A 144,179-nucleotide genomic window follows, 5' to 3' on the forward strand; every position below is an offset into this window, starting at 1 on the left:
CACTGGGATGTGGTGCCGGTTGGAGCTGTGAAACTGGCATTGTCCTCAAGTCTGGTCCCCATGAAGCAGAGCGCTTCTCAACAACTTCTCTCCACGCCCCCACCCCACCCCACCCCAGACTCACTGGGGAGGACGGGCTCAGGGCAGCCCATCTTTCTCTTTCCTCACCACCCTCCACCCCAGCTTAGTGTTTCCCTGACCTCAGTGTGGTGAATAAGGCATAGATTGCCTTTCAAATCCTCTGTCTCATGTCTGTTTACCTTGACCTTTGTCTCCTAAAGCTGAGAACTGTCATTTCTTTATGGGAGAGTTTGCTTTGTTCAAGCCATCCCCCCACCCTCGGGCAAAATGGCCCCTAAGAGGGCAGCCATAGGACAAAGCAGAACGGGCTGATGGAGGTCGTGCTCCCCGAAATTGTTGCTATGCCTTATCCCAGAGTGTGGTCTTGACAACTGGCATCACTCCCAGAGGCATGCTCTCCTGGAGAGCTTTCCAGCACGATCCAGCAGGAAGGTCCCATCAGGCAGGATATGGAGCAGGCTGATCCCAGCTCAGCCCTGGACCTGGCTGTCCAATGTGCCCCACTAGACTGTGAGCCTGCACAGTAGGGCATCTCAGTCCCATCCCACAGCTCACCCCAGCATCTAACACAAGTCGTCAGGCCAGGAAATGCTACTGATTCAATGAATGGAAAACCTGCCTCCCACAGTTAAGATTCCCATTGAAACCATGAATGAATTAGCTCGTTGGTGCCCACGAGAATATGGGAATCTGGGAAGGTGCCTTCCTCTTAATGTGAGGAAAAGGGTGTTCTTTAGAGAAGACACTTTGGACTAGAATATGTCACTGAAAAAAAATCTGATCATACAAGTAGGTATGACTATGTCAAGTCATTAATATCAGCTTCCATGCAGCAAATTGCTTGTCATGCTTCGTTTATGCTCATTGATGACTAAACAAGAGTATTAGCAGAGACACACCACAAATATCTTCCACACAGTCCTCTGGATGCTCTCATCTCCCCGCTCGCAAAGTGTCGGATGCAGGGGCAGAACCCAGGCTGACTCCAAAGGCAGGGCGGAGGAGGGGGGAGGAAGGGAAAGGAGAAAAGGATTGTCACCCAAGCAGGAGCGATAAAAATTCATGAGCTTGAGGCAGGCTGGGATTTATGCCTTTAGACAATTCTGTTAAAGCTAAATGAAAGTTAATCTGTTGTAAATCTTCCCACTTCTTGGTGATTCTGCAGAAATCCATTTATAGTAATTGAGAAGAAGGGGAAACAGAGCAGACAGGCTGCTCCGTATCAACCCGTGGTCACTGTGGATGTGAGAAGGTGGCTGACCTGCACTTGGAAGGACGTGAACCCACGGAGGTACCTGTCGCTGTAAGTTTGGACCACAAGGTGGACCCAGCCAGTGTGCCTGCCTCTGCCACCCCCTCGGTTTGTGCTGCTTCACCATGTCTTTTTATTGCCCAAGCCCTCAAAATTCCCACCTGGATGAGGCCAACTACCCTGCCTCGGGCCAGAGCCCTGAGCTCACCTACAGGTTATTCACAGTCACCCTGTGGGGGATGGGATCCTATCCCCCAACCATGGTTGCTCCTGACCCTTCTCACTCCCAGACCATCTTTGTCTCAGTCTGAACCTCAGCACCAGTACTCAGGTAAGTCGTCCAGATTGACCCGAATCTTGTTCAACCCTGTATAACCATCGTATTAGGTGATGTGTAGCCAAAGGGGCCCCTCAAATTTAATTTATTTGTTCTAATCACTGCTTTCAACCAAGCCCTACCATACCCCCTTCTTGTCCTTTACTGACATTTTGTGCAGTCCTTGGAGGTTTCAGTCACTTTTGGTTATTGTCAGCTAACACAGCTTAAATCTTTCATCTTACATCCAATGACAAATTTTCCCTTCTCTTGAGCCAGGCAGCTGGCTTCAGAGATTTAGAACGGGGTGGGGGCTTGTCAGCTTTTTAGCTCGGGCCCATCCCCCACTGCTGGAGGCTGAGAGGTAGCTGTCACGAGTCCTGCTGGGTCCCTGCTGGGAGTGAGGACAAGCCAGGTGTGTCTGTGGCTCTCCCAGCTCCATCACTGGTGGCCCCTGTGCTACAGAAGACGGTCTTCTTAGGTCTGCGCTCATCCACCTCCCAGCTCTGTCCACGGCTCACGACCCCCGTGGGTCCCTGCCAGCGGTCCAGATCCTCAGTGCCTTGGATTTAGGACCTCCACCTACTTGGTGCTGCCAAGGCAGCCCTCCATCCCCCACAGCCCTCCCCCCCCCCATTCCGAGCACAGTGACCTGTTTCTGCACATACGGACCAGTATCTCTTGTCTGTCACCAGCTGCTCCTCCGCAGCTTGGAGGACTCAGACTTCCTATCCCCAGGCTCGGTCCTAATAGTCCTTCACACCAAGCACAAGACTGCTTCTCTGGAAAGGCTGGACGTCTTCCTTCACCATCCTGTCCACTCTTGTGGGATCAGTTGTCCTCTGTCTCCACAAAGAGCCCTGGAATCCCTTCCATTTAGCTGGGTATCATATTGCACTGTTTTTGTCAGTCTTCCCACCTGCCCAACCACACTGAGTCTTCCTTCATGGTGAGGGGCGGTGGGGGAGCAGTCATGTTTAAATACTCATGTTTAAATACATCCATGCATCTGGAGTCATCCTGCACATACAGGCACTCTGTGTTTATTTGCAGAATAAATGAACTAATGAACGACTGTGGGAGACTAAAGAAATGAATGAACCTGCCTGGATTCCACTTGCAGTCAACATTCGGGTCAGAGAAATGAGGATAACACTGAGGGAGGACAGTTAGGGTGAGGGAGTACCACAGGTGGAAGGGAGACAGTTGGAGTTGTGGGGACTGTGGTGAACTGTCTACAGAGGCAGTTTCTGATCTGGTCCACTGTTGCATGGAGGAAATGTGGTCCCTGAGCTGCTGGATCTGATGTTCCAAGAGCAGACATAAATCCAGATTATAAGGAGCATTTCCTGAATTTTAAAAACACAGTGCCCACTTGGGGGCTACATCTAACCTCTAACCTCTGCGCTCCCAGTCGGTGACTGTGACGTAAACATTTTTGAAAAGTCAGATAACTAAGCAGACAAAAGATACTGACTTGTAATAAGATCAGCCTCATATGGCGGTGAAGATGGTGGGCAGCTCCTCGTGAGCGATCTTTAGGGCGCTCCAAGGGGGGCCTGATCTGTCTCCCAGCAGCACTCGTGACATCTAAAGTCAACAGCTCTGGGTTCCAGAGTTAAGACTGACATAATCATGCGTTCTATCCATAGAGATCTGCATCTTTCCGATTGTGTTTACTGTCAGGTATTATTAGATTCTGGATAACGGACACAGAGGAAAGGGTTTTCATCACATGGAGTGTGTGCCCTTGTATGGAACCCCCCCACCCACCCAATGAGTAGATTTTCATGGATTTCCCTCCCTGGCTGTGACTGGCTGGACCGGGAATTTCAGACTCACTCATGAGAAGCCCGGGATGCTTTCTAGAGGAAGAAACCGGCTCAGGGTTCCCAGGGACTCAGAGTAACGGGCCCGATGACTGAAGCCAGCACAGGCAGACCTGGCCCCCTCATCAGTCCCTGGGCAGGTCTCACCTTCCCCGTGGCCCACCACGCTGCCTTCCTATGGAGGAAACTTGCAGGGTAGCTCAGATTGGGTCGGACTGAGTAGATCTGGGGAAGAGAGTGCAGGGGTGAGAAGGAAGACACCTCGGGCAACTAGCTTAGACTAAAGTGAGGCAGGTGGTGGAGGCCCCAGTGTGGAGACAGGAGAGCTGGGGCAGGAGGCAGGATCCACTTCAGGAAGGGCAGCTGCCTGACGTGTCGTGGCCCAGAGGGGACTCTCAAGCAATGCATCTGCCCTCAAACAAAGCTGACAACTTTCCAGGCAGGAGGCGAGATAAAGCTTAGGAACAGATGTGAAGGATGGATGCAGCGGTTGCCATAGTGACCATACAAGCACCAACTCATTGCCCTCTCCTCCACGTTGCCCTTTCTGAGCAGAGTGCTGGGCAAGGCCAAGCTGTCAAGGGTGCTTTCTGTCACATCCCCGGCTGACTCCCAGTGAACCTCCCCCCAAAGTCTGCTCTGGAGGCAAGAAAACGTGCCTGCAGAAGTGGATAGAAGGTGCTGCCTCCCTCATGTGCCTGCCAATTCAGGGAAGCACTTCCCCAGGGCAGCCCTGCCACACACCACACCCACTGCATCCAGAAGGACCCAGAGGAGAGCAACCTGTGTCCAGAAGCCTGAGCACCGCTGAAACAATGTCCAGGGGAAAACATGGGTTCGGTGTATTTGGTTGAGCATCCATATTTCTCCCATTGGTTTCCTCAAAGACAAGTTCTAAGGCGGAGCTGTGACTTCTCAGCAAATCCCAGCCCCCAGCAAATCCCAGCTCCCAGCCCCCTGGTTGTGGAGTGGCCACCTCATCCAAATCAGGTAATAAAACTGGGGTAATGGATCCTTCCTCTTCACAGACAGCTTTCAGGAGCCATGCCCTCTCTCTGGATGAGGACCTGGGAGCCTGCAGGTCTGAGAGCGGCTGGCAGCCAACCTGTAACCACAAGGGGGAGCTAGGAGAAGGCAGAGCAGCAGGAAAGAAAGAAGCCGAGTCCAGTTCACATTACCCAGCTGACCATCACCCAACCCTGGGCTTCGAAGCCCTACAGAAACTTTGCATGAGTCAATTTTAATTTATGCCAACAGTTTGTCTATTTCTTGCAACCAGACACATCTGCATTCTCCCTAATGCACCCACTTGGCTCCTGGACTCATTAAACTACCAGCCTTACATCTTTCATTCATTCATTCATTCATCCATCCATTCACCCAACAAACAGATCACCTACTTTGCATCAGATGCTTACTGGGGACGAGGAATAGAGCCCCCACGGAGCCTTGTCTTCAGGCTCACAGTCTAGAGATAAACACAGAAAAGTCTTACTGAAGTAAAGATGGGCGCAGGATAACAGAGTTAGATGACAGAGTGGGACAAAGGGAATATTAATTCCTGTACCCTAGGTAGGGGGAGAAATTGTCATGTGGGTCTTGAACACTGAGAAGACATTCTCTCCAGGCAGAAGGAGGGCAGTGCTGCATTAGGTATAAAAATAAACATGTTGAAGGACTCAGAGGTGGGAAACAGCAGGAAACAGCTCAAGGAACTCCTAGCAGTTTAGTGAAAGAGAAATGTGGGGAGACAAAACTAAGTGGCTAAGGAGGAGTGGATTTGTAGGGATTTGCACACCACCATTAAGGAGACGCTGAAGGATTTTAAGCAATAGCTTCCAATCTTAAGTTTCTCACAGTTTATTTTAACATTTTATACTTAGTTCATCATACTGTCTATATGGGTTAAACTCCACTCCTCAACTCAACTATAAATATATCCCTCAAAGAAACACATTTGCAAAGTGCTTTAGAGTTGACAGAGAGAGTTCATTTGTGGTAGCTAATTAAATCATCGCGTTAAATCAGTGAGCTAATTCCCCTTCTCCTTCTCCTTCTTCTTTTACTAAAGAAGAAACTCTGAAAAGTGAAGCATCTTATCCAGTGTCATACAGATGAGTGACAGAGCCATGGTCCAAGAGTCCGGTTTCCTTCCTGTGCCGTGATGCTCAGTCCTCATGCCCTTGAGTCGGGACTCTCTCTCTCTCTCCATCTTTCTCTCTGTGTCTCTGTCTCTCTGTCCCTGTGTCTCTGTCACACACACACACACACACACACACACACACATCTCTTCTTTAAAACTGTGTTAAGAAGCAACATCATGGAGAAGCAGAAGCCATCTCAAATTACCCCCCTTTTCTACATGACTCTTACTCCCAAAACGCCCCTGCTTCTTCCATTTTGCCTGCCTCATCAGAAGAGGCACCCCTCTCCTCTCTAGGACTAACCCCTTGTCCAACGTCTGAGCAACGCACCTCATCCCCTCCCACCCACATCAAGACTTTCCTCTCTTAACTCCTCCTTCTCCGTGGCCCTTCCTCTCGTCTCACTGAAAGATGTCCAAACTCAGCAACATCCATTAAGTGGCTACTGTGCACCCAGCCTTGAGCTGAGCATCAGGGCAAAGGAGAATGAGATCCGGATTCTGACCTCCAAGAGCTCATCATCACATCTTGGGAGTCAGACAAGGCCACAGCATCACTTCACATGAGGAGACTCTGTTCTAACTAAATTTTGAGTGCAAATCAAGAGGAGACCGTAGTTTAACAAACTGAGGACTGTGACCATCAAATACCCCACCATACAGTCAAAGCTGATCAACTTGCCACTTCCTGTGAATGTCCCAGTGTTAGCTCCTCCTCACGCCTGACTGCACAGGGTTCTCTATGCCTGAAATTGCCTGAGGAACAGGGCTGCCTTCTTCAAAGATCTTAAGCTTGTCATCCCATCTGTTTCCTCAAAGGACTCAACCTTCCTTAGAAGCATATGCTTGCTTTTTATACCACCTGTGTTTGGCAAAGTGAAGTGAGTTTCAGGGCTGGACCCACATTCTGACGTTCTGCTGAGTCTCACATGCTCTTGAAGAGGAAGGATGACTCTCTGTCCATGAACAAGAAAGAGAACAGCGTTCTCTTTTTAATTTACTGCCCTGCCATCCTGCCCCCAATCCTGATCAATGAAAAATCTTTGATGGATTCATTCCTTATACATTGTAATTTGTGATGTAACGAAGCCAAGGTAAAAGCAGTCATTCCTTAGTAATTACTAGGCACGTGGAGATGCCAGAGCATAACCCCATGTGGGGACAGGGTCATTCCCTTATTCGTAGCACTGACCTACCCTTCTAAGAATAATAGACCCAACACCGCTGTGGTTTGATGTATTGGGAGTTTTTCCTGCACAACCAAAGCTCTTGTTGGCATGAGCTAGATAAACCAGAGGCAACTATTTTAATTATGGGTATTCTTCTGACCAAAGACTAGTGGATGCTTCACCATATCATCTCATATATCACAACTTCAGCTATGAAAGAGGGCGAAAGAATGAAGATGGGGTGCTGCAGAAGCCTACAGTGGGAGTCCTGGTCTATTCTAGGGATGGAAGAGGAAGTGAGAGAAAACTTCAGTTATAAGCTGAACACTGGTCAAAAAATAGGAATTAGCTTGAGAAGGGAGAAGGGAGCTTTCACACAGAGGGGGAGCATGGTCAAAGGCCCTGGGGCAGGGAAATAATACTTGAAACTCAAGGATCTCACAAATGGCCAGTGGGACCAGAATGACGTGAGTGCGAAGGCAGGTGAGCTCAGAGGCTGAAACCAGGTCAGTGCCTCTGAAGCCAAGCTATGGATTTTGGACTTGATCTTACGGAAATGGAAAGTCATTTAAGGGTTTAAGGCAAGGAGTCTTAGGATCAGATTTCATTTCTGAAAAGATAACTCAGTCTGCCACACTGGAAAGCAAAGCAGGAGTTGCAGGTGGAGGGCCATCAGTTAGAAAGACATTACAGATGTGAAGGGGAGGAAGAGGGTGCTGGACTCCATCTGGGAGGGGCAGGAATTGGGGGCAGCCTGATGCCACTTGCAGGCAGAGCAGTGTGGCCCCGTTCTGACTGACGAACCCCCCCCCCCAGCACTCCTCCCCACTGGTCACCATCGAGTGGGTCTACAGGGAATCCCTGAGGTGTCTGACATTTGCACAGATATTTACAAAGGGGCTGGACAAAAGGATGGCTGGGGGCTGTCAGAACAGGTAAGCATGTGGACACTCGGAAGCACAGATGAGATGGGAAGGAGCAGGTCAGTCCCCTGGTACAGGACCTGGAGTACAGGAAGGGCTCAGCAAACACGGGCTGACGTTGCTCTGTTCTCTTCCCTGTCTTCTGTGACTGCACGTGGCACCAGGTTCTGTATGAGGATGGCGAGGCTCACATATGTCTTCATCTCCATCGCTGGACAGCTTATGGTTCAGGTCAGTTATCAGTAAGTCCTTGTTGAATAAAGGAGTGAACTAGGTTAAAAACTTTCTCAAGATCAGAATTTTGGCTTAAGAACCTCCTGATTCCTTTGGGGGACTCCAAGGGGTCCAGGGAACCCGAGATCAAATCCCAAAAATGTTTATCTAGGATCTTCTGAAGAACAAGTTTTGCTCCTGCTTGGGGTCTGGGAAAACCCAGAGGAAGAGCCTCCCACAGGAGAATGTAAGGAAAGATCAGGTCACATTAGGACAAGGCTGCCCAAGGCAATGGGCTGGTTTGGGAAGAGCCTGGAGAACAAGAAAGGCAGCGCACAGCACCGAGTCTGCTGGCCCAGCCACAGACCATCAGCAGAATGTGGGATGAGGCTGGACAGTTAATCAGCTGAGAGCAGTGTAGGATATGAGGTGAGGGATGGGATCAGCCAGGGTTAAGAACTGACACCATGACAACTAGTGGTGACCATGATGCAGGGCAGAACAGGCTTACAGCCTGAAGAATCCATGCTGGACAGATCTGGTGCTCAAAAACAAAAGGAGCATCCTTTGCAGAAAGATGCTGCTCCCATCACTGGGACGCAGACCTCCAGGCCTGGTACCGCGGTGCTCACATGCGTGCTCCTCACTAGGCAGCAAGATGGGTGGAGAAACTTTGTAACTTTCTCAGTAGCTCACGTGTGCGGTTTGTACACTGTGATTCAGAGAGCTGCAACTCCGCCAAGGAAGTGGACACATATTAATGGTTAAATAAAGCTTTGGTGTTTTATTCCTTTGTGAATTTGGTGGAACTCCTTAGGTGAAATTTGTTCTCACCCATCACCAAATTATGGGTAAGAGCTGAGGAAGTGGACAAGAAGAGGCACCATCTTTCAAGACGCTCTGAGACAAGCAGGAAGTTGGCCAGGAGGGCCACTGATATGAGAAGTTCAGGCCAGAGAGGTGTGGTCAGAAAGAAGTCCCGAGAAACATTTCTCTCTCCTAGAAACCGTCCAAGGGCCCCAAGAGAAAGTCCTTCCCGTCACAGGCTGAGGACACGGGAGGAGGAGGACAGGGTCGTCAGTGCTCAGAAGGCAGCAAACTCTGGTGGAAAGGACTCGGCTCTGGGGTCAGATGGGCTACAGGTCAAGTCGCTGATGGAGTGACCCAGGCATTCCTAACACCACGGACCCCCGGTCACCTTATCTGTAAAGTCTGGGTGACCACAAACAACTTGTTCAGCAAGATGATTTGAATATGAGATAAGACAAAGTGTGCAAAGCACCCGGCATGGTGCCCAGGCAACCTGAGATGTTCCCGAGGTCCGTACATTTATAAATGTTTAATGAGCACCTACTGTTTACCAGGCAGACTTCTGAGTACTGGAAAGGCGCTAGTTAGCAAAACAGGATTGCTGTCCTTGTATCTGGGAGAGGATAACAAAAAAATAGATAAGCAAATCAGTTAGAAGTAGGGCACCTAAAAATGTAAAGTAACATAAGCGTGTTTCTGCAGGAGAGTTGGGGAGTGGATGTGAGCACATATCCGAGGGGAGGGAGTGAACCAGGCGCGGGTGCGCAGGAAGGACGTTTCAGGCACAGGGCAGCCTGAGACGGGATGTGCTCGGCGTGTTCAAGCAGCCGGGGTGACCGTTTCTTTTCCTTCTCCTCGTCCCTCCAGGGCGACTCAACGCACGACGTCTGGGGACCGCTGCATCCTCCGTCCTGAAGCCGACCTGGAGTCAGTCAGCGCTCTGGGAGAGACGCACCGCAGATTAGTTCCCTTTAACTGTTAGCGAGCGTGGGCCTCCCTCAGACGGCAGGCTTCTGTCTGAGGACTGACCGCCCGAAGCCCAAGGACTGGGTGCGCGCCGGCGGCCCCCACCCCGGCCCCGGCCTCGCAGGCTTCTGCTCATCGCAGCTGCCCGGGATGTCTTCCGGTGCACGTGGCCACCGTCCACAAGCATCAAGTGGGAGACCCAAGACGGAGAGGGAGTGGGGAGGGGCGGAGGGGTGCACAGCCACACCCTCTTCCGATTTCAGAAGGGAAAGCAGAGGCTTGTGTTCCCCAGAGAGGCTCCCCCCACCCACACAATGTGTGATGGAGAAGGCAGGTGGGAAGCGAAAAGGAAGCAGGGAGGTGTGGGCTCTTTCCTTTTGCTTTGTTGGCTTTGGAAAGCTAAAAAAGAATCGGCCACCTGTGATTCTCGCCCAGCTTGCAAAACATTTTGTAATTTTCGCTCTGAGTCTGTGGTTCTCGGATTGTCAGTTTGGCGACCCCGCGATGCGGCAGCCAAAAAAGATTAGACATTTTAATTTCCTGAGCAGGTGCAGGGATCAGGATCCGTTTTAGAACATCAGCAAGGAACGAAATGGAAATGGAGGGAGAAAGCAAGCACTGGTGTTGTGTGCGGTGTGTGGCCCAGGGGTGTAGGGTGGGCAGGGAGGGAGAAATGACGCAAAAACTCGGAATCCAAGCATCGGAGAGAAGAAACACAGGAAGTGGAAGAGGGAGGTTGCAGAGGGGATTGGAATTACTGCACAGAAATTACTAGAAACTTGGGGTTCAGTGGGAAGGGGTTGTTCTACACATTTGCTCCCCTGCTAGGCACAGTGTCATTCAGGGTCAGGGTCACCATCAACCCACAGAGTGTCTCTGTGAAATGGGGAGGAGGTGCTATTTCCCCAGCAGACACGGCCGCTGCTCTGACTGCCTGTTTTGGTGAGCTGACCTTGAGCTGCCTTCACCCCCGAGGTGTGCACCATTGCACAGCTCACAAGTGTGCACCTTTACCTGGTGAACCTGTTCAGATTATAAAACTGGTTTTAAGTAAGGCAGCAGGATTTTGGAATGTCGAGAAAGAGATGTTCTTTCAGGAGAAAGAAGGAAGCAGAGGTGGCGGTGAGGGGTGAGGGGAACAGCGGTTGGGGGTGGCAGTTAAAATAATGCAGCGCTACGAACTTGGCTGAGAATGTCAGATGGTTCACGGGAAACACCAAGGCCACATCACAAAGGGAGAAGCAAATTTCCTAGAAGGGAGTCAATAATATGGTAGCAAGAGTCAGACATCTGCCCGGGCCCTGACCTGTATCATCACCTTCCCACCACCCTCTCAGCCTCACACGGCCAACAGATGAGTGAATGCACTTCTGAACGAATAGATCCAACCCTATTGCGGGCTTTCAGTGGTGCAGGAAGGGAAGAAACATGGAGCTCATACAGTGATTATCTTGCACGTGCCTGAGGTCTGCGTTTGCACTAATTTCTTCAAGAAGCCTTTATTCTGCATCCCCTATGTGCTAAGTATTCTGCTAAATGCTGGCCATATAACAGCACCAAGCTAATCATGGTCCCTTTACTCAGATGATTGGTGTGATGATTATAGGAAATAAAGCAAAGGCAGGGCACAAAATGATTCAGAGCATGAGCTGGCATGGCATTAATAATAATAATAATAATAATAATAATAATAATAATAATAATAATAATAATAATAATAACTCCTGCTTCATATAATTGTTTAATGTCTTAATAAATTAGATGAGATGGGCAGTTTAGCACAAGGCATGGCTCAAAGTAGTTTCTTCATCACACTTACCACCTTTCCATATGTTTTTCCTCCTCCCCAAGTCTAGAAATGAGAAGAAACTTCCAGGTTCAGATGCATAAAACTAGGAAAGTGTTGCTCTCACCATTAACATAAGAAAAATGCTGGAAAAACTTTAATGACTTTTCTTGAACTCAGATAAACTGAGGTCACGGGACCAAATATTAACTGACAATTTGGAGCTAAAGTTACCTCCGAAAAGAAACAGGACCCAGCAAGACACTACTGAGCACCAGTAAGAAGATTCAGCAGGAAAAGGTTGATGAATTACTAAAATCGGAAAGTGGGCTAGTATGAGACCGTGAAGCTCCTGCAGTGCAAATGTAGGGCGGTCCACATCTCGTGAAGGCTTTCCTTCCAGAACCACACCGGGTACTCACACGTCGAATCAGGGAGGATCCTGGGAAAGCCCCCTCCTAGAGCTGTTTGGGGGATGCTAGACAGTTGGCACACCCATTTTCCAATCTTCCCTACAGAGCAGAAACTTTAATCTCCACAAGGAAGGGCAACAAAACAGAATCCTGAGGGTACTGGAGAAAACCTACGCAGCTGGGGGAAGGGGAACAGGAAAAAAAACAATCTCATCCCCTGGAAGAGGAGTACAGATACCTGCTAGGTCCACCATCACCTCTGGGAGAAGGAACAGAACAAACTGTGAAAGCCACACCCCCAAGACACACATTCGGTGACTATCTGGGAAGAAGGCTTAATCATAACATCAGAGGATGACCTGAGCCCTGCTTCCCACATCACACTTACAAGCACTGAGTTAAAATGAAGCGGAGTGAAGCTAGGAGCGGTCTCTGACAACGATGTACAAAGTGAGGGTCAGATCTAAGGAGGCAGAACCGGAGCCAGACTGGGAGAAGGCACCAAGAACAACGCCGGGTTCCTTAGCCCACTCCCCGCACGATCACAGCCTTGCACTGAGGGAACTTGCAACCTCTGGTGCCCAACAGCCACAAGAGTAACAAACCTGCAACCCAGCTCATCTCTCAACTAGATAATGTGAACCTCCCCACAGTGGGAGCGAAAGAAGACAAAAAGGTGTGCTTTTTTCCAGCATGAAAATATTTAAGTATGCAACGTGTGTGACTTTCAACAAAAAATTATCAGACATGCCGAAAAGCATGAAAAAACAGTCGTGTGAAGAGACACAGCGATAGTGTGTGTCTCTACTACACATAGACTCAGCTATGACACAGAGTTTGTAGGCTTTTCCTCCATCCAGCACCGTTAAATGACAGGTGATTGTTTAAAGCAAATATACTGAAAAAAAAATGTATCGTAATTGAAAGTCTATGTAAAACGGAAATACATGACAATAACAGTACAAGTCGTGGGTGGGAGGATTTGGGGAAATCGTGTCGTAAGTGACATCAGCATCATGGTGGTGCAAAACATCCCTCCTTCTTGCCCTCTTTTAAAAATCACTAATTAGACCTCCATCCACAAATAAAAGTGCAGCTGGGGAGGTTGTGAGATCAGGTACCATATGCAAGGGACCCAGGAAGGGGCTTGCCCACCTGGGCACCAGGGAGGAGGTACACAGAACTCAGCAAGGGTTGCAGAACCAGAGGAGCCAGAGAACCTGCCCAACCCTTCTCACTGCAGTTGGGACAAAACCTGAAGAGTGTTGACCTGAGCAGATTCCAGCACATCATTGGAGCAAGAATAAATATGAGTTTGGATACAGTGGAGACAATACGAATTTTGTAAGTACCACCCCTCCCACCAAGGCAACACTGCACGGGGCTGACCTGTCCCTCTGCCATGGGGGAAAAGAAGGCCTGTGAGTGAGTGTCTGACAACTCCAGTTGTGCAGGACATGGCTGGAGAAACCCACTTCCCTCCAGCAGCACCCAGAGTACTGAGGTGGGATCTTCTCCAAAATATCATAATGAAACAGGCAAAAATCAAAGATAAAGAGAGTATCCTAAAAGCAGCCAAAGTTGAAGGAGAATGTAACCTACAATTGTCTTTTTCTTTTGGTTGTAGTTTCCCCTGCTGTGCAAAAGGTTATAAGTTTAATTAGGTTCCATTTGTTTATTTTTGCTTTTATTTCTATTGCCTGGATAAATTGCCCTAGGAAAGCATTGCTAAGATTTATGTCAGAGAATGTTTTGCTTATGTTTTCTTCTAGAATTTTTATAGTATCTTGTCTTATGTTAAGTCTTTAAGCCATTTTGAGTTTATTTTTGTGTATGGTGTGAGGGAGTGTTCTAATTTCATTGATTTACATGCCACTGTCCAGTTTTCCCAACACCACTTGCTAAAGATACTGTCTTTTCTCCATTGTATTTCTTGTCACCTTTGTTGAAAGTTGATTGATCATAGGTCTGAGGGTTTATTTCTGGGCTGTCTAATCTGTTCCACTGATCCATTTGTATGTTTTTGTGCCAGTATCACGCTGTTTTGATTATGGTAGCCATGTAGCATTTTCTGAAGTCTGGGAGGGTTATTCAAAGACAGCCGAAGTAATGTTAGAAAATATTAGCAAATGATGTGACTGACAAGGGCTTACCTTCTAGAAAATGTAAACAGCTCATACAACTCAATAACCAAAAGACAATTCAAAAATGAGCAGAAGATCTAAGCAAACATTTCTCCAGTGAAGACATACAAATGGCCGATAGATACATGAAAAAATAATGCTCAGTATTGTTAATTATCAGAGAAATGCAGGTCAAAACTACAATGAGGTATCACCTCAACACCAGTCAGAATGGCCATCATTAAAAAATCCATAAATGATAAATACAGGAGAGGGTGTGGAAAAAGAGACCCCTCCTACACTGCTGGTGGGAATGAAGTCTGGTGCAGCCATTATGGAGAACAGTATGGAGATTCCTTTAAAAACTAAAAATAGACTTACTATATGCTCCAGCAATCCCACTCCTGGGCATATATCCTAAGGAAACTCTAATTTGAAAAGATATATGCACCCCAGTGTTTATAGCAGCACTACTTTCAATGGTCAAGACATTGAAGTAATCTAAATGTCCATTGACAGATGACTGGATAAAGAAGATGTGGTATATTTATACAATGGAATACTACTCAGCCATAAAAAAGAATAAAATAATGCCATTTGCCACAACATGGATGCACCTGGAGATTTTCATATTAAATGAAGTGAGCCAAAAAGAGAAAGAAAAGTACTATAAGACATCACTTATATGTGGAATCTAAAAAAATGACACAAACGAACTTATTTACAAAACAGAGGCTCATAGACATAGAAAATAAATTTATGGTTACCAGGAGAGAAGGAGGAAGGGATAAATTGAGAGTTTTTGACAGATACAAACTACTATATATAAAATAGACAAACAACGAAGTCCTATAGTACAGCACAGGGAGCTATATTCAATACCTTATAATAGCTGATCATGAAAAAGAATATGAAAAAGAACATATATATGTGTAATTGAATCACTATGCTGTACACCAGAAATTAACACAACATTGTAAATTGACTAGACTTCAATTAAAAAAACAGTATATAAAGAATTCTCAAAACTCAGTAAGAAAAGTATAAAACAAATATACAAGGCAAAAAAAAATTTGAACAGGCACTTCACCAAAGAAAATACACAGATTTCAAACAGCACGTGTAAAGATGGTCAACATAATCATTTGGGAAATGCAAACTAAAACCATAGTGACATAGCACTTAACAGCTGTTAGAATGCCAAAGACACATTTACTGTGGCAGAATGATGGCCCCCAAGAATGTCCAAACCCTAATTCCGAAAACCTGTGAATAGGTGGCTCGCTGGTCTTCCTACCACAGAAGCAGGGTGTAATTCCCTGTCCTTGACTCTGGTTTTGGCCATGTGACTTGCTACAGTAAGAACATGTTGGTGAGAATGAAGTGATCCAAGGCTTGAAAAGCATGTTTCCGATTTTCTTGCTCTCTTGGGTCACAGTCATCACCGTGAGAAAATCTTGCTGGTCTCTGAAAAAGGTAATGACTTCAGAGAGCAGAGGCCAACCTAGATTAGCCAATTTACAAGTCCAGGAGGACACGTCTGCTTGAAACCACTTAGTGTTTGGGTAGTTTGCTGCACAGCATATTTGTATCCGACGAAGATGGGTAAGAAGGGCTTTCTGAGGAGGTAGGATGTGCTGGTTCCATAGCACATGGTGGTTGACTCAGAAGTACGTACATTGGAATGTCGGCTTTACTTGCTATTTGATCATAAACAAGTCTCTCGGCCTTTGTTTCTCTGTCTTTCAGTTGGATACTATCACAGAATCATGTGAGTGTTTTTCATGATGCAGTATGTTTAGAGCAGAGTGTGGTGTTATCCCTAAGATGTGTAATTTTGTATTGGCAGGATTTGAAAAGAACAAGAAAGGACTTTGGAGCCCATTAATGCTATTAATAAGTAAGAGGGGGGAGGGAAACCTGGAGTGTATTGACTTCTCTTCAAACTGGATTTCTGACTGACTCCCAGTGGAGCATCAAAACAAATCTTCGCTAATGCAGGGTAATGGGAAATCATCTCATACGTCAGTCATCTTGAAAAGCAAGATATCCAAGCAAGTGTAGATCACGAGTGGCCAGCCCTCCCAGGGAGCTGAGAGGACCGACTCGTGGCCACCACCACCCAGGAGCACCACACCCTGCTTTGGACTTTCAAGCTGCCATTAGGCATATTGAAAACGCTGGCTTTGCTTAATGCATTCCCAAATTGTGGTCCATGGACCAATACTTCCTTAGAAATAACTGGGTATTTCATGGGGAAAATTGGTTCTATATTCAAAGTGATTTTAAAACGTCTGGGTTAAGCAAAGTTTTGCCTTTAATATATTTATATGTTCAGTGCATCTTCAGAAGAGCAGAAGAAGCAAGTTGTAGGCAGTGTACAAAATCACCCAGGCTTACTGACTGTGAAAGCGTTTTTTTCCTAAGGTGCACTTTGAGGTGTTGTGTTTTGGAGAACACATTTAGATAAAAACTTGATCATGGTGCAACACTCAATAGAACCTAGCCCAAAAATAACTGATTTTCTCAATAATCATAAAACACAAGAACATTCCTATAGAAAGATAAATTTAATAGTCTATGTTATTTGTACCTAAAATCAGGAGAAAGCTGATGAAGATTAAACCGGCTCGTTAAGGACTTTGAGTGTGACAATGTCTATAATTTATTGATCCCTTAGGTTCCAGACAGACTAAGAATCTTTATATTATCCCATGTATTCTTCCCATGACCACCTTTGAGAAGTAGAAATTATTATCCTGTCATACAGGGAAACTCAGACAGAGCATTTATGAAATTCTTCTATGATTATACTTGCATTTAAACCTCTACCATGTCTTTTCATGGCTTGATAACTCATTTCCTTTCATTAGTTAAACTTCAATTAAATTTTTTTTTAATTTTAAAAATGCAAAATAAAAATAAAACACAACCATCCTTAAGAAATCTATTGATAGCAAGCTATGATTCTCTTCCTAGCTTTCCCAAAAGTTTGTTTTTTGTTTTTTTTTTTTTTTTTTTTTTTTTAGTTACTCATAGTCATCACGGCCACAGTGAAAACCTGGTGATTTTAGGGGCTTCCTGAAATCCAAAAAAGCCCCTAGTGAAAGACTAGTTTCGCGAGCCGAGGGCACACGTGTGATGTAGACTTGGAGGAGAAGGGAGTTGCTGTATCTGGGGCATGTAGTTTATCCTCACTCACATGGTCACCACCTGTCGGTGGTACTATTTTTCGCCTGAAAAACTGGGTCAGAATGTCACAGAAAGGCATCTCCAAGGTGCTCAAGTGAATAATCTAGCAATTCTCTAGTTGTTTCAATGGTGCTGAGTCTGTCTCTGAAGCATGGTCACAGGAGGGAACAGAGAGCTGGCCCTGCCCACTGTCACTGCTCATGTCACAGCTGTCTGTCTCCGTCTCGACACCAGAAGCCCTGAAGGCAGGCTCAAAGAATGATTAGAAGAGTCCTTGGGGGAAGGGGGAACAAGTGAATGAAAGAGGTTTCTTGACTGCAGAGGAGAGGTGGGCGCAGAAATGAGAACATCCCTCCATCCCAGGTCCCAAAGGCCAAGGTGTCCTCAAAACTCAGAGGGCGGTCAGGCAATTGTGCTTTTTGTTTGTGGTTTTAGTTTTCTTCTTATTTCCTGCCATGGAATGGCCTAAGCAATTTTAAAGACCAACTGTGATATTGTCTGAAAATTGTCCCCTTGTTAACCAGTGCCTTTCCACTCAGAGGGACAAGAAAAGCCTGGAGGCAGGGCCCGGGGTCTGTGTGTCTGGTCAGCCAGGAGCATCTGCTGCCTCTGCTCCCTCCCGTCAGTGTAGGGAAGACTGACAGGGACCCCAAAGCCAGGCTCTCACCCCAAACTCAGGATCAGAGAGCACCTGAGACCTCCAAGAGAAGGCATAGCAGCAGACTGGGCTCCCAGAGGATTCCTGGTGAGCCATGGATGGACTGACGGTTAAAGGGACAAGGGCATGACAAGCCTGGAAGGAGTGAGCTCAGTCGGCACCGGCTGGCCCCGAGAGGCTCTCGTGAGGACCCAGGAGGTGGGGACATTAGTATTAATGAAATGGAGCAGGACCTTCTGGGGCCTTTCCAGGACAGACCCTACCGCCCACCTTGTCCTCCACCTGCCTTTTCAAATCCTGCCAATACAAAATTACACATCTTAGGGATAACACCACACTCTGCTCTAAACATACTGCATCATGAAAAACACTCACATGATTCTGTGATAGTATCCAACTGAAAGACAGAGAAACAAAGGCCGAGAGACTTAGTTTATGATCAAATAGCAAGTAAAGCCGACATTCCAATGTACGTACTTCTGAGTCAACCACCATGTGCTGTGGAACCAGAGAAAGGAGAAACTACAGAAGCAAAGGGAAATAGTCAAGCAAAACAAAATTATAATAGTTTAGTCATTAAACTAAAGTCAGGGACCTTCTGCTCCTCCAAGGGCTCTAGATCGTATCCTGAGCCATGTCCTTTGAGCTGTCCTGTAGAGACTGAGACCTCCACCAGGTGGAGGAAGCTAGCCACGTGGTGACCAGACTGTAGCTGTGACAGAAGCTGCCACAGTTCCCAGAACTGGCCTCAAGGAAATGGGAACAAACCGACCCTGGAACTGAAGATGAAGTGTACTTGAAGTAGTCAAGATGATGCTGATCAGACCCTGCACGACTAACTTCAGGATGACTGTGCTGTTCTGCATGTAGCCCCTTCCCTCCGCCTGTGCCCCCCGAGACTCCCCTTTAAAATGCTGATAAGCAGGGGGCAGTTGGTTCTTGGACATGAGTCCACCTTCTCCCCAGGTTGCCGGTCCCCAGAAAAAAGCAATCTTTTCTTTCTACCGACAACTGTCTCTTGAATAACAGCGAGCAGTGGAACCTGAGTTGGGGAACACAATCAGCCATGTATATACGTGATCTTACATAATCCTCGCAATGCCTGTAACAGACAGTGTTTATATCCTAACCTGTGGATTAGGGGTCTGACTCTCGAAGATTAAGGAATCACCTGAGATCACTCTCTTTATGTGTAGGGAGCTTAGAATTTGAATCCAATTCCTGTTCTGTTCCCAAATGCATGCTTTTTTCCCCCAGGATGGAACTAAAGGTCCTTGACTTTGTTTAATGTCTAAACTATTAAATTTTGTTTTGCTTGACTATTCCCCTTCATTCCTGCATTTTATTATTTCTCTGATTAAACTTATTCTTTGTGCTTCCACAGACATTGCTGTGATCTGAGCTGTGCACGGCTGCCGTGGATCAGATCTCATGCGCAGCAGTTTCTGAAAATTCCAGCTAAGTTTGAGGAGTTCACAGGATTGAAATCTAAGCTGGGATCCCCCAAAGCCAGGAAGCGCAATGGGGATCCAGGGCAGCCAGTCCCACAGCAAGATTTCACTGCCCCGTAGGAGGAGAGAGGCGGCTCTCTCACCTTCTCTGCCATGAACGCCAACAGGGATGTCCTTTACAGTCAGCTCCCCACCACGCTGGTCCCATCAGTCCGGGGTAGCTTGTGAGAACAGCACCAGAGTTGCTATTTCTTGAAAGAAAAATAAAAACCTTGTTTCAGCAACCCCGTCAGGAAATCATTGGGCACACTCACAAACAGAATGCCTACTGCCATTAAACGAAGTTAGATCAAGCAGTTCCTGGCCCAAAGTGAGGACCCAAATCACTAGCTTCTCTGTGCTGAGAACTATTTTAGAAGCCCCGTAAAATTTAAGTCCCCAGTGACCTTCAGTGTAAGCACCGTCATCCCCATTTCACATACGATGAGACTGAAGCTCAAACCCATGTTCAGCACGATGACTCACAATGGATCCATCTACTTTGTGCACCTAAATAAAGGGTGTGTGGACCCGAGTCATGCACTGCTGGAGACCCAAAGTAATACAAGGAAAGGTCTTCTCTACTCTTCAAGACCTGGCAGTCACACCAAGGAGAGAAGCAACACACTTCCAAAGAAAAGCTGCAGTTCAAGGTCATGAGCCATGCATGTCGCACCATGCTGGAACACTCTCCTGATCAGACAACACCTCCTCCAGGAAGCACCATGGATTGCGGCAGTTAACAACTATTCTAATGTGCATTTCTGTCCACCCCCCCCATCCCAGTTCCAGACACATTTCTGTCTTTGCATACAGCATCCAATCAGGAGATAATTCGCTTATTTGCCTGTCTTCCAAAAAACTCTGAACTCACGGAGGGCAGGCACTGTGCCTATGTTTTCTGTGTTCTCCTAAGATCCAGCAAAAAGTAGATGCCAGAAGAAAAGGCATTTATTGGTTTGGGGTTTAGAGAGTAAGAGGTTTTCCAGATCAGATGCAGGCTGGGAGTTCCTTGCAGAGGGAAAGAGTGTGACATAGTTAAAACAAAAACAAATTAACAAACAAAAATCTCATTGGGGTCATTGGGATCCTGTTGTCTCCTGGTCCCTCACATCTGTCACTCAGCTTTGTCTGTATTTAAATACTAATTCACAGTGGTGTGTGGACTACAATTTCTTTAATATTAAAAAGGGTTCAGAAATTACAGGAAAAGGTGCAGTAGCCTCTGAGCCAAGGGATCTGAGTTGAATATTGGTTCCTTCACTAACACATTCCAGGAGAGCAAGGAGGCCCCGGCACCTCTCCTGAGCCTCGACTTCTCCATCCATAACATGACAGGATTGAGTTAGCTGAAACTGGGACCCTTCTACCGTTCAAATTCAGTTGACCTGAGAACAGCATGGAGGCCAGCAAGCCCTCCACAGCTGGCAAAGGATGCTGTGAAGCCTGGACCTCATAGAAAACAAGAGCCTTTTAAATAATGCCTGCAGAGAGAATGGAGGCGTCAGCAACCTCCCTCACCCGCCTCCAAGTTGTAATTCCTCCTCATTGTCACCAAAATCCTAAGTTCTGCAGGGATTTCATTTAACTTTATGGCCTGGCTCCTCCAGCCTTCCGAGTCCGATAAGCAGGTTTGACAGCACTGGGGACAACACAGCGATGATTTGCAGGTGGGAGCAGTGTATAAACCAGCCAGTTCCACAGTGCAGGTGGGTGGAGGGAATCAATTTACCTCTAGAGATGAGGGCCAGACCTCCTTCCAAGTGACATGAGCAGGTGGGTGTGGTTGAGGCCCGCCAGATGGGGATGGATGCTGCGTTCATATGGACAGGCATATGGACAGGCTCCAGGCTCTCACCAGGCACAGAGAAGGACAGCAGCATCCAGGAAGAACCATGGACCAGTTCCTCCATGGGAGGGCCCCACGGTGCCCGAGCCCAAGAGCAGGGAAGGGTAGGGCAGTTAGGGTGGCGTGGGGGGGTGGTCAGTGATGACCATCATGTGTGGAAAGAGGCTTCCACTTCCTTGGGCAAGTTACTTGACTTCCTGGAGCCCAGTTTCCCACCAAGGAGGAGGGGACAGTAGTAGCAATCACCAGGGCTGTCATCAGTGTGATATTGTTACCAAGTCCAAACTCGTTCTGCTTGCTGCACAGCAGGCCAATGAATCAGTAGACAAGGTGTTAGGACAAGGAATGATGACTTTATTCAAAAAGCAAGAAGACTGAGAAGATGGGGGACTAATGTCCTGGAGAACCATCTTCCTCAAGTCAGAATTCAGGCTCCTTTTAAACTAAAAAGGGGAGAGGGTGTGGTTGGTTGTTGCAAACTTCTTGGTGTAAGGAATTCTTTCTTCTTGGAATCCTTTGTTCTTGTAGCTGTCCACGTGGGTCAGGTCATGATGTTCCTGTAAACCTTCAGCAAGACAAATGTTACTCTGTGTTCTGCAACTCTTTATGTCTCTGTGACTGGAAATATGTTGTACACTTAAAGATCGGAGCCTTGAGAATGCTCTCTCCTGTATATTTCAGGGTCTAGGCAACATACTTTTACAAAAGATGTAGAACCAACATGACTGAGCACAGGAAACAAAGCACAGGGTCAGATGCTGTGCTGGAACAGATCTCATATGCAGTCAGATGCATCCCTCTCTTTTACACTATTCATGTGGAAGGGCAGTGCTACACCCAACACAGTAGCAGTGCACATGAGACAGCATCCTCAGCCCAGCCAGGCCTTGGGCCCCAGTTTCAGGCCCAGATCCCAGACATTTGACCAGCAGAGGAGGCCTCCTGGTTGAGCTGTGTGTTCATCTTGCCTGTGAGTTTCCTGTGGGCAAACATCATGTATGTCTTATTTTGCCTTGTACCTCCAGTGTAGAGCAAAGGGCCTGACCGGGAAGGCCCAGGGCACATTTGAAGGGGCTGGGGGTGCCCATGGCACCAGGGGTTCCCAGAAGCACTGCAGACCGGGAGTGGGAAGGAGGCGCCCAGATCCCCTAAGTGACCCAGCCCACAGAGGCTCTCAAGTGATTCAGTGCCGACCTGCCCTGCACCCATCAAGCAGGATTCTAGAGGGGAGTTAATCAGTGGGTCAAGGTTAAACTCATAGAAGGCCAACTCCAACTGGCCAGGTGGGTTTGAAATGCAAATTGTGGGACAGAGGAAAGAGGATATTCTGAGGGTGTTACAGACGCAGGCAGCATGACTGGAGTGCAGCGGAGTGGCTGTTGTGTGGAGAATGGTCAGAGGGACTTGAAGACCCTAAACTTCCACCTGGGGCTGCACTCTGGGTCAAGCAAATAGTCACTGACCCCCTGCCCACCAGGCATTGTTCTAAGCACTTTGCACGCATTAACTCATTTCATCCCCACAGCAGCCAGGAGGTAGATGCTCTTGAGAACCATGTCACAGACAAAGATGTCAGCACAGAGAAGGTGAGAAACCTGCTTGGGGTGCATAGCTCGTAAACAGAGAGGAGCGATTTGATCACAGAGCTCCTCCACTGCTGCACTACTGGCATTTGGGGCCAGATCGTTCCTGGTTGCAGGGCTGTGTTTCGTGTTACAGGATGTTCAGCAGCATCCCTGGCCTCCACCTACTGGATGCCAGTAGCACCCCTTTCCCAGCTGCGACAGCCAAAATGTCACCAGACACCACCAGATGTCCCATGAGGTGCAGAATGGCCCCCAGTGGAGAACCACTGTCCTAGAAAGTGGCCGAGATCAGCAAAGCAACAGGTGATTTCAATGTCCACTTTATCACATGCTGAGATGGAAACTGGAATATGAGGTGGGGGAGGACCTCACTGAGAGAGCACAGGGTGAGGACACAGAACTCAATCCAGCAGTCAGCTGGAGCAGGGAGCCAACCTGGGGCTGAGGAGGAACCAGCGGGGGTAAGGGAGAGTTTGGAGGTGTCCTGGACAGAAGGGAAAGGTTGGGAGGGTGGTATTTGAGAGCATCTCATAGATACAGTTATCCAGGATGCCCAGACCCCATGCCCATTGGGTCAGATGCCTCAGGGTGGGGTCCTGGAATTTCCATGTTAAGGGGCATCCCAGGTAATCTGTGTGCATCCAGCCAGTCCTGAGGTTTGGGAATCGCACACATTTGTTACGGCTGATGCTTAAAGTGTGAGCAGGGGCTTTGGGGAGCCTCAGAGGACTCTGCGAGTGGACACTCAGTAGGATCAGGATGGAGGGGCCCTGCGCTGTGGATGGGGCCCTGACCTACTCCTGTTACCCCTGTGCAACAGGCTGCTCCTTACCTGAAACCTAGCTAAACCTGGGCTCACTCCTCTGACCGGGCAGCTTTATCACAGCCTTTGCATGGTGTAGGAAAAAAAGCATAGATTTTGGAGTGAGACAGAACTGAGTTGGAATCCACTATTTAAAGTTTATCACCGTTGGCCTTTTCGAGACTCAGTTTTCTCATCTGTAATATAAAGCATAATACATGCTGCTTTTTAGGTGATTCTGCAATTTGAGATAGAGCCCATTGAAAATGTGAAAGAAAAGGCAGTATTTGAGGCAGCTTTGAAAATGACACCAGCAGGTTTACTTTCCAATGTAAACCCATTTGGGAGATGAAGAAGCAGAATCGAGGAGTTGATGGGAGACAGAACTGATCTTGAAGATGAAGGATGTGGAGGTCGGGAAGGTAGCGACACTGACACCATTGAACAGGTGCCCAGACAGGGCGCTGCTGGAAGACCTGGAGCACATGCTAGTCGATGCCTGCTGCAGCCTCTCTCAACAGAGATGACTTTACACCCCAGGGGACAGCTGCCAATCCCTGGAGATAGTTTAGTTGTCACAATTCAGGGCAAGCGGGGTGTGCTCCTGGCATTTAGTGAGTAGACACCAGGAGACACTGCTAAACATTCTACAGAGGAACCCGCCCCCCACACACACACTGCCCCACTGCCCACAAGAAAGAATTATGCAGTCCAAATGTCAATAATGTCAAGATGGAGAAAATCTGGCTTGCAAAGTATCCTTGTTTTCTAGATGGGGAAACTGAGGCTCAGAGATTAGTAGGTGAAGGAAGCAGGATTAAATCTGAGGTCAATGTGACCTCACAGCTTCATAGGCACTGTTTTAGCACAGGGGATTCCCTGCATGCAACAAAAAGATGTTTACATGTCCTTTTCCAGCACTTTCTCAAGCTGTGAAATTAACCACACACTGAAGGAAAACACAAATGAACAAATGGGCACATGGACACACACAGTATTTAAAGTTAAGAAGCACTGGTTACACAGCTCTGTTATCAAATGGCCAAGTGGCATTAGTCAAATCACTTAGCTTCTCTAAACTGCACTTTCCTCATTTAAAGAAAACGAATCACAGTGAGGTTATAATTACTGAGAACTACTTAGTGTTGCCACGCTTGTCTGCAATTTCTCCAGCCAGTTAATCAATGTGAAAATGTATGAGTCCAATCTAAATTTTTGATCTGCATTCTGAGAAGGAACCACACCTTAACCCAAAGCAATGAAAGGTAAATGATGGCATTTCAGGAAATACAGCAAAATGGCAATAGAGATATTGTTGAGTGGAAGATATCCTGTATATTTGTCCTGGAAACCACTTCATCCATCCCTGGGTCAACTGGAAACCAGCCAGAGGACAACGCTGATGCAGTTGAAGAAAGCAGAGTTTCCCAAGACAGAGGTAAACCTCAGGACCTAGACCTTGGTCAGTAGTCAGCTTCACTTCTGCACCTGCTCCAGAGTCAACACACTGTAACAGGGCATCTTACTCTGTGGATTCTTCTCTTTCTGATATGGAGGCCAATGCTACCAGGCCAAAGAAGTTCGGGCTTACTTAGATAGGCAACAGAAGTCTCTTGAGGTCTTGTGTGTGGAGGGCTGACATCATCACTTTGTTTTAGAATGAAATTATTTAGAACCTATTTGAGGCACATAACACAAACCCCCTTCTATCTGTGGTGGGACATTTAGAAGAATTGGGGAAGGCTATAAGCAGACAGATGGGGGCCTACCCAAAGAGCAAACTTCATTTTCAGAATTGTGTGAAGAGGAAGTTGGCTTCTTCAGTCATTTGTAAGTTTCCCATCACCAGCGAGGTTCAAACAGAAGGTAGAGGGTTTTTCACCTTGTATCTACTAGCTCCTGCCCTCCCTTCTTGTGCACTAACTGAATTGTAGCTGTAGATATGGCCATCTGGCCAGTGACCACTTTTCTCAGGCCCCCTTGTAGCTGGATGTGGGCATATGATTGGGACCCACCAACAGAAGGTGGGTGTTTGCCACTTGATGGCAAGTGCCCTCTCCTGACTTTGCCCCCCTTCCTGTGAGCAGGAACCTGAAGGCACCAAGACCCAGATCACCATGAGGATAATAGTGGTGGAATAAAGAGGGAAGACCTAAACGGTTGTTTCAATAGATGCAGAAAAAATTGACCAAATTCAACTTCCATTCCTGAGAAAAACTCAAAAACTATGAAGAGAACTTCTAACTTTAATCAAGAACTTCTAAAAACCAATAGCCAACATCATACTCAGTTGTGAAGGGCTCCATGCTTTCTGTCTAATGTCAGGATGAAGCAAAGATATTAGTTCCCATCTTAACACTTTAACACTTTGCTGGAGCTCCTAGCCAGTGCAATAAGGCAATAAAAAGAAATAAGAGCCATATAACTGGAAAGAAAAAAGTTAAACTGCCCTTATTTACAGACAACATAACTGTTTATGTAGAAAACCCCAATGAAACCACAAAATAAAAGCTATAACACATTTGCATCTGTCAGAAATGAATTTGAGAGTGATGCAAGATAAAAGCTCATATGCAAAAAGAATTTTCTATAATTAACAATAAACAAAGAAAAAATTTAAACTTCATTTACAACAGCATCAAAATTATTTAAATACTTAAAGATAAAAGATGTTTAAGACCTCTCCACTCAAAACTGCAGAACAATCTTGAGAGATATTAAATACTCACTAAATAAATGGAGAGATGTACCATGTTAATGGATGAAAAGTTTCAATATTTTAATTTAATTCCTCTCAAATCAATCTACAGATTTAAAACCACCCCCCAAAAATTCTAACAAACGCTTTGAAGAGATTGGTTGGCTGATTCTAAAACATATGAAAATGCAAAGAACCTAGAATATCCAAAGCAATATTGTAAAAGAAGAAAAGATTCAGAGCATTAGCATTTCTTGATGTCAAGACTTTCTATTAAAAAAAAAAAAAACCAACAACAACAATGTTCAAGAAAGCATGGTGTCTCCATAGGGACTGAGGGCTAAGTCAATTAAACAGAATAAAGGACCAGGAATAAACCCCTATTTATAAGGACATCTGATTTTCTAAAACACTGTGAAAAAACTAGTACTGTAATACGTTATTAGTAGAAGTGTAAAATGTTCAACCAATTTGGGAAAACTTTCAACAATTTCTTACAAAACTAAATATATTCCTACACTACAACCCACCAATGTCAATTTTAGTTATACCAATTCCTATGATTTGGGTAAGATAGTTCAGAGCAGCTTTATTCATATTTACAAAAACTGGAAAACACATATCCATTGATAGAAGAATAGAAACATAAAATGTGGCATATTCATATAGTGTATTATTATTCATGTGTAAAAATGAATGAGCTACTGCTATACAAAATGACACAGGTAAATCTCATGGCATTATACTGTGTGAAAGAATTTTTACACAAAAAAGGACATGTATTATTTTAGTCATAAGAATTCTAGAATAGAAAAATCTAATCTATATGAGAGAAAGTCAGAGCAGTGGTTTCCTCTGGAAGGCTGGAGATGAGGGTAAATGTGAAAGGATCACAGGAAATTTTCATGATAATGGTCTATGTCTCAGTAGGTGTTTGAGCTACACAGACTATATGGGTAGACATTTATCAAAGCTCAGAGAATATACCATACACTGAAATTATGTGCAGCTCATTGTATATACATTGTCTATCAAAAGAAAAATAAGTTTGGGATTAGCAGATACACAATACTATATATAAAATAGACAAACAATAAGTACCTACTGTACAGCACAGGGAACTATATTCAGTTTCTTGTAATAAGCTATAGTAGAAAAGAATCTGACTATACATATATATACGTGTGTGTGTGTGTATATATATGTATATATGGATTGCTTTGCTGTACAACTTAAACTAACATTGTAAATCAACTACACATCAATAAAAAATAAGAATTTAAAAATAAAATAAAAATATCAGATAAAATATTTAACTCTAATGATATGCATGCTGAAGTATTTAGGATGAAGTGTATTCTTGTCTGCAATTTACTTTGAAGTGTATCAAAAAACTAAAACAGAATGATGAATGGATCAAAGAATGGATACATGATTACATTTTGATAAAGCAAGTATAGTAAAATATTAAGGGTAGCTCCGTTCTATATGGTAGATGTACAGGTGTTTACTGTAAAGTATTTCAATATTTGTTTCAATATTGTCATTAAAACTTTTGTTACAAAATCATGCCTGTGCAACTTCAATGCCCCTCCTTCTCAATATTTCCTAGAATAAGGAAAGTTTTCTATGGTGGATTGCTATTATTATTATTATTATTATTATTATTATTATTATTATTATTATTATTATTATTATTATTACTTTGCCTAACCCTCTGCTTATTCCTTTTACTAACAGGTGGTCATATACTTCAAGGAAAATGAGGTCCCTTTCCAGAGACAGAGAGTGACATTTTATTAATCTGGTCCAGTCTATAAGGTTCCATTCTTCTTATCACTAATTAGGTAAGAGCTTCTAGACAAAGGTATACAAAGAAAAGCCTTTTTTAGGGGTTCTAGGAAAATGTTCCATATTCCAAAAGGGGAACTGGGGAAGGAGCATTGTTTTTTCTGGTCTGTGAACATTGATGCTTGACCTGAGAGTCTTGGAGCTGCTGCCATCTTTCAACCATGAGGGGACAAGCTTAAGGTCAAAGGCCAACACCCTGAAAAGGTAGAGTAGATAGAAGAACACAAGCTGGGTTTATGATGACATCAACCAGCCCAGACCCACCTTTCCTTGGGATTGCTAATAAGGAATGCACGGGGATTGACAGGAGCTGCATGACTTGTCTTGCCATGAGGCGATAAGCAAGAAAACAAAAAGCAAATATGCAAAGGATAGTGGAGCAAAGAGATAAAAGAGCTTGGCTTTTCCATATCACTATCGAGATGCTTACACTCCCACCTGACTACCACCAGACCTCTTGTTAAATAAACAATAAACCTCTGTATGACTTAATTGTGTATTATGTTACTTGCAGCTGAGAGCATTTTGAGTATATCCAGACTTGAGAACACAAAAACACGCTTAAAGCCATGAGAAAATGGTGTACAAGTTTATCAGTTGAAGCTATCTTGTCTGCTGTAATTCTGCAGTGACTTCATAACAGTTTGTAGTCACCTGGAGTCATAAGGAAAAATTTTACAAGGTGAGGAATCTGACTGAGGATCTGAGGAAGGAGTAGAATCTCACAGTTGGGAGAAGTCAGCAATGAGGAAAGGCCCAAATAGAGGTCAAGATATCAGGATTCAGGTCAAGTGACCAGTTGAAATCCCTGCCTTACCTTCTCTTCAGAGACAACTCAAAGTGGTTTCTCAGGGTAGAGGAAATCTCCCCACTAAGTATCTGAAGGAAGAAAATGCTCTTACTAAACAAAATGACCACATAGAATGATAACAACTCACTTTGAATAGTGTCAGGGAGGTTGCTATAGTCTCTAAGTAATTGGGAAAACCCAACAAAAATACCTTACTGAATAAAGAAACTTACTAGCTTATAAAACAGGAAGTCCATTGATAGGATAAGTTTCAGGATGAATTGGCCATCTCAGGTGTCTGCAAGAAGTCAAAAATTTTCCCATTTTTCTATTCTCTATTCTTGGTGTATTGATTTTCTCATCAGGCAGGATCCCCCTCATGATTTCAAGGTGGCTGCAGGGTGGCCCTGGTGTTCAGTCATTTCTCTTCCCCTCCCTCCTCTTGAGTCATCACAACTGTGTCAGTCTCCCTTTCAGCATGCAAGTTCCGCCTGCTGCCCAATTTTCCCGGTGAAATGTGGCAGAACAGCATTTCTAGGTTCCCTATTGCCAGTTCTGCATTGCTCATTCTCTCATGGTCCCAACAGATTTCCTGAAGAGGAGCTCCAACTGGGAGACATTGGATGTTGTGGCCAGTAGACTGCTCAGGGCTGAGGAAAGAATCGGTGAACTTGAAGATATGTTAGAGGAACTTCTCAAACTGATATGCAAATAGAATGGGAAAAAAAGGAAGCAGAATATCAAGAACTGTGAGACAATCACAAAAGGTAGGGATACCAGAAGCAGAAGGAAGAGAGAGGAGCAGAAGAAATGTTTGCATTAATCCTGGCATAGAATCTTCTAAAATTAATGACAGGCAGCAAACCACAGATTTGGGAATCTCAGAGAACATAAAGCAGAAAAAAATTCACAAAACCCAAACATAAAACATACCTAGGCCATCATGTTCCAACTGGAGAAAACCAAGACAAAGAGAAAAATTTTAAATAAGCCAGGGTGGGAGAGTTGGAAGGAAACATATTGCCTTCAGAGGGTCAAGAATAAGAATTACATCAGAATCCTCTTCAGAAACCAGGCAAGCAAGAGGATGGAGTGAAATGTTTAAAGCACTGAAAGAAAAAAACCTATCAACCTAGACTTCTGAATCCAGTGAAATTATCCTTCAAACATGAAGAAGAAATGAACATTATTTTAGAGAAACAAAAACTGAGACAGTATGTCACCATACTGTATGGCATACCAAGGCAGTATGTCACTGCCTTGCAAAAAACGTTAAAAGAAGTCCTTTGGAAAGAAGGAAAATTGCAAAGATCTTAAGTGTGGGATCTATATATAGGAAGGAAGAGTTTCAGAGAAGGAGTAAAGGAGGTAAATAAAAATAAAATATTTTATTTTTCTGATTCTTAATTGACTTAATAGAAAGCTGTTTGTTTAAAGTAATAGCAACAATGTATTGGGTTATATAGCTTATAGATAAGTGAAATAAATGGCAGAAATATAGAGGAAAGGAGAGAAGAACTGGGAATATTCTGTCATAAGTTACCTGTACTAACCAGGAAACAGATTAGTATTATTTGAAAAATGGACCTGAACTAGTTGTAAATCTAATTACAAACCTTAGGGGAACCACTTTAAAAGTTTTTGAGAAGTTTAATTGATACTGTAAGAGAAGAAAATGATGGAACAATATAAAATGTTCAATTAAAACCAGAGAAGGCAGAAAAAGAGTACAAGGCAAAAATAAGAACAGAGAACAAGGGCAACAAATAGAAAACAGTCACAAATATAGTAGGTATTTATTGAACTGGATCAGTAATCACCTTAAATATGAATGGCCTAAATATACAAATTAAAAAACACAGACTTTCAGAGAGGATTCTTTTTAAAAACTCAATTATATGTCATCTATACGAAACATACTTTAAATATAAAGACATAGATAGATTAAAAGTAAAGGGATAGAGACAGACATACTAATCTAACGCTAATCAAATGAATGCTACAGTAGCTATATTAGTTTCAGATAAAGCAGACTTCAGGACAGAAAGTTATTATGGATAAAGAGAAGCATCACAGAATGATTAAAAGCTTAATTCTCCAAGAATACATAAAAATCTTTAACAGATATACACCTGATTACAGAGCATCAAACTACGGAGGCAAAAACTGATAAAACTGCAAAGAGAAAATTCACTATTATAGTTTAAGATCTCAATATCTCTCCAACACTGACAAATCTAACAGGCAGAAAATCAATAAGCACATAGTTGAATTGAACAGCACCATGAATCTACCGTATCTAATAGACATTCATACAATACTTCATCCAACAACAGCAAAATATACATGCTTCTAAAGCTCAAGTGGAATATTCATCAAGGTAGATCACATTTGGGGACATAAAACATAGACTTTAACAAATTTAAAAGAATAAGAAATCATACGATGTCTGCTCTCAGACCATAATGGAGTTAAACTAGAAACTGATCATAATAGCTGGAAAATCTCACAGTACTTGGAGTTTAAAGAACATACTTCTAAATAACACATGGGTTAAAAAAGAAGTCCCAAGAGACTGAATATTGTTAAATATTTTGAAATAAATGAAAATGAAAATATAGCTTATCAAAATTTGTGGAAAGCAATGCTTAGAAGGAAATTTATAGTATTCGATGTATATATTGGAAAAGAAGCTATACCTCAAATCAAAAAGCTAACCTTTCACATTAGAAAAATAGATTTTAAAAAAGAGCAACGTAAACCTAAAGCAAGGAAAAGAAAGTAAATACTAAAATTAGGGCAGAAACCAATAGAATGGAAAATAGGAAATACTAGAGAAAAACCAAAGAAATCAAAATCTGTTTTTTCAATAAAACTGATAAAACTTTAACCAGGATAACTAATTAAAAAAAAGAGAGAATACCTAAATTGGTCATATTTAGCATATTTAATATTTATGAAAGAGGGACTATCACTACTGATCCCATGGATATTAAAGGATAATAAAGAAAATTGTGAACATCTGTGTTCCCACAAATTTGACAGCTTGTACGAAATGAACCAATTCCTTGAAAGATATAACCTACCCATACTCAGGAAAGAAAATATATATAATCTTAATTACCCTATATCTATCAAATAAATTGAATAAATAATTAATAAACTTCCAAAAAAGGAAGTATCAGGCCCAGGTGGTTTCCCTGGTGAGTTCTACCAAACATTTAAAGATTATCTTCCAGAAAATATCTTCTACAATATATTCCAGGAAATAGAAGATATGGGGTCATCATTACTCTAATGTTGAAACCAGATACAGACCTTGCAAGAAATGAAAAATTCAGGCCAATATCTCTCATGAACAAAGAAATCCTCAACAGAATATTAACAAATCAAATTTAACAATGTATAAACAAAATTATACACCACAGCTAAGTAGGTTTTATTTTAAGTATGGAAAAATGGTTCAACATTCAAAAAAATATCAAATATAATCCATCATATTAATAGGATAAAGTAGAAAAATCATGATTATATCAATAGAAGCAGGAAAAGATTTTTTAAAAATCCAACACCCTTTCATGATGGGGAAAAATAATCTCTCAGCATACTTAGAGGGACCTTCTTCAACTTCATAAAGAACATCTACCAAAAAACTACTCATAACATTATTTTTAATGTTGAGAAGCTAGAGGCTTTCCCCTTGAGAATGGGAAAAAGATAGAAAAGAGGGAAAAAGATTTCCCTCTCCCTACTTGTATTAAATAATGTACTGGTAGCTAATGCAATAAGACAAGAAAATTAAATGAAAGGTATACAGATTGAGAAGAAATAAAACTGTCTTTGTTTGCAGATGACATGATTATTTACGTAGAAAATCTCAAAAATCAACCAAAAACTCTCGAAACTAAGTGAAGATAGTAAGTTTTCAGATACAGAGTTAATATACAAGTCAATTATTTTCCTGTATATCAGCATTGAACAATTGGAATTTGAAATAAAAAACACAATACTATTTATATTCGCCTCTGAAATTGAAATGTTTAGATATAAATGTTACACACACACAGACACACACACACAGAATCTATATGAGGAAACCTACAAAACTCCGATGAGACAAATTAAAGAAAATCTACATGGAGAGGCTTAGTATTATTAGGATGTTACTTCTTCCCAACTTGATCCATAAATTCAGTGCAATCCCAATAAAAATCCCAGCAAGTTATTTTGTAGATATTGACCAACTGATCCTAAAGTTTCTTTGGAGAGACAGAAGACCCAGAATAGCCAACACAATACTGAAGGAAAAGAGCAAAGCTGGAGAACTGATATTACCCAACTTCAAATAGTGTCTATTGGTGAAAAGTAGACAAACTGATCAATGGAACAGAATAAGGAGCCCAGAAATAGAGCCACATAAATATGGTCATTGATCTTTGATGAAAAACAAAAGACAATTAGTTGGAGAAAAGAGAGTCTATTCAACAAGTAGTGCTGAAACTACTGGACATCCAAATACAAAAAAAAAAAAAAAATCTAGGTTCAGACCTTACCTCTTTCATTTAAAAAGTAAAAATGGATCATAAGCCTATTTAAAATATACCAAATGTATGTAAAATATACAAAATGTATTTAAAACAGAAAACCATTAAACTTCTAGATGATAAGATAGAAGAAATTCATAGTTTCCTTGTTTTGGCAATGAGATTTTAGATACAACACTAGTCATGACTCATGAAAGAAAAAACTGCTAAGTTGGACTTCACTAAAATGAAAAACTTATGCTCTGGGGCACTTATTAAAAAATAATAAAATAATACCATTTGCAGCAACATGGATGGAACTGGAGATTGTCATTCTAAGTGAAGTAAGCCAGAAAGAGAAAGAAAAATACCATATGATATGACTCATATATGGAATCTAAAAAAAAAAAAAGACAGACAAACTTACTTATGAAACAGAAACAGACTCAGAGACATAGAAAACAAACTTGTGATTACTGGCAGAGTAGGTAAAGGGGGTCGGAAGGGATAAATTGGGAGTTCAAGATTTGTGGATACTAACTAGTATATATACAATAGCTAAACAAGTTCATACTGTATAGCACAGGGAACTATATTAAATATCTTCTAGTAACTTATGGTGAAAAAGAATATGAAAATGAATATATGTGTGTTCATGTATGACTGAAGTATTGTGCTGTGCACCTAGAAATTGACACAACATTGTAAACTGACTATACTTCAATAAAAAAATACATATAGATGCTAAAAAATAAAACTTACAGTCTGTGAAACACACTGTGAAAATAGCAAAAAGATAAACCACAGATTGGGAGAAAATCTTTGCAAAACATGTCTGATAAAGGACTTGTATCCAAAATACAAAGAACTCTTAAAACTCAACAATCATAAAACAAACAACCCAATTAAAAAATGAGCAAAGCATGTGACGATATCTCATCAATGAAACTCTGCAGGTATCACATTTGTATATGAAAATATGCTCAACATCCTATATTATTAATGAATTGTAACTTAAAACAATGATGAAATACCACTACACAACCTTTTAAGACATTGTTTTGAAACAACAATGAAATATCACTTTTAGTGAAATAATCAAACAATCTTTTAAGATTGCTAAAATTAAAAAAAAAAAAAACTTGACAGTAACAAATGCTGGTAAAAAAAAATAATGGAGCAAAGGAATTCTCATCCTCTTCTGCTGGAAATGTAAAATCCTATAGCCAGTTTAGAAGACAGTTTAGCCAGTTTAGCAGTTTCTTACAGAACTAAACATAGCCTTACCATATAATCTCACTCTCCTAGTACTGACCATTTGAGTTTGAAAACTCATACCCACACAAACTCTGCACACAAGTGTTTATAGCATCGTATTCTTAACTGCCAAAATCAAGAAGTAACTAAGATACTCTTCAATAGGTGCATGGATACCCAGGTACATCCATACAATGGAGTATTACTCAACAAGAAAAAGGAATGCGCTCTCAAGCCACAAAAAGACATGGTGGGGGCTTAAGTGCATTTTGCCAAGAGAAGGAAGCCAATTGGAAAAGGCTACCTGCTGTATGATTCCAACCATATGACATCCTGGAAAAGAGAAAACTACAGAGACAAAAAATTACCAATAGTTGCCAGGAATTCATGGGTGATGATTAGGTGGACAACAGGATTTTTAGGGCAGTGAAACTATTCTGTATGATAATGTAATGGTGGGCAGAACATTATTCATTTGTCAAAACCCATAGAACTGTAAAACACAGAGTGAAACTTTATGTAAACTATGGACTTCATTAATTAAAATGCATCAATATTGGTTCACTGAGTGTATCAAACGTACCACACTAATGCAAGAGGTGAATAATAGGGGAGACTGTGTGTGTAGGGGAAGTGTTTCCAGAACTCCCTCTACTATCTGTTTAACTTCTCTGTAAATCTGTAACTGCTTTAAAAAATAAAGTCTATTAATTTTTAAATGACTTTTTAAAATTGAAGTACAGTCAGTTAAAATATGTCAATCTTTGATGTACAGCACAATGTCCCAGTCATACACATACATGCATATATTCGAAAAATCACTTTTTCTTATCTCACATTATAAAATTTATGTCCAAATAAGTGAATTTTTTTCCTTTAAAAGAGTTGCCTGTGAAGCTCGACACTTATACTCATGTTCCCATGAGCTGCTGTCAGACTAAATGGGGCATCTTGTCACTTCTGGTGTTTACACGTCTCCTGGGAGGCTTTTTCTTTACAGAGCAGCAGCCAGTTTTTCTGAATCAATACTAACAAATAGCATGGATAATCACATACATTTGCTTTTTTAATAAAGAAAAAGAGGCTTGATTTTCTTAGGTGACTTAGATATAAATTAAATCTACAGAAAATCTGCGAAGTTGAGATGACATGGAAAATCATTTCCAAGAAGAGCCTGGAATACATGTCACTGGAATGTGGTTCTAGCCTCTACACTTGGATTTTCCCCTAAATAGTAGCTTTGTATTAACTTCTGCTAATCATTTCAAATGTACGCAGACAAAAAGAAAATCTAGTTTAACCCCACTGCCAACGAAAAAAAAAAAAAGGCAGTTTTCAGTCTACTCATTGCTCAGTTGAAGGTAACATGTTCTTTTTCTCTAGTGGCCTTTAGGATTATCTTTTGTTCTTACTAGTCTTCCTGTGATGTATGTAGAAATAGGTTTATTTAGTGCATTTATTTTGTTTAAGATTTATAGCACTTCTTGAAATTGTGACTTGCTGTCTTTTGTTATCTGGGGAAAATTATCAGCCATGATTTTTAAAGTACATCTTCTATACTATTTAATTTTCTTATCTCTCTAGGACTCCAGTTATAATTCTGTTATATATTTTCACCATGCTCCATATCTCATATTCTTTTTGTGGTTTTGCATCTTTTTTTTCTGTCCATGCCTCAGACTATTCATTTTCTACTGGCCTAATTTCCAGCTTACTAACTCTATTGTAAGTTTATCCAATTGGCTGTGAAACCCATCTGTTGAGTTCTTTAATATAGGTTACTATATTTTTATTTGTAATGTTCATTTAGTCTTTTTTTATGGTTTCCTGATAAAAATCGCCATTTCAGCTGATTCCTTGAACATTGTTATTGATTTCATGTCTAATAAACCCAATACCTGAATTTTCTGTGGGTCTATTTCTGTCTGACTTTTCTATCTTAAAAATGTTTAAGTGGATTATGACTAACATACAGTAAAGTGCAAAAATCTTAAGTGTACATCTCTTTGGGTGCTTACATATGTAAACTTTCCTGTAACCCCCACCATATCAAGATATAATAGTTGTTAACAATATATAAAGAGTTCTAACAAATCAATAAGACTAGAATCACCACAAAGGAAAAATAGACAAAGGATCTAAACAGACAATTCATAAAGAGAACACAAATAGGCTACACAAGAGTAGATCTGAAAGACGTGCAGCCTTGCTTTTAATCAAGAAAATGCAAATTAAAACAGCAATAGGATGCTATGTTACAAATTAATACACCATTGATCTATGGTGGTGAAACTGGGACTTTCATATTCTAAGGACATGGGGATGAAAAATGTTAACTGGTAGGTATCTCTCTGGATTCCAAATTTATTCTTTGCTTCAGCAATTCCATTCTTAAGACTGTGTCATTCAGAATGTTTTGTAAAGGCACACAAAAAAATTAGCTAATAATAACATCAACATTTTTGAGAGCTATTTGCCAGATTCCCTTAGTGCTTTCCATGTATTAACTCATATAGTTCTCAAAATGACACAGAGGCAATAGATCTATCTCAGTCTGGATGGGAGTTGAAGTAGGAAACTAAAGCTAAAAAAAGGAATACACTGCTTGCTTTTGCCTCAAACAGTAGGTAAAAGAGGCAAATATTTTTAAAAGAATGGCTAAAGGGAGGAGACCAGGCATAGATCAGAAAGCTTTGCCCTGGGGGAGGGTATAGCTCAGTGATAGAATGCATGCTTAGTATGCACAAGGTGCTGGATTCAAGCCCCAGTATCCGCCACTGAAAAACCAAATAAATAAACCTAATTACCTCCCTGTGCAAAAAAATATTTTTTTTAATTCAAAAAAAGAAAAAAAAAAAAAAAAGAAAGCATTGCCCAGGTGAGTCAAGGGTCATTAACATGGAACCAGGTAGATAAAACCAGGTGGGCTGTGCTCATCGATCTAATATTTGATAACTGTGGGAGAGGATTTCACCATGTTCATGCCAAAGGTCTTCAGTCACTTGCCATCTTTGAGTGTTCCAATGTGCCAGCTGCCCTGGGGCTGAGGGAAGGACAACAAGGCTTCGTTTCTAGGGGTCTGGACATGGTGTGGAAACTCTGTCCATCCTGCTGTGGCCTCGCAAAGATGGAGCCCTGCTCAGTTGTCTAGGCAGCCTCTACACCACGTTGTGGGAACTTCCTGTCTAGTGTTTCTCTCTGCTCTTATCCCTGCTTTTCTCAACAACTCCTCAGAGTCATCTCTGTAGCCTCCACCCCGAGTATGGTGTCTGACACACCATGGACAACCAGGGGATGGCTGCAGAATAAATGAAGTGTTGACTCCGTAGATGAACAGGAGACTGGGTGGGGAGATGCGTGAATGGCAGGCTCTGGTATTAACCCTTTCCTCATTATACGCAGAGGAGAGGGTTGCACTAGCTGATGTCTAGATCTCGCTGTTCTGCAAGTGCTCCTATGCTCTCATCTAGCTTATTTCCATCCCTTAAGAGTCTAGTTTTGTGGAACTTACTTCTACTCCATCAGCTTCACCAGGACTGAGAAAACGATCACTAAAATGGTGCTGTTTACTTCAGCTGTGCTTTTTCTCAGTTCTAAGCAGACAGATCATTTGTACTCATTGTTTTGTGTTTCTGAGAAAACTAGCATGACCAGCTTCAGAGGTAAACGTCAGAGTAGCTGTCCATTGTCATATTAATTTCTATCTGTAAAGAGAATCTCATTTGTGTTCATTATTTTTTATTATTGCCAAATACAATGAAGTCCTGGTATGTTTCTGACTGCCATCATTGCCAGCAATTCCAAGTAATCCTACACAGCCACATCAAGGCATTGAGGTGGCATAGTAAGAGCTAGTTAGATTTCTAGAAGCATGGCTCAGAGCAAAGAAAAGGCAGCTGCCCGGAGCATTCCAGCCTCTGCTGGGATGTGACTGAGGTCATGTTCACTCACACACCGTTGGCCAAAAAACCTCACAGCCATGCCCAGTATGCATAGGTCAGGGCAACACCCTGCTTGTGCTGGGGAAGGGATAACAGTGCAGGCTATCCTGGGGTCATTCAGAAGTTAACTCTCAAGGCCCCTGCGCCTCCTCACAGCCCCTTCCCTGGGTGCTGCCTGCTTTTTATGTGTCAGTGGCTTTTATCACCCAATGAGTAATGACAATTAAAAAAAGGAGTCATCATTTACTGAAAACCTAAAGTCCCTGCCACTTTATATAGATGGATTGTTTTCAGTTCTCACCACAGGTCTGTCAGGTAGGAGTTGTTAGGCCCACAGGACAGACAAGAAAGCTACAGATCAAAGGAGAAAATATCTAGTCCAGTGTCATGAAGTCCTTGACAGAGATGGAGGTCAAGTCCTGTTCCAGCATCTCATTTATGCCCACGAGTCCCTTCCAGCTTCTAAGGATACTCAGCTTCACTGGTCATCTTATCTGAGTGACTGATTGATTGATTGATTGATGCCAATTGAGACCACAATGGAACACTCCTACCCACAAAACTGAATAGCTAAATTTGAAAGACTCAAAATACAAGTGTTTAGAAGATGTAGACTGTCAAGAACTCTACATAGTGATGGTGGCAATAGAAATTGGCACTTTGGAAAGCAATCCTCTTAAGTAGAGGTGACACATGGAGATGGAGATGGAGATGATGTAGATACAGATATAGGTACAATCCTGACTTGAGAGGAAAGCCAGGCTCCTGAAAGACCAAGAACATAAAGGTAGCATTTAACAAAACGTTACACAATACAGGGAATTTTGCTGGTGGAATTGTGAGGCTTGAGAGAATCTGGAAGAATGGACAATAGAGCCCATTAAAGATTAAGAGCTGGGATTCCTTAAAAAGCTAAAAATGATCCAGCACTCCCACTCCTGGACATCTATTCAGAGAAAACTATAATTTGAAGAGACACATGCACCCCAATGCTCACAGCAGCCCTATTTACAATAGCCAAGACATGGAAGCAACCTAAATGTCCATCGACAGATGACTGGATAAGGGAGATGTGGTAGATACATACAATGGAATACTACTCAGCCATAAAAAAGAATGAAATAATGCCATTTGCAGCAACATGGATGGACCTAGTGATTATCACAGTAAGTGAAGTAAGTCAGAAAGAGAAAGACAAATATCATAGGATATCACTTACATGTGGAATCTTAAAAAAAAAAAAAGGACACAAATAAACTTAGTTAGAAAATACACCCACAGACATAGAAAACAAACTTATGGTTATCAAAGGGGAAAGAGGTTGGGGGGATAAATTGGGAGTTTGGAATTAACAGATATAAACTACTATATACAAAACAGATAAACAACAAAGCTCTGCTGTAGAGCACAGGGAACTACATTCAATACCTTGTAGTAACCCAAAATGGAAAAGAATATGAAAAAGAATATATGTATATGTATAACTAAATCACTTTGTTGTACACCAGAAACTAACAGAACGTTGTAAATCGACTACACTTCAATTAAATAAATAAATAAATAAATAAATAAATAAATAAATAAATAAATAAATAAAAATAACATACTCAAATATTATTACAAAAAAAAAAAGCTGGATGGGATGAAGAGCCCGGGAAGCTTGACCCCTGGGTGGACTCAGGTAAGCAGGCATGACAGTGGTATTAGTCTGGATGGTACACTGGGAGAAGGTGGGTTACCATTTCTACTCAGAGCCTCAGTTGGAATTGCTCAGGGGGCAGGGAGACTCAGGACCAGTCCTTCAAGGAGATCACAGAGACTGAGACCCCTCCCTTGTCACACACTCCTTAAATCATGCAGCATGGAGGCTGGAGGCTGAGCTAAGCCTTGCCTCCTTGGTCTCCGTGTGCATTCTCTAGCAACAAGTTCAGGGCTTCGAACCGCTGCAAAGTTTCATCTGGCTAAATCAAGCCCATCCTCTCAGCCCACTGAAGTATTTTTATGATATTCTAGATTTTCCCAAGTGCTCTTCAAAAAGCAAAAGGAAAAGGAAAACATAGTTCAGATGGTAAGAGGGCTCTTGTTTTAAAAGGGGCAACCCTCTCCCACCACACGTGCCCCCACCCACAGGCCTGCTCTCAAGAGACTCTTTTTGCCAGCTCTGGTGGGAGGTCTGCAGGGGGTTCTTCATTTTCCTAGAGAATACGCTAATTATCTGAGTTTTTGACTTGCCAACTTCAGACAATGTGAATTGATACCTCACGCCAGGTTCTTTTCATGCACCCCTGTCCCAGATCCATTCTCCCCTGCTCGTGCCCAGAGGAAGGAGACGGCTGGTAAGGCGCCACAAGTGGGGTGTCCACATAGGTCAGGCCAAGGAAGGCCCCCATATGGGGCAGGTGGAGAGAGACGTGGGGTGACCACATAGGGCTGGATACCTCTGAAGCAACCAGGGATGGCTGGCCCCCCACACGAGGCCCCTGTCCAGGCCCCTCTCCCACAATGTTGCAGAAACTCAGCCTCTGTTCCCCACTTGCCGAATTGAGACTCGAGGACAGAGTTTTGGATGAAGTGGAAAAGGCAGCTTTGTTTCTTTGCCAGGCCAAGGAGGTCACAGTGGGCTAAGCCTCTAAGACTGTGAGCCTGCTGGGGAGGGAAGGCAGAGAGTTTAATAGTAAAAGTTCAAGAATTCAAGGGGTGGAGCTAGTGTCCATAGAGGTCACACACAAGGTAACAAACTGTTGCAAAGTTGTTCCTGTTTTTGCAGATGCAGTGGTCCCCTTCTCTCTGCTGGGTATGAAGTTCACCTCTGGCTTCGGGACTCTCTTAATATTCTTGTACCTGGAACAAAGGATGCCTAGGCAGGGGCCCCATGGAAAAGAGCTGTAAAGAAGAACTTGTGCAGTTTAAAGTTGGGTGGATGAATGCTTTTTCCCCACCACCCACTGTCTCTGAAGCTTTTAAGAATCTTCTCTTCATCACTGGTGCTCTGAAATGATATAATGTAGAGATATGTGCATTTTTTTTGAAATTCAGCCCTTCCAGCTGAAAGACCTATATTTTTTAGCTCTGAACTACTTCCCCCTCCTCCTTTGTCTCCTTCATGTAATTGATGTGTAACCTTCCTCCCTTCCATGTTCTATGTTCTCTCTTTGAGAAATTCATACTAGTTGGACCTCCGACATCATCTCTCATCTTTTCTCTTTTGTTCTGCTCTGAGTCCTTAGCTTGAACTCTCAACCCGTATACTGAATTTTTACTTCGGCCATTGTGCTGTCAATTTTGGAGAATTCTTTGTGATGATTTGCTTTCCCTTTTTCAGAGCACACTGCTCTTACTGAGTGGTTTTAATTTTTTCCCAAATCTCTGAGTATATTAACATTCTGCCTCGTTCCTTCATTTTAAGTTCTTTCCTTATTTGTATCTGTTTCTTTAACTGAGATTAGTTGTGTTTTTTTTTTCTTTTTGTTCAACTTGGACTTCTTCTTCCATGTTCTGGTTGTTGTATACAACCTGGCTGTCATATGTAATTGTCTACCAACATTTCAAAATGAACGACCAGGCTGATTCTTCCAAAAGTTATTAAGAACTTCCTCTTCTGTTGTCTGAATCCATCTGTTTCCTGATCACCCTTTTTTGAGGGGAGGAAAAATCTGGCCGGAAAGCCTATGTTTCTGAATTATATGCTCTCTGCTTTAGGGGGTGTGGAGGAGGAGCTATGGGCCCCCAAATCCCCCAAAAAGGAGGGTTTTACTGAAAAAAGCTCCTTCCCACACTAGCAGCCTTGGTTCACTTACACCTTAAGTTTCTTAATTTTCTTAAATACATCCACACATTTTTAGCCCTGGCGCAGACTTTTGTGGAGGAACTGACAGTTTGCACCCAAAGGTCAGGAGGAGGGAGGAGTTGCCTCCACCCGAAACAGACCTTCAACAAACCTCTTTGTCTCTATCCCCACTTCCAACCTGCCAGCTCTGAGCCCAGCCCCTGTGTCTCTGAAGGCTAATGTACCCCCATTCGCCCACCCCGCCACGGCCACCCTGAAGTCCATCTCCCTCCTTCCTCCCCTCAACATGCTTCACACCCCATCCACCTTCCCAGAATTCTTGAAATCTCATACACCCTGAAGGGTCCCCTGAAAAGCCCTTCACTTTGGAAGAAAACCTCTTTGATCATCCCTTTAATATGATTGTGATGGGCCATCGCAAGTGAGAGGTACAAGATACGATGTTCCTTGTCATGAGCCATCTGCCTGGAGAAACTTACAAAGGGGAGAAAGTGATGAGCAGGTGCCCACGTCCCCGCGGCCTCGCTGTGACCGTTCCCATCCGGAGGTGGACGGGTTACATCTCGCTGCAATCCTGGGCCACTGACGTCAGTGTGTGTGCATTTCCCAGGATATGTTCAAATGTTTTCTGCTGTGCTGTGAAGCCTCTGTCTTACTCATCTGGAGCCAGCGCCAGCCCCTTCGGAGCACATCAGTGGAGGCATCGACCGCATTTTTCACCTGAGAAGATTTGGAGACAGAGTCACTTAGCAAAGTGGCCAGTGGTAAGCCATAAATGAGAATCCATGTCTGCCACCTTCCCAGTCCTGGATTTTCCTTACTTATGACACTGCCTTGGGGATCAAATGAGATGAAATATGGAGCGTTCCCAGCAAAAGTTCGGCAAATATAATTACCATTCCAGTTCCCCCTTTCCAGACACAGACCTACACGCCCAGAATTCCTCCCTCTTCTTGGCCCAGGACAAGCCTCAACAGAAGGTCAAAAGAGGAAGCTGCCTCCTCCCTTTGGGGGCCCGAGAGCTTAGCTGGGAGCAGATGGAGAAGCAATGTTTTAGCTCAGTTTCATACCAACAACTTACACCCAGAGGGAAAGGGCTGTGACCCAAACAGGGCTCCTTGCAAGCTGGTAATTCACTCTTGAATTGCTGGAGGATTCCCATTTCCCTGTGTTCTGATGGAAACCACTGGAAACTCAGCCAGCAACTTCCTGCCTCTCTCCTTGCATCTCAGGGTCTCCAGGATGAATAGCCTGTGAGGCTGAGCAGTAACACCAGGGAATCATCAGGGACACCGGGTGGAGCAGGAAGGGTGCTGGGGAGAGTGAGCTTACAGCACATTCCCCCAGCAGCAGAGCTTTGGGGTTGGACAGACCTGGTTCCAGGTCCAGCCATCACTGAGTGGCTGTGTGAGCATGAGTGGTTTCTTCACCTCTCTGGTCCCCAGTTTCCTCTTCTGTCAAAAGAAGAAGATGGAAAAGGGAAAACAAACAAAAACAAAGCACCACCTGCTTGGCGAGGACACTTGTGACATTAGCAATAACCACATGTGGGAAGTCAGGCTCGGAACATCCTAGGTCCAATCCTGTGTCTGTTAGGAAGTATTTTCCTGGAAAATCACACCTCCCCTAAAGTGTGGGGATCACGCAGACTGACCTACAGGCTGGGTTCTTTTCCCTGACTCCTCTGTTCTGAGATTCAAGCCAGCTTCCCCCAACACACATACTTCTCTGTGCTCTTTCTCTTTCTTTCTTTCTTTTTCCTTCTTTCTTTCTTTCCTTTTCTTTTATTTTTTTGTTTTTGTTTTTGTTGCCAGCCAGAAGCTCCAAGCTTCCCTCAACCCTAACAGCCCATGACAGGTTGGCTTTAGAGCTGTTACCAAGGCATAAGATTGTGCCCAAAGTCACTTCCTGCTGGGCTTCTGTGCTGTTCCTCTTCTCTTAGAGGTATGGTTTGGAAGCTTCCAGAGGCAGGCCACATGGATGCTTAGAGATCTATCCTTGAAGGAGGTGAGTCAGGGCCATGGGCTGTAGCTCGGAGTCTCACAACCTCACCAACCTGAGGCATCCTCTTCTCTGCCTGGCAAGCTGAGAACCAGCCTTTGCCAAAGTCTAGAGCAAAGGGGGATGGCAGCTCAGTGAAAGCAAGCCTTAAAATCTGCTCACCTAAGGGTTCTCCCCTGAAAGACCTGTGTGCTGCTGGGGGAGCAGAGAGTTTCCTGGCGGGAGCTGCAGACTCTGCCATGTTAGTTTCTCTGCTTCTCCCCACGCTCATCACTCCTCACTCGTGACAGTGTCAATGAACCAAACCCCTGTTTCTCCTCTCCACTCCTCTTAAATTATGCAGAGCCACAGTTTGGATTTCCTAAAAGCCACCAGGCTGCCCATCAGATAAGTTGAACTGTTTCTCTGCCAATGGGAAAGAACCAAGAAAAAAAAAAAAAAAAAAGCCCCAGGAGAAAATGTTTGCAATCTACACTAAAAGGTATTGTTGCCTTTTGTGGGTAAAGAGTTCAAATACATCAGTAAGAAAAACATGAACCTCCTCCCTGAACAGCATGAGCAAAATTTTCACCTACAAAAACCATGTAATTTATAAATACTCATAGGGTGTCATACTCAACCTCACTAGTAATCAAGAGAATGCAAACTCCAATAACTCCATGTTTCTCAGCTACAGAACCTACAGAATGAATTAAAATCTCATGCTTAATTCTGGGATGAGCACTGGCACTCTTGATTGAGGAGAATACAAACCGTTACAGTGACAAATCATGAATGTATCAAAAGCCTTAAACACACCCCTAACCTTTGATCCAGTAATGCCATTTGTTGGAATATAAGCTAAGGGAAGAAAATATATGAAATGCAGGTATTTGTGTTCACACGGTTTAGCACAGCAGTGTTCAGCAAAGAAAAGAACAACAGTAATTAAAACGAATTAAAATGCTTTTATAGGAAAAAATGGTTGTGACATAAAGTTTGGTAATGACAACTCAGCACTCAAAATCACATATTCAGGAAAATCTCAGTAGTATAAAACAAAGGTCCACAAGTGCATTAAAAAGACTAGAAATAAATATGCCTTCATGTGCTAGAGATTATGAGCCATTGTTGGGTTTTTTTTTTTCTCCATTTAAATTTTTTTTGCATAAAGAGCATCTATTTCTTTAATGAAGGACAAACTTTTAATTAGAAATTTTAAAGGACTCTAGTAAAACCTGTCCACCACTGCCTGTAAGAACTCACAGCCTGAAGACAGTGACCCCAGCAGGGGACCTCCAAGCCCCTTCCCAAGAAGGTGGCCAGCACTGAGTGTTAGTTTGGGGAGGTGAGAAAGCCGGCAGGGACACACCTCCTGTGGGCAGATCCTGCCCTAAATAGTGCCAGGAGGGAAGGGAAAACTCTCATCCATCACACCCTCTCACCCCCTGGAGGGCTTAGCGCTGATACGAGCCATGTCCTACATGCATTACAGAGCATTGAAGAGCTTTCTTAACCCTGGTTCCACTGCCTTGAACTAGTTCTTGTCACTGCTCCCAGCCTCAGTTTTCTCGCCTTTAAAATGGGCCCTTGGCAATATCCTCTTTGAGGGTATTTATGGGAATGAAGTGGGATAAGAGCTGTTTTATTGTTGCAAGACATAGCTCAGTTCTTTCTGCTTCAATAATAAACATTCAACACGTGAAAACATGTTAATAATGCATTTCTGTGATTCAGTGTCAGACTCTTGCCATGTCATTTAATTTTTCACATAAGTATTTTTAAAAATTTTAAAACAGCTTTCATTTCTTTAAAATTAAACACTTCTGTGGTTAAATCTCCTAACATATATCAAATGTTTCCCTGCTAGCTAAACTATTCACTATTAAATACTATTCACCTTCTTTTCAGAATGGCCTGGGGTCATTACTATAAACCCAGCGTGTGTGTGAGGGGACAAGGGACCAATATCTTTAACTCCTATGTGCTGAGTAAGACACTGCATTATCCCATGAGTGATTAACAGGCTAATGTATTACTCACAACAACCAGACTCTGCAGATCGCTTCAATTTCATAGATGAGAAAAAGTGAAGCTCAGAGACATTGAGCACAATGCTGGAAGTTCCCTAGCAGAAGGCAGTAAAGACTCAAATTCAGATGGAGTCCCAAAGCCTTAGCTCGGTCAGACCACAGTGCAGACACATCCTCTACTTGATGGACCTGAGATGTTTTGGTTCCATAACAAACACTGCTTTGCTCTTGTACCTGAACTTCATAGTTTGTCGGGCTTTCTACCTTTGTTGTTTAGCTGTTGAGTTAGTTCATTTTTGGCTTCTTCTCTATGAGGAATTCTTGTTACTCTTTGGTGCTTTTAATCTGTCCTACCCAGAGAAATCAGTTAAGGAAGACTCTTATACTTACGTGTAACGGCCAGTTGGCTATAAGTGAGCCTCTGAGAAGTCCTCCCCTAAGTGAGGAGCAGTGACCTAGGGACTTGTTCTTCCGCTCTTCCTGCCAGGCCCTCAGCTGCATTTCAGGTCACTGGCATTGTTTATTTATGAACTCTGAACCCAGGAGATACTATTATCCAACATGGACCTACCTGTATGACCAAACAAAATGTTAAACTGTTACACTCATCATTGCTAGCTTCTTTAAGTACCTTTCCTCTGCCACTTATTTTATAAACATTGTCTTTCTAAAACTCCGGGAAGAAAGTGGGTTTGTCTCTGTTTCGAAGATGAGGAAATGAGACACAGAAGTTTCCACAACTGACCAGAGACATTTCCTTCACATTAGCGTGTACATGTTGAGCATGGAAATGTGGCTAAAGATCTAGCAGCATTATCTAACAAAAGAGAACGAGGAATATTTTCACACTATGTCAAGCAGGCAGCTCTAACAAAGATGCCTGGAGTGGTCCAGCCTGGGCGGGGCTTCCCCATCGCACACCTCCAGGGGGCAGCCTCCCTGGTGTGTTCAACCTGGATGGTACCCTCAAATGCACACAGCTGGAATGGTGCCCTGGGACTGCGGCAGAGTGACCTTACTGAGAAAAGGTGGGGCCGGGAGCAGGATAGGGCAGGGCGGGGCTGGAGTGTCACAGGGCAGTGCATGGAGGACCACAGGCAAACAGCACCGGAAAGTCCCACAGAAAGGTTCAGACATCAGACGTTAGAAGTACAGGTGTTTCCTGAGGCTGGGATTTAAAACCAGAGTGACATGATCTCAAGCTCTCTACGGTAAATGGGGGATTTAATGCTACGTATAACGTGACATTCTTCAGGGATGTGGAGAAAGAGCATTTAACTAACCAGAGTGTCTAAATCCATACTGAGTCTTTAAATTGCCTAAGTAAAGTAACTTCTCTACGAACTCCCTTATGTCTGGAAGCCCCAAGCAAAGGGATCCAAGTAAATTCCATGACCTTCGTCCAGCAATTTTTTTCTAAGACCCTTTCCCCAGCGCGAGCCCACAGATTGGGACAGCGCCCCTAAAAAGAGAGGCAAGCTGGGAACACTTTGCAGGTCACAAAAGCCCCGCAGCTCTGAGAGGCCTCGCAACTATCAGCCAAGACGCAGACGCAGGGCTGGCCCTGTTTGGTCACCGTCCCTGAGGGTCCCCGGAAGGCCATGATGTCACATCGGGGAGTTTTTCAGTCCGCAAACAGGGTAATTCTCAGCCTCTGTATCTGGCAGCTGCAGATGGAAACAGAAACCTAGTTAGAAAAATGTGACGCTCGCGCAGAAAGTTGGAGCGCAGCTGAGTTCAGAGAGTTCAGAAGTGGGCGGGTGTGTGTGTTGAAAAAAAAAAAAAAAACAGAGGGTGGAAACCCCACCAGCCGAGTCTGCAGGAAAAACTAAATGAAGTCTGCCTATCTCCGGGCCGGAGCCCCTCCCCTCGGGCCCGCCGCACGAGAGTGACACAGGTGCCACTTCCTCCCGGCTGTGGAGGGTCGGAGCGGGCGACCGCGACCCTCGCCACCGTCCCGCCGGTTCCCGCGGCCTCTCTCCGGGCCGCGCCCCGCACCGGCCGGCGATGAGCAGCCACCAGGTCACGCCGCCGCCCCACCACGGTGAGTACCCGCGGGGGGACGGGGCGCGGGGGCCGAGCTGCCGCCAAGAAGCCCTGGGGTCCCGACCGGCGCCCGGACACCAGCCGCGTCCCCGGGCATCGCGGGGTCCCGGGACATCGCCGGGTCGCGGGCATCGCGGGGTCCCGCTCCGGGGCCCCGATCTTGTCGCGCAGGCTCTGCGCGCCCGGGGCCTGGAGAGGCCGCCGGCCACCTCCGCCCCCGCGGCCCAGCACTCGCCCGCCTCGGCTTCTTTGTGTGGTGGTCTGGTCGGGAAGCGCCTGGGGCCAGAACTCTGCCCCTGAGGGAATAAACAGGCCTCCGGGGAGCGAGGGCAAGAGCGCTAAGCCGCAGCCCTAGGGAGCCTCCCAGGTTGTTTTCCGAACTCCCCGGGCGGGACGATTCTGAGAAACTCGGAGTTAACTCTGCCAGCTCCCAAGGCAGCCAGCCACCGCTGATGCGGCCGGTCGGCTGGGCTCGCCGGGCCCCTCGCGGTGTAATTCTTCAGCGCCTGCTTGCTTGCTTTCTCAAACAGGCACATGCTTTCTTGCTGACGGGAAATGGCCCTGAGAGTTTTGGTGAGGATGTTGGGAAACTGCGCTGGGCCTCCCCCGCCATGGGGCGTTTGCAATTAACAAACTAAAATTTTATTTAAAAAAAAAAAAAAAAAGGAATGTTGTTCCCTCCTGTCCCCAGCCTGGCCTGGTCTGATCATTACGAAGTGTCAGAGAGGAGGCATTCCGAGTCTCCAGCATAATCAGGCTAAGTAATTAATGCAGGATGATGGTGTGGGTATGGGAGAGGCCAGGTGGTTGTGTGGCCTTCCGTCGCAAACTTGAGCATGGGTGACTGTGGCTGGGTCTGTGCTTGTGTACCGTGTGCCTCGGGGTGTCCCTGGCCACGTGTGTGCTGGTGAGGCCGCCCAGTGCCGTCTGGGTGTACACAGACAAGGGACGGGGGAGTGAAGGCCTCGCGGCCTGCGTTGGGACCTATGTGTCACTTGTTAGCCAAGGACCTGGGGCAAGCCAACCTCTCAGCTCCAGTTTCATCGTCCGCAAAATGGGAACAGTGCGGCAGTTTTTCTCTTGGGATTGTGAGAACTCAGTGCATGTAAATGGCTCAGCATGGAGAGGAACACACATCGAGCACTCAATACGTGTCTAGCATCCTTATTTTCATCTTAAACGAGGTGGTGGATGCGTGAGGTCCTGTGCATTAGTGTTTAGGTGTGCATATGTGTCTGTGAGTGTGCGTCAGATGCTAGTGAGCGTGCCTGCGTGTGTGTGTGTGTGTGTGTGTGTGTGTGTTTGATGTGTCAGGGCCAGGGTGGAGGGGACTGAGCCACTGTCATCATTCCAAGTCAGACACAGAGGAAGTGCAGCTTTCTAACCCTGCCTCCGCTCCCCACCCACCTCACACACATATCCTCCCACAGCAGTTCCCTAGGATTCAAGTTTCAGGCCTTGACCGATGGCTGCAAATATTTCCCATCCGGAACTGATGGCGATGCAGCCTTGACTCGCATGCCGGTTCAGATTACGCCTGGATTTACTTTATGGCGGGATCTCTGCTGTGGGAGAACCAGGGGCACTGTTTCTCATTGCGAACTCAGGCAGGATGTGTCTGTATCCTGTCTCGGTTTACACCACTGCTTCTCAGAACCAGAGGTTAGAGTGGAGAGGACCCGCTGCTCCCACCTGCCCAGGCTGGGCTCAGCCAACTCTCATAAGCCCAAAGGCTTCATGGGACGAAGGAGTCATGTGCAGAAATCCACTGCTGGTCCTTCTCTGGAAGGGGTCAGTGCTCAGTAGGGAGATAGCCAGGTTTGGCAGCTTTATATAGAATTTGCCGCCTCTGGCAAAAGCAGAAAGGATGGCATTAAGTGCCAAATGAAATTCCATCTCGGTCATTGCTCAAGCCCTCCCGATATCCGTAGCTGCGGGAGTCACATGGCGCTGGCTCAGCCAGCGGCTGGACCTTTCCAAGGGTGCCCATAGTTGGGCGGTTATTTCTGGGAACTCGCAGGGCCCCCTGGGAAACAGAGAGGTGTGGGGTCAGAGGCATTTTGTGTTTGCAGGGGGAGCAGACCCGCCCATCCCAGTGAGGAGGGAGAGACCCTTCACCAGCAGTGAGAGGCTGGCAAGTCCACTCGGTGTGCCTCTCTGGGTGGCAGGCCTATAGCATATCAGACGCCCCTCAGAGCCCCTGACCGAAAGGCTGCCCGGGGACTGAGCCAGCACAATCTGCACACAGATCACAAGCTGGAAACAAAACAAATTTGAACAATGAATGAAGAGTTAACAATAAAAAAGAAAAGGGCACTTTCTTCCCACCTCAAGGGCAGTAACCTTATTGATTTATGAGGATCCTTCCAGGGGTATTACATGTATATATACTATATATAATATTATAATACAGTATGTATGTTATATATACTATATATAATATATATAACATAATATATGTATGGTATGTATAATATATAACATAATATGTATTATATGTTATATGCATAATATATACAATTATTTTTTATTTTACAAAATGAAACATTCTACTTCATCTTTTTTTATAAGAATGTTTATTACAGCTTATACGTTATTACCATATATAGGTTCGCCTTTCTTGGGGGCCGCATAGTCTAAACTGTATGAATATATGAATGAATTGGTTATTTTATTTAACCGATTCGTCCATGAATGGACATGTAGGTTGTGTACAGTCTGATTTTTTTTTTTTTGACCAGACACAGTGCTGCAGTAGCAGCCCTTGTCAACAGGGTTTTCATGCATATGTTTGTCTACTTTTAGGATAAACTCCCCCCAGAATTCAATTTCTGGGACAAAGGGTATGTACCTTTAAAATGTTGGTAGGTCCTGAAGACTTGCCCTGTGAAAGGTCACATGAATGCCTGCCGCTCACCAGTAGCCCCTGAAAGCTGCTGTTTTCCCACATCCTCATTCACACTGTGTAGTTTTTATCTTGACCAGTCTGGTGAGTAAAACACGTCGTCACTTTTGAGTGTGCCTCCATCACTGGCTTTGGGGAGCCTCAGTCTTCTCGTCTGTAAGTGGGAGTAGTAACAGCTACTTCACAGGAGTCATGTGATGAAGAGGAGCAGGCGGGCCTGGCCCGGTGCCCAGGGTAGCGGTGTCTGTGGCCCTGGCTGTTAACAGAACTTATCAAAGCCAGCCTGGCCTGCAGGTGCTGGGAATCCCCGCAGTCTCCCTTGCAGACGGCTGCTGATTTTGCTGTTGATAATGCACCGATGAGAGCGGCGGTACCTACACACCAAGCTCACTCCCCACAACCTCATCTCACACCCACACTCTTACCTGTTTGCAGATGAAACGCTGGAGGCTGGGGGATGACCAACCCCAGGGCCCCCAGCTTCTGAGGACACAGCTGGGCTGTGGACACAGGCTTTCAGGCCCCAGAGCCAACAGAGGCCACCCTGAGGGGGACATTAGGGCCCAGGTGTGCAGGGCGGGGCCTTGTGCAGCCTGCACACCCACCATGAGAACCATGCTCAGGAAGTCACAGCTGTGGCTTTGCATTCAGAGCGACTGCGTGCAACACAGACCCTCAGAACCTGCCAGCCAGCCCTCAGCTTCTCAGCCAAGCCTGTGGTCCAGCCTCGGTCCACAGCTGTCCACATCACCCCCTGCTCTTGGTCAGGCCTGGGCCGCCCTGGGCAAGCTGCTGGCCCCGCCCTGCCCCCCACAGCCAGCTCGGCTGACCGCCAGGGCCCCCGTCGTGCCTGGGCGCCCCTGCCTCACCAGCTTTGCCTCACAGCTGCCCACTTCAGACCCCTGGGGTCTCTGGGCACCCCCACCCCAAACACACACCTCCCTGGGCCCACCCGACACTAATGCGCTGCCCACCAAGGCCCTGCGGACACCTCGCAACCCCAACAGATTTCTGGGTCTGTCACCTCTGGGAAATCGGACTCCCAGGAAGCTCTGTGACCCCCTACCTGCCCCCCACCACTCGGGGCCCAGCACAGAGAGGTGCTCTGCCAGCCACTTGGACATGAACGGGTGACTGCGCTGACCACCCAGCCCCAGCGTGCTCAGGCCTGGGTCACTCCAGAGGCCGAAAGCACCTTTTAAAAGTCACCCGCCCCAGAGCTCGTAGTCCAGAACTGGGAGGTCAGTAAATAATAAATTGAAATGGACAGAAAGTCAAACCAAAATAAATTCTAAGAACATGCTGACAAGCCGCAGCCGTCACCACCTCGCTCTCCGTGATGCGTGCTTCATCCTCCCCCCGCCTTCCCCCACCCTCCCTACCTGATCTTTGCTTAAGGTTTCCTTCAGATCATCGTGTCATCTGAAATTCTATGGGAACACTGGCTCCTGCCGTTAGAAATATTATAAATTTTCATTTTTGTACATTTTTCCAGAACAAATGTTAGAGTGCAGAATCTTAGCCGATGGCAGATACTGACAAGGGCCAATTTTCTCCTGTCCAGTGAGAGCCGGATTCCATGACATGAGGCTCTGTCCCAGGTGGGGCCTTACACGACTCCGCCCATCCTGGTTCGAGCCACCTCAGAGCCTGTGCCCTGTGCCTGCCAGTCACAGACAGCAGCCGACTCTGCCACTGGCCTGCCCTACCTGGGGAACGGTGTCCCAACAGCACTGGCTGCCCACCTGCCTGGCTCTGAGGCCCTGCCCCTCCTCCAGGCCCCACATCATCTCCACCTCTCGTGACTGACTCCTCAAGGTTGACAAACTGCTGGAGATTTGGTGTGGACAACTCTGGGAGTTCAAAGCTCCCAGGGGGACCTAGTTGTCCTGGGGGATCCCCCCACAATCTTGTGAGATCCACCTCCCGGTGTTTGACCAGGTTCCCACAGGTTTGATATCCTTTCCAGCAGGAACTGTTTTGAAAGACACCAGTGCACCTTAACAAGGCTGGGCCTCAGGGGTACTAGTTAACCAGAGCCTGACACACTGCAATTCTATCAGAGTCTGACTGACCCAGGGGAAGGGAAACACCCAACTCCGCCCCCCTCTAGCCATCCTGTCCCACCCCGGAGGAGAGAAAAACCCTGAGGACCACAGTCCAGGGGGATGGCCTCGGACAGACATCGCAGGACCAGAGGGCACATCCCCACCCCTCCCCCGCTCCCCCACATCACGACCTGTGATTCAGCCTTACACCTTCTATGCCAAGAAGAATTACAAGACACACCAGAAGGCAAGAAATACAACTGGAAGAGACAGAACGAGCATCAGACATGGCAGAGATGTTGGAATTATCAGACTGGGAATTTAAAATAACTGTGATTAATAGCTCTTTGTGACACTTTTATTATATTCTCCGCTGTATCTGTTCCCCTTGCGGACTCATCCTATAAGTTAAAGGCACACGTCTCTTCTATTATTGCCAAAACCTTGTGGCCAGCATACTCTTCGGGGTTCAGTGGACACCCTCATGACCCCTGCCAGGCCCCGAGGGAAGGAGGCTGGAGCTTGGGGGGCATTTGTGAGGGACAAGCCCCGGGCAGGGATGCCCCATTATCCCAGTGTACCCACCACACCCTGATGGAGGCGTCTTGTCCCCACTTTGAGTATCACAGACGGACGGGCCAATCACTTGCAGGGGCACAGCTGGGACCCCCTGCCCCTTCTCCTTCACACGCCACACACTTCTATGACAGTCCAAGTATGCAGCTGGCCCTGGGCCCCAGGACAGCTGGTCCTCCCCCGGGACCCTAGAGGGAGCGTGTTCACATTTCACCAGCAGCTTTGGGCAGTGCATTCCCATCAGTGTCAGAAAGTGAAGGAAAGGGTAGTTTGCCAGGTCAAAACCAGGTAAAGCCACGTTTCCTGCCTGCCTTTTGTGTTGGGTCCCAGTCTGGGACCTCTGTGTCCGCAGGGCAGCAAAGTCCACTTCCCTTGAGATGCTGGCCAAGTGCCCTCAGTAGAACCACATGCACAGCCTGCAGTGAGTAGGGGCCTCGAACTCAGGTTCCTCTGCTATACTCTTTTTTTTTTTTGCTGTACTTTTTTTAATCCATTTTTTTTAACTGAAGCATAGTGAATTTATAGTGTTGTGTGAGTTTCAGGCGTATAGCATAGTGATTACATGTATATATATTTCACATATTATGTATACTTATATATATTTATTATATATAAATATATTTTTATACATTTTGGGTTATTTTCATATATATTTCAGATTATTATATATGTAATATATTTTCTATATATTATTTATATTATTTTTATTTACTTATTTATTTAAATATATTTTAAATATATTTTATGTATTTATTTATATTTTATATATATTGTATATTCAGATTATTTATATATATATTTCAGATTATTTTCCACTATAGGTTACGACAAGATATTGAATATAGTTCCCTGTACTATATAGTAGGACCTTGTTGTTTAACTAATTTATAAATAATAGTATCTACAACTCCCTAACTCCTGATTTATCCTTCCCCACTCCCCCACCCCCAGTAACCATAAGATTGTTTTCTATGTCTGTGAGTCTCTTTCTGTTTTGTGAGTTCATGTGTATCGTTTTTTTAGATTTCACCTATAAGTGATATTATATGACATTTGTCTTTCTCTGTCTTACTTCACTTAGCATGATGTGATGATCTCTAGGTCCATCCATGTTGCTACAAATGACATTATTTCATTCTTTTTTTAAATTGAAGTATAGTTGATTTACAACTAAAAATAGACTTACCATATGATCCAGCAATCCCACTGCTGGGCTTATGTCCAGAGAAGACTCTAATTGAAAAAGATACATACACCCCAATGTTCACAGCAGCATATTTACAATAGCCAAGACATGGAAACAACCTAAATGTCCATCGACAGATGACTGGATAAAGATGACATGGTGTATTTAGACAGTGGAATACTGCTCAGCCTCTGCTGTACTGTTTTAAGCTATTTATACTTTGCATCAATTTGCTAGTGACAGGAGGTTAGAATGCCAGCTTTAGAGTTCGGGATTTGGGTTTGAGTGGACAGGCTTGAACATGGCCCTCTGTGTCTCAGCTCATCAGCAGAGCTAGTACAGTGCCGGGTGCACATTAATCAAGTATGCAGTGGTGGCCCGCCCTGCTGGGAGCGGGTGGCTTGTGACCCCTTGCCTTTCACTCAGATCCAGTGCCGAGCGCTTGCCAGTGTCCTCAGCTAGTCCTGGCTACCTGCCCTGCCCAGCTCCCTCCATGTTCCCCGCTCCCGTCCCTGTTTGCTCACTTGCCACTGAAAATAGGTCCCCAGGACAGGATGCACCATCTGCCCAGTCCTAGGACCACGGCAGGGCCCTCAGTCCCAGCCTTTGCAGTAGTTCTGGGACGCTGTTCCCTGCTGAGCCAGGACCCCTGCCTTCAAGCTGTCTGCTCCGTGGAGGTGAGGTGGTTAGAGGGGAGTGTTCGTGCAGGCCTGGCCCTGTCCTCTGCCACCAGCTGTGACTCTGAGCAAAACTTCTACCCTCTGCCGCTCAGTCTCCTTCCCTTGTGCCCAAGGAAGAGCATCTTTGCTCCCCCGCCTCAGCTGAACACTTAGCATTGGAGGTCTCAGCTGTCTTGTTCTCCATGGGAAAGAGAAGTCTCCTTAAAAACACTCACAAATGAATGAACAGATGGATATGAAGGTCCACCTCGTGTAGACATGCCCTGTCTACACAGAGTGCTGTGATCGCATGCTCACCCACATGCTCTCCCAGTCCTGAGTCAGGCTTGTCCACTCGGTGGCCCGCAGTGGCCTTTTGGCTTGGCTCAGCCCGCTGACCTGTCCCCATCCAGGGCTCCTGTACCCCTGACCTGTGTATGCACGCTGCCCCCCAAACCTGGGCACACCTTCCAGCATCTTCGCTCCCCAGCAGCTCTCTCTTTCCGTCAATGCTGCCACTGCAGCGTGAGCCTCCCTGGGGTGCTCCTTAAAGTGTGGGCTCCCCTCCCTCCTGGGAAAGCCCCTTTCTCACCCCTTTGTGCTTGAACTCCAGCGAGGAAGCTGGCCTTCCCTCCTTCGGTCCTGCCTGGGGTCTGACACTGAGTGGCCCTCCTGCAGCTCCTGCCAGAGTGCTCATCTCAGTGGATCAATTTCAGCATCAGCTGAAAGTCCCGTGTAGTCATTTTTTTTAAACTTTACAATCTCTTTTTTTTTTTCCTTTCCTACACATTGTATAAATGATCCTCACCCACTCCCCTCTTATGATGACTGTCTCCCTGACTCAGAGCCTAGAAAGTCAGCTGCCCCTGCAGGAGCTATCTCATTTCACCCTCCAGCAGCCCTCCGGCAAGTATTTTTATCTCCATTTTGCATGTGATGAGAGGGAAACTCTAGAGGCAGCGTGACTTGCCCGGAGCCGCGGCCGGCCCGACCTCTCTCCCTCCCACTCAGGCGTGGCAGGTGTTTCTGGCGGGGCTCAGCCGGGGCCCACATGCACAGTAGGCCTGGCACTTAGAACTTTAGAAATCCACAGAAAGGTTTGTTTCTTTTAAAATCAGAAGGAAAAGAATGAACCTTGAAGACTACACATGGCATTTGTGTATCTATGCCATTATAAAGTAGTGTGGCTAATATTTGGTGGTGGGGTGGGGGCAGGGAGGGACCCTTGAAGACAGAGCACCCAGGTACACGAAGTCCGCACTGCGGCCCTGGCTCAGCTCATCCAGGCTCGGAGCCAGGTGCCCACTGGTCTTTGCACCTCCACTGCCCCTGCCCAGCTCTGCCCTGACCCTCGTCAGCACGGCTTCAGCCTCACTGATCCTTACTCCCCCTGGCAGTCCTGCCCACCCCGGTAGGGCCCTGGGCTGGGGGCTGCAGTGGCCGCCTCTGTACGTGCTCTTTACCTGTGCCCTGGGGAGATCGAGAGACTCAAAAGTAAATGCTTGGTTCCCAGGACTCACTCCCTCTCTCTCTCTTTCTCTTATTCTTTTGGCTTTTTAAGCCATGCAATTAGGCTGTTCGTCACTTAAAACTATAAAAGTAAATTTTCTTTGCTCTGTTTCATAGTTCCGGAAGCAATTCACTTTGATCATAGAATTACATGTACCAGACTGATAAGAAGGCTACAGGAAGATTCTCTCTAGAGCAGAGGGACTTTCAGATGCCCATGGGACAGCCAGGCGACAGCTAGAAGGCAGTTCGGAAAGAGGCCTGGACAGAAAGAAAGCTGGAGGACCTCAGGGTAAAGAGTCCGCACAGTGAGGGTCCCAGAGGGGAGCCACAAAGAGCCTGCTGGAGTTGCATGATTGCTCTGGACTGTGGATCTTAGCATCGGTCCAGGGGTGGGGTGGTGAGTGAACTTGGCCGCACCCGGAGCACGTACACATGGTACCTTGTTCAACTAGATGTTCCAAGGGTATAGATATATTAATCCCAGTGTAGAAATATGGAGACTAGTGTTCAAAGAGGTTATTTCCTCCAGAGCCCCACCGCGCATCACTGGCCCAGTCCAGCCTGGCACCAGGTGTGTCCTTCCACTTCGGGGATGCGGTAGACCGCGCTGCTGGGAGCAAGTGGCCTGTGACCCCTTGCCTTTTGCTCAGCTCCAGGCAGCCCTGAGGTCCATTCTCTTGCCTTAGAAGAAAAGGTCTTTCTTTGTCCACCCGACCCCAGGCCACTTGTGCTGGCTCCGCCCCAACTCCGCCGGCCCCCACCTGGCAGCCCAGCAGCTGCTAACGACACTCGCATAGGAGCCCACAAGGGCTGGGTTGTGACCACGCAAGTCCTGCCAGCCAAGGCCAACCCCCACACAGTTCCCATGTTTCCCCAGGGAAGGAGTGGGCAGCTGCCTCTCAAGGTCACTGCAAGGGCAGCAGGAGGGAATAATGCCCCCACCAAATGCTGGCCAGTTCCTGGAATGCCTGGACCACAGAACCCACCCTGGGCGGGCAGCTCTGTCTTTCACTGGAATTTCACAAGCCATGGGACCATTCCTGCATTGTGTGCTGTTCTCTGCTAGGCACTTGCAAATGTTTCCTTTCTTCATTCAGGAGACACTGCTCTCCTGCTCCGATAGGTAAATAAAGCGGAGCTCAAAGAAGTTAGGTTGAGTTCACAAAGCCAGATGTATCCATGGATGCAGGTCTCTGATTCCTCAGGGTGAGCACTGTCTTTGCCTGAGAAACTCATTCATCGGGTTCGAAAGTGGGGGCAGGATCAGGTGATGTTGAGGATCTGAGGCTGGGCCTGCAGGGTCACCAAAAGGAATGATGGCCACCCCTCCCCAAATCTCCAAAATAAGTAGCTTCCTACCTGGGGTTCCCCCACCCCAAAAAACACACACATAAAAAATGATGTCACTGCTATAAACCTCCACTGCAGTTATTTTCAGGAGAAGCAGCAATTCTACAAAAGAAATTCTTAGAGTCTGGAAATCTGAAAGACATAAAAGCCCATCCATGGCAGTGGATCTGGGGATAAGAAGACACCTGGTGACCCCACTTCAGGGCCCCCTTGTGTTGGTCACTTTCGAGTCATCACCGGACACTGAGGGCATGACATAACCCAGCTTGCAGCCTCCAGCTGGGGCCTTCCAGGACGGTCGCTTGATGTCCGGTCACTCTTTGTTGTCAGCGATGGTGCTTTGAGGCATGGGTCTCAGAGAAGCCTTCCCTAAGAGACACTTCCATCACATGAAGCCGTGATACCCTCTCACCATGATTAAATCTTTGCTTACGGCCAGACCTCAGTGCACACCCAGCTGTCAATCACTTTAACAACTAATTCCACGAGAAAGGCTCTTGTCAAACTTCGATACCCAGGAAGAGAGGTGGAAAAGTTAGAAAGGGAGCTAGATGGATAACTCCATTGTGAAGGCAATTTATCCACAAATGTTTATTAACCACTATATACATCCCTGGTTCATCAATAGAAACTCACAGGGTTACGATGTGTGCATCCTGTCATCTGTCCCAGGGATTCAGGAGGAGACAGAAAATCTAAGATACAATCCCTGCCCTCAAAGCATTGTTGGGCTTCTTGGGGCAGCAGGACCCACATCATGACAGGGATAAAAAACATCCAGTCCTCCTGGTGAGAAATTTCTTATCACACGAATTCAGGTTTCAGATCGAATTGTCCACGTCTTCTGGTGATTCTTCATCGAACTAACCAAGTGGCTATCTAGATATTTAATATGTTTTTATTGAAGTGCTGTCAGTTTACAATGTTGGGTCAACTTCTGGTGTACAGCACGATACTTGAGTCACATAGGAACGTACATACATTTGTTCTTATATTCTTCTTCACTGTAGTTTACTACAAGATACTGAATGTGGTTCCCTGTGCTGCACAGTAGAAACTTGTTGTTTATCTATTTATATATATATATATTAGTTAGTATCTGCAAATCTCAAACTCCCAATTTCTCCTGTCCCACCCCCTTCCCCCTCTGTTAACCATAAATTTTTCTATGTCTCTGAGTCTGTTTCTGTTTTGTAAATAAGTTGGTCTTTTTTTTTTTAGATTCTACATATAAGTGGTATCATGTGATATTTTTGTTTCTCTGTCTGGCTTACCTCACTTAGAATGACAATCTCCAGGTTCATCTATGTTGCTGCAAATGGCATTATTCTGTTTTCTGGCTGAGTAGTATTCCACTGTATAAATATAGCACAGCTTCTTTATCCAGTGATCGGTCCATGGACATTTAGGTTGTTTCCATGTCTTGGCTATTGTAAGTAGTGCTTCTGTGAACACTGGGGTGCATGTGTCTTTTTGAATTAAGGTTCCCTCTGGATATACGCCCAGGAGTGGGATTTGCTGGATATTATTAGATATTTAAAGAACAGCTTAAAGTAACAAGACTTTTCAAATATAAATTGAAATCTAAAATTAGCTAAACTAGCTAATATTGACAGCTGATATTAAATTATGGGGACTTTCTACTTGACTAGTTGTAGGTTTATCATGTTGAATTGAGACCTTGGGCTGGAAGAAGTTGTCAGTGATCAATGTTGACTGTTGAGAATGTTCTAAGTAAAGATAAGTCCAAGGTTGTAAAAATACAAAAAAGAGGGCAAGTGCGCAGGGTACCTGCCATCAGCAGGGATGGTCAGGCCTGTCATGCAGAGGAAATGTTGTTTAGAAGTGTTCGTTCATCAGAGCCCTCATCCCTCACTGCGAGGTGGGTCTGTGGTGAGCACCTCCATCAACACGGCTGTGGGTGGCAGGACTGTGATTTGAAACCATGTGCTCCAACCCCTGGGCCTTCTTTGAAGCCCTGCCCACCACCACCATTTGTGTTGGAAGTGGGGAGTTTCAAATGGAGAATACCATTTTCTTTCACACGAGTGAAAGAAAGTCGGTTCCAATGGGCTTTACAACTGCATTTCTTTCTATCCGGCTGGATAATTACCCCCAGGTCATTCCCTATTTAAGACTCTTGGAGCTTCTGAAAAGACCTTCTGGAACAGACTATTTTTAAACAACTCATTTGAGTGACATGATGTGGGTTGCTCCCTGAGAAGACGGGCAATGCTCGAGAAAGTCAGACCGCATCTTTGAGGCCGCAGCAGTCAAAGGCAGGTGAAGTCCATGGTTTTCCTTCAAAGTTCAGACGCCCCGCGATGGCCTCGAAGGCACCATTGTCTGAGTGCCCGCCCTCCTTGCCCTGGGGCTGTGGGAACAGAGGCCTGACTGTCTGCAGATAAAAGGCTGACCTCTCACTGCCCTGCCTTCTGCCCAAGGGTCGCCTTTGAGCTTTCTTGAGTGGGCCCCCCCCAAGGAGAACTGAGCAGAGGGTGGGCCTTCTCCTTTGCCTCAGTTCCTGATGCCTCCTGGGCCAACGAGCTCCACTCAGGGACCCTCCTACCCCAGCAGGACGCTGCCCAGACCTCCCTGGAGCAAGCCCTACCCACTTGAATAGGCCATTTGTCCTGTTCTGGGACCTGACACTCCAGGGCTCAGGGCTCCCTGAAGAGTCCTTCTGTGACAGGACCTCGCCAGTCAGTGCGGTGGGCCAGAGATGGTACACACAGCCCAGTCGGAGAGGCCTGGGCCACAGCCCTCACCAGCAGAGACGGCCTTGACCCTTGTCGAGGTTGAAGTCAGGGGCAGGACCGCTGCCGCCCCCATGCCACCTCGCCAGCATGTCTTAACCCCACCACTAACCAATGCGGGGGAACTTGGGACAGTGGCTTCACCCTCTTGGGCCTCCACTAGCCTGGGGCCCCTGCCCTCTCAACCTCACGGGGTGTTCAGGATACAGGGAGCCCTGGGTGTGGCCGGACCCTGGCATCTGTCCACAGTGGCCACGGCCGTGCACGCGGCCCGCATTCTGACAGCTGAGCATCATACGGTTGAAAGACAGGCTTCAAGCGTGACAGACCTGGCTTCATGGTGCAGCTCAGCCACTCGATGGCTCGGTCCCCGTGGGCACCTTGAATGAGAAGATGTAGATAAAGGCGCAGACCTCGTCTGGGGCAAGCTCAACACACTTATTAGCCTGAGAGGGAGGAGAGAGACTCAGAGACCCGGAGACTCAAGCCAGGTGCCTGCAAACCAAGGCCCACAGGCTGAATCCACTTTGCTGCCTATTTTTATAAATAAAGTTTTATTGGAGCACAACTGCACCCATTTATGTACAGGGTCCCATGGGGGCTTTCAAGTGACAATGGTAGAGTTGTCCAGAGACCCAGTGGCCCAACAAAGCCTAAGCTATTTACTTTGTGGTGCTTTATCCAAAAAAATTTTGTCAACCACTGTCTTAAACCAATAGGAGTGTCTCCAATGGCTCAACCTCTAGGCCTCGAGGCCACCGGGCCCCAGTGCACCTCTCTTTGGGGGACACCGCAGCCTCGTGGGTGGACTAGAAGCCTGGACCAAAGACCTTCAGCCAAGGGCAGGGACCAGGCTGCAGCCAGGAGGCCCACGGGGACCAGACCGCTCACCTGGGCACACAGGGGGCATCTCATCCCACAACCTGGCTGCCCACGTGATCTCCACCTTCTCTTGCCCTCTCGTCACCCGCTCTGTGAACACAGGCAGCCGGGCTGTGCTGCTGGCCTGCAGAAAACCCTTGTCTCAACTAGGCAGACATAGGAAACAGGCCCTCCCTGGACTAGCCAGCTCCCTGCACCCCTACCTTCAGAAAGCAGGGCTTCACACCAGGGCCCAGGCAGAGGGGGGCTGTCTGTCGACGTGGCAAATGCTGGGCCGGAAGTGTTGTCCTGGACTGCCTGGGGCCTCTCCCCACCCCTGGAGGTTATCGTATCACCTCCTTTTTCAGGTTGGACTTGGAGACTTGGGGCAAGTGGGAAGTGTGTCCACAATGCACCAGCTGTACAGTGGTGGATCCTGAGCTCAGTCATAGTCTCCCCAAGTCTACACCCACATCCTTTGCCTCTGCCATCTGTTTCCTCCAGCTCTGAGGCCGGGAGTCACAGTCCATGAATGTGTTTTAAGCACCAGCTGTATGGCAGTCCCTGGTCGAGGCCCTGGGGACAGGACAGTGAACAAACCAGCAGTAATCCCAGAAGGGAGCCTACGTTCTTGTAGGGACAGACAGATGGACATAAGACACATGGGAATAATGCTCAGGATATCAGAAGGTGCTAAGTGCCGGAGATACTGTGGGGGTGCCGTTTTGAAGAGTGTGGTTGGAGAGGTCTTCACTGGGAAGGTGGGGTTTAAGAAAAGGAAGCCAGGGAGCAAGATGTAGGGATATGTGAGAGAAGGCATAAGAGGCAGCGGACACAGCATGTGCAAAGGCCCTGGGGTGAGAGGAGGCCTGACCTGAAGCAGAAACTGTCAGGAAAGCAGTGTGGTGGGAAGCGGAGGGTGGGAAGCAGTCACCAGGAGATGGAGTCAGACAGGTATGGTGGCAGGGGGTGATGGGAGTATCTCCCCACAGCTGCTGTAGCAGCTGGATTCTAGCATCCTCTTGAGTCTTGGGGCCTCAAAGCCTCCTGGCAGGATGCTTCTGCCCTGACAACAGAGCCCTCGGTGTCTCAGCTAATGCTCTAGCTAGGGACTGAGCAAGCTGGAGTGCAGTGGCAGCTGAGAGATAGGGAAGAGGCCAGCAGGGGAGTCCTAAGGAACGCCTGAGGTACCAGGGGAGTGGGGTGGGGCTTCACCAAGTGCCCTGTTTGCTCTCAGCTGCAATGAAAGATGCCCTTAGTTGCAAGCACACGCATGCATGCACACATGGAGGGGACCTGACTGCCTGATCACAGCATCCTCAGGGAGCCGGCCTCTCTGAATTCAGCTCAGATAGGGGACGCACCCACAAAGTGCAGAGCTTGGCCCCATGGTCACGGCTGGCTTGGCTGTGACTGTGAGCAAAGGCCTTATATTTCTTCCTGCTTTTTTTTTTTTTTTTCCCTCCTTTTATTCACGCTGATGGAAACGGCTCCTTCAGCCAGGCCCGCCTCTGATAAGGCTCCAGGCAGTTTGGAGAAAGCAGAGCTGAGCCTCTTATCAGGCCGAGGCATAGGGTCTGATGCCGGCACTGGGCGGGCCTGGTGCTGATGAATTGGGCCCGGGCCACGCTCACCAGCTGCTTTCTCAACCCGTTCCCTGGGCCCCACCATCAGAAGTTGGGGCAGGGAGATCCGGGAAGCCTCTTGATTTTCTTAAACACCAGTGTAGGCTTCCAGGGCCACCACAACAGAATCTGATGAACTGCCAATAGGGAGAAAGTTCTGGCCAGGAGGCCGATAGGGGAGAGGACCCCAGGGGGCCTTAGGGCTCGGAACAGGGCACATGGGGATGAAACGTGTGGTTGGAGCCCTCTCAGAACTCCTGGGGGGCAAGCACCGCTGTTCCCATTGTCTGGATGAGACACTGAGGCTGGGACAGGGAAGATGTTAAGGTATTTGATCTGCTGTGGAGCAATCAGGCCTGCAGGAGGTTTGCCCCAAAGCTCAGGCTGCCTAATCCCTCCTGGGGGTTCTGATCTGAAGATCAAAGAGCTCACCCCCAACACACACCCCATTTGAAGACAGAAATTCTACCCTCAAATGTTAACTTCTTTTCCTTTAAGATCGGGTCACTGTTAAACTTCCTGTCTTTAGGGTAGAATGGATGACAGTTTTCCTACTGTTTCTTTTTCGGGGTTTTGTTTTTTTTTTTTGGTTTTGGGGTTTTTTTTTTTGCTTTTTTATTGCAGTACAGTTGATTTACAACTGTTGTGTTAGTTTCTGGTGTATGGCTTAGTGATTCAGTTATACATATATATACATATTCTTTTTCATTATAGGTTATTACAAGGTATTCAGTGTAGTTCCCTGTGCTATATTGTTTATCTATTTTATATACTGTAGTGTGTATCTGCCAATTCCAAACTTCCAGTGTACCCCTCCCCCCACCTTTCCCCTTTGGTAACCATAAGTTTGTTTTCTATGTCTGTGAAAATCTATTTCTGTTCTGTAAATAAGTTCATTTGTGTCATTTTTTTTAGATTCCACGTGTAAGTGATGTCACATATTTGTCTTTCTCTGTCTGACTTACTTCACTTAGCATGATCATCTCTAGGTCCATCCATAGCTGATTTTTTTTGATAAGTGACTTGGCCTCTCTGACCTTTGTTGTCCCGTCTATAAAATGGGCTCACCCCTGCCTCACAGAGCCCTGTGTCCAGTGCCTTGCCAGGAGCACGCAGGGCTCCACAGATGGAGGGCATGTCGCCACCACCGCCCAGCAGGGCCCATCACCAGGCTTCGCCGAGGCAGGGCCAGACCAGTGGTGGGATCAGCAGTAGACCCTCGGACTGGGGCCTGGGTTTGAATCCTGGCTCTGTCCTTGGTGATGGATGCTATCTCTGAACTTCAGTCTTTTCATTCATAAAGCAGGGCTATAAATGCCTGCTGACAAGGTTGTTTGGGGGAGTTGAGCTAACTGAGAGGTCCTGCTGATTTGTGGCCGTCCCAGGAGAGCGGGTTTTGAATGAACAGCATCTTGACTGTAAGATGTTATGCGTGAAGACCCAGCGCAGAGCAGACCCATAAAGAGCAGCTGATGGGAGCCCAGCTGACCTCTTGGCTGCCCCCTGCTCCAGGCCATCATGCCCATGGATGTGTATAAGGCCCAGGTTCCCTACAAGCAGCCTTCCATTCAGGGCAGGTCAGGCAGGGCCACCTGGCACCCTGGCCCAGTGGCAGGAGCCTTCCCTGGAAGGTGCAGCCACCAGGGGGCACAGAGGAGTGTGGCCTGCCTTGAGATGGCCTGCAGGAGCCCCAAGGCGGTGCCGTCAGAACAGACCTTGTGGGAGGGGTTGGAGACACAGCCAGGAGGAGCAGTTCCTGACTCTCAAGTCCCAAAGCAGGACCACATGGATAGTCTGCCCTGAGATGGAGACTGAGCTGGAGGCCTGAGATTATAGCTGACATGTCAAGAAATGAGCCTTCCCCAGAGGCTGAAGGCCAGAAAAGGGTGGAATGAGGGGTAGGAGAGGAGGGCCAGCCAGGGGTGCTGATCACATGATCTGGTGTCTGAGGAAGGAATGATCCATTGTGGGGTGGAAGAGGGGGTTCCTCCTGGAATCAGTCAGAGCATCACTGGAGATCATCAGACCCAAAGGACTGGTGTGTGTAAGTGTTCTCTGCAATGTGGGGAGGTAAATGCAAGAGTTGGTCTTGTCACCTAGTGCCTTGTAGGTACTCAGTTCCAGTTGGTTTAGAAATCACCGCAAACCCTGGCCTCCATCACTGCTGGTCTGGATGATTTTTTCCTGCTGCACTTCACTGGGCTACTGGGAGGAGACCTCACCCAGTGAGATTTGATGACCAACCACCAAATGCTAGCCACCTCTCAAAATTCCAGGACACCAAGAGGAAGACGCCACAGCCTTCCCTGCACCCCCAAGTTATTTTGATGTGTTTGATGGTCTGTTCATAGAAATGGGGGTTGCCTCCTCCTGGAAGGTCCGAACAGATGCCCTCCATGGATGGAGTTGGACCAGTGTGGGTTGATGTGAGGATATTCACCAGGTAGACCAGGTTGAGTGGACCTTTCAGACAGAGGGCATAGCATGAGGCAGAACCTGGAAGTGTGAAATAGAGCTCATGTGACCCAAGGGGCTCACATGTAAATACGTGAGATGACAGTGTGGGAATTCAGGCTGGCTGGTGTGCATGGCTCTGGGCTCAGGCTCGGGACATTCCAGGGTTCTCCTCTGAGTGTATCCCCACTGGGAAACTCACAGTGTGTCTGGTGAGTCAACAAAGAACCAGTCTGTGGAGTTGGCATGCAATATTCGGGATCTACTTATACAAAAAAAAAAAAAAAAGGTGTTGTTATTTATCCAAAAGTCAAATTTAACTGGCATCCTACGTTTTACCTGGCAATGCTAGGAAGATGAGACCTGGGCATGGATGTTTTTGGAAGGGTCCCACGAGATTCTAATGTACGGCCAGAGTTAAGAACCATGAGCAAAAGACCCCTGCTGCTGTGAGCAAGCCCACTGTCTCAAGTCCCAGGCAAGGTCCCAGGCAAGGTCCCAAACTGCAGAGACTTCTGAGTAGGAGGAGTATTCTCAGTCTTAAAAAACACCTTCAGGAAGCTTTCAAGATTCCCTTCTTCCTCATCCTTTCCATCCATCTCACGGATGCCTCTCACAGTAGTTAAAAACCTATTTTTTTATGTAAACTTGAAAATCTGAAGCCCATCTTAATTTTTAAGTCTTTAAATAATGTAATTGCGGAAATGAGTCAATAACTGGATATATTTAAATACAAAACAATAAATCCTTATTCATAACACTCTTACCAGCCCAACACACTGATGTCTCCTCCATTAACTTGTTACCACACTCCTTCCAGAAGCCCAAACTCTCTAACCCTCAAGACTCCCATCTGTGTCAGGTGTGCCTTTCTGGAGCCCCCACCTCACAACCATACCTCCCTCTCCATGTCCACTACTCTCAGCCCTATTGATCTCTTGTTGAATCATGCTGATCCTCTCCTTGTAGCTCCCAAGTGCTCTTTTAAACTTGGACGAGAGAAAGCTCTCCTTCTAACCATCCCTGTACCTCTTGAAAATTTCTACAGATTCCCTTTTTTCTATAATCTCTCACCTGCTCATTGCTTACAAGAGAAAACCTAACCTTTAAGACTCTTCATTGCTCATTACTCACCAAAAAGATGAATAGCGAAGTTTATGAATGATATTGAATGTGGTAGTGATGGTAGAAGAAGTAATAAGACAAGGAAAAGGATGAAACGGAATTAAACTCGACGTGTACTGAATTTAGTCTTTCATATTTTCCTTTCCTTCTCCTATTCCCAATAGTTATTTAAAAGGAGTAAAATTAAAAATTGCATTTGTTTCAATGTAAAATCACCCATACTGAAAAAGATAAAATTATTTGAAATCGGTATTGTCTTAGACCATCTGGCTTATCTGGGACTCCCTCCCTAATCCTGATCACTCAAACAGCTCCAACCCTATAATTGGCTAATGTCTTTTTTGGTAACTGTTTTTGCTCTTTTACCTGGTTTGCTTAAGAAATTAGCACACCAGTCCAACAGAATTGTAAATTGTGTTTGTGCCTAGCCTTCTCCACCTAAGATGTGTTAGATTTCAAATCCAGTTCCAGGGTGCTAAGATCTCTGATGAGGAAAGATGGGCAACACATCCTGTTTACATCAGCTGCATTAAAACAGCAAGAGGGTGCAATTCACCGTTCCTGTTGGTCATTAGACGCTGACCAGTTGTCAGACTTTAAACAGACCATGTACAAAATTCTGAAGTAAAACAAAGTCTAAGTCTGTAGGCTTTCTTTGATTAGTCTCCAGGGTGTTTATCACTTTCTATGAAAGAAACATTTAATTTAGATGGCAGCTGATTTGTGTCATGGGATTTCAACTGACAGGAGGAAGAGTTATGTGTGTGTTTATGGCTTCTTTGCTTTTGAAAGATTAATGTTGGCAAGTTATAAATCACAAGACCTTAAGGGGAGAGAGGTGCTGGGAAGACGGAGCGGGACTGTGCCAGGGTAATAGATTAAGACATATTATAGAGTCTCTTCGTCAGCCAGGAAAGCAGTGGGAGGATGGGACGGTGCGGGGGGAGGGGGCGGCAGGAACAGTGACGAGAAACACCTTTTCCTCCCCAAGCAGAGATAGCACAGGGGGCAGGCAACTTCCAGCTCCATTGTCTGATGCAAAATGAGGAGGTGCTTTGGTCCCCAAGGACAAAAGAGGGTTAACAGCATAGAGGGAAGTATTCAAAAAGCCTAATTATTCCAGGAGGTAACTAAGCACCTGCTGCTGCTCTGCCGGTCACAGGAACTGGTCCCCTGCACCTGCCCCCAGAGACCTGCACCCAGAGGCTGTGTGTGTGTGTGTGTGTGTGTGTGTGTGTGTGTGTGTGAGAGAGAGAGAGAGAGAGAGAGAGAGAGAGAGAGAGAGAGGGAGAGAGAGGGAGAGAGCTGTTCTCAAGTAAATGGGGATGATAAGAAAAGCCATCATGCATTGCCCACCGCCTCCCTTCCGGGAGCCAGGCAGGTGCACCATTCTCTACAGATGGGTGAGCTGAGAGCTGGAGATGGTCACATGGAGCAGGGACTCCCAGGAGCCAGAACTCATGGCCATGTCTCTCTGGCGTTACTGCCCAGGCTCCCTTCGCCTGCATCAGGACGCCCCCTTAATGCAGCTTCAGACGATCTTTGTAAAGAGAGGTTTGTTAACGTGCACCCATCCTTTGCTTTACCACCACCCCAAGCAATCCGCTCCCCATGTTTAGATCAGAATGCACCCCTCTTTCCCAGCACCCTTTTTAAACATTATTCCAGCAGGAAAATAAATCACGTTTATCACTCACAATATCAGTGGACATGTATTATGTACAGACCCATCCCGAGACCACATATGTATCATCTGAAGTCATCCTCACAACCATCCCCGGAGCTGCTCATGGCCCCATTGCACACGTACGAATAAGGAGGCTCCCCACGCCCTGCCCAGGGTGGGGAGAAGGCAGCGTCTTCTGCTGCGGCCGCTTCCGCAGCTTCAGAGGAGGAAACGGAGGAGGAGAAACGCAAGCTTCCTGCTTCTGTGTTTTCCCATCCTTCGAGAATCCTTCACTACATCTTCTCCTTTTCAATCCGTAAACTGACAGTCTTGCCTTCTCTGAGTCACTGTGGCCTCCCTTGGCATGTCCTGCATGGAGGTGCTGGGGTCTGTCTGCAGAATGCCTGCACGGCATACCCTCATCTGGCAGACCCCACCTGAGGCTTTGACCGAGACCCCAGGGCAGCACAAGTCCCCAGTACCTCCCTCACCACGCCGCTCACGTTCCAGACACAACACAGAGCTCTGCCCATCCTGCCTGCCAAACCCTGTGAAGGGAGGAGAAAACCATTTTCTCACTCCTGTTCCACCAACTCATGAATCTTCTGGAAACCCAGTAACAAAGCGTGGCTAACTGAATCATCATTATGTACACATGCAGCCCAATTGAGGACATTTAGTCATGTAATTAGGTACCTAATTACGCTGAAAATGCAATTATATGATTTTTTTTAAGTGAATTAAGTCCTCAGAGAAGTGATAAGGATTCGTGCTTGTGACCCAGCTGGAGCTCAGGGACTATGGAGGGGACGTCCGTGTGACCGTGGGCTGCATGGAGGCTGAGTGGTCTGTACCTGAATCATGTATGTGGGCACACGCGTGTATATGCGCACGCGCACACACACACACACACACACACACACACACAGGATGCTGGCTTCACCTCTGTGTCCCCGGGACTCTACAAGGGGCTGCTGCAAACCAGGAACTTAATAAATGACGCCCATTAATATCACTGGAAGCGCCTTGTACATCTGTGGAGGGGCTGTTTAATAGAGACTTGGAGACACTTCAGAGGGTTATTTATTTAACACGTGAGAGGCAGGTGTGTAGAAAAACTAATGACGAAAGACACAGTTGGGAAGCGTCAGAGGATGCTTTATGCAGCATCACTTACTCATCCACCCAGCGCTGTGTCAGATGTTCAGGTATAAAATACCACCGTCACCCTCTAGTAGCTCAAAACTTCGTGCAGAGACAGACAACCGCAAAGCATTTTAATGGTGATTTGAACAAGTTGTTCGGCAAACGGCAGCCTGAGCGCTAAATCCAGCCTGTGGACTGTTTTGGTACAGTGAACTAGCTAAGAGTGGTTCTCACGTTTTTAAAGGGTTGTAAAAAAGTAGACAAACAAACCAACCAAGAAAACAAAGAAGAATATGCAACTGAGGCCTTATGTGGGCTGCAAAGCCTAAAATATTTAGGAGAAAGGTTGCTAGCCCTGCAGGAACAGAGGGAAGCACGCGCAAGCCCTGGGCAGAAAGCATGGAGGGCTTCTCAGAGGAGGTGATGGGACGTGACACCAAGGATGCCTGGATGCTAGGCTTCTGGTCGTCCCCGTGCCCAGACTCCTCATCTCCCTGACATCTCAGCCCATGGTGACCACAGGCGCACCACCCAGCCCCCACCCCAGCCCCGCTGAGCTTGTCTCCCCTCTCCTACAGCGGGCACCTGGCACCCCAGGGACACTGCTGATCCTCTCAGGTGGTGGCCTTTTCCCTTCTGCTCTTGTGCCACTGGGTGCAGAGGAGAGACGGGAGCCACCTGGAGACACTGTTGTCCCTTCCTCCTGGGCCGTCATCTGCCTGCTGTCTCAAGCACCACCTCCACCCACATCCCAGCGCCAACCACACACACACCTGTCTTACTTCACTTCCCCTTCGCATCTGCTCCTGCTCCTGCTTCCGTAACCAGAACGGGATGCTCTCGGTACCTCCAGAGTCTTCATTTCAACTGTCCTCTCTGACAGCCCCCTGCATGGCTAGTCCGTGGCCCTGTTGACTCCACATCTCCACTCCAGCAACTCGTCAGCCCCAAGGGTGCCTCTGATCCAGTACCTGACCGCTCCCCGCTACCCACCACCCACCCGCCTCCTGCATTTCCTCACTTCTTCCCCCTGTGCATCTTGGCATCCACGCCCAATCATTGTAGTCCCTAGAAAGCACATTCAAACTCCATCTCTTCTCACCTCTCCCCCTGAAATCCAAGTCACTGTCCTCTCTTCTCTGGACCAGTCATGGCCCTCAGTGGTCCCCCTCCTCCACACAGCAGCCAGAGCAGACCCTTCAGCATGTCGCTCAATTCACATCACTATTCTGCTCCAAATCCTTCCATGGCTCCCGTCCACCTCAGAGGAAGGGCCAAAGCTCGTCCAGTGCTCCCATGGCCCTGCACGATCCAGCCTGTCAATTCTCTGACTATCCTCTACAGCTCATCCGTGCTCACCTCACTCCAGCCACATCAGCCTTCTGACTGTTCCTTTTTCCTTCCGGGCAGGCAATGCAGGAAAGACACCACTTTTTTTTTTTTTTTTTTTTTTTTTTTTTGGAGGGGGATGGATGCAATTAGGTTTGTTAGTTTGTTTTTTTGTTTGTTTATTATTATTTTAAATGGAGCTACTGGGGATTGAACCCTGGACCTCATGCATGCTAGCACAAGGTGGGGGACACAAGTATTCAGTCTAGCACTGCCCACAAGTTGCCTCCTCTGGGGGGCCTCCGTGATCACCCCCCCGATCACCCTCTCCCCCCTTCTCCCTTCTTTATGTCTTCAGGATTCATCATCCCTTAGCCTTATATCCTTACATCCTGCATTTTAACTCCCTGTTGCCTGCTCCCTCAGTAAGAATGGGAACCCGGGGGCCAGTCTTTACCCCGTTCACTGTTAGAGCCTCAAGCTGTAAAACAGAGAATGCAGTAGGCCCGCAGTGAACCTTCTTTGAAAGGATGATTCTGGAATGAACTTTGGAGTCAGACAGATCTGTTTCCAGTCCCTCCTGTAACTGTCATGTGACCTCGGGCAAGTTACAGTTTCCCCTACTGTCAAGTAACAGGCTTTATAACACCCACCTCGGTGGTTCTGAGAAATTGCAATCATCCGTGAAATTAGAAAATGAGCCCCCAAAACGGTGGCAGTTACATCATTATCCAGGTCAGGAAAGGAAGGTTTCAAGCGGAGTCACTGACCAAGTGGAGCCCGGGGTGGGCAGGGGGCCTGCCTGGCCTCAGGGTATGAACACGACAGCAAACCAAGGCCACACAGGCTGGCCAGGGGGCGATCCTGCTTTCACAGGGTCTGGGGAGGTGACAGTCTCTTCAGATGAAGCCTCAGAGCAGCCAGATGTCCAGTTTCCCCTGCCCCAGGAGAGGCTTTATAACCTTGGCCTCTGCGCTTCCCTAAGCTGGAGGGGTCAGGTCCTTGGTCCCGACACTCCTGCCACGCCTGAAGTCAGAACTGGGGAGAGTTTCCTGGCCTGTTTCCTGGGGGAGACGCCAGCCGCTGCTTACCGGCCGCCTTCCTGCCTGCCATCCACGTGCTTGACCCTATGCTGGAACATAGCAGTCACCAGCCTGAGATGCTCACAGTCCCGCCACGGAGGGCCGGGGACCGTGCCCTAGAGAAACACCTGCGTCAGCCCAGGGGTTCACTGCCAGGGCTGCAATCACCACGGGAGGCCGGCCGTGTGTGCGCTCGGCTGCCTGGGTGGGTATGTGAAAACTCTGTTAGAAAAGCAAGACCCCCACAACCTAACCCCCACCCATAGCCACCCAAAGCCACCATCTCAGGAAATATATTTCCTTTCATTCCTTTTTTTAAGAATTCTTTTTGAACGTTTAATGTAATTTATCTTTACAGAGCCCTGTTCCTTTCCACTCAGTCGTACTGTAAGCATTGCCTCCTGTCACTGAGAATTCTCATGCGTCACTTCAGAAACTGCAAACAGCCTGTTCTGTGGGTGCGTCGTCATTTACACAACCAATTTCTCAAAGCGCAACATTCACATGGTCCTCTCTTTTAGTCTTCCCTTTTAAACGAAATTGCAATGCACTTTGCTGAGCTTGAGTTCCTGTTTCTGTTCCAGATTATTTCTCTAGGATTCATCCTAGGGTGAAGCATTTGCCAAATAGCATACCAGAGAATTAAAGGGGCCTTTTTTTTTTTTAACTGAAGTATAGTCTGCTACAATGTGTCAGTTTCTGGTGTACACCACAATGTCCCAGTCTTGCATATACATACATATATTCGTTTTCAGATTCTTTTTCATTAAAGGTTATTACAAGATGTGGAATATAGCTCCCTGTGCTGTAAAGAAGAAATTTGTTTTTTATCTATTTTATATGTAGTGGTTAACATTTGCAAATCTCAGACTCCCAAATTTATCCTTTCCCATCCCCTTTCTCCTGGTAGCCATAAGATTGTTTACTATGTCCATGAGTCTATTTCTGTTTTGTAGATGAGTTCTTTAGTGGCCTAGTTTTTCTTTTCTTTCTTTTTTAGATTTCACATATGAGCAATATCATATGGTATTTTTCTTTCTCTTTCTGGCTTACTTCACTTTGAATGACAATCTCCAGGCCCATCCATGTTGCGGCAAATGGCATTATTTTGTTCTTTTTTATGGCTGAATAGTATTCCATTGTATTAATATACTACATCTTCTTTATCCAGTCATCTGTTGATGGCCATTTAGGTTGCTTCCATGTCTTGGCTACTGTAAATAGTGCTGCTATGAACATTGTGGTGCATGAATCTTTTCAAATTAAAGTTCCCTCTGGATATATGCCCAGGAGTGGGATTGCTGAGAAAACGGGCAGCATCTGGGTAGAAGCGGGGAGGGGAAAATGTGGCCGGATCATTCTGGGGGATTTCCGAGCAATACTATTGCATTGCACAGCACTTTGGCCACCCTGGGACTGGGGAGGTGGTTCAGAAGGTGACACACAGGGACTATGAGGGCAATCATTTTGACCTTAAGACTGGCTGGCACATTCTGACCACAGGGGTCAGATTCACACTGATCTCGCCTGGCCGGGTGCTTTGTCCTGAAAATTTGGTATGCCAGCCCAGGTCGGTGGTCACGTGCTCCCTGCAAGGATAGGAAGGGTGACCGTGCTGGAGAATGCAGACAGGGAATCCCCTCCCCCAGCACCCAACCTGACACGCGATGACATGGCATCCCCGCCACCAGGAAGCCTTTCCTGAGAACCCACAAAGCCACCCTTTCTGAATTTAGTCTTAGACATGGTTGTCATCTGCTACATTGTGCGCTCCTTGAAGGCAGGGGCCTGGCCTTTACTAGCGAGCACTTCTGGAAGGTAGGAGGTGCTAGAGAAAGTTTGCCAAAGGAAAGAATGAATAAACAAAACCGTGATCTTCCCCACTGTCGTGGAATCTGGGAGCCCTGGAGCTGAGTCTGAATGCGGAGTTCCCCCGACACCAGCCCCGAGCACGTCTTTAGTGCTCATTTGGACACGTGCTCACACAGAGGGTTGGCGGTCTAACTTTTCACCTAAATGCATTGCATCTACTTAATCAAGCCACACCCCTTTCAGCCTAGGGCCAGGCAGGTCCTCAGTGCTCAGCCAGCGTCCACTGGCTTGCAAGTGAGATGGACAGTGGTTAACAAACGATTCGTTTCTTTTTGGGGGGCCCGTATATTCTGAGACCAACTTCTTTCCCAGTGGTAGCTTGAAAGCTACACCCTTCCAGGGTGTGATAACCACCAGCCATCAAAGGGAAGCAGACATCTCTGACCCTTCTCCTACCCAAAAGGCAAGTTAGTAAACGTCCACTGTCGACGGATTTCTGCATCAGGACTTTGAAGCCAGAGTCTAGAGCAGGAAGAAGAAACTCCAGTGTGAGCCAAGGAGAACCGTGACCACACAGAGGGTTCCTGTTCTCTGCAAACCCAACTCAGACTCACGCAAAGCCATCCCCACCCCCCAAGAGACCCTGGTAAAGTGACGTTTCTGACCCGATCTGTGGGCTCCCTGAAATAGAATGCACTTGGTGTACACAGCATGGAGCAGATCATCCAGCAGCAGATGTGGCGGCCACTGCCTTGCCGGCATCCACAGCGTTGTCATGGTGCCGCCTCTCCAAGGACTTCATAACAAACCTGCGTTTCCCTTTGTGATTCTGTGGCTAAAATAATCTTCCTCCTCCCAGAGTCCTCTGCATCTTGCCTGAATTATTCCCCTTTGCTGGACCAGGAAAGCAATGGGAAACAGGAAGTGGGGTGCTCCCTCCAGGACCCCTGAGGCAGGAGGAAAAACCGTTAGAGTTGGATGGGGAAGTGTGAGAACAAAGCCTCGCAGAAAAGATGACAGCTTCCTGGCACAGCATCATCTGAAAACGCAAGAGAAGTCAGGCTCTCGTGGCGACAGCGGGGTGGACTTGTGTCCCTGGGGCCAGCGCCTGCCCACCACTCCCTGTCAGCATCTGAGAAACACCACCGGACCCTCAAGGATCCAGCTGTTGCTGGAGTTCTGTGCCCTGTTAACTGGGCCCAAGAGGCCGGCTGGAGCAGAGAGTGTTCCCTGTAGGGAGGGCCAGCCCCTCTGCACCCTGCAACACCCTCAACCACAGGGCCACCACCTTTGACCGGGGACAGGCGACTGGCCACCTAGCAGACCTGCAGAATCAGCAGGAGGTTGGCTGCACCCAGGTGCAGATGCCACAGAGCAAGGCCATTCCCAACCATGGCGACTGGTCGCAGGGTTAGAACGCAGGCTCTGCCCTTTCTGGCCATGAGATTTTGACGACTTCCTTGATCTCTCTGGGCATGCATTTATTACTTGTAACTTAAAAAGGGGGAGAAACCTCCCTTTTGCTGCTTTGCTGTAGAGTTAAATGAGAAAGAGTAAGTGACAAGGTCCCCCAGTGCCTGCCGCCTCTAAGTCCTCCTCCTGCCCCCTCCTCCAGCTGCGGCTGAGCCCCCAGGACCTCCCAGGATATTATTCCCACACCTGGAATATGAGAGCATCACCCACCTCCCTGATCCCTACCCTCCCATCACTCCGCAGGAGGTGATGACTTCCCGAATTGGGAGCGGGAACAGCCCCTCCCTTTCCTCTCCCTCCCTGCACCCACCAGCTCACAGGAAGCATCTGTGGTCCCTGCACCTGGCCTTGTGGCTGTAGTCCTGACCTGGTGGCAAGGCCTGCAGTGGGGTGGCCACGTAGGGGGATCAGAAGCCCCAGGTTGTCAGCCCTTGAGCCTTCTGCTGCCATCGCCCACATCAGCTCTCAAAAGATCAAAACCCAGGTTTTAGACAGTGTCGCAGATGTAAGCAGGCATCTGGGGAGAAAGCAGAACCAGAGAGAAATGAGCACTGCTGGGTGGGCTGAGCTCTCTGCCTGGAACGCTTGTACTCTTATCTGTGCAGCAAACTCCTATGCACCCTTCAAGGGCCAATCCTCATACACCCTCCCTGGGAAGCCTTCTCTTACACCAGCAGTTCTCAACCCTGAGTGTGCATCAGAGTCACCTGTAGGCCCAAACCCACCGGCTACTGGGCCCCAGCCCTGGCGATTCTGATACAGGAGGTCTGGGGTGGAGCCCCAGAGTGTGCATTTCTAACAGGCTCCCAGGAAACACTGTGGTTCCAGGGACCACACTTTGAGAACCATTGTCTTCCAACATCCCAACCTTCCCCGACATGCCCAAGCTTCTCCTCTGTGCCAGTTCTGACCTGGGTGGTGGTCCTGGCCATGCTGAAGGCTCCCTACCCTGGAGTCAGTTACATGATGCGACCTGAACAAATTCAGCTCCACACATCTGGAAGGGGCAGGACATAGACCTTCCCCGTCCACCATGCCCCTTGGTGGACTTGAACTTAAGGGAAGCCTGTGCTGGGAGGCTCAGTTGGTGAAGCCTTGGGGGTCTCAGGTCCCACTTGCCCCTCTGCCTGGCTGGCCTGACAGGACTGCTTGCAGGGCTCCAGGTGTGTCAGTTTGGGGATAGGGTCCCTACACACAAGCCAAGAAACTCACCCCAAGTGATTTGTGTCCAATGCCTCCGGTACCGACCCAGCTCGCCCAGGTTCCCCACTGGGCAGGGCCCTGCAGGGCTACGAGCGCCGGCTCCAGGCTCCCCAGGCTGGGACAAAAGAGACTCCTGACCCTCACGTTAGCTGTCCAACGCTGGGAAACCAACAGCACTTTTCTGCGACTCAGCTTCCAAATCTGGAAAAAGGGACTCTTAATAACTGCTACCGAATGGACTGTCGCAGGGACTCCTTGAGTCAAAAATACATTAAGTGCTAAGAACAGTACCTGGCATGGGGTAAGCGATTACTAACTGTTCTTAAAAGAAGACATAGCTGTCCCTTCTCAGCCCGGCTGCGTGGGACAGGCTGACTTCTTAGGAAATGCTGTCTTCCCCTGGAAGATTCCTGGCAGCAGTCCTAGGGCTCCTGCGACCATCCACGCCGGCGTAAGCCAGATGCTGCTCCGTCTTACAGAGCTGTGAGGCACTCAGTGATGGCGTGACGTTCAGAACGCCGGTCTCTGGATGCACTCATTCGCATGCGCGCATTACTCCCGCAACCACGCGTACAGTCAGTGTTTACTGAGTACCTACTGTGTGCAAGGTACCCGGTCACAGGCTGCACTTCACCCCCCTGAACTGCAGAGTCCAGCACCCCTGACCCCCTCCTGCTGCTCCTGCCAGAGCCTCCTTCCCCCTGACCTGATGCCTGGGGGGTCCTGCTCTGTCTCTTGAGACTTGAGACCTTGTTTCCTCCTGTCACCCACCTCCAGGCTCTGTGCAGGCTGCGTAGCCCCCAGCCCAGTTCCCTTCCTCCTAGCCTCAAGCTTGGGGCCCCTGCTTCCTCTCCTCAAGGTCCTTCCTCGCTTGACAGCCAGCTTCTTATCAGAAAGAGGCATCTGGCAGGTGCTCTGGGGAGAATGACCTCATCGCAGGATAATTAAAGTGATTATCTGAGCGGAAATGACTATTATGAGGCAGCCTTCTCTGTTTTAATATGCGTGGCCGCCGAAATGGGGACGTGAGATTTCCATGTTAACATGAATATTTCCATGTTCTAATCAATCGTTCCTCTCACACCAACCCCCAGGGAAGAGAGGAGACGTTCTGTGCAGTTTCCTGCTCTCTCGGACATCCTAGCCTTCTGGCCAGACCACTGAGCTGTGGAAAAATGCACTTAGTAACTTGGATAGCTCCACAGGGCAGCCCTTCCCGCAGAAGAAGGATGCAGAGGCCTGTGGAGGGTCTCAGGGAGGGGTCTTTGGACAGGAGCCCTACTGGGAGGGGTGTCGTCCAGGGAGAAGAGAGAAAGTACCCCTAGAGGTGAGAGCACAGGGTTAAGACCCAGCCTTGAGCTCGGCCACTGGGCCAGCCATGTGACTGTGGGCACGTCACGCTGTGAGCCTCCATGTCCTACCTGCGAAATGGTCTAATGCTGCCAGGCACCTTGTGGGATTGTTGTGAAGGCTACTTGATACACTAGATGGAAGCAACTAAACCAACACCCGACACCTGCAGACACTCCACAGATGATCTGTTTTTACCATCAATGTGAGAAAAGCTGAGGCCCAAAGAGGACGGTGACACTGTACTAAACACAGCTGTGCCCACCACAGTCAGGGCCCCCCAACAGGTGTCTAGTGAGCATCTTCAGGTGCAGGTAGGGCTGTTGGTCAGGGATGCAGCAGGGATGTAGCAGGGATGCAGCAGGGATACAGGAGGGATGCAGCAGGGATGCAGCAAGGATACAGGAGGGATGCAGCAGGGATGCAGGAAGGATGCAGCAGGGATACAGGAGGGATGCAGCAGGGATGTAGTAGGGATACAAGAGGGATGTAGTAGGGATACAAGAGGGATGCAGCAGGGATGCAGGAGGGATACAAGAGGGATGCAGCAGGGATACAGGAGGGATGCAGCAGGGATACAGGAGGGATGCAGCAGGGATGCAGGAGGGATACAAGAGGTATGCAGCAGGGATGCAGGAGGGATACAAGAGGGATGCAGCAGGGATACAGGAGGGATGCAGCAGGGATACAGGAGGGATGCAGCAGGGATGCAGGAGGGATACAAGAGGTATGCAGCAGGGATGCAGGAGGGATACAAGAGGGATGCAGCAGGGATACAAGAGGGATGCAGCAGGGATGCAGGAAGGATGCAGCAGGGATACAGGAGGGATGCAGCAGGGATACAGGAGGCATGCAGCAGAGATCTCTCTTGCAGTCATGGTCCTGGAGATGCCATAATGGTGTCTGACAGCCTTGGGGATTCACGTGATGCTCTCCACCAATGGTCAGTGGCCAAGCAGAGCCTGGCCTGCTCTGTGCGCCCTGGCCAGAGGGCTGTCTGTGCACCAGGCTGTTTCCTGTCTACCCTGGGCCGGTGCACCGAGCTGCTCTCAAGTGATCAGAGGTGCAAGCTCTGCTGAGACACTTCGCGGTATGAGCAGCTGTCCTCTCTCCCCTCAGGCTCTCCTGCCCCGTTCACAGAGCCCAACCCCGGGCTAGCCTCCAGTGAGACGGACATCGCCATCATTGCAGGTACACTGTCCTGGGGCCCCTTGAGCAGCCAGGAGGGTCAGAGGAAATGCTCAGGGGAGAATCCGCTAGGGCCCGTGCTCTCCTTCCTTCAAAGGTGGTTTTAATGTGGACTGGAGGACTCTGGCTCTGTAAGAAAATGTCCATCACGGTGTCCTGGTGGGTAAGAAGCCAAGGCACCCACATCCAGGCCTGTCAGGGCCCTAGACCCACAGGGATCGGGGGCTGGGGGGAGAGCCGCTCAGGTGCAAGAGGGGTGGGTTGAGGTCGGGGCAGGGGAGCTGACCCAGGCTCCCTGACTTCTATTCTGTCCCCCTCCTCCATGTTACTCCTGCCCTACGTCTCACGCCCCTGTTCCTCCAGCCTTAAGGAAATCTGCCCCTGCCCTAGTCTTGCTTCGAACCCTGTCCTGGGGCCCACTGATCACGGCTGTGACCCCCAAACTGTGTTTCAGGAACGACTAAGTCTGGGGATGTCACCTGCTGCTTCCTTCAGAGAGCCACACTTCTCACTAGCTCATTAACAGCCCGGAGAGATTTACAATTAAACATAGATTTTAAAAAGCAGTCAGTCACAAACTCCTGTTTGGTTCTACTTCATCTGACATTCTTCAGATCGCTGGACTGCTGAACCTTCTTTTCCTCAGACCAGATTATTATCATGCAGACAGAAGTGTTCCCCTGACACAGGAAGTTTAGGAGACTGTCCCACAAAGCTGGGACTTGAGGACAGTTGCCACCTCTACGTGTTCTCCACAGCCTCTCCCCAAGTGAACCAACTTTCTAAGTCAAGGCTGTGGGTTTGTTCTATGGCTTCAAAGAAAACACCTGAATTTTAACCCCCCCACGATGAGAGTCCTACCGAGACTCTTCCATCCCCTCACCCTGCACTCCATCACTCCAAGGCCCTGAGCGACCTGGTTCTGCTGACTGCCTGCCCTGCAGACCCCACCTCCCAGGAGCGCGGGGAGCTCAGGCCGGGGCACACACAGCCGCACTTCACCTGGTCTCTCCAGCACTGCGGACAGCGCTCGCTTCCTCCCCCTGCGAAGTGCCCACAGGGCAGCCAACTCAGCCCAGTCTTCCCAGCGGCCCTTTCCCCGTTTTAGCTCTTCAAGTCCCCTGCCTCCCCCAGGAGACCCCTCAGCTGGGATGGTCCTGGTTTTAAAAGTGAAAGTTCCCATCCCGCTCACCCCTCACTTTTAGGCAAGCCCATGAGCTGCACCTTGTGGATTGTGCTTGTAGGTCTGCCTTCTGTGGTGGACCACGAGGGCCTGGGAGCAGGAGTCAGTTCTGGGGTGCTCTTCCAGCCTGTCTGGGGCAGCTGAGTCAAGGGAGGGAGGGAAGGCAGGAGAGGGGAGAGAGGGGAACCTGGACAGGCCCAGGTGAGGGGTGGGCACACACTGGGCAGGAGAAGAGGAAGGCAGAGAGGAGCCAGCCTGTCCAGGCTTGCTGGCTTCTCCGCCCTGGCACAGCCCTGGGGGCCCGACCCCTGGCCCGTCCTGGCGCCTGCCCCGCACAGAGCCCCACGCTTGCTCCCTCCCTCCTGCAGGAGTGATCGCGGCCGTGGCCTTCGTGCTGATCTGCCTCCTCCTCCTCATGCTGCACTACCTGTACCGGCACCAGGGCACCTACCACACCAACGAGGCCAAGGGCACCGAGTTTGCCGAGAGCGCAGACGCGGCCCTGCAGGACGACCCCTCCCTCCAGGACCATGGTGACAGCAGCAAGAAGGAGTACTTCATCTGAGGGACTTGACCAGGACTCACGTCCCCCGGTGTCTCCTCCTCCTCCGACCCCGTCACCCGCCCCACCTGCAGCACCAGGCAGCCCGCGGGCACCCACCGCACCCCGAGACATGCACCTCGCCTGGGACATCGGGTGCCACCCAGGGGGTTGGGGAGGGAGGGAGGGAAGGAGGAATGAGCCGGAAGGGCCTCTTCCGGGAACCCAAGGATGTTCTGGCCACCCTGGAGGCCAGTCCTGACTCTGCGGGGGGAGGAGGTCTGGGTCCTCCCAGGCAGCACATGTGGTCACCTGCATGTGTGAAAGTCCTCGCTGGGTGTGAGCTGTGGGGGGCCAAGGGGCCGGGGGGTGAGGAAGTGAGTCATCAGGACGCCAACTGGGGATAATGGCATCAAGTGTCCATCCTTGTCATCTGGGAGACAGCAGGTGCTGGAGCTAAAAGGCACCTTTGTCTCCCCCTGATGGGACTCTGAGTGATTGGAAATAAATCTGAAATGTAATGGAGACTTCAGAGTCAGCGGCATTTCTGTGATCATCTGGGGAAGATAAAAGCCACCAGGATTTACTCCCCACCCACCTATGCACCCCAAAGCGATTTTGTGACCACGTGCCCAGTGCTAGGACGGCCACCACCAGCTCCACTGTGCAGTGTTCAGACAGCCAGACGGCTCCTGGGAGGGAGAGAGGGACCAGTAACAAGCATGCGTCTTCCCACACAAGGACAGCCTCAGGAAAAAAATGTACAGGTGCCGGGTCCCTCTAGAAACAGATAGTCCCAACCCCCTGGGCACTGGCCACTGGCTGAAGTGTTGATTACCAAATGCCTGGTATTAGAAAGAATGGATCTGTTAAAAGTATGAGTGAACTCCGTCAGAAAAGGGTTCCCAAGCCCAGTTCCAACTTGGGTGTGGAGGCATCGCCACATCAACAAGCAATTAAACCCAATTCTGACCCTATGTACCCAGAGGTAGGATCAGATTCCACAGGTAAAGGGCTCAGTCCCACGGGACCACCCTCCACTTCGAACATCAGGGGCAGCCCAGGTTATCACATATGCTTCTGACTGACCAGCTACAACCTGGAGGTCCCAAAGACCCCCTTCCTGGGTTCGATTAATTTGCTAGTGTTACTGAACTCAGGTTCGCCTGCTTGCTGCTCAAAAGCTAATAATTCAAGAGGCAAGTGCTAGTAGAAAGGAAAAATGGTTTAATCAGACAAGCCAACAATCTGGGGAGAAGTTGGACTCACATCCAGAGACCAACCCCAAGATTCTGCTCAGTTGTGACAGTTTTTAAAGGGAAAAAGGGGGAGAATCTGAGTGAATCATCGGGGCAGAAGGTCGGGTTCTGCATCATCTCCATTGTGTGCAGACTGGCTGACTCTCTCTTCAGAGGTTCTCCTGCCCACGCGATCTGCTTGCAGGACTGCTAAGGGGCCACTGGGGGTCAAGAGCTAGTCATTCTTTAACTGCTTGATTCTTCGTTCTCCCTTCTTTTTATCAAGGAAAATAATCAACACTTTAGGTGAGGTACGGTGTGCGTTCAGGAGACATAAGTCAGGAGGTAGTTTCAATTGCCTAATGATCTTGTTCCTATAATTAGGTCCTTTCGAGGTTAGGGGGGAAAAGGAAAGGGGCAAAACAGCTGCTTTCTCTAGAAGGGCTCAGAGAACCCAAGAGACCCGACTGACTCACTAGATCACCGATTTATTATAAAAAGACAGTAAAGGAAAGGGATCGACAGCCAGAGGAAGGTAGGCACAGGGCGAGGTCCTGGACAGCGGGCCCAGCACTGCGGCACACAGAAGTGTTCTGGTTCCCTCTGCAAGGAAGCTGTCTGAAAAAGTGCCAAAAGCTGTCCTTTCGAATTTCTGTGGAGGCTTCAGTACATAGTCATGACTGGCGAAATGATTGGTCGATGGTGACTGACATAACCTCCAAACCCTCCCTGGAAATCAGGATGCGGAACTGAAAGTTACAAACCCTTGATCCTGTTTGGTTCTCCCAGCAACCAGCCTCTAACCTTAGGTGCTTCCAAAAGTCTTTTCATTCAAATAAAAAAAGACACATTTATGATTCTCAACACTTAGAATATTCCAAGGGTTTTGGGAGTCATGCATCAGGAACTGTGGACTGAAGACCCAATATATAGGAGAAATATATTTTGGTCATCTGAGTAATCAAATGTATGTTTCTTACAAATCACACAACAGATTGCACCATCCTTCCCATGGGGACAGTTAGTGACCATGGCCTTAGAGGTGGGCGTGCAGACTACAGAGCCCCACTCCCTGGATTTGGGCCCCAGTCCCCCCTTTCCTGGTCCTGTGACCTTGGGCAACTCACTTGACCTCTCTGACCTCTGACCTCAGTGTCTTGGTCCCTCAAGTGGACATGGCTCGATGGTACCAACTCACAGGGTCCATGGCAGAAACACCCATGTCAAGGACTCAGCCCTGTCTTCCACTGTTGATAACCATCCTCTTTCAGGAGAGCCTTTTGAAAACTCCCAGCAGCTCAGCAATCGCCCATTTGGAGACCAGCAGCTCCAAGATTAAAGACTGAAGCCCCGGCTCCCAGGAACCCCCAGGACTCAAGGTTCTGGAGGCTGTGACATCTCCACCAGGGCATCGGCAAAAGGGTCTCCATGACCCTCCCTAGGGGAACAACAGGACCCAAGTTCAGGCAGGAGTGACCACCGGCTCAGGGAGCTGGACATCACAAGGCTGTGATGGGGGGAGAAAAACAGAGGGAAGGAAAGACACTGGAGGTGGAAGAGACTTGTTCAGAAGCTGAGGCCTTCCCCTGGGTGACCCACGCTTGCTGATCCTCCGTGTTCTCATCCAGAAAATAAAGGGTTTGGCTGCGTCCGTGTTCCCAGATGCTGTAGAACACCAGCTTGGCAAAATGATGATAAATAGCACAAACAAAAATGATGTCCCATGTGCAAGTAAGTTTGGAAAATGGCTTCCTCAGGGAAGTGAAACCAGTCCAAGTGTTCCCAGCATCTGGAGAGCCCCACTGTGTGCACGGCGGGCAGGGGGACTCGGGCAGCCCTTCCCAAATGCATTCAGCTGGAGTCCCCATTTCTTCCCAAAACACCTGTGACAGACAGACATGTGGGTCCAGAGTTCCTTGGACCACATTTGGGAGACACAAAACGACTTCTCACATTCCTTTCTGTTGTGCTGTCACTTCAGGTTGTTGAGAATATGTGAGCCTATGGCCCCGCCTTCAAGGAACGTGAACCCAGGTCACTGTCCAGGGACACAGAGGGAAACACCCAGAACCCACACACAGACATGCTGTCCTTTAAAAAAGGCTCCAGGGAGCACAGCCAGTTACAATGGGTCAATTTCTGCACAATGTCCCAGTCATGCATATACATACATATATTCGTTTTCAAATTATTTTTCATTAAAGGTTATTACAAGATATTGAATATAGTCATTGACATATTGTAACTGACTGTACTTCAATAAAAAATAAATTTGTTTTTTAAATTTGGATGTTTACCAGTGATTAAAAAAAAAAAAAAAAAAGGCTGCAAGGAGAGGATGAGCCCCTGGGCCTCCCTGAGGGCGGTGCCCATTGTGGAGGAGAGATGTGGCCAGCCCTCCTTACCCTCCTCCTCCGTCGGCTTCCCCCTCCCTCTGCAGATCCAGGACCATCTGTACTGACTGAGGTCTCAGAACTGGCCCATGGGAGCTGGGCTCCAGCCCCTCCCTCCCTCCCTTACCTCCCCTCGGCCATTTCTCCTGGCCCACCCAGTGTGCAGGAAAACTGTATGGAAGCACAGCCAGGCCCCCAGCCCCAGGTGGAGAAGACAAACGTGTAAGTATATATGGCCCTAAAGTGTTACAGATGCTGTGAAAAAAATGACACGGGGATAGGGTATAACTCTGTGGTAGAGCGTTTGCTTAGCATGCACAAGGTCCTGGGTTCAATCCCCAGTACTTCCATTTCAAGAAAAAAAAGAAAGAAAAAATTAAGAAAAAATAGAAGTGATACAGATAATGTGGAACCCAAGCAGGGAGGGGCCAGTCCCACCTGAGGGTGGCAGGGGCTTAGGAAAGGCTTCAGAGGGGAAGGGAGGCTCGGGTCAGTAGCACAGGAGACGAGGGCTGGACCAGTGAGGGTCTTGGGCCCTAGGCTAAGAACTTTGGCCTTTGTCCCTTGGGCAATTGGGAGCCACTGAAGAAATAGGTCAGCCTCCATCATAAAGATGTGGCCATGATCCAGTTCAGTGGGACACGAGGTAACAGTGAGCAGTGGAAATGCACTGGGTCTGCATGCGGCCCAGGGGCTGACACATCCCTCGCCTGGAGCTCGCCCATCACTCCAGGTACCCCGCTGTGCAGTCTGGATGTCACCTGACTCATCCCACCCTGCTCGGTGGGAAACACATCCCATCTACTCACTAGAAGAAAGGGCATCAGGTCAGGGCTTCGAGCCAACTGCTATGGAAATATTAGAGAATTTTCTTCAGTGGCAGGAACTCGTGATGGTTTTATCTTGTTTATGTTCCTTTGGAGGAGAGGCTGTTCCATTGTTTGCCATTCCTTGCTGAGCATTTTTATCTCTGTGGCAATGGGGGTGATTTAGGGGCCAACAGGATTTTAACTGGCCCAGTGCCACCTTGGACCTATGGGCACATTAATGTTGGCAATTCATGTGTTACAGAGAGAGAGTCATTCTGGAATCAGACTGAGTTGAACAAAAATCTCCCTTCTGCACTAACTGTGACCCAGGAAGAGTTATTTAACTTCTCTGGTTCAGATCTAACAAACAAAATGGAGATTAAACTATCTGAATTTTAGGATGTTTTGAATGTAAAATTCAAGAGGGAGATAAGCTTGTCGAGCACTGTGAAGTCTCTGAGATTGTCCCCGCTTTCAAGTGAACAAGTCAGCCTGTAACACTTCCGAGGGTGCGGACAGAAGGCGCAGGATGCCTCGGTCAGAGATCGAGGGTTTCAGAGATCACCCACAGCACAGAGAGGACATGAACCCCAGTCCTCTTTGTCCTCAGGTCCCACGGGGCAGTGTGGATGGCCCCAGGCGGCTGCATGCCCACACAGCGGGTCAAGTTCCGGGAGGGGAGGGCTGCGCTCGGGAAAGCTGGGTCTCTTATAAGGGGCATGCCCGCCCTCGGCTCTGGAGGGAGGCACAATCCCCGTCTTCCAAGGCTGCTTGTTGGACACACATTCTTGAAAAAGGAAGTCCAGAAAAAAGGGCAGCCGGTGCCTCACTCATAAGATGTGAGGGATGCAGGAGACCCAAGAAGAACCGTCTCTGAACAAGGCGGGCGCTGCCAAACACAGTGCCTGGGACCGTGAGCACTCAGTCAACACCTGCACACACACGAAACCCGAGCACCGAGCCGAGTACCTGTGTGCCCACCTGCTCACCTGCAACTCAGAAAGCATCTTTGCTCCGTGAGGCACATGAGGGGGTTTCAAGCTAAAGACTTTTCTGCATCTGTTTGCTAGTGATTGAGCAAGACAGTTGCAGCTTTGATGGATTTTGTTGGTTTTCGATCACAGGAACAAATAAAGGTGGACACTGAGGGAAGCCCTAGTTCATGGGTGAATTCACAAATCAGAGCCCTGGCGCTGAGGTCGGACGGAAATGGCCAGCATCTGTGTCTGAGGTCGTCCCGTGATCGCGCAGTCTCTCTCACCCACGATATAGATCCCCAAGGATGCGGAAGGTAGGCAGACCTCCCCTCTGTAACTTCAAACCAAACACTTGGGCCAACTCTTATTTTCCAAATAGCTGAAATTCTTCTTTTTCTATGTCAAAAGGTTCTTGGGAAGACTTCTACTTCCATGCTCACAGTGAGATAAAGCCCCCTGGGGGGCCCTTCGATGCAGGGAAAGCACCCTTTTGTCCAGGGAAGGACCATTTAGCTCCCAGCTGTTGCTCATCAGACACTGTCCTCTAAAGGTGACCAGTGACGATGTTAGCACAAAATGATGGTCAGCGTCCAGGCAGTGACACCCCTTCGTTCATTCCACAAGCGTTCTCTCGGTTTTCACTACACGGCGGGCATTGACTCCGGAGATTTAGAAGTGAGCAAGGTGTCTGGAGGACACCCACCACGACAGTTGAATCGGCTCCGGTTGTGACGAGCCCACCGGGGAAGGTTCTCAAGAGCTCTGCAGGGGGCCAGGGAAGGCTTCCTGGAGGAGGAATTCTGAGCCTGGCTCTGAAGGTGTCACCCAGACACAGGGATGAGAGGTGCAGAGGAGCAGAGGTGAGTTCGGAAATTCCAAGGATCCTGCTGTTTTTGGAGCAAGAGACACATGCGGCAGTGACAGAGGATAAGGCTGGACCAGGTAACGAAGGGCCTGGCCGCCATACTCTGGAGCACGGATGTTGCTCCAAAGGTGGTGGAAAGCCCTTGCGGGGACCTGACAGGCGGGAACAGGGTGCAGATATGGTTGGATTTGCAAATCACTTTAGCAACCAGTGTGAAAGATGAGCTGGAGGTACACTCGGGGGAGAAAGACAGACTAGAAATTGTTGAGGCCTGACTGGGGAAAGGTACCTTATAGCAGATCCCTCAAGATGGAAGCCAATCCAGTTTTCACCCAGCTGTGCATCTACCTGACTCTGCACTGCCTGTGGGACACCGCAGGTACAGAGCCACAGCCTGCAGGAAAGAAGTTCCAAATACATCAGTTGGGTTTGTGGAAGAAGACTGTTCATCCACCTTTGTCACAAAAATCTGCCCAAAATGTACCAAGGTATTCAGCTTCCTAGAGACATATTTGCAGCTCCTCTTGGACAAAAGATACATGGCTAGAACCCCAAAGGGGAAATAAGAACAAAAGATTCAGAAGACTACTTCCTTTTGTTTGTTTGTTTTGTTTTTTAATGGCAGTACTGGGGGTTGAACCCAGGACCTCATGCATGCTAAGCGTGTGCTCTACCACTGAGCTACACCCACCCCTCCACCCAGAAAGGCTACTTCTTAAAGCCTGTCTATGTGGCATTGAAATTTCCATGGAAGGCATTCCACGCAAACTTTCAACCTCAAGTAAGTCAGAAAGTCCATAATTCAAGCAGTACAAAGCTCTCTGCCACACACATCCTTCTAGGCACAGCCTGGGGGAAGTAGAGGGAGTAGGGACGCTCTGCTGTCCCTTCCAGGTATGAGAGCCTGGAGATGGGAGAGCAGAACGGGGTACAGAGGCCTGCTTGTGTGGCGGGCAGGGTAGGGACAGGAGGGCAGAGAAGGGAGATGTTCCTCATTTCATCAGTTTGCAAAGGCTCAGCTCGGAGGCCCTTCTCAGGTAAGAACCCCACTCTGGCTCACGGAGGACTGCAGAACAGAAAAGAAGCCATGCCTGAAGTCAGGCATAATGACCAGACATGGTCCAGACCAGGTCACAGAAACCAGTAAGGATGCTTATGTCCACCCTTCTAATTTCTCTGGTAGAAGAAGAAATGGGGTCTGAGAGACTGCAGAGGGGGACAGGCTCCACACATGCTGCAAATACCAGCACCTGGGCACTACTGGGCACTTGTGACAGTCTTCCAGCTCCCTGTGTCCCTGGCAGGCGTGGCCAGCTGAGGACGACGCTCTCCCACCGAAGCCAGGCGGGGCTGCCCTGTCCTCCCCACCAGGCGCACACACTCCAGGGAACCTCTGCCAGACCCAGCCATGATCTGACAATGGAAGGGACCTGTTGGGTCTTACAGCTGCTGGTCACTGGCTGGAGAGGAGGAGCTGGTTCCCGGGAGATGACACAGAGCAGAGCCGGGAGGCTCCTCCTGGTGAGGACAGAGCGGGTGGAAAGTCCTCCCCTCCCTTCTTCATGAAACTGTTAGAATTAGCCAACGCCCTGGGGCACAGAGGTGCTCAGAAAGATAAAGACTCTCCCACGGTCTCTTCCATACCCTGTTGAAATGGACCATCACGAAGATATTTTTGGTTGTTGCTACGGAAAAATACTTTTCCCCCCACAGACATGTCTGATTCCAAAAAAAAAAAAAAAGGCTGGAGAGTGTAAACAGCCAAGCTGAGTTGGAATTCTTGGCAGCTGATGGCAGCTACGCCTCCAGGGAAGGAGAAGGAAGTTCTCTAACTTGTTTATTCCACGCACTATTAATCACCTGTCATTAAAAAAGGGATTCTAAGAGGAAAACAATGTGCAGCTGTGTTACAAATCAAATATATACATACATTTACATATATGTGTGTGTATATATAAGTATAATTTAATGAATTAAGCACCTGACTTGGAAAGAATAATATATATATGTATATATATGCATGTATATATATATATATGTGTGTGTGTGTGTGTATATATATGTATATGTATATGTGTGTGTATATATATACATACACACACACATATCACATTTTATCTGATTAATTCAGGTGGAGATTATCTAAAAGAAGCTTACCCACAGCCACTAAGATCCAGTGGACCCACACTGGTGAACACAGACCTGCCCATCACGTCTTTGGCAGCCCATTTGGTGGTGTACCAAGAATCTTGTAAATGTTCTCTTTCTTTGTCCCGGAAACTCTACCTCGAAAAGTCTATTCTGAGAAAAGGCCCTGAAATACAGACCAAGATTTCAGTAATTTAAAAAAAAAAAAAAAGGTCCATAATAGCTCTATTTACAGTAAGGAAAATATAGGAGGGTTTAAGTGTTTATCATTAGGGGGCTGTGAAGAGAATTATGATGCAGACATGCAATTAGATATTCTGCAGCAATAAAATGGTGCTGCAGAGAATTTTTAATAAGCTGGGGAAACGCTGGTGATAGAACGCTGAGTGAAAATTTTTAAATACACAATATACCCAGGGCAGAGGCAGGCACATGAAAAAGGTACAGAGAAGACTGGAAGGACCACCTGAACGTTGGCAGTAACTACTCGGGGTGAAGACCAACGAGAGAAGTTTCAAAGGAAGCTCTTCTGAGACGCCTGGTCCTTTGGCCTGTGGATCTTCAATGGGGCCTCCTCCCTCTTTGCCCTCAGAATGGGTCCCTCACCCTGCTGTCTACCTCCTGTCAAATGGGTCCACGTGCGGCGTTGCAAGGCCCACTGGGTGTCTGGGAGTCGGCACACCATGAGTCTCCCTCCATCCCTGAGTTCTGCGAGATCTTGGCGCCTGGAGCAGGGCTTCTGCACCGACAGTAACAGGTAGAAGTCACTGTTTTCTGATATTTCCCTTTTATCGTGTACTTTTCCAAGTCTTCTACCAAAAATATGTAATCAGAAAAAAAAAGCACTATAAACAAAATGAACTTCATCCAAGGAGTAGCACTGTTGTAAACGCAGGCTATTTTCCAACCCACCCTCCCCGCTGAGCCCGGTGGCTGCGAATCCCTGTGTGAACTCCCCTAGTGAAGATTGTCTACCCATGAGGGGTCTTTAGTACCAAACGGAAACAGCCCCTGAGCATCACCCAAGCTACAAACGAGACCAGGCAAAAGTGACTTCATCCTATGCCTGGCTGCAGTGGTGGAAAAGCATACCATCCATGGGTGTGGGCTGGTGAGATGAGAGACAACCAGGGGGCCCAGGTTCTAGAAGACACAAGAGGTTACACAGCCCATCTTCCCACAAACAGGTGGGGAGACCGAGCAGAGGCTGGGACAAGAGCTTGTCTGACGCCACCCAATGCACTGCAGGTGAGCGATGACTAATATTTCTAAGTTTACTGAGCGTTACTACCTGCTAGGTGCTACCTCTTCACCTGTTTAATGCTCGCAAAGATCTTCAAGGTCAGCATGATTATTTTCTCCCCATTTTACAGTTGAGGAAACTGAGGCACAGAGGCATTAGGAAGCTCATCCAGATTATGGAGCACAATGCAGCAGAGTCAGGATTTGAACTTTGGCTTCAGAGCATGCATTGAATCACGACACAGTTTTTTAGAAACTGGTGATTATGATACGGAAGAGTGCCAGTGAGTTTCTGAGAGCCTGGGGTTTATGGGCTTGCAGGAGAATTAGTGCCCAGAGAGCCTTCCCAGGGAGCACGAGGTGTGTGAGCTCATCTGCAAACCTGAACCAGCCACGTCAGCATCCCTGTCTGCTGAGCTGGTGTTTATTCCAACTGATGGAAGTGCTTTCCCAAGCAAACGCTCAGAGGCCAGGCAGGTACATTCTCAGAGAGACCCCAGGAGGAATCTGTTCCTTTACGCTTTCCCTGCTTCACCAGGGATATGTGCATGGGAGGAGGCGATGGAGGAGGGGAAGGTCCTGCCTTCCAGAGACATGCTGCCTCAATGCAGACACTCAATTTGCAGGCTAATGGGAAATCCTGAGGGATGGTGGAGCCCAGGAGACAAGTCGGAGAGCTTTGTTCATTGGCCTGGGGCTCTGGGAGGGCAGAGTGCCCTGCTCACCTTGCAAGAGAATGTGTCATCCTTCCAAGTCACAGAGCATGCGCAGAGAACCTACTGTGTGTACCAGGGTCTCCAGAGATGAAGGTCTGCTCTCAAGCAGGTCACAGAGACAGAGATAGTGGCAGAAAGGAACCCAAAAATGCCAACACATCATGCTAAATACAGAGACGGAGGGGACCACAGGGTGTTTCCGTTTATGACCATGTGGGATGGGGGTGAGAAAGGAAGGGAAAGAAAGGGAGGGGGTGGAAAGGAAGAGAGGGTTCAGTCCAGCAAAGATTCTGGGAGGAAGAACTCCCCTGGTCAGTCTGCAAAGGTAAGTAGGAATGACTGAATCACCAACTGCTTGAATTAACAAAAGAAATTCTAGATAGAGGTGGGTGAGCAGGCATCACTGGATCTGGCATGCCCAGGGTCCTGGGGAATGCTAGGGGGACACTCACTGATGGCCTTGGGTGTCAAGCTATGAAGGGTGCTTGTCACCCTGGCACCAGTGGGACTCCCTGGAGAATTCTGAGCAGGAAGTGGCCTGACCCGATGTGGGGTTTAGAAACATCACATTCAGTGTCATGAGGGATGGACCAGGTAGACACATCCCCCTCCATGGGCCAGAGTGGGGAAACTCCCACCACTTTATAGAATCTGTAACTGAGAAGAATGCACTGTCTCCAGAGAAGAAGTTAGCGTGCAAATACCTTCCCAGTATGTCACCTCATCTCTTGGGTAATCCCTTCACACTCACCTGCTGGTACTTTAGCACCTACCAACGCAAAAGCACCTACAGCACATGAGCCTGATCCCGTCCTCAGATCAGGTGACAACGAAAATCTAGGCCCCAAGGTCATGTGGCATAGGGAAGGTCAGTTTATTTTCTTTTTAATGTCATTTTTATATACTGTTAGAAGTGACGGCTCCAGTCAAGATGGTACAATTTCCTTCTTTAGGTACAAAACCTCTATTCTATTCCTCTCTAAGTAATAAGAGAGGAAACAGCCTCAAAAGCAAGGAAGACAATTCTATGGAGTCAGAGGAGAATCAGACACGCAGAGAGGGTCTGGCTGGCTTTCAGGAAGCAGCTCAGGCTGGGTAAGGTCAGTGTTGCAGGCACAAAAAGAGCATGGCTAGCCAAACGAGCAGAGTTTAGCTGTATCTCTGCAGCATGCACAAATAAATTTAATTTTTTTTTTTTTGGTATTACTTTACCTACATTGTATTAAATATCAAAAGCTCAAGACTGAACTAAGTATTTAATCAGGTTAAATTCTGAATATGTTTCTGTTTCAATTTGTCTTGTTTGTAAAAGTGTATGCAAATACATCACATAGAGTAACTCTGGTTTCTGCACTTTTCATGTGTTTGTGGGTGGGAAAAAATTCAGTGGTTTTTTTTTTTAAGCAAAATACCCATTGCCTAATTTAAAAAAAAAAAAAAAATCCTGGGAAGAAGGGCCTAGAGTTCAGGCAGCAAGACTTTTAGCACCAAGAAGGATGAGCAAAGTGAAGTTCACACTTCAACACATCCCAGTGAAACCACAGAAAAGTCAGAGAAAAGAGAGAAATAACACCTGGCCTAATTATTGACTTCTTGACAGCAGCAATGGAAGTCAGAAGTCAATGGGTTGTCTTTATAATAAAGTATCCAGGAAGTGACAAATAGAAACAAAAACATGAACAGAAAAGTTAAGAGATGAATGATCTGTGGAGGGCTGGGTAGGCAGATCTAATACACATCCAGTCAGATCGCTAGAAAGGGAAGAGAGAAATGAAAAGAGGCACTAGGTAGCTGGGAATTTTCCAGATTTAATAGAAGACACCAAGCATCAGAGCTCAGAAAAACCAAAGGTTCCCAAGGAGGAATCCCAGAGAACCCGCACCTGGGCACATCATAGTCAGATTGCTAACACTGAAGACAAAGAGAATATATTAGAAATACTGAGACAGGAAATAAAGATTAAATTTAAAAGTATGAACAATTATTTTGACAGATAACTTCTCAGCAGAAAAAAAAAGAAACTATTAAAAAATGAAATTTCAATGAGAAATTTCAATTGCTTTCAATGAGAAAGAGAAAGCTGTCAACCTGGAGTTGTATACTTACTAAAATTATCTTTCAAGAACAAGAGGAAAGACAGATATTTTCAGACCAACAGGAAACTCTTACTAAAGGAAATTCTAAAATAATTCAGGCAGAGGAAAGAATCACAGATGGAAAATGTAAGATGCAAGATGAAATGACAAGAAAAAAATGTGGTAAATATGTAAGTAAATCTAAACAAAAGCTAAACATATAAAACAATAATAATAATGTCTTGTGAGCTTAGAAATATAGCACAACTGAAAGTAATGGACATCAACACCACATTTAGAAAGGAGAGTTAAAATATTCTTGCATCTTGTATTTTTTAGGAAAATTACAATAATATTAATTTGATATCAATGACTTCAATATGTTAAACATACATGTTAAATAAAGTAACAGAAAAATGTCCAAATTCTATACTAAAGGCAAAAATAAAGTGAGAAAAATTTCAATCAATTCAAAAGTAAGCAAGAAAAGTAAACATAGAAAAAATCAGACAGAAAATACAAAGTAGGTTATTGGAAATCAATTGAATTATACCAGAAATATAATAAATGTAAATTTATTACATTCTCCATTTAAAAGAAAAGATTGTCAAAACAGAAAAGTAAAGGATGTTGTTTACAAAAAAAAAAAGAAGTCTGAAACATTGACACAGAAAGGAAAAAAGTAAACAGTAAAATATATATATATGAAAATATTAATTCCCCTAAAAGCTACTATAGTGCTTATAAAATTGAATGCATCTGAAAATATGGCCTCAAGATATATAAGGCAAAAACTGACAGAGGTGTAAGGACAAATTGACAAATCCACAATTATTTTAGGAGATATTGGCACAACTGTTTTGGGAATAGCTAGCTTAAATAAAGCAAAAAGTAAAATAAAAAGCTAGAGACATAAAAGACTTGAAAAACACACCAATCTTGATATAAAAGAGATTGGATGGAAGATAGATAGACAGACAGATAGATAGACAGATCATCAATTAATATTCAGAGAATTTAGCAGCTGAGAAATGCACATTTTCTTCAAGTGTACATGGTATATTTACAAAAATTGTCCACATTGTAAGACCAAAAAAAAAAAAGGGGGGAGGAAAAAGCTTCAACTACTTTTAAAGGATTGGTATCCTGGTATCTTACAAACCGCATTCTCTGACTGCAGTGTAATTAAGTTAGAAGTCAATAAAAAGTGTGTAAATTCAACAACCTACTTCTGAATAACAACTGAGTCAAAGAAGAAATCATAATGGATTTTAGAAAATATTAAAAACTGAAAGATAATAAAAGACAAATATCAAAATGGAATGCTAATTTGACAGATAAAAATTGATAGTGTTAAATATTAATATTAGGAAAAAAAGTATAATTTAATGAATCAAGCACACCTGGAAACAATAATAAAATATACTCGAAGAAAATGAAAAGAAGAATATACAACAGATGAAGGCAAAAATTAATGAAAAAGTAGCAGCACAAACAATGGAGAGAAAAATAATGCCAAAGATTAATTTCTTAAAAAGACGAATTTTAAAACTTCAGGCAAAAGTAATCAAGAAAGACATGAGAAAAGGCATAAATAAATAATTGAGACATAAAATGGAAAACATAACTTTAAATGCTGCAGATATTGAAAAGGCAATACAGGACATTATGAGCAACATATACCAATAAAGTTGAAAACTTCGATGAAATGTGCAAAATCACTTAAAAAAAAACTTAGCAATACTGAGGAAAAAGGAAAAACAGAAATTCTGAGTGGTCCTATAGCCATTAAAGAAACCAGACCAATAGTTAAAACCTTCCCACAGAGAGCCCACCGGAGCTAAACCAAGTATCCAAGAGATACACAACCCTAATTTTATTCAGACTCTTCCAGAGAAAAGGCAGGAGGCTCCCTTTATGAGGCTGGTGTCAACTGGACACCAGAATCCAAGCACAACTTATAAAGCTGAGAACGTGATATTCAACTAGCACAACCACAAGACCGAGAGCCCCAGTGATGCACTGCTTTGAGTCCCCCGTGTACACTCCCTGTTTCTCTGTGCTTCTGTCCCACAATTGGCTCCAAGCCTTTCTTCACATCAGGTCCCTTCCTCAGACTCCCCATCACTACGTACTCCTTCTTCATAGTACAGGGTAGTGGTGTCCCCTCCCCAGTGTGACATCAGCCTGCTCCAAACTCCTCCCAGGACACTGGGGAGCTTAGCCCCTGGCACTCACCACCTCCCTCAGTCTTTGCCATATCCACGCAGGTGGGGACTGGGGCACCAGCAGGCTGGGGGCACTCAGAGTGGGACCAACCAGAGCTTATGGGGCCTTCCTGGAATAAAACCTCCACCCCATGTCCTCTGCCTGCCTCTTGTCCATAGGAGAACTTTAGTCTCCTAGGCCCACCCAAGTTCCAAAAAGTATCTTTAATCAGAAAAGTGAGAAAATGCAGAAAAAATGGAAAACGGTTGAGCAAGACAAGATAATAATAGTTTGGCCACTAAACAAAGTCAAGGACTTTTAGTTCCTCCTCAAGGGATATAGATAATATTCTGAGCCTTGTCCTTTGAGCTGTCCTGAAACCCCCAGCAGGTAGAAGAAGTTAACAGTATTCTGTGCACAAGCACATAGACCCCAGACCAGCTGGAACCAGAAGGTTGATGACGTTGACTCCCAGCAAACTCACCACCATCCAATCAGAAGAACGTCCACGAGCTGATCACACACTCCCCACATCTCCCCACCCTCACCCTGCCTTTAAAAACCTTCCCCTGAAAGCCTTTTAAGCACCAGCTGCCTGGACTCCTTGCTTGGCCCCTGCAATAGATGCTTCACTTTCCTTCACCAAAACCTGGTGTCAGTAGATTGGCTTTACTGGGCACAGTCAATTGGACCCAAGTCTGGTCTGGTAACAAGAGGTCTAGGTGAGGGGCTGCGGTTCCTGACATGTGACCAAGAAATGTCGTCTCTTCCCACTCGATGTTGACATAGGCCTCAGCCAGCCGGGCTTAAATGAAAACCTGGGCTTTGCTCCAGCAAAGGTGAGTAAGACCTCACCTCAGACTGGTCAATCAAAGCACTCATCACGGCCAAATATGGTTCCACCAAGTCCTGTGTACTTGGAAGCCCTGCCATCACCTTCCCAAAGTGCCACGGGGCAGGGACCAATACTCTGTTTGCTCCAAAGTAGCACCAAGTTAGCAAATGAGGCAAAGCAAGCAAAAAGCAGTCGATTACAGTGGTCACGGCTGCTGGTTATAGAACCCAACCCCAGCTCTCTGCATTATCCCCCAAGACATGGCAATAGAAGAAAACACGCTAACAAAACCCAAGGCAATAATTATCATAAAGGGGCCCGAGCAAGCTTTGACTTAATGTGCTAAGGGGCACTAGGCTCTCAATAAGCATTGTATCTTTAATTCTCCCAGCAGTAGCAGGAGGTACATATAATTAGCCTCACTGGAGAAGTGAAAGTCCAGAGACTCTGGAAGTAAATAACAAAATAAAACAAACACAAAGTCTTCCCAAGGTGGCAGAGCTCTAAGTGCAAACCCTGGCATTAGGAAAGATTGTTTTCAGCAGCTAATTCACATTCAAGGAAATGGCAGGACTGATCCTCCCTAAGGAGTCCCGTGTGTCTGCGGCAGTGTATCAGTCAGATTGGCTACTGTAACAAAAACCCAGAGACCAGGAACGTAGATAGATGGCATTTATTCATCTATCTATAAGTCATCTGGAGACTGGGATGTCTGAGAGCAGGGTGCCAGCAGGGTCAGTGAATGGTGGGGACCAGCTTCTTGGATGGGAGACGTTGCCTTCCTGCTGTATCCTCTTACTGTGTGGGCAGAGAGGGAGCCAGAGAGGAAGCCAGAGAGGGTGAGAGAGGACCAGAGTGTCTCACAAGGGCGTTCATCCCATCATGAGGGTCTTCCTCTCATGACCTTGAAGGAGTGTTGGGGACATGTCACCCCAAAAGATACCACTTTGGAAAACACTTGAAAAATAGCAAATGCGGGGAGAGGCTTTCAGAAACACAGCTGTCATAGACACCCTCCCCGGGAGTTTCATCAACCAGAAGAACTGACTCCTCGCAGGAGAGGAGGCCAGACAGACTTTATCACACACCTCCCATCCATCCTCTTAAAGCCCCGTTCTTCTTTCCTGAAACCCATCTATTCCCCGCTAAGTGGCTTCCTCTACTTCCCCTTGCCCTATTAAAATGGCATATAAGCTCTTAAATCTCACCGCTATTTTGAGTATTCACTTTTTTTTCTTGCAATACTCCCAGCACACAGGATTAATTAACAATGTATACATTTGTTGTTGCAACATGGGTGGACCATACTAAGTGAAGTACATCAGACAGAGAAAGACAATATCATATGTTATCACTTGTATGTGAAAACTAAAAAATAATACAAATGAATCTATATATGAGACAGAAACACAGACATAGAAGACAAACTTATGGTTACCAAAGGGGAGTGGGAGGGGAGATAGATAAATTAGAAGTAAGGGATTAGTGCATATAAATTACTATACATAAAACTGATAAGCAACAGGGACCTACTGTACAGCACAGGGAACTATATTCAATATCTTGTAATAACCTATAATGGAAAATAATCTGAAAATACATATATATACTGAATCACTTTGCTGTACACCTGAAACTAACACAATATTGTAAATCAACTATATTTCAATTTTTTAAAAAACCCCAAAATAAAAAATCAACCTTAAAAAAGAAATACATGTGTATACCTTTTCTCTTATTAATCTGTCCATTGTAAGTTGATTTCATATGCAACTATCAAGCCTAGGAGGACAGAGGGAAAATTGTTCTTCCCCTAAAACTCACCTATTACCCTAATGACCTCCCCTTGGCCCCTTTTCCAAATACCATTTCATAGAGCATCACAGGGTCAACCAATGCATTTTGGGGGGACAGAACATTCAGATCATGAGAGGCAGGGCCCCTCTATTTCTCACCTTCAGGGATAGCTCAGACCCCTCTCCCCGCCCAGATGCCCTCCCTTCAAGGACATGCCCCGCCCACCTCCTCTGTGATTTACATGGGACCCTCCACCATAGGAGACAAGTACCAAAAATATCTGGATTTCTGGATTCTCTTGAAGTGTTAGAACAACCAGCGACACTGGGCGTTGGTCCCTCCTGATGGGCCAGAAGCAAGCAGTGGCTACCCAGTGAAGGTGGCACGTTCTCATCTGACCCCAGCCTCTCTCCTCCCATCACTTCCCTACCTGACACCTCGTGTCACCTGCCACTTATCCCTGCCTCTGCACTGTTTCTTGTGGAAGGTAAAAAGCCAGGCCAGGAGGTCCCCGCATGTCCCCCCCACCCCCGCACAGTAGCAGTTGGCTTTACATATACCTCAAGGGCATTGCAGAAAGGAAAGTGAAGCCCAGGCAGGTGTGTGGTGCAGGAAAGGGCCCTCCAGCTCCTCAGCCACAGTGGCAGTACTGGGGTTGGAATCCGGGCAGCGGAGGCGACAGTGGGAACAGGGTGGTGGTGAGGTGGTGGTCTCGGGGTGGGGATGGATGCTGCTGCTGATGATGACAGGGTGGTGACTTGCCAGGCTTGGAGTTGGGACGGGGTATTGATGATGGGGTAGCCGTGGTGGTGGTGGCAGTCTTGGGGCTGGGATGGGTACTGAGAGTGGTGATGGTGGTGTTTGGTGGCACAGAAGAGGCAGTGGGGACCGGGATGGGAGCAATAAAGGTGATGAGCATCACACTTGGACTGTATGCATCTAACCTGAGGTCTTTGAGCTGACAGAGCACCTGGGTGGTTCTCCCCCACAGATTTCTACCTACATCACTACCCAGTTGGGATGACCCTAGAGGTACCCCTAATTCCAAGGCCCTTGGTGAGCCCTTCAACCTCTTAGGACATTTGAAATGACTCAGGATGTATTGGTCAAGGAACACACAGAATTTAGGTGTGAAAAACGCATCACTTTCTGGAGGTGCTGGCAAGTCTGCAGCATCACAGATCCAGGCACCAACCCCCCTCCCTCTGGCCTCACAGATCCGTCAGCCCCACCTCCCCTCAAGCTTCCTTCCACCACGCCAAGTGGAGAGTCAGCCAAGGGTCGAAACTGCTTACTGTGCGTTGTTCCAAGGCAGCTGACCGACAGTATAAATAGCTCGGCTAGCGCTGGTGACAGCCGGCCGGAAGGAGCAAGCAGGGGCTGTTGGCAATCTGGTGGTGGGATCTCAAGCCTGAGAATGTCACCCCAAGTGCCCTGCGAGCAGAAAACGCCCAGATAAATAATGGGGCCACAGGCTGAGCTGCAGATGGGGACAAACATGGTCAGCTGAGGGGCTTTAAGGGGCCTGTTGGAGCTGGTTAGACTCAGTAAGTATGAAGCAGATCAAATCAAATCAAATTAAGTCAACCACCTTAAAAAGTGGGAAGAGGCTTGGGAAAGTGAGTGACCAGGTTTTGGCTATTTTTGATATACAATCATTTACTGAATTTATTCATTTGTTCTTCTTGAATTTATTCTTATATTTATTCATTTGTTCTTCCTGCCTACCTTTCATTCCTATGGACTTTTTTTTTTCTTATTTTATTTGCTCAGTAAGTGTAACACTTGGCTAGATGTTCTAGGAAACGAATACAGGACCAAGTAAGAGGCGACTCACCTGACTTCAAACTGTGATGTAGCAATGTCCACCCAGGGGTACAGTTTATGAAAGTGGCAGGAAGGGGGTCAGGGGACTGGGATGAAGTCACCAGGGAGGCTCCCTCAGGGTGAGAGCATCAGACTTCCCAGCTGAAGGAAGGCTAAGAGTGTTGGAATCAGCGAGGTGGACACAAGTGCGCAGAGTGTGTCAGGGGCGAACAGCAGAGGCTCAGCAAGGACCTGGAGAGCAGCAGGGGGCGCTCTGCGCAGAGACAAGGGGATGCAGGGGGAGTCCAACACCCCGAGTCCTGAGCCCACACTCTGCCCACCCAGCCCAGACCCCTGGCTGCTGACATGCAGAATGGAGGAGGTAGGATCTGAGGATCTTGTGCACCTGAATCACTCAGAGACAATTTCACAATCGTCATGCAGACTCCAGAATCAGAATCCCTGAAGTGGGCTTTGGCGGGTCAGCTTTGGGGCAGACATCTCCACGGGTGATTATGAAGACATCCATGATTAAGAAGCACGGCCCTGAAGGAACATGGAAAAGCCAGAAAGGAAGGAGATTAGATGGACGGAGAAAGTCGCAGGATGTCATCTTGGTGCTCATCACCGTTGACTTAGCCAGTCACCTGGGCGCACACCTGACTGTGCAGTATTTCAGCCTCAGCAGGGACCGCCATCATGCCTTCCAAATGCGCTGTCTGAGCCTGGTTTCTTGCAGAGCTGTAACTTCCAACCGAGAGCTGCTATGGGAAGCCTGTGGGCCGGCCATCGGCGCCCTCTCCCCACCTCTGAAGGCCCCCGTTTCTGCGCCCCCAGGGCCCGCACCCACCACCAACATGGCCACAGCTGCCTCCCTCTCTCTTCCCCGCAGTCCAGTCTGCAGGGCTGCCGTATCTCCCAGTCATCATATCTCTGCCGCCTGGGTCAGACTTGGATCTCCTCCCTTCTCACCCTGCCCCTACCCCACCCAAAAATCCTCTTCGGTGACTTGAGCTGAGGGGAAGCCCACTCCAGGCTTAGTTATGCCTCCCGAGGGAGCCCCGCCCATGACAGAGCCTCCAGGGATCTTGGGGTGAGTGGTATTCAAGTTCCAGTCCTGTCTCCCCTGTGACCTTCTGAGACAGGGGTGAAGGGGGCAGGGCACAGCCACTCAAGGAATGACAGCAACCAAAATGGTAGGAGATTCATCTCCTAGTTGGCCTTGAGGATTAAGAGGTTTGACTTCTAGTAGAGCTTGAGCTTCATTATATGCTCATTGTAACAATGCGATCAAATAACATGCCCGCAGGTGTCATGACAGCCTCAAGGCTAACCGCAAAAGGCAAAGAATGGGCGGTGGCCCAGTTCCTGGGAATCGCAGCCCCTTCCCCAGGGCAGTTGGATTGATCCCACCTGTAGGCATGTGAAGCTACTGAGACTATAAAAAGTGACAACACCATGCCTAGTGGCCCTTTGCGCTTTTCGCTCCCTCCCCTTTGGAGACGGCCCACACTCTGTCTATGGAGTGTGTACCTACTTTTACTTTAATCTGAGCACCCAATTCTCACACCTCTTTCCTTGCCTGTCTCTTGCCTTACACTCTATGCAGTGTGTGTCTCTAAATAAATCTACCTTTATTCAATGGTGGCTTGCAGTTGAATTCTTTCCTGCACAAAGCCAAGGGCCCATGCTTGGCAGGGCACATCCCAGGGGCTCAATCGAAGGGACACAGCCCTTCTCATACCCAAATCTGTTCTCCTGCATCACTTCAATGTCTTCATCAGTTAAATGGGCTGGTTGCACACTGAGAACTCCCGGGTCCCCCGCTCCAAGATCCCATGAGCAATGCGGAAAAAAAAAAAAAATACAGTCTTGGAGCTGCCAATATCTTCTCAGTTGGCTTTTGGCCACTGGGCCTGTCCAAGCAGAGGCAGACTCTCCAGGGGACCTTTTAGCTATGCACATGAAGCCTAAATCCTCTTCTAAAAAAAGAAATGGAGGGGGTGGGAGTAAAGCTCAGTGGTAGAGTGTGGTGGAGTGTGTGCTTAGCACTTGTTGAGTTCTGGGTTCAATCCCCAGTATAAAAAAAGGGGGGGGTGTGAGAGAATTAAAAAAAAAAAAAAAGAAAGAATTAGGGAGAAATAAAAGACTGAAAGACTGAGCCAACAAGAGATACACTGCCCAGTGGTGCAAGACGCAGTTTGTCCAGGGGTCAGGGACATCTCTGGGGACAACCAGGAGATAGATGTCTGAGAGGAGCCAGGGCTAGAGGTCAGGACAGGGTGGCTTGGCTTTTTCTTCCTGCCGGCCTGACAATGTACTGGGGACCTGGAGGCTCAGGGAGGGAGGGATCTCAGGGCGGAGGGGACAATCTATGGCAGCAAACAGGCGACAGAGGAGAAGACCCCGGGAAAGGGCCTCTGGATTATAGAAATAGTAGTGCCTGTTTACTGGTTGTTTGATTGATTGATTTGGAAAAACAAAAAAAGGAATATATGCACATAGCTAAAATTTTTAAGTGCAAAAATTCAAAAAGTTTTAACTAAAATGCAAGCCTCCCTCTCACCCTGGTCCCACAGAAGGCCACGTGGTGCCCGTGATCCTCCTCCTTAGATGATCTGCGAGTGCGTGCGCCTGAGACTCAGCGTGCCCCTCCCAGCTTCTGCCGGGAACCTCCCAGGCCACGCCCAAGCCTCAGAGAAGCCTTGAAAAGAGTCCCATCATGAGTTTACAAACTGCTGTGTACAGACTAGATAAAACAACAAGGTCCTACTGTATAGCACAGGGAACTGTAGTCAACGGCTTGTAATAATGAAAAAGAACACATAATATATCAATGAATCACTACGCTGTACACCAGAAATTAACACAACTTTGTAAAGCAACTAAACTTCAATTAAAAATATATTTTTTAATGCCCCATAGTGGCATATGCCATGTTTAGGGAGGAGAGGGGAGGGGAGCGGCAGGGCGGTGGTCAAAGTGACCAGAGGACAACACAGATGACCAGCAGACAAGGCTGAAGCTCCAGAACAGGACGAGAGGTGACCAGGGCAGACCTGCGGAGCACGGGCGCCCTCGGGGGATTCTCAGCACCACTGGGCAGAGCAACTGCCAGTCTAACACCTGCCTGTCCTCAAGGCTCCATAAGGAGCGGGGCTCCGTGGGTGCTGGGCCGGCTGCTAAAGACTGCCCCACCACCACCACCACCACCACAAATGCTCACAGAAAGCTCCAACAATAGTGAAAAAATCCGGAGCGAGGATACATGTGCTGCCCGGGCTGATCTCCTGGACCGGTCCAGGGAGAGCCAGAGGAAGAGCAGCTCCGCCCTGAGAAATTCAGAACCACGTGGAGAGACTAGGGGTGGGGGCTGGAGAGAGAAAGGCGAAGGGCTTTCGGTGGACAGGTGGTGACAGGAAACCGTTAGTCCTTATTGGCAGGTCTGGTGTAGGGGTGAGGTGCGCACCATCGGGATTGGGGACAGAACTCCACTTTTCCAAAGCTGGGAGCCCTTAGTTCTTCCTTCAGGCTCCGCGCTGCCACTTGAGAACTTCACCTGGCGGCTGATTAAGCCCGTGATTCACTCGAGGTCCCGGGAAACTACCCCCAGTGCCCTCTTTCTTCCTCCCGGGGAATCGGCAGCCTTCTTTGTCTCAGAGGACCGGACACTCAGGGGTCGAGCATCTCCTGGAGAGCCGCCAAGTCCGGCTCTGACGCAGGACGCTGACTTCTCGGCATCCCTATTTTTATAAAAGTATGCTCTCTTCTTGTTGCCAGAATTCCCTTGTGAATCCCAAGGGGGAGATGCAGAAATGAAGCCTGCAGGGTTGCAGGTGTGGAGATGGGGCTGGGGGCCTGTCTGGTGACCCCACCCCACCTTGTGGTCCATGGGCACAGCCCACTGGCTCCAGAAGCAAAGAATGGTACCCCCTTCACACACGTGCACACACACCCTCCCAGACTACCTGCAGAGCCCTGCAGCCTGCAAAGGCTGTGGTCTTCCTTCAGCTGCAGGGAAGGGTGGCTGAGGGAAAGATGGGAAAATCCTGGGTCTCAGAGGATGTCTGGAGCCAGCACACAAACTCTGTGACCACTTTCGGTCGTGGTTCTGCTACGACGTATTGTACAAGGCCTTCTCCTTAAAGCCCTTTTCAGCTGGGGCTTCTTTGCTCTCAGCCCAAAGCCTCCTGATGGTTTTGTTAATGTGTGCCTTCAGATCCACCCTCCTGGCCTCTGTTCCCGAATCCCCTGCTGGAGGGACCCCCAGGGGGATGGCCTTCTCCTCTGCTCCTCCAGGGAGGGAGGAGGAGGGCAGGCCTGGACAATGGCTCCAGTTGACCAGTCTCCCAGCCCTTTTAGAAATTTGAGGCATTTCTGACCAGGTGTTAACACATCAAGCCCTTCACACTTTAGTAAAAGTGAGCATTGCCTTTTCTCTCTTTTGATGTCCAAGGGCAGAAACTGCAGTCAAGCTCCTAGTTGCTCAGAGGAAGCCTGGGTTGGGCAAGGCTAGGCAGCTTGCATGGGCCATTAGGGTCCACAGGGAACCCCCTCCAAGTCTTTCCATCCTCTGGGCTCAGGTCTGCAGCAGTGCCAGGTCAGGTTTCCTACTTTGTACCCTGAGGGCAAAAAGGATGCCACTGAGTGTGAGGTGTCACAACGCCAAAGGGCTCTGATGGAGAAAGATGCAGCCAAGGCATGTACTTGCTTAACAAAGTGCTGACTGAAGAGCCCCAAGCAAACTTTTTTCGGCTTTATTGCATATGCCACATACTCAAGTGAATTCAGTAAACTCTCTTTTAAAAAGTAAGGCACATGAGCAGTCTTCTGTGGAAGTTCCATATTACTTAAAATTCCTGTTGGCTAATAAAGTGAAACTCCATCCTCACCCATGAGGCCTCCAGCAGCCACGGTGCACAGGTGAGGGTGGTTCAGACTGACGATGGGCTGGATGTGATCCAGAGGGAAGGGCCAGGTATGGGGTCTCTGGTCAGCACCCATCAGCAGACTGCACTGCGGTTTTCCAAGGAGCTGTTCAGAGAAAGATGGGTGGCATCTCCGGGCTCAGTGGGAACGATGTTGATAGTGATGGGGGCTCCTTGCCCGCCAGCCTTGGGCTAAATCTCTGATAACTGCTTACAACAGTCTCGCCAAGCGGTACTGTCCCCATCTTACAGGTGAAAATTGGAAAAGATGGAGCTTAAGCAGCTCAGCCAGAGCCAGGCAGCTGCTCAGGGAGAGCCAGGACTCGAATCTCATTGCAGGGCTGTGAGGCCACATCTGAGTCTGAGCTCCACCACTACCTAGCCTGAGCAGACTCTGGTCTCCACTGGGAATTCAGACCCTGAGAAGAATGGGTAGGAATCCCACCTGGAGGACCTGGGCATTCTCCACTATCGATGCACCATGAGGAGGTTCCTGTGGGCTAACGTTCCTAAACAGTGAGTGGCAGATGTTAAATGGGTCATTTGTCTGAATTGCCTGGGTACATAAAAACCAGCACCCAAGTGATGGGAAGACAGGCCACCACACTGCAGCTGGTCCCAGTAAACATCTGAGAACCAATCATATGAGTCTGTGTGCCTCTCTCCCACTTCATAAAAAAGTTGGAAGTAAAAACAGGGATTTAGCGAGGAGATCTTTGGGGAGAGCACAGTGAGCCTGGGGAGACAGGGAGAATGCTGAGTGTTCATTTTGTGGTGTCATAGATCGGACCAGATATTTTTAATTACTGATGACAGACTTTGTGACTTAAGCGACCAGAGGATTTTCTGTTGCCTGCAAGTGGTCAGAAAGGGAATGAGCTCCAGGGGAATGCTGACCATATCTCAGCAGGATTAAGGAGCAACTGGAGACAGTACTAGAGGGGCTTTCAAGTTCTCCTGGGATCGGATTTTTGGTGTAAATACTGTGTAGAGACAACCCAAGTGCCCTGGTTCCAGCTCCGGCCAGCAGGGATGTGGCGCTCCCTCTAGGTCCCAGCTGGACTCCCCACAATGTTCATTTCCCCTCCTCCTCCCTCCAGGGAGGGGCCGTGGGGTCAGGGTGTGCTGGGTAACGTCCATCACCCAGCCCAGCCCAGCAGCCATGACGAGGGGCCTCTGGGAGCAGTGGGTGTTGTGTGGATACTGAGATGGTAACATTAAGCTATAATATTAAACAGTATTGAAATATCTGACTTTGAAGGAAGAAATTATGTCTCGAGTCTGGGAAAGTCCCCAGGAATGGAGAAAAATGTCAAATCAGTCAACTTGGGACAAACCGTGGCAGCATCAAATGAACAGGCACCAACATATGGGGAGGTAAACCACAGATCTTTTCAAGTTCCTGGAGAGCTTCCCAGCAGGAGATTCACTCGGCCTTTCAAGTTGAGAGAGATGGACAGCCACCTGGGAGTTTATCACCAGTCCCCAGCAATGTGGGTCATGAAAGCTTGCAAGAGGGACCTTTTTTTTTTATTTAATGAAACTTTTTATTTTAAGATAATTATAGATTTACATGTAGCTTTATAAATAATAGGGAGAGATCTATGTACACTTTACCCAATTTGTTATAAGGTAACATTTTAGAAAACCACAGTACGGTATCTTAATTGGGACATCAACACTGATATAACCCATGGGTCTTACTTAGATTTCCCCAGTTCTACTTGTACTTGTGTGTGTGTGCGCGTGTGTGCGCAAGTGTGTGTACATGAGCATTTAGCTCTATACAATGTATAAAAGAAAAAAGGAGAAATGAAGACATTCCCAGATAAACAACAACAAAATAGTAGTTAAATACCAGGAGACCCTCCCTGCAAGAAATGCTAGAAGGGGTTCTTCAGGTTGAAGCAAAAGGACACTAGACTGAAAACTCTACAAATGAGAATCTCCCAGTGCAATCCCAACTCCAGGCTGCCCTGGTTCCCCAGGAAGGGCCAGGTCACCAGACAGTCTGCTGAGAAAGGCCACAGTCAGTCATCCTTTTAGGGGGTCAAGGATGCCCCTCACCTTCCCATCCCCAATGCCCGGGAGCAGCACGTCACCATGGCGGTAACTCAGAAGGACGATCCCCGGTCACAAGGACGTGTGCGATTCTGCTGGGGACGCTACAAGGCAGGGTGGTGTGGGGATATTTCCATCAATAGAAGTAAAAGAGAAAGAAAAGATGTTTTGAATCATAAAGAAATATGGTTTTAATTATTTGGCTTCTACTTGGCCATATTGGACCTTATAGAAGGTACAAGGTTTTGTTGATGACTGGTGAATCAACCCAATTTCCTCACTGCTTAAAGTGGAATTGTGGCAAGACCCTCAGTCATCCAGTGGTCTTGGTAAAAGCTTTTTACCAGCTCCAAAATCAGCCTAGTGGGCATGTGCAGGCCACATGAACTATTGGAAGGAACATGGAAGGGTTTTGGAGCCAGAACGGTCTGGTGTTGAATCCTGTCACTGCCACGACAGGCTGTGGGTCCCAGAAAATGTCATACAACTGCCCCAGGGCTGCTTCCTCGTGATGAGATCAGGGTTAACAATGCTCAACACCATCAGGTTGTTGAAAGGGGTTAAATGAAGTTGTGTAGACAGTGAGCCTGGCAGAGCACCTAGCACATGGCGCATGTGTGATGAATGATCGCTGTTGGGAATGTAAATGCTCCTTGCAGGTGGTGCCCCAGGAGGGGAGAAGGGCTTCAAGCCCAGATGCCAGGCTAGCAAGTGCCCCAAAACCCAAGCACCTGAGCTGTGAAGGCTCTGAAGTTCCTATTTTACACCAAGTCCGAGGACACTTCTATTTCTTCCATCCACAGTTCACAACTGTTGTGTAGAAGGCATGGTGATGGTGGAGGTGGTGATTGTGGGAGAGATCTGCCACTCATAGATTTTCATACAGCAGTAGGCAACTTTAGCTGAAGGTCCCAAGTTGACTGAGTTTACATTTTTCTCCATGCCTGGGGATTTTCCCAGACTCAAGACATAACTTCTTCTTTCAAAGTCAAGTACTTTAATACAGTTCAGTATTATAGCTTAATGCTGCCATCTGAGGTTGAGCGACAACTCGTCCACCACATTCACACTTTAAATCTGGAGAGAGGGAGGAGAAATATTATTTTGTTATATTATCTCAATTTCTCACCCAGGGGAAAATTAAATAATGAGCAGCATCCAGTTTTAGGAATAAATCTCTTTTATGAAAGACAAGCACAGGACATCCAGCTTTTCCAGTAACTGGTTCCCCCCGCCTGGCTTCCACTGCGGTAGAGGAAGACCACTCATCTGGGCATCAGGAGGCCGGCAATTTAACTTGCAGTGAGCCCCTGGGAAGCTGCTTCCCCTCTCCTGACCTTGCTTTTCTCATCTCTACTCTGTGGAAGTTAAATTAGATCCTTTAAAAACTCCCTTGCAGTTCTAAAACCCTCTGATTCTTCTCATCTGCTGTTATAAATCCTAACTCTGTTACGCACTACATTAGCAATTTAACCCCTGTGTGTCCCAGACAACAGTGTGTGCATTTCTACAAAATGATATTAAATGAATGAATGAATGAATGAATGAATGAATTTTGATAGGGACTTCATTGAACCTATAGACCATTTCGAAGAGAATTTACATCATATTATTGAGTCTTCTGACCCATGCCCAACATTTTTCTCTCCATTTATTTAAATCTTCTTTAATTTCCCTTAGCAATGTTTCACAGTTTCCAGGTACACAGGTCTAACTTTTTTTTAGTCAAATTTATCTCAAAGTATTAAATTTTTGTTATTCAAAGATATTCTAATTTCTGATTGTTCATTGGTAATATAAAGAAATGCAATTGATTTTTGTATATTGATTTTATATACTGCAAACTTGTTTAACTGACTTATTAGTTCTAGTACTCATTTGAATTTTCTTTAGAATTTTTTAGATAGATATGTTTCTTCAAATAAAGTCATTTTATTTCTTCCTTTCCAATCTCAATGCCATTTATTTCATTTTCTTGCTTTATTGCATTAGATAGAACTGAATAGATCTGAGAAGTTTCTTTCTCCTCTGGCAAGAATTCCCTTCCCAAGTGGAACCCTGGGGATATCTCCCCTAACAGGAGTTAAAGGGAGTCCTTCAAGTTTATGAGAATTTTATTAAGAGCTTCCTGCATAAGTGAAATGGTGACTCATGGTTACAGGGAAAATAAAGCAAGACCACCCAGGCCAACTCAAGTCTTGTAAAGACCCTAACTCAGGGCATGGAGATTCATTCAAAGAGCCAGGAGGGTCCAAGTTGACCCAGTCTGTAAAAATGCCAGAATGGGTTCTTTAATTCAGAATTCTATTAAGACAACAATGAACTGACTGTGAATAATTAAACCCACACATTAAGAGAGAAAAAAACACAGAATTTACTCTATGCAATTCATTCCTAGTGCTTTTCCAAGCTGGGGTTCAGCTACATGGCTTTCCACAGAACAAATAAACTCTGCATGCCCAGATTAGGAGGCAGCCCAACCCACATGGCTGTCCCTTCTGCGCCTATGGCCTCAAGAGCCCCTCTTTTGATATCTCTTTGATACACAACCCACAGCTGATCCCTCACCTCTGCAAGTCAAAGCCTGGCGACATAACCCATCCCTGGAGCAGGATGTAGCAGCAATACCTGGAGACCTAGGACTTCTCCAAGCTTCCTGGAATGCAGACTGACTCAGAATTTTGCAGCTGCCGGTAGATCCTGGGGTCCTGGGGTGCACATCCACTCCAACCCCAGTGGGGTTCCTCAGGCTATGAGGGGACATTCCCCCATTCAGGGCATCACCCAGCCCCTCCTTCCAAACCCAAAATGGCCTGGGGTTCCAATGTAACAGATGTATGGCCCCAGAGCCGTTTTACAGGTCGCATGCTTTCCCCTGTCATGGCTGGATCCTCCCCAACCTCTGTGCTCCAGCCCTGCTAACCACTGCTTTGTGCATTGGGACAGATGGGGGCGGATAACAGGGTGGTAGGGGAGGGTGTGCTTCCAGGTAATAATACAATGTTGGCTTTTCCATTTAGCCTTGATTCTTCTGTGGATAGTTCCCTTGGCAGGAACCAGAAGATGAGTAAGTAGAGAGAAACAATAGCACACTTAATTCCCCAACAAAAGATTCACTCCCTTTCCAGCAGAGAATCCTCTGCTCTGATAAAAACTCAGCTGATTCAATTAGACTATCTCACACACACACACACACACACACACACAAAATGAGGAGCTTCAGTGGATTGTAAAATCAGACTTTGCCAAAGACCTGACAAGGACACGCACGGTTGCTGGTGAAGAGTGCTGGTTCATACAAGAGTGTGTTGGTTCATACAGGAGTGTGTTGGCCCCCAGTGTGCCCTGAGTGGCCATCTCTTGAGCATCTACTTTGTACTTTACTACCCTCATCACAAGTCACAGAGCTTCCCTACCTTTTGCCTAAGCCCTTGCTCCAAAGGCCACTCTTATGGATCAGTGGATTTCATGGAGGCCGCTCTCCCCCAGCAGGCACCTCACCTGCTGCACCTCTGCTCTTTCTGACGCTGGTCCTGTGAGGCCGCAGCTCCCTGTCTCTCCAAACCGAGGGTTCACTCTTTGGCAGCCCATTGGCACCATCCACTTTCTCTACTTCCATCAGAATAGGGAGGAGATTTTAAATCCCGAATGGTCACTAGAGTCACTTCCTAGTTATATGAAACGCAGATCTCTTTAGGCTTCCTAAAGGGGAGCTCTCCTGGCTGAACGTGGTAGAGAATCACTCTCAAAGTCTTTCATGCTTACTATATATTCATCTCCGTTGAAACTGCCAAAGCCCATTGGATGAAAACATTTATATCCACTGTCTTTGTTCCTCCTCCATTGGAAATGCACAGCAGTTATCTCCTTGTCTAATTCATTAAAAGGTAAGAACTTACGGGGAAAAGGCTCAGTGGTAGAGCATATGCTTAGCATGCACAAGGTCCTGGGTTCAATCCCCAGTGCCTCCATTAAGAAAACAAATAAATAAACCTAATTACCTCCCCCCACAAAAAAATAAATAAATAAAAGGTAGGAACTTAAACAAGTTGCCTAGCATCAGTCTCAGTGTCTCCATCTTTAAAATGGGGATAATACCACCAAACTGAGGAGGCTGATGTGGGTTAATCACGCAAGGAGAGTGGCCATCACAGTGGCCAGCAGGCAGTGAGTGCTCAGAATCCTAGCATTGTTGTTACTGTTTTGGCTGCCTCACAACCCAAGAGACCCAAGAGGAAGTGCAGAGGCATAGGCAGAAACTCTGACTCAGTACCATTTCCTCCGGGCCACACTGACATCCAACTTCCTCCATCAGTGGTTCCACACATGGGGGTTACTGACCCATAAGAGTGTTCTGGAACTTTGTAGGGTACCTGGGGCGATTAACATGATAGGTGGTCCTTCTGCAGTACAGAGAAGGGTCCCAACCCACTTTTGAACACGCTACAGGACATTCGTAAAGGTGGTAGACCTGTTTCTTACTTGAACTTGACATCATTTTACATATAAACACAAAGTATATTTTCCCAGTTTTACATACACTGAATTGTCAAATGCAACAATCATGTGAATCAAGGGGAGAACTGCTTCTTTACCAAGAATGGTTCTTCTTTCGGGAAGGAAAGGGCAATATCCTTCAAGGAGTCTGAGTCGTCTCAGAACGCCTGGGTACATTGCACTTGTGGCTGTCACAGTGGCCCCAGAAATAAGTGCACCCCATGGATATGTCTTCTTCTGTAGCCTTCAAAATGTCCAATGTAAAGAAAATTCTTCCACAAAGTCATTTCTTTTCCCTTCATCAACATGTATTCATTTTAAGTAGGTGCAAACATCTGATAACTTCATTATATTTTCTAATAGAATCAGTCCTGATCACTTACATATTACAATACATAGCTTTTTGTTATAGAGTGCCTTCCCTTTATTTCTCCCTTTCACTATAGTTATTATGGTCAGGGCTTTATTGACTCTTTTTTTAAAAAAAAAAAAAATCATGTGCACAGGTAATTCACCCTGTCTCTGAGTTCCATTTCAGTAAGGTAAAGGGAGTGTCACATGCTTTTTGGTGAAGGGGGATTGGATCTGACAGTGGTGAGAAGCACTGCTGTGTATTTATTACTAATCCATTCAAGTATTCTGCTCGGTTAGAAAGCGCCTTTAATAAAAGCAGGTTGGAATTAGATTGTGATGGGGGATAAACTAACTGGAGGCTGAGGGGATAAAATGAACTAGACACACATAAAATATTCAGCTGGATGACAACAACCGAGTCAGCGTAAGCCAGGGTCTCAGCACAGGTGACTGATGAGATCACATTTCCATCAGCCAGATGTCAGGGTGTCAGCTCTCAAGCAAAGAGGGATGGTTTAGCCAGATTTCTGGTTTCTCATTATGGCTGAAAATCGAACCATCTTCAGGAGGGGTTAACTATCATTTTAGTCTCACAAGGAAAGAAGAATATTCATCCAAATTAGCATTACTCATAGAGCAGTTGTCTCAATGAACACAATTCTTCATTCTTGGTATTATAATTGATGCCCAAGAAGGAATGAAATAGTGAATGGCCAAATGAATGAATGTGTGATCAGGCAGATACTGCAGATGGCCAGGGCAAGAGTGAATGGTCACTGAAGGTCAGTAAGCACCTCTCTCAGGGGACTCACAGCCACCGCAGCTGGGCAGAGTTGGAGTGCACCTGCCTGGACACTGGCTCTGAGCCCATCCCCTCTCACCTGTAGCTCCATTCCCAACAGGTCACAAATCCCTACACAGGTGAGACAGGTGAGTTGTTTCAAAGGGAGACGGCATCCAGGTGAAGGGCTTTCCCATGCCAGGGCCCTTCTGCCATCACTGGCTGCCAGTAACAGCCCCAGGGGCATCTGGACAGCCTTCCAGGCTGGCAGGGACAAACTAGCCCTCTGTCTCTCAAGACGTCCTCTCCTGGGTCTCATTGCCCTAGTTAATTTATGGAATAGGTATGCCTGAATGTCTACTCTTCAGCCAGGTGCTAGAAGTAGGTGATGAGCAAAGCAGACTTGGTGCCCACACCAGGGAGAGGACAGACATTGGAGGAAGAAGTAAGCACATGAATAGTGTGCAGTTATAATAGGACATGAATGCTATCAAGGGCAAGATGGGGGTCATCAAGAAAGATTTCCATGGAGACCAATGCCCAAGCTGAGAGTTGAAGGTCAGGAAGGAATTACCTGGGGGAAAAGGAAGGGGGGCAGATGGTAGAGGCACATCTGGGGAGCAGAGCAGCATACTGCAAAGGGCCTGTGGCAGGACAGCACCAGAATCACCTGTCCCATAAGACAGCATGGAGAAATGAGAAACACTGGAGGAGCAAGGTGGAGCTGGGGCAAAATGGATGCAGACCATATGAACCTTGTAGTCGGGGCAGGAGACTTTGTTTTAAGCATGATAAAAAGCCACTCAAAGAAGTTGTACTGGGGGGAAGGGTAGGAGTGGGGGCAGGGGACATTGACAGCTTCACATTTTGAAGCAATCATGCTGGCCACAGACTGGAGAAGATGGATAAAGGGCCAAACAGAAAGCTGGGGGGATCAACTACATAGCCATGGCCACAGCAGGCCAGCACCCAGAGCCTGAGATTGCAGCAGTGCAGAGAAGTGGATGGGCTCCAGATATTTAGGTGGGAAAACAAGCAGGAATTCCAGCTTGAAAAGCAAGTCCTCACGAAAATACAAAGAACTAAAGCATCTTGCACACTTCCTCTCAAACCCAGTGGCTCTTAGAGTCCAACCTAAAGTTAATACTGCTCCTTGTACACCCCTCACACCTGAACAGCCAGCCCCCAGCCAAGTAATTCTGGTGGGGAAGGGGCAGTCACTGCTTATGGAAAGTTCTGAATGCAGGAAACATCTTCCTCACTGTGAGCAGGACTCTCTCCCCATCTCTTGGGCCTCCTACTTTTTTCAGACGCTGAGGGTAACTGATATTTACATTCTCCCCTCTCGCCCCCACTTACCGACCCCAGGGAGCCTTTGGGGTCCCCTTACTGATGGATGATGGCCTCCGGCAGACCACTTCACGTGCCCCAGCCCCAGCCTCCTCCTACGAGGACCTGGAGAAGCAATTGGCACCCAGCAGGTTGGGAGATCGCAGGAGCTGGCACGTGACGCTCTCAGGGAACGGAAACCACCGCCCTTCCCCTGAGCATCACTCACCTGGCTGGATTGCCGGACCTGGGGTGTATGTCACCCCTACCCTTAACGATCATCTTCAAAGTCTTCAAGAAAAGGGGTAAATTCCCCAGAGGTTCTGGAATGCTCCTCCCCTGGCCCCAGGACAACGCTTAGAAACAGCAGCGGGTACACGGAAGCCAGGAGACCCCAGGAAAGTCAAAGCAGGGGCTGAGGAAGGGCAGCCTGGGCGGAGACCTGGCGCGGGGGGTGGGGGGGGAAGGGGGCGTGGCCGGCGGGGGCGGAGGCCTGGAGGCTGCCGGCCTGCACCAGCCGCTCTAGTCGGTGGGAGAGCCTGGGAGAAAGATGCCCAGCAGGGAAGTGACCACCTCACTCCCAGGTCAGACTGTCAGGTGGGGAGGGGCTGTGGTGGGCGATGTGTGCGAGGAAGGGGAGGGGCGAGCTCGGCTGTGGGCGGGGCTGTGGGTGGGGCTTGGGAGGGCTGTGGGACGAGGTGGAGAGGGAGGATATGCCATGGGTCCGGGCTGCACTGGTGCCCTGCACACCCACCAGCTCCCTGATCTCAGGGCTCCTCCCCGAGTCTCCTGGGGGCGGAGCCCGCAAGATAGAGCCCACATCCTTTCCTGATGAGCCCAACTGCAGGTGGGGGTTCTATTCAACTCTGCTTAAGCTGTTTGTCCAGACTTAGAAGTCAAAGAACCAATGCCCCTCAGATGAGCCAGCAAACTCGGTGTCCCCTTCCCCACAGGCGGCTCACCTGCCCTTCAGAAGAAACCACGCTTGCTCCAAGGGCCCTGGGGAAGGGGCAGCTTCGGGCTGGGCTGAAAGCCTCCAGCTTGTCTGTCTCCAATCTGCCTCCTCCCTAGCAGGGGCGAGGCCTTATGAGATGGGCAACAGGGAAAGCCGAGGCTTAGCACACATGCTGGGCCCCCGGACGGGTGTCCTGGCACAATGCAGCACACACAGTGCTCCAGCAAAGCCGAGCTCCTTCTCAGCCCTCAGACAATCTCAGGGTTCTGGACCCGGGACCCAGCCACCCAGCCACCCAGCCACTTAGAATTCCCCGTTAACACATCTGTCTCCCTTCCTGAGCCAAGCTCCCCTGGGCCAGGGGATGGTTTCTGTTGGCTAAATCCATTCTAATTCTTGCTCCTTTGCCAGGGGGGAGGCGGATAATTAGGTTTATTTGTTTATTTGATGGAGGTTCTGGGGATTGAACCCAGGACTTCATGCATGCTAAGCATGCGCTCTACCACTGAGCTATACCCTTCCCCCCATTCTAATTCTGAGTTCATTTTGTATTTCTGTAGCATTCCCAGTAGCACCTCCCCCAGCAACACCTTGCAAATGCTCTTTGGCGTGGACAGAGTCAAGTTCCTGTTTAGCCGAGCGTTTGCATCTGTGTCAACTCTGAGCAACTGTGGCAACTATGGGAGGCTCCTACCTATCTGACCTCACACACTTTTCTTGGCTCTGGGGTCCCAAAATGTCCTGTGATTACCCTCGGGCAAAGCCAAACTGCTTAATTTCCACATCTCAATATTATGCTTTCTTGACACATTCAAGGGACAGCAGTGGGCCCTGTAAAGGGCTCTTCTTTTCATACTAGGGCGACCGAGCTTATTCCTGACAAACGTAATAAACCTGCCTATGCCTGCCACCTTGCCCCTGAGCTAACTATTAGGCTAAAAATAAATAGGTAACAGATAGCAGTTTTTATAGAATGTTAAGATCTGAGATGTCACTCATTCATTCACTCACTCACTCACTCATTAAACAAATGTAAGCCATCTATTAGTAATGCTTATATGAGTAATACGAAGACCAGTCAATCTTGCATCCTGGGGTCCAATAGCTTGTAGTCCGTCTGGCAAGAGAAAGCATGTAAACAAAATAAATACAATAGAGAGTGAGACAGAGGTGAAGGGTGTAAGATGAAACTCAGGTGTTTGAGAAAAGACTGGTCCTGAGACAGGAAGGTAGGGGGCAGGGCACAGCCATTCAAGGAACGACACAGCAGTTAGCACCAAGATGGCAGAAGAGTCAACTCCCAGTAGACCTTGAGGCTCAAGATAGCGGGATATTTGACTGCCAGTGACCTTGAGCTTCATTATACGCTCAGTGTAATATATTACCATGGTAAATGACACTCCCACAGGCACCATGACAGTTTCAATGCTGACCATAAAAGGTCAAAAAGTAGGCGGTGGAATAATTCTCCTATTTGTTAGTATAGGAAGTTATTGAGCCCATAAAATTTAAAACCCACACCTCGTGGCCACTCTCTGCTCTGAGTGAGACGGCCTGCACTCTGCCTATGGAGTGTGTTCTTTCTGAATAAATCTACCTTCACTTAACTGTGGCTCACTCTTGAGTTCTTTTCTGCACAAAGCAAAGGACCCTCACTTGGTGGTATGTGTCCCAGGGACTCAACTGAGACCTGGGACCAGGTCATCCTTTCGTCCCACATTTCCCTGTATCATCTCTACTTGAAACGATCAGTTTGCTGAAGAACTTTGGAAAGAGAGCCAGCTGCCTGACTGACAGTCCGATGTGAAAGGGAAGAGAAAGAGACGTTGATTTTAATGGATGAGGAATTGGAGAAAGAAGCTTAAGACATCCGAAGAGGCACCTTGCCCACTGCCCTCCCCTAAGAGCGAAGGCAGTGGCTCTCCTTTGGGGCATTACTCTCACCCCCACAGCTCAGTCCATCTTCTAGAGGATGTGGACAAGGGCAGGACCAGGATGGAGATGGAAGGTGTAGTCTGAACACAGACCCCCACCCCCTCAATATTTTAAAAGCCCAGAAAAAAATCCTCTGCCTTTTTATTTAACTCTGAAATAAGAATATCAAATTGACCCCACCAAAGCCTCAAGATAATGGATTCCTGCAACCCTGACATAACTATTAAATCTTGAAACAACTTCTGTATAAGATAGATGCATTTCATGAGTTTAATTTTTGGGCAAATACCTAAATAAAACCACATGTGTTTTTTGTGAAATGACATTCAATATATAACCTTAAAAGTAATGACAGATCACTAAATCTCTAAAAACAAAGAAACAAATAAATATGTGTGCCACATGACCAGTCCCCAATGAGAACAGACAGATAAATAAATCAGTAGACTAACAAAAGTCGTAGAAAACGCATGCACTGAATTTTTTTTTTCTTCTAGTTAGATATGGCTGGTTAAAAATCATTTGCATTGTTAATATTCTTGTTTCTGCACTAAGTTTATGCCTCTCACCACTGTGGGGTCTCTTTGCTCACCTGCATACTGGGAGGAAGGTGAGTACCTCAACTTTTTGTTTACTTGCCTTGTCTTGCTGAATAACTCACTGCTTGATGTAGGAATTTCCAGGGCTGCAGTGCAGAGCTGGGAGCTGGGGGAAGTGGTGAAGCCCAGAAGTGCCAACTTTTTACCTTTAATTATAGTTCCTGCCCAGCGCTGATCTGGCATCCTACAAGAATACAAACAGCCTTGCAAGCCTCAGAGCTGGCTTCCCCCTTCCCCCCAACTCTTCACACGCCTGCCAGCCTCACGTAGTATGACATGCCTTATAAATCAGAACAATTTACGGGGAATCATGTTGACAGACAGGAAAGGCTGTCAAAAGCAACAACAACAGCAAAATCGAGCAGGGTATGCAGAACGAAAAGGGTTTGAAGTGAAATTTGGGAAAGCGCCTTTTACGTCTCTGTTAAATGCACGAGCAGGCACACAAATGTCCGCATCTCTCACCTCGACAGGTCAGTAAGAGAGCGGTCAGATGTCTCTTTCAGACCCTTGGGCACCAGAGTTTAAAATCAAACTTCCACTGGATAAGCATTCACGGTGAACTGGCTAAGATAAGCTGTCCTGAGGATGAGAAAGTGAGTCACACGCAGCCCTCTCCTCCAGACCTTCACAGCCCATTGGGAAAGAGACAGGTAAACAGGCAAGCACCAAACACCTGGAAGTGTAGGGACAGAGGAATGTAGGGGAGGTCGAGGTCAGAGGGGAGTCACGGAGAGTGGTGAGCAGAGGGGATGGCAGCCTGGCTGGGAGAGAGGGGAGGGCACATCCACTGCAGTGTTGCCGGAGCCCAGAGTTCAAGGCAGGAAGAGAAGAGAAGAGAGCTGAGGCTGAAAAGCCAGAGTGGAGACCGGATCATGGACACAGCCTTTGATACCAAACCAGTGACCGCAGTGGACACTGGAGCCAAAGCAGTGATCAGAAGAGTCTGAATCACAGAGACTTATGATCCTGGTGTCCCCAGAAAAGAAGAAGCTGGGTAGCCAGCCAGATTCTGACCTGATCTGTGTAAGCATAAGAACTCTAGGTCTCATGATCAAAGTCTGACTTGAATGACCCAAACAGAACTTCCCCCTAATCAACCAATTCACAGACAAGCCAGGTAACAAATCCAGAATCCCTTGAATGATGGGGAGACTGGGTGCCCTTGAGGAAGGATTCCTTCATGCTGCCCTAAATTTACACTGTTCTTGATACAGGAAAAATGGGGTGTGAGAAGATGGTCATGTCCCTGGTCTCGGTGAATCCCTGGGATGCACCCCACCAAGTGTGGGTCCTTGGCTTTGCAGGAAAGAATTCAAGAGTGAGTCACAGTTGAGTGAAAGTAAATTTATTCAGAAGGTGCACACTCCATAGAGTGTGGGCCATCTCTGAAAGCGAGAGAGAGAGAGAGAGAGAGAGAGAGAGAGAGAGAGAGAGAGAGAGAACGCGCCTCAGGGTGCAGGGTGGTTAGTTTTTATGGGCTTGGTAACTTCATATGCTAACAAGTGGGAGGGTTATTCCAACTACTTTGGGGAAGGGGCTGGGAGTCCCAGGAACTGGGCCCCCACTCACTTTTTGACCTTTTATGGGCAGGCTTGAAACTGTCCTGGCACCTGTGGGAGCGCCACTGAGCAGCGAATTTATTACAGTGAGCATATATTGAGGCTCAAGGCCTCCTGGAAATCAAATCTCCCACTATCTTGAACCTCAAGGTCAACCAGGAGTTGAATCTTCCGCCATCTTGGTGCTAATGGCTGTGTCATCCTTTTAATGGCTATGCCCTGCCCCCTTCCCTCCTGGCATAGTCTCTCTCCCAGCCTCCCCCACAGGAACCTATGGCTATTTACCAGGGTGACTGTGAACTGGGGAAAGTAAAATAATCACATTTAGGGGGTTGACTGAACATTGGTTCTTACCTAACACTAGCTCCGGGAGACCCAAAATGTCACTGTGGTTCACCAGTCAAGGTGGCCACTAGTGGAGGTCAAGTGAGCAATGGGGTTTTAGCTCAGGTCCATCTCACAGCGAATTCCTACCCAGCAAATGACCATTGCTCATGGTCACCCGTGCAGATGCTGGGACCAGAGGGCCCCTTTAATGACAGATTAATACAGTGAAATTGAAATGCTTGTGCTTCTGGGAGTTTGCCCTATTCTACATGGCACTCCCTGCATGGTTGATTTAATGCTGGGGCTGGAAGGCCTTCGGCATGATGTATTAATTTATTGGCATTTAGATTTATGGGCTTTGAGACACGCTAAGCGAATATAATTAAAATTAGCCAACCTGACCCTTTCTGTCCTCAAGCCTGTGAGACAGTTGAGAGAATTTATATTTCTCTACTATCACGGGAGGGCTTTGGAATCAACCCAGTTTCGGGGCGATGGCTTTGCTTCATTCGGTCAGGCGGGAAGAAGGGAAGAGCATATATTAGCCACATTTTAAAGCCCTTACTCAAGTTCAGAGGCACTTTGCTGGCTCACTCCACAGCTCTGATAATGTAGTTGTCTTTTAAAAATTGCCAGAGAGGCAGTGACAAAAAAAAAAAAGAAAGAAAGAAAGAAAGAAAGAAAGAAAGAAAGAAAAAGAAAAAAGAAGGATTAATCAAAATACAGCCAAAGCTTCCAGTTGAATTGGCTGATAGAAACTGTATCACAGAACTGCCCTGCCCAGGAGCTAACAACATAAGCAAAGACTAACGAAGGTATAAATTAAAGGTACTACTCCCCACAAAAAAATTTCTCTGGAGGACAGGGGTATAGCTCAATGGTAGAGTGCATGCCTAGCATGCATGAGGTCCTGGGTTCAATCCCTGGTACCTCCACGAAAAATAATAAATAATTTTTAAAGGAAAAAAAGTTAAAAAAAGAAAGTTTCTCCAACAGCAACCAAAGGAGGAGTGGGGAGAAACCTAATGCACTGCATGCCTGATCAAGAAGACGAGGTAAGAGACAGAGGGGCTGGGGTGCGCACTGCACCCACCTTGTCCCACCCTGAGCACCCATCAGGAGGCTGCAGACCCCGAGGACTCTCCCCAGTGCCCTCAAACCCAGAACAAAGCAAAGTGACATAACACGATTGGGAGGTCTATTTTCTTACTGAAGAGAAGTAGCCGCTGTCTCCTGGGGAGGTATGGTGAACGTAGAGGTGGATTCTCCCCGTGGAAAATGAAAACACCTTCAGGGAGGAAAGATGTGAAGTCACTCACGTCACAGGACTGAGGGATTCACTCCAGCATCCTCAGCAGTGGAACGTGAGCGTGGACCCAGATCTCGGAGAGACTGCACTCCAGTCCCCCTCACCCATCTGTCATGCCCTCCGGCTACAGCAACACAATAAAACTCTGAATATATGGGGGCTCGGAGGGGAATGTAAACGGGCCCTGCAGAACAGAGAACAGGCAGTACAGTGTTGAGCAGAGTAGGTGGAAAGTCTGACATCACTGTCTGAGCTGAAGCCAAGTGGAAAAGATTCAATTACATGAGCAAATGTTCTGTACATGCACACCAGTGATAAAAATGAGGGAAAAGGGCATATATCTGGAGGGAACTCTGATGCAAAAAGATACATGCACCCCAATGTTCATAGCAGCACTATTTACAATAGCCAAGACATGCAAGCAACCTAAATGTCCATCAGCAGATGACTGGATAAAGAAGTTGTGGTATATTTATAAAGTGGAATACTACTCTGCTGTAAAAAAGAATAAAATAATATCAATTGCAGCAACATGGATGGACCTAGAGATCATCATTCTAAGTGAAGTAAGCCAGAAAGAGAAAGAAAAATACCATGTGATATCACTCATATGTGGAATCTTAAAAAAAAAAAAGGACACTATGAACTCATCTACAAAACAGAAACAGACTCTGACTCTCAGACTTAAACAATCATGGTTACCAGGGAAAGGGGTTGAGAGGGGATAAATTTGGGAGTTTGATATTTACAAATGTTAGCCACTGTATATAAAAATATATTTTTTAAAGTTTCTTTTGTATAGCAGAGGGAACCATGCTCAGTATCTTGTAATAACTTTTAATGGAAAAATATTTGAAAATGAATATATGTATGTATATGCAAGACTGAGACATGTGCTGCACACCAGAAATTGATATGTTGTAATTGACTATACTTCAATTTAAAAAAGTAATAATAAGGGAAGAGGCACAGAGGGCAAGAAGAAAGAACCCACCTAGAAGAAAACACAACTCAGCCAAGTTACAATAAGTGCTCCACAACTGCTTCAAACCAAAGGACAACGTAAAAGATGCTAAGGCGCTTAACAGCAGGACCCAGACAGGGTGATCACACAGGATGAAATTAAAAGGATAAACGAGGAGTTTGTGATCTGCAGATATACACTACTATATATAAAACAGATGAACAACAAGGACCCACTGTACAGCACAGGGAACTGTATCCAATAGCTTGTAATAACCTAAGATGGAAAAGAATATGAAAAGAAATATAAATATGTATAACTGAACCACTTTGCTGTACACCAAAAACTAACACAACATTGTAAATCAACTAGACTTCAATTTAAAAAAAAAGGAGTGTGCAGACATACCGGAAGCAAGTTAATAATATAACATCATCATAAAACTAATAATACATTAGAAACAGCAAGAAACAGAAATGACTGAAAGTAATTGTTCATCTGCAGGAAAAGCTGGAGAAGATATTTATTCAACAATACATACAGCACTGCTATGTGCCAGAACTGTTCTAAGCACTTTACTAATACCAACTGTTAATCCTCATAGTAATCTGATGGGGTTATTATTATCTCTGTTTTACAAAGGAGGAAAATAAGGCACAGAGAGGTTGATATCTTGTCCAAGGTAACACAGCTAATACATGGCTGTCTGGCTCCAGAATGAACAACTTCACTGTGACAAGTAATCATAACAAAAAACAAAAATTTATAAAAATAATCACCACTGCCATCTGCATATGGCTTGCTCTGGGCTGAGCATTGTTTTAAGAGCTCTACCTACCTATATGAAGATTTTTAATTCTGGTAACTTCCCTGTGAGATAGGCATGTCACCCTGACTTTATAATAAGGAAGCTGGGCCTCTGTGAGGTGAAGTGACTGGATAATGAAAGCAGAAGAAGAAGAGAAAGAAAACAGAGAAATAATCATGAGGGAAAACAGACAAAAACCATCAAAACATGGACTGGATAACAACTCCCCAAAGTCTTTGAAACTGAGGAGGAAAATACTCTGTAGACCAAAAAAGAGGGGGGAGGGGGAGGTTAGCTAAGTGAACCATGACCTCCAAGGGCCACAGAGACCCCATGGGCATCTGGGATGCAGCTCCGAACACGTGGAAGGTATCTTTGGCCAGGGTGTTGAGGGGGTGTAGGTGAGATCAAATTTGGTCACAAATTTGAGTGTGCAAAAAAGCATATGTTTTCTAATCTTTTCTATAATTGAATACAATTTCTATCTCAAGCCTCCATTCTGTGGATTCCAGAAAAATTAATCAGATGCGTTTTAAGCCTATGAGGCTTTTTCCCCCCAGTCCGTTCAAGGTGTTCCTCCTCCGTGTCTCACCAGGGCCGCGGCAGAGCTCTGAAGGGCTATGAATCCCATCCAGACAGATCAGCTGCCGCCCTCTGCCCATCTCTGCTCTCCGCTCTGCACCGAGAGGGTGCTTTCCCAGCCCAGCTCCAGGACTGTCCCCTCTTCCCCAGAGAGTTCCCTCTCTCAGGCCCCTCCTGCCCCCATCTGGAACATTCCAGGTTTTCCCAGGCCTTCTCAGCCTAGGCCCATCTCACAGCCAGGTCTACCGCATGTATCAGGCTGGTGGGGGGCGGCTTGGAGGGACATTACTTCCCAAGCCTCGAGCCCCAGCCCAGCCGCAGGAAGAGGAACTAAAGCCTTCCCAACCCTGCGATGCCACATTCACCAGAAGTGAGCCCCAAGGAGCGCAGCCAAGTTCCTTTCCATCCACCTACTGCAGCTTCCTGTCCTCCAGGGGGTGAGTGGGTCCCACATGCTTCAGCTTCAGGGTCTAGGGTGGGATGAGAGTAGTGTTCTAAATTTCACTGCAGCGGGGTTAAAAAATGGTGAACGAAAACCACACCAGTTAGTGCGTCAAGATATCGCCAGCCCTTTCGGAACATCGCTGCCTGCAGACAGCCATAGGCAGGCACACACAGGCAGAGACGCATCTCCGTGCTCAGAGGGACAGGCTGCGGTTTCTGGAAACTCTCCCCACACCGCTGCCCAGATGCTCCGCTCTGCAGGACCTGTGACGTCTCACCATCCTGGCTGACGTGGGCCCTCCATGCAGGTCTGGAGTCCCTGCTGCAGAGGCTTCAGAGAGAGGCTAGGCGCTGCTACCCAGCCCTGCACCAGGCATCGGGGATCCTGCCCCCCTGCCTGACATCTGCGTGGATACCCAAGGAGCCCTGGGCAGCCAGGCGGTGAGCAGCCCCCGGAGGCAGGACCTGAGAACCAGAAGCTTCCACACAGATGGAGCCAGCTGGAGACTGAAATCAACCAGCCGTGTGCGCCATGTGACATTAAGAGATGGCAGGGCCCGGGCATTCCACGGCAGTCCTGCCATGTTGGTTGCGTGGGAATCGCCCACCTTTCCTGGCATCATCTCTGCAAGGAGAAGGAGTGTTCTATGGAAAATTCAATGAAAACATTTCCCTGCACAGCAGTTGTTACACCGGTCTGACTCTCCCTCTCTCTGCTGGATCTCAGTAAGTAGTGTCTTTCCCTTCTAAATGAGGGTGGAAGCCGTCCTGTGGTAGCAGGGGCTCCTGCCTGGAAGTGAAGCCCCCGCCCCAGGAGCCAGCAGCCTCAGAGATGCATGGGGAGGAGGGGAAGCTGGTCCTGGAGACCCCAGGGCCTTTCGCCCAGGGCAGCAGCGCAGAGCAGCATTCAGGGACAAAGCAGACTCAAACACGGGCTCAGATCTGGTCCAGCTAAGAATTTGCTCTGTCTTCTCCGGGAGCTATGCTTGGTGAAGCCTTGGCCACCCTCTGACCACATCCTCCTCGCTGGGCCAGCAGCAATCAAGCAGAGAATCAGGACAGTCCAGCTCAGGAGCTACAAAGGAGGCAACTGGGGCCTCCCTGGCCGTCCCTCTCTTCCGTGGCCCTTCTGTTCCAAGAAGGAGGAGGACATAAAGGGCCTGGTCAGTCTTTTCTTAACACTCATCAGAGCTTGGCACGTGGAGTCCTGAGACACGCCCACACTGACTCTCTGATGTCTGGCTCTGCACCCTCCATGCCCTCCGGGGGCCAGGAGAGCCTGGCTCATCCCCATCCTCTGCATCCTAATTCTACCAAACCTCTAAGGCTGGGGAATTTGAAAAGCATGAATACTTCCAGAACAATCCTTATTCTAGGCTGAGAACTCAGATATTTCCCAAAAATGAATGAAACAAATTTCCTTGGAAAAATTCCTCAACGGCCATTTCAGAGCCATCGGCCTGTCACAAGCAGGCATCTGTCAGGAGTGGCCTCTCCGGGGTGGGGGAGGCTCATGGTTCAACAGCCCCACATGGCACGTCTCCTCCCCTACAGTCAAGAGGAGACACGTTCCCAGGGCCGGGTGCCAGGAGGCTGCATGACCCATTTTACATTGAATCCCAGCACAGATATCCTGAGATGTTAGCCCCATTTTGCAGGTGGAGAACTAAGTTCAAAGAGTAAACAGATTGGCCCAAGGTCCCCAGGCGAGGAAGGAGGGAGGAAGGACCAGGAGGCTGGTCAACCGGTCCCCCAAGCCCGTGAGCTCTGTAGGTGCCCCCACCCAGCCTGTGGCCTCTCCCCATCTAAGACACACCCTTTGGGGGTCAGGTCAGGGACGAATGTCCCGTGGGCGTTACCCTGCTCTGCCCTCACAGCATCCACCTGTGGTGCGAAGGGCGACTGAGCTATGTCTCAGTTAAGTGACAAGTCTAGAGACACTCAGGCGCCCCTCCCCCACCTCTGGGGTTGTGAGGAGGAACAGGACGAAACAGAACCACACTCTTAGCAGTTGCCCTGACACAGGTCACCATGAAGTCCCCTCCCCCTAGCTGTGGCCCTGCTGTGAGCAACTTTCCAAACCTGCCCAGGAGAACCTGTGCCTGCTCACAGGCCCCAGGGCACGCTGTGCTCCGTGTGTGTGAGGAGGGGCTCCCCTCTTCCCCATCACAGGCGCATCTCCCTCCCGCACGTCTGAGGTGCCCTCCATCAAACAGCAGTCAGCCCTCGTGGGCCCTCCCCACCCATGCTCCTCTCCTGTTCATCTCCCAGAACCCTGCCATCTGCCCCTCACTCCTCCACCCCTGCCCTCGCCAGGTGTTCCCCAAACTCCTAAAGCCCACATCCTACACAGCCACAGATTCTGGACGCCCTCACTGTCCTGAATCAGGCCCTCAGCTGCCAGTAAAACCACTAGACTAACAGGCTTCAACACGACAGGATAAGCCCTCTGTCACATAAATGACATCCCAGCGGAAGGCTGTCCAAAGCTGTGTGGAGGACAGTCTCCTACCTTTCTGCACGGCTCTCCTTTGCATATGGTCTTGGAGCCAAATGGCCCAAGATAGTTGCCGGAGCTCCAGACACCATATCCGAGTTCCAGGTGGCAGCAAGAAAGCAAAGGGAGGAGGCCAAAGGCTTTCTCGGAAGCCCATCTAGTAACTTCTGTTTACATCTTCTTGGCCACTCCTACAAAGTGGTGGAAGCTGGGGAAAATGGCTTTTCATTTGAGACTGTTGGGTGGTTAACTGTTGGGTACCCTCCTTCTCTCCCCTGGTTCTACCAGTACGTTTTCCTCTGGCTCTGCCAATTTTGCCTCCTCTCTCAATGCTGGGGTTCGTTCACAGACCTACTTCTCTCTGCTCAGCCTTTCCTGAGGCCATCCCGTGCACACTAATTTCCAGCTCTCTTCTCTCTCGTGTTCCTCCTCGAGCTTCTGATGACAGCCCAGGCCCCTTGGTCTCTGCATGCCTCTGACCACTGGCCATTAGGGGTCGCCATTCCATGGCTTGTTCTTCTCCGTGTCTTCATGAATTCCTCTAAATCTGGTTCCCTTTGTGGTACCTACCTTGGGGGCCGCTGAATCCTGGCAAACAGAGCCCTCTGATTGATTTTCTAGCAGGGCATACCTGTGACAAATCTGTCACTTTCTGCTACTTCCTATCCTCGTTTTTTGTCCATTATACATCAGGGTCAAGGGGGCTGGAGGGCTGGTAGTGGTAGAGTGGGGACCAGCGCCCCCAAGTTAGTGTGCCCTCCACAGTCATACTCACTGGCTTGGGGTGGAGACCACCTGAGGTCAGGGATGGTGAGTTCACCTGTGCCTCTTCCAGAGTGCTGGGCTGTGCAGGAGCAGGAAGGGAGAAAGCAGAGAGATGGTAGGGTTCACCCAGGAATGGGGCTTTTACCAGACTTGCTGGAGGAAGACAGAGATGAGGGAGCTCAAGGTATAGGGAAGCAGGCACTGGAAGGATGGACTGAGGGCTCTAAGCTGGATTGGGAGGCAGAAAGGGGCACTGCCCCTGGGGAGGATGCGGAGAGGGACTGGATGGAGACTGCCAAGCTGCTGAGGGACCGGGATGGGGGTGGGGAAGGAGCCTTGGGCAGAGCGGAGGGAGGAAGAGGAGGGTATCTCAATGATTTCAGGATCCAGAGATGCAGGGCACAGGGGCTGATCTGGACCCCCAGGGATGGTCCCCAGAGAAAGTCAAGTAAGCTGGGGCCAGCACGAATCAGTGTATCAGGCAGGTCATAAATGTGAAGTGGACGCCGATAAGCACGTGGAAAGCAGATCCTGAGACAGGTTCATGACTCAGGTGTCAACGAACAGAGGTGACTACAGTGACAGGAGGGCAGTGGATGGTGAACCAAGGACATCAGAGAAGCAGAGCTCTGACCAGAGTGGGAGTCCCCAACCCCTGCATCCATCCTGTCTCCGTGGGAGGTGAGGAAATCAGAAGGCCCATGGCAGGAGGGGAGGGGCTTTTCCATGCTGGGGAACCAAGGTGGACAGGCTGCGCCTGCGTGGTGGTTGCTGGCAGCCAGGAGACACGGGGCGGGGCTCGAGCAGGGAGGTGGAGGAGCCACCCCACAGGGCCAGGTGGATGCCACCAGGTTGGGCTGCAGGGTCTCACAAAAAAGATGAGGCTCAGAGAAGAGCAGGATTGGGTTCAACTGTCGGTGAGCTGAGCCTAGCGGCCACCTGGATTCAACAGCACCCGCGCGAGGCACACACTCCAGGGCCACCTGGCCCAGCTCCATCCCGACCCCAAGCCTGGTTTCCAGGAAACAAGTCCAAGGGCTGTGCCGCTTTTAATCCCCAAGTCGGATCCCCTGCAGTTTCACTTGACTCTGGACAAAGCCACCGGGAGCAGAAAGGGCAGCACCTCCAGACCCCGGTCACAGCCGGGTAGCCGGGCAAAAGGCCAGGCACAGCGCCTCCCCAGCCCTGCCGCCCAGCTTTGCCCAGCCCCCGGCCTGCACGTGCCGCCGACCCTCCCCCGCCCGGGCAGCTGCCCCCCCCCCCCGCCGCCCTCCCCGCCGCACCCCGCGCGGCTCAGGGTTTCCCAGGAGGGGCGGGCCCGCGCCCACTCAAGACAGCGGTCACCGCTCCGGGTACTGTTCCCCGGAATCCGGCCCCGGCCCTGACCTGGCGCCGAATCTCCACCTGCGCCCCAGCCGAGTTCTGGCCGCAAGGCTGGGAGGGTTCGGCCCATCGGCGCTTTCCCGCCGTGCTGCCTCGGACACATCTCCCGACCTCTCTGGTTCTCGGGCGCCCCCACTGTTCGCGAAGCCGGGAGAGCGCTGTATCCTGGAGAGGAAGCGCAGCGGCTCTGCGCCCCGGGGCCAGGCGGAGTGGGAGGTGAGGGCCGGGGAATGCGGGAGAGCCCTGAAGGCCGCACCACCTGGGTCTGCCTCCCGCGCCGCCCGCTCCGCGGTCTCCGAGCCGCTGAGGTTTCCCTCATCCCTTGCCCTTTCCAGAGGGTTCCCCCGGGGTTCGGTGCCACATGGCTCGGCAACGCTCCTGGCCGCGCCCGCTCTGGGGGCCCCCACCCCAAGGCCACCCCGCCCTGCGCAGAAGCCCTGACCTCTCCTTCCCCCTCTCCGGCTCATCCCTTCACTCGCTAGGTAACCCTGGGCCAGCCAAGACCGTTCTCCGGGCCTCTGTGTCCCCATTAGTGCATCGAGGAGAAGAACCCGGATGCATAGGAGCCCTTGGGCCCGGAAAGCTCCAGGTTTTTTCTTTCCAGCGCGGCATAGCTGGGACACGGCCGCGGAGAATCGCGTGCTATGCGCGCCCTCTAGTGCCCGCCTGCCCCAGCGGCGCGGTCCTGGTCGCAAGGCCCCGGGGCCCCTTCGTGAACAGATGAAAGAAAGTCAATAGGGAAAAGAATAAATAAACCTCAGAAGGCGTAGGTAATGGGTGAGCGATAATAGCGCGTGAGGGAGTGAATGAATGCAGAGCAAAATGAATGCACGCACGGAGTAAGCGAGCGGTGGAGACGAGTCAATTAGTGGCCAGTTTGTGGCTATTTTCAAACATTTCACTTGGAATAAAAAGTCAGACTGTTTATCCTGCCCACAGGCCTGGCGAACGACTTGGAACCCGCACACCTTCACGGTGTCTTTCGTGCCTCAAACACACCAAGTGTTTCCCCTGCTCAGCACTTCTACACTCGCCTTTCCCTCTGCAGGAGCCTGTTCCCTAGCTCTCCTGTGGCTGCCACTCCTCCTCTTTGGGGTTTGGCCCTCCCCCAGCCCTGGAAGTCCTGCTGCTTCATTCTCTTCCTGCGTGCTCCCTAGGAGCAACGCAGGAAAGAAAGAGACCTCCAGGGTCTCTTTCTCCCTATGATGCCAGGATGCAGCTGATGGGTAAGTCCCCAGGGTCTGAGCTCAGGACAAATGAGGGCGGTTTGCTGGTGACCCGACTTGGCACAGAAGCTCCCAGAGATGAGGTCCCCTTCATGGCCCCACCTACCTGCCCTGGAGCCCACACCAGCCCTCTGGTCCCCGGACAAGGAGGAGGGATGGGGAAAACCAGGGGCAGGGGATTCAAGCCTGGGGAGTCCAACCTGGGGTCCCTCCCGGCTTGCAGCCTTGCCCGCTTCAATCCTGGTGGGGCAGGGCTGGGAGCTAGGGGAGGCGTGGGTTATTAAATGCCAGCCCCTTCCTCCTGCTAGCCTTGCCCCCCCACCCCCAGGCTGGACCTCACCTGGGACAGAGGTTCAAGGAGATGTGTTAATTAGCTCTGATGAGCATCACTGGGCAGCAGCACAGGACTACTTCATTCAGCCTCCAGTGATAACAGCTCAGCCTCCTCCCTCCCCAAGTCCCCACAGTCTACTCCCCGCTCTCTTGATTCCAGGGAGCCTGGCAGATTTCAGTGCCGCCCAATTAAAGGGGCCCCAACAGATATAAATAGTGTTTGATTCCAGGAGGGCTCCTTGCCTATGACCTCCGTAGCATTTCCGCTGATCAAAGCAGGGTGAGGAGGCCCCAAGCTCGTTTTCTCTTCCCCGTCTGTGCAGTCAGATCTGTTTTTATCTCTGCTGTCCTGCAAGCACCACCAGTCACCTTAATTTTCCGGTTAGTTTGCCCTTTCTGAATTTGTGCACCGGAGGGTGGATGTGAGGAAACTCTCCCCGCTTCATTTAACCAGGAGTGGCAGTGCCTTGGGTGGGCAGCCCCGGGCGGGTGAAGCAGGCAAGCTGGCTGGGAGGTGGGAGACCGGGGTCCCCTCCCATGGTCAGTCTCTCGGGATCTGATCTCACCAATCCCAGGGAGGCCCAAGAGTAGATTCTCACCATCCAGGAGTCGGAGGCAGCATGGGACCATCACTGCTTCTACAAAACTGCTGCTGCCCCTCCATCCAGTCCTTCATTTCTCCCTGAACATCGTGCCGAGAAGGAATTTTTTAAGGATGAGATGTCTACAACTGGACTGGAACTCACCTGATCTCAAAGACTTTCCAGAATGTTCGTCTGTGTTTCCTCTGCCACTGTGCTGCCTAGAACAGTCCCCATAACATGTCACTGGATCACTCCTTCTTAGCAAATGTTTTATTTATTTCATTTATTTCCTACTGAAGTATAGCTGATTTACAATGTTGTGTTAGTTTCAGGTGTACAGTAAAGTGATCCAGTTACATATGCATATTCTCTTTCAGATTCTTTTTAATTATAGGTTATTATGAGATATTAAATACAGTTCCCTGTGCTCTACAGTAGGTCTGATTGTTTATTTTATATATAGTAATGTGTATATGTTAATCCCAAACTCCTAATTTATCCCTCCCCTCCCCACCTCTTTCCCCTTTGGTAACCACAGTTTGTTTTCTATGTCTGTAAATCTGCTTCTGTTTTGTAACTAAGTTTATTTGTGTCCTTTTTTTTAGATTCCTTGTATAAGTGATATTATATGGCATTTGTCTTTCTCTGTCTGACTTACATCACGTGGTATGATAATCTCTAGGTCAACCCATGTGGCTACAAATGGCATTATTTTATTCTTTTTTATGGCTGAGTAGTAGTCCATTGTATAAATATACCAAAGCTTCTTTATCCAGTCATCTGTTGATGGCCATTTAGGTTGCTTCATGACTTGGCTATTGTAAATAGTGCTGCTGTGAACACTGGGGTGCATGTAGTTTTTTGAATTAAAGCAAATGCTTCTTCATGTCTTCTTACAACATCAACTTAGAGAACCCATTGAGCCCCAAGACCCCACGGCGGGTCTGCTCCCGTCACATACAGTGACCCTGAAGGTGAGATAGTCTCCCCTCCCTGCTGCTATGCAAGCTCAGCATCCCTAAGTCCCCTTCTGGCTCCTTGCTTCAAAGTCTCCTCCTCCTTGGCATCCACGGTCTCCCATAATACTGATATTTTTTTCAAGCAGGCAGTCGGCATGGCAGCCTCACACTGAGAGCCGTCTCCCTTGTGGTTCAGTTCTTTTAGCCTCAGCTGGACTCCTTGCGTGGAGATCTGGGCAGTTTTCCCACAGAATTTGTCCCCCACCACCAGGCTTTCTCCCCTCTGAGATTTCTCCCTGCACTTCCCTGCAGCTGTGGTTGTCCCATGTCTGTCCCCTTGTGCTGCAGCCAGTGAGACTCAGGATGTGCTGTCTCTGCTTTCACATCCCCTGATGGTGGTCACTCCTCTGACAAGCTCCAGCTGGCCTCCTCCCACCACAGAGCCCACCCACCTTTGCTCACTCTCCAGCAGAGGGAAGGGGATCAGTGCATTTGCAAACACAAGAGCAACTTTGCAACAATTTGTTACCCTATAAATGAGTTTATGGAAACTAGCTCTGCCCCTCGGACTCTTGAACTTTTGCTATAAAACCCCCTGCCTACTCTCCCCAGCAGGCTCTCAGTCTTAGAGACATTAGCCCACTGTGACCTCTTTGCCTGGCAAATAAATGAAGCTGCCTTTTCTGCTTTATCCAAAACTCAGTCCTCAAATCTTAATTTGGTAATCTGGGCACGGAGGCTGAGTCTGTAACAAGAACATTTCCTGTCTTCTCCATCCTGAATTCCCCTCAGGGCGCACTCATGGGGTTGCGGGGAAGCGGGGGCTACAGTGACTGGTGGCCTGATCCCTACAGAACTAGATTCTTTGTTTCCTGGAATGTCAGGTAACAGTCCCTGTCCACAGCCTGCACACATCAACTGGTCAGCACATGTTGGTTACAGCAACTCCCCAGGTAACTGGTTCTCAGGAATAATGACAGGTGACATACTTCCTTCTTCCCACATGCCACCCCCATGTCTAAAATAAAAACCAAGCACTTTCCCTATTGTTTTATTTTAAAGGTAATGAACAGAAACTCTATGGTAGCACCTACACCACCCCCAAAACATCTCAATCTGGGAGATCCGCAGTGACTTCAGTCTGCACAAACCTTTCCCCTGGTCCCCAATCTGTAGGAGCTTTGGGATACCCCATCCAACCCCACTGTCCACACCCTGTGGCAGGCCCTGTGTCTGGGAGGCAGCCAAGACGTCTTCCCCAGCCACAGCCCATGAATTCTGGTCACCTCCTGGGCAGAAACCCCACAGTGGAGTGAAGACCCTGAGTCCCATCCCCTGCCTCTGGGCAGCCCAAGGCTGCAGGATGGCTGTGACCCTGCCCAGCCTTCCCTGCACACCAGGCAGACCCGTCTTTGGAACCCTCTGGGACCTGGGACTGGGGGTAAGGGATCAGAGGTACTTCCCTTCTTTTTGGCCAACAAAACTCACTTCTTTTCATAGCAGACACAGAGATGCACCACTCAGACCCTCTTCCAGAAAAGACTTAGCACCAGAAGGGTCCACTCGCAGCCCCAACACTAATTAATGCCTTCAGGTCTGCTCAGCCTTCAAGGCAAAGTCATTCTCTAATCTTGGCTGTCCCCCTCCCCACCCTCCACTGCCTGCAGAGGTATGAGAGCCCGGCATTTCCCCAACACAGGACTCAGGAAAGGCAGAGCCCTGAAGAGACAGACCAGACCCGGGCTCTAGAACCCTCCTCCAGCCCCTCCCATGGGTGGGCGGAGACAAGGTCAGACCCCACTGTAGTCTGGAGGCTCCACCACCCAGTCTTCGCTGGTCTTTTCTTTCCACCAGTGCTACTCCTGGAGAACTCTACTGTGCTCCCTGCTCCATCCGTCTGGCACATCCATCCTGAGACTTCTGTACGCAGCGGCGCACTGTGCCCCTCCCCGCCCTTCTCAAGCCCGCTGCCTCCCGGCCTTGCACAAGCCGCCAGCTGGTCCTCTGCACCTGGGTCCCAGCAGATGGATGCCCAGCCCTCCCTGGCCTCAGCGCTTCGTAACACCTGGGCATTGAAAGGGCCTCATTGTCACCACCTCCGTCAAGCTAAATTGGTGCCTCTGTCTCCAGGCCCTGGAACCCAGCCAGACACAACATTAGGCTCTCCACAAACGCTTGCTGAATAAATGAATGAACAAGTCCTGCAGAGGAAGGGGAGAGAGGACCCGCGGAAGGCACACACCCCGACACCCTCACAGAGCCCTCTCAGGAGGGACTTGGCCTTAAATCGCAATGAGACAGGGCAGAGGACGCGGCAGAAGTGACAGGTTTTAATTTGTAAGTGTTTCCATCCTCATTTCCCGCTTCTGCTCCGCTGACAGGCTCTCCGCATTTAAATCAGCTTTGTCCTTTCTGCCCAAGGAGAACCACAGAAATCCAAGGGCGAGCTGGTGATCGACATGGAAGGCCTGGATGGGGAAAGGTGGATGTGGGTGATTAGAGAGGAGCAACCGGCCACACTGGGGACCGGAGCAGCCCAGACACATGCCTTTCTCAGCGGCAGTAAGGGCCACGAGTTAGGGAGCAGGACCTCACACACAGGGCTTCCGTAAGGACACTCATTGTGTCCATTTTGGGGACTGAAAACTGAGACACGAGGAAGTTGAATCACTTGCATGAGGCCGTACAGCTAATGTGGGCTGGAGGCTGGATTCACACCAGACTGAGCAGCCTCGGCGCTCGAGGTCCGCAAGGACAGGGAGGGAGTGATGGGAGGTTTGCTAAGGCCAGGATCCCCAAAAGCCCCTCACCTGCTGAGAGCCATCTCCAAACCCAGCATCAGCTCAGCTAGACAACTTGCAGGAGCCCCTGCTGCGCCAGGCGGTGGTTTGCGGAGGAGCCGGGGGGCAGCGGCTGCCTCTGCCCAAGTCCCCACCCCGGCGGAGGACGATGGCTGGGCGGTCCAGGGCAGGCACCATGCAGGCTTGTTCTGCAGAAACCGCGATAGGGAGTGCTCTGGGGAGGCGTGGAGAGGAGGCTGGCCTTCCTGCAGGGATGGTCTGGAAGAGCTGGTTTTGAAGGATGTGGAGTGTCTGTCCATGTACCATGAGGGTGGGGGCCTCCTCAGCAGAGGGAAGGTGTGTGCAGTTCCACAGGTCCACAGAAGTGGGGGGTTAGGCATTGGAGCTGCCAGTGAGTGGGGAGGAAGGGGCTAGTGGACTATAGGAGGCTCCAAGGTTGAGCTCTGGGCAAGTGGTGTGTCACATGGCGGGGAGCATGACTTCCAGATGAGGCTGTGGTGCTCACCATTCCCCCTCCACCCCGGGGCGATGACACGCCAATGGAAGGTCCTTGCAGCCGCCCTCCCCCCACTCACTCCCTTTCCTCCTGGCCCCAGGAGTCCAGTGTGGCTGAGGGGTTCCGAGCTGGAGAATCTGAAATCCCACCGTGGGTAGCAGCCTCCCACCACCTACAGCCAACCACATCTAGAAACTAAGAGCAGATTGCAAACAGCGTGTTAAATGGCATCTATCTTGTGCACGGCCCTTTTGCTAGCACCTAGCACATAGCAGGGACTCAGCTAATGATGGATGGATGGGTGGATGGATAGATGGATAGACGGATGGATAAAAAAAAGCGTCAGCCCTGTTCTACTCTAAGGGCAGCACTAACCCACACAGCTCATCAGCTGACACCCCAACACACATGCTCACCGGCACACACTCACTTGACACACTCACACGCCCCTCTACTCACAGATTCATGCACACATAAAGGAATGCATACACACACACACACACACACACACACACACTGCCACACCAGCCTGGAGAGGAGGATCCAGCCATAGATGCCAATCCACAGGCAGCGGACAGGGTGGGGACAGTTCTGCAAGTTAGTGCAGGTCACCTCTACTGGCCCTGAAATTGATTTAGTGGGTCGTGACCAGTTCTTTGAGAAGGAAAAAAAGAAGAAGAAGAAACAATAGGAACTATCTAGAAATATGAGAGTAAGTGCTGGCTGGTGAAACTTTGTTTTAAAACGTTTACGCGCACACCTGTCCTGGCTGGCTGAGGGACACGGTGATGTTGTCTGGTATTTAAGCTAGGTTTCAGTGAGAGCCCTCTGACCGTGGTCTCTTGGCTCGGATGCGGCCCCTCAGGAGTGGAGACGGCCACGTGCCCATCCCTGTGCATAGACTGTACATCTCTTCAGCTGCAGGGGGTCATCACCTCTGTCTTCAGATGCTCCCAGTCTAGTGTAAAAATGCCAAAAGAGGTGAGGGACGGGGCTGCAATACAGAGTGTTTAGAGCTACTGTAAACACACACACGAGGCTTCTGGGCTGTGCTGAGGATATTCTAGGGTTCGAGGGCAGTTTCAGTATGGATTTAAAATATTAAAATATTGGATTTGACTGGAAAAAAAGGAGATGTGGGACACCTGGGAGGGGCAGGGGGGAGAGGGGGGAGGCACTCCAGGCAGAGGGAGTGGTGTGGTCCAGGTGGGGAAGTTTAAGAGACTCTGCTTTCTGGGAGCAGAGGGGTGAGTTTGTGTTCCCTGAGCATAAAGCCCATCGAGTGTGGCATCGAGACAGCGGTTGGAAATATCAGTGGGTCAGGGCTTGGTGCACACACACTGCAGGCCCCGGCTTAGCCACATCTGTCCAGTGCCAAGTGATGCTGGGGGGTTGGGGGGCAAAGGGAGAGATGTGCAGTGGTCCACAGCTCTCAGGATGGTCTCCAGCCCACACACCCCCTCCCCTCCACTCCCTACATCCCGCTTTGGAGCTCTCTCCCTTGTTTTACCACATCTGCGTGATCTAAGGAAACACTGAACATTCCAGAGCCCTGGCAAGTCCTGCAACCCCCACCCCAGACATCACTTCCAGCTGTCAACCTTGGGGAAGCAAGGGGAGAATGACTCCCACCATCTGGGCCCCACTCATAGCTCAGAGCTCGATCTCTCAGGACGCCAATGCCAGCCACTCATCGTGACGTCCTGGACCAGTGCAAGCCAGCGATTTCCAGGTTCCCGCGGAAGGAGTTCTTTGCACTTCAGAGAAACAATCCTGCTGCGTTCACCTCCACTCTGTGCTACTGCATCTCTGTTTCTGCAAGAGAAACTGTAGGGAAGAACTCATACATTGGCTCCCACAGAGCAAGAATAATGCAGCCAGGTCTCAGGGGGCACTGGCCAGTTGAAGGCTGTCCTCTGGGGTGCTGCTTTGACACCTCCTGCCTCCTGACACTCATGACAGGGAGGCAGCCCCTTCATGGCCTTGGACCTGCCCACGACCGGGTCCTTCATCTGCTGCCCAAGTGGTTTTCCTTAAAAAGACAGTTTCCTTCCTGTACTAGTCAGGGTTTTTCTGGGAGAGCAGGGCTGTAGGTAGGTAGGTAGGTAGATACATAGATACATGGATACATGGACGGATGGGTGGATAGATAGATAGATAGATAGATAGATAGATAGATAGATAGATAGACAGACAGACAGACAGACAGACAGACGGACGGATAGACAGATAGACAGATAGATAGATAGAGAATTTGTTATAAAGAGTCTGCTCATGTGCTTCTGGAGGCTGAGAGATCCCAAGATCTGTAGTCCAAAGGGTTAAGAAAAAGGATGCTATACATTCCAGTCTGAATTCAAGTGCAGCGGCAAAGGAAGACCAAGTCCCGGCTGGAAGGCAGGCTGAGGAGGGGGCGCCCTCCTGCTCAGCCTCTGTTTATTCAGGCCTTCAATGGACTGAGTGAGACCTACTCATGTTGGGCAGGACCATCCACTTTACCGTCTACAGATTCCAATCTCATCCAGAAGCACCTTCACAGACACACTCAGAAATTCACCAAATACCTGGGCCCCTGGGGCTCGGACAGGTTTGCACGTAAACTTCACTCCCTAGCACGTGCTTCCCACTGCAGCTCAGGGGGACATGAGAGGCCTCTTTCTTCTGAAACAGACATCGTGGCCTCTGTCCTCCTATAATCCTCATAACCCGTGAGCAAGGCAGGCTGGTCACATTTTACAGAAGGGGAAACTGAGGCCCGGAGAGCTCCTGGCACTTTTCACAGCACAGGTCGGGAGCTGTGAATCCAGGGCCCACCCACAGGGCTCACGCCAGACCCAGAGGCGGTGGGAGGGCCCAGATACACACAAGGTTGCCAATGGTCCTGCTTTCTGCCAAAATCCCTTCTACAGGCTGATAATCTCAGAAGAATGGACAGACCCTCCGGAGATCCTCCAATGATGCCAGGAAGATTCATCGATGTTAAGAGGAACGTAGCAGCCTGTAAAATGCCCTGAGTGTCATCACCTTTTCTGCTCCATCCAGTTTTTCTATAAAACCTCAAGACCCCAGTCCCAAGACAGATTCACAGTCTCTAAGGCATGAGCCTGCCAGGCAAGGCAAGAAAGCTGTTCTTTTTGGATTCTCCCAAAACCCTGCCTCCAAGTCTCAATCCGTTTTTCAGGTACAGGGACTGGCTCCGCAGTAGCACTGGAACAGGCGGATGAGCTAGCTCCTGGAGATTTTGTTGAACAAAGGAGATATCTAGAAGGCCCTGGGAAGAAACAGGCTTACAAGACATTCTCCACCAAAACAAGCCCTGTTGTGTCAAACCTATCAGGATGACATGGAGTTCTGGCAGGCCCACCGGGACCCTCGCACCAGCCCCACCACACAGCCCCATCTGCTCCCGGAGGGAAGCACGACCCCGCTCTGCTCCCACACGTCTGGGAACACAGAGACCTTCTGGTGTCACACTGTCATCACCGAAACCCCAGTGCCCCTCACATGGCTGCAGGGGCCAGGACCAAGGGAGGCTGGAACACACACCTCTCTCAAGGAAAGGAGAAAATAAATGCCATAGCAAAAGGAGGAGAGCGGTGCTCTCATTTGTCTGTGAAGTCTCATGTACAGAGAATTTTACCAGCCATGAAATTAGCCCTTCACGCTGTCTGATGCCAGCAGCCTGGTGAGGGCTGGGAGCACTGCCTCAGTGCCTCCTGTGAGCCACAGGGGACCCCAGTCCCCAGCCCAGACTCCCCTAATGCCCATGGGTGATTTAAAGTGCACCCTGATTCACAGCAGCCAGTACCCTGGGCCTGGCCCCACACAGCCTTCAGGGTACATGGCAGAGCAAGGATCCCCCAGCCCTGTCCCTGAGGTCTACTGACCCCACTCAGCGGACAGAATGGAAACCAACTTCTGCAGTTTGAGCACCTGAACGAAGACCCTCTCTCCTTGCAAGGACTCAGCATTGTACAGTCAGACCTTTGGGCATTTGACTTTGGGGACTTGGGGATGACAGCATGAGGCAGGAAGAAGCGCATGGGCTTTGCAGAAAAATCTGGGTTGAAGCCTTGGCCACCCTACCCAAAAAATGTGCCCCTGGATAAACTCTTTTACCTGAGTTCTGCACCTCTTCTGTAGGAGTCTCAAAACCTGCCCTGCAGGTGGAGGAGAGGTTCAGGGGCTGTCCCACCTGGGCACTAGGCACATGCTGGGCTTGTCCCAGGGGTCACCTAAGCCTTGGGAGGGCAGGGGATGTGACTGACCCAGGGCTGCCCTGTTACTGAAAGGACTCGTGTGCACACACGCACTTTAGCACCCCGACCCGTGGACACACATTTCCCAGAGGCTCTGCACGGCTGGACTATTTCTTTCCATCTGCCTCGCTCTGAGATGAATTCCGGCAGCATCCACAGAGTCTGACCCAGGTATTTCAGGATGAATGAGCCTCAGAAATGTTTTCCTCCACTCCTGCCCTCACCTAGCCCATGTGTTATTCAGGTGATTGCCCCTTTAAGGAGGAAAGAAACAGATTCACTCCCATTCCCTTGGTCTGTCTCTCTCTCCTCTTCCCTCCCTTCTTTCTTCCTTGTTTTGGTGGCCCTCAGCCGGGGTAGGAATGGGGTGATCAGAGACTCCTCACATGCAGGGACCTCTCTGCTGTAGCCAGTGAGACTCCAGTGCAGGAGATGGCCCATTCCACATGTGGGGGCTGGGCTCCAGCCCCCTAGGTGCCCCAGGATCCTTGAACCACTGCATTCCCGTCTCACAGGACATGCATCCCACCCAGCCCAGCTGGCCCTGAGCCCTACCTGGCTTAAGGCTGCAGAGTCAAAACTTATCTCCATTAAGTGGTAATGGCAGAAAATAAGACTTAACCACAGGCACCGCAGGTCCGTTGGGACTTCTGATCCGACAGGGCATCTCAGCCTGGTCGGCAGGGCCCCTGGGCTCTCAGCACTGCCTCTCAGGAACCAGGGAACATTCCTTTGGCCCTCTGTTTCCGCTCAACCCAGGGACCTCACCCCTGCTGGTGGCCTCTGAGATGATCCCAGCTCACCACAACCTTTCACCCACCCAGGAGTCCCCCAGCCTAATCCCTGTCTCGTGGGTGGGGTCTGTGACATTGCCACTGGGAGCAGGGGACTGAGCACAAGTCAGTGAGGCTGCCGTCCACAACCTCCCTGGAGGGCTGCAGCCTGGTCAGCAGATGCTCTGAGGGTAACCAGAGGCCCGTGGCGGTGGAAACACTGCACACACACCCTGCTCTGGGTCACCCCAGACACATCTGGGTTTCCAACCACCTTGCTCTTCTCGGTGTCCACCTCTGCAAGGCGGTGACCCCAGCGGCCACACGGCCCCATTCGTCAGTGGAGCTCGTGCTCTGAGAAATCCCCACAGTGCTAATTACCAGGCAGAGCACTGATATTCCATAATTAAATTAATTCAATATGGTCCATAAAATAAAACTAGCATGACCGCTCACCGAGCTCCCCACACAAGGTCGCAATCAGCTCATGTCAGGAGTATTTATTCCCTCCAAATCCCTGGCACTTTCCAGCAACTGGGACCGTTAGTTCCTATAATTTAGGTCTTTTTTCTTTCCTTCCTAGAAAAATAAATTACCTAAACAAATTGAATAGAATAAACAGCTTGAATTGCAAATTATAAAGTTGCCGAGTCCAGCAGTATAGGAGGCTGTTATTCACAATCTGTCACTTCAAGATAAGTTAATAAAGAAATACAGAAGAGAATCCATTTTTGGTCATCATTAGCATATACAGTACAAAAAGCTACAGGGTATTCAATTAATTCTAAACCATAATTATGGAGCAGAAGTCTTGTATATAAATCAAATTCCTTTCTTTCTTTTTCTTGCCTTCTATATAATAAGAACCAGGAGGGTGAGTGGCCGCTGCCCAGCCACAGGGCTCAGGGGCCCCAAGAACTTATGTGGGAGCTTCAACCCTGGAGGTGTTTCATAAACTTCTCCCATCCAGAAAATCGTAATTACTATCTATGCAATCATTTCCCTTTTTTTTTTTTTTTTCAGGTGCCATCTGTCAGGAGGCACTGGCCACCTCAGCCTCGTGTAACTTGTGCAGTCACTAATTAATCCCAGAGGACAGCTACACGGAAATACATTCTTTTAAAACGATGGAAGGAAACCAGCCACTGTGAGATACTACATAAGGAAGGCAATTCCCTGAGTCACTGTTGAAAAGCGAAATGAGGGAGGAAATGATTTGCAAAATGCAAACTCAAACTTGGTCCTTCACATTAAGAGCTGGAAACCGCAGTCCTGGAGCAGAAAGTTTTAAAATGTGGTCTTGGGATTGCTGGGCTCTGGGGACGTTTCTCAGGGTTGCATGGGGTATTTTTACAGAGCTCACTTCTGGACATTTTTAGAAAATCTCAATTTTCTGTCCCTCAAGTCGGTCTCTTTTTCCTTCTGCTCCCAAGTCCTACGTTCCTCTTCTCTCTGAGTGTACCACCAGATAGCAAGGACACCTCCACTCCATCAAGCTGCTCTGTTTGCCTTTAAATATATGATTTCCAGGTCGTGAGTGCATGGAAGAGTCTCCAAGTCACTTGTTCCCTTTTCTGAGGACATGACTGTTTGGGACGTTCCTGTCTCAAAGCAGGGGGGGCGGGCACCTTGTTCTGACTGCCTGACAGCAGCCTCTGGGCACAGCTCTCTTCCCCAGCTGCCTTTCCCACCAGCTCAGCAGACATGTGATTGAGGCTGACCAATCAGCGTAATTGCCATGGGGGGGGGCGGAGCTGACAGGTAGCCAATCAGAATCTCATGGGCAGGTCTCCATGGGTGATGGATGGAAGAGTCACAGGTACCCAGAGCCCATTAGGGCTGGGGCTGTGGGGACCATCTGTGCCACCTGCTTGAGAAAATTATACCCAGAGGAAGGCCAAGCCACCAAGTGTGGCGAGCCCCCTGGTGACACCCTCTGAGCCTCTGGACTTGGCCGCTCCTGAGCTCTCTTGCCCTGGACTTCCAGTTGTAGGATCCAATACATTCCTTTTTTCTTTAAATTGATATGAAACTGACATATAACATTCTGTTAGTTTCAGATATACATCATGATTCAACATTTGTATATGTTGTGAAACAATCACCACAATAAGTTTAGTGAACATCTATCACCACACATAGTGACAAATTCTTTCCTTGTGATGAGAACTTTTAAAGTCCACTCTCTTAGCCACCTTCAAATATACAGGACAGTATTACTAACTCTAGTCACCAGGCTGTAATTTACATCCCCACAGCTTACTAATTTCATAACTGGAAGTTCAATACTTCCTTTTTATTGGTAAGACCATTTGAGGGGATTTCGGTCCATTGCAAATTAAGCTGTCCTCCCTGGACAGAGCACTTGGCCTGGACCCCTCACTGCCTCTCCTCTGCACTGCTGGCTTCCTGCTGCCTCTCCCTGCCCAGGTACCACCCAGAGCCTGGCAGGAAAATGCACCTTTAATGAAAATTCTGGCTCCTCCCCCACACGGAGCCCTCATCTAATTCAGGAGCAGGGCCATGGGCTAAGGGAGAGTGGGGGTTCGTCTCTACACTCCCCACTGCAGTCCACAGAAGGGTCTTCCACGGCTCCCCAGGGTCCAGGAGACACCCAGTCCCCCCATTTATTAATACAGCAGATGGTGCTGAAATGCTGGGCACACAGGTCACGTCAGAAAACAGAACAAGCGGTTCCCTGCCCTATGCTGGAGCCCCCTCTTTGCCGGTTCCTCCTCCTCTCACCCCAAGACCCCCCTTTCACCCTTAGTTGTGCACACACATACGTACACGTGTGCACACACTCACCTCCATCCGTGTACACACGTGTCCATACAGATGCACCCGCACCCAGCAGCTCAACGTTCAGTCACGCCTCCGTTCCTCCACCAAGTCCCTCTTCTCCACTTCCTCCTCCACCATCCCCTCACGCATTCTGAAATCTTTGTGACTCAGCTCAGCTGTCCCCTCCCCACACGCCTTGTTCTGTTGGCGGAGCCCGTCCCTCGGATCCCACCACCTTGTGGTCCCCACTTCACCCTCTGGCCCATGGAGAAAAGCCTCCCTTCACTGGGAGGCCGTGGACACTCTGTTCGCAGCACGGTACAAGCCCCAGCCATGCACTGGTGAGCCTGGCAAACCTCCCTGAATAAGTCCTTGAATCTCCACAGGTGTCAGCTGAGCCCCTCAAGTTCTTTGTTGTGCATCATAAACCTAAGAAACTCATTGTTTCAAGAAGTTTCCCAGATTGGAAGAAGCAGGCAGAGCCTCAGGAACGTTCTAGAAGCTCCCATCCTTGGCCAGTTCCCGGTGAGTATCAGGTATCTGGCAGCAGGTCTACAGCTTCTGAGACCAGTGCCCTTCCACCAGCCTGCAGGGGCCAGGACCTCTGCTGGGCCCTCATCAGGAGGCAATGGAGCCAAGACCACGTCCTTCGGGGTGTCCAGAGGAGGCACTCCTGCATCCCTCTGCCTTCTGCCCTTCAGGGTCCTCGTCAGAGCCTGGAGCCCCTGTCTGGAGGCCATGGGACATGGCCTGGGGACAGCAACCCTGAAATAACAAAGCGACAGCTCTTCAGATGCTCCGGGGCTGTGCCATCACCCCCCATGCACAGATGTAGTCGGCCTGGTGTCCAGGGTGTCGGTGACAACCGGCTCAAGGCCGACATCCCCTGATTCCGAGAACAGGGTCTTTAATGCCTGCTCACACCCCTTGGCCCTAAGGCATTTACTGAGTACCTGCACTGTACTCGGAACTGTCCATGTCATCCTTCCACAACCGTATCATCAAAGTGGGGAAAATGAGGGTCAGAGGACCTCCATGACCTGCTGGATGAGGGGCATTCAGAACCATGAGCCTTGTCTGCCTGATATAGGGGTTTCCTAAGAGCGGGGGCTTGTGGGAGCCAAACCACGGGGCTGGGCAAGGGAGGGGGCTTCTATGACCCCCCCCCCAAGAGCTCTCCATCCAGCCTGAGAGTGGTGGCCACCATGTCCATCACATATCAGGAAACCCAGAAAAGA

At 48.1% G+C, this 144,179-nt stretch overlaps 1 protein-coding gene and 2 long non-coding RNA genes across 4 annotated transcripts; 2 read left to right on the plus strand and 1 right to left on the minus strand.

The window, feature by feature from the left end:
• Nucleotides 1-41,240: 41,240 nt before the first annotated feature.
• On the minus strand, nt 41,241-47,868 carry LOC116663541. 2 transcript variants are annotated; one of them, XR_004319710.1, is made up of 5 exons: nt 46,852-47,868; nt 43,822-43,902; nt 43,530-43,707; nt 42,928-43,168; nt 41,241-41,650 (listed from the first exon to the last, which is right to left on the minus strand). It is a non-coding gene; the product is annotated as an uncharacterized LOC116663541 (long non-coding RNA). The 2 variants fall into 2 exon arrangements; XR_004319709.1 differs by lacking the exon at nt 46,852-47,868 and having other exon boundaries at nt 43,530-46,298.
• A 254-nt stretch (nt 47,869-48,122) lies between these two features.
• On the plus strand, nt 48,123-82,064 carry GYPC (glycophorin C (Gerbich blood group)). Its single transcript, XM_032479188.1, has 3 exons — nt 48,123-48,505; nt 79,745-79,816; nt 81,365-82,064. The coding sequence occupies exons 1-3, from the start codon at nt 48,469-48,471 to the stop codon at nt 81,559-81,561; spliced, it is 306 nt and encodes a 101-aa protein (XP_032335079.1). The 5' UTR covers nt 48,123-48,468; the 3' UTR covers nt 81,562-82,064.
• A 5,050-nt stretch (nt 82,065-87,114) lies between these two features.
• Nucleotides 87,115-93,264, plus strand: LOC116663543. The gene is made up of 2 exons (XR_004319711.1): nt 87,115-87,268; nt 87,363-93,264. It is a non-coding gene; the product is annotated as an uncharacterized LOC116663543 (long non-coding RNA).
• Nucleotides 93,265-144,179: the final 50,915 nt, after the last annotated feature.

This window comes from Camelus ferus, chromosome 5, assembly GCF_009834535.1.
Source record: "Camelus ferus isolate YT-003-E chromosome 5, BCGSAC_Cfer_1.0, whole genome shotgun sequence".
NCBI lineage: Eukaryota > Metazoa > Chordata > Mammalia > Artiodactyla > Camelidae > Camelus > Camelus ferus.

What these genes read in the sequence shown, in the direction of transcription:
- GYPC (XM_032479188.1), top strand. Translation starts at nt 48,469, where the DNA reads ATGAGCAGCCACCAGGTCACGCCGCCGCCCCACCACG. An exon ending in CACGCCGCCGCCCCACCACG is followed by an intron (nt 48,506 to 79,744) that starts GTGAGTACCCGC and finishes CTCTCCCCTCAG; the next exon opens with GCTCTCCTGCCCCGTTCACA. An exon ending in GGACATCGCCATCATTGCAG is followed by an intron (nt 79,817 to 81,364) that starts GTACACTGTCCT and finishes TCCCTCCTGCAG; the next exon opens with GAGTGATCGCGGCCGTGGCC.